Genomic DNA, 144,179 nt, shown 5'->3' with positions numbered 1-144,179 from the left:
ATGACCCGTCACCACCACATCACCATTAACATCACCAACATCGCCATCACCCCCCCCTACCCCCTGCCCGAATCTGGCGGCTCTCCGTGTGGACGCGTTGCCGCTCACGTACGCACCCTCGCCCGCGGGGGGCGGGGGGGGGGTGGGTGGAGGGGGGTGGAGGGGAGGGGTGGAGAGGGGGATTTGAAATGAGATGCGAGGATGAGAGAGGTGACTAAGCTGGGAGAGAGAGAGAGAGCGCGAGCGTGCAGGGCCCAGCAATATCAACACATCCAACCGCAACATCGCACCAGTACAAGGGAGTGTGGTAGCTGGGATGGGGGCGAGGGGGATGCAAGGGAGAGTTAAGGGAGGGGTCGTGATGGGAGGTTGAGAGAGAATGAAGGAGGGGGAGGGGATTTTGGAGCGAGGGATTGGTGGGGCCAGGGCAGTCAGTAATGGGAGGTATGAAGTGATGGCAGGTAAGGGGATGATGAGAGGGAGGGAGTGATGGTAGAGTGGTGGGATGGAGTGATGGGAGGGATGAAAGAGAGTGATGGTGGAGTGGTCGGAACGAGTGAAGGCATGATCGGTTAGGGGGTGGGGACAGTGAGAGGCACGAAGGGAGGAGGGGAGGGAGGGATGGGAGAGATGGCATGATGGAAGGGATGGAAGGGAGTGATGGCAGGGAGAGGGGGAATCGGCAAATCGCTCCACAACGGTGGCCCCTCGTATCGAGCGTGCTGGGGGGGGGGGTCTCCGTGTTCGCGGGTTGCCCCCTCCCGGACTCTGAACATTCAAACATCTCAGGGTGGCATCACCCTCCTGGAAATAAAAAGCGTTGGGACTCGGCGAGGCTTACATTCAGACGCTGTCTACACGACAGCCCTGTTCTTCACCTGAGGACGGCTGCTTGCGTTGTGGCCGAAACGTCGTGAGAATTGTATGTTATTATGTTTTATTATTTTATTATTTCCCTTCTACGTGACTTTACCGAAAGAACCAAGAAGAGAAAAATTTGAGGCTTACGTGGTGAAATCAAGGACTAGAAAACCGCTCAAAGAGATCTCTTCCCGAAACCAGCCATGGGGTGGTGCTCATTCCACCAGTGGTGGTAATTCCACATTTCTCTGGCCGGACGAAATGTTTAAATCTGGATTTGAAGCTTTCGTGACTGCAGGAATCCATACTCTTTGGTTCTTTCGGTAAAGTCACGTGGGTAGAAGAAAAATAATAATAGATCACGACGTTTCGATCGCAACACAAACGGCCATCATCAGGTGAGACAATCACAGCAGGGAAACTGCTGAAGCAGGCGTGACACGGCAGCTCTCTCGCCTGCGTGACACGGCAGCTCTCTCGCCCGTGTCAGCAGTTTCCCTGCTGTGATTGTCTCGCCTGATCACGATTGCTTGTGTTGCGATCGAAACGTCGTGATCTATTATTTTTCTACCTACGTGACTTTACCGAAAGAACCAAAAAGTATGAAATTTTTTTAAGTATTCAAGATACAACGATTGCGGATAGTTTTATTTATCGACCACATGATGATTGACTTAACGTGAATATTTTCTGAATCGTGGCGACCTCTAGTTTCAGGATGAGCACAGAGTTGGCGATGGTGTCGAGGTACATCCTCCGATCTGGTATGGCGTGAGCGTGAATAGATGACAGCGCGTCTAGCCGTGAAGGGGAATAGGAGGTGACACTGAGATGTTGATTGGTTGAAGAGATCAGCGTGGAGGGAGTGATGGGAGGGATGGGTGTGGCGAGTGATGGGAGTGATGGGTGGAGTGAGTTATGGGATGGATGTGCAGGATGGAATGTGATGGAGAGAGTGAACGAAGGAGTGATACAAGTGATGGCAGAGTTTGATGGGAGAAGGTCCAAGTGATGGGAGGCAGTGATGTGAGAGAGTGAGAGAATGATGGGAGGCAGTGATGTCAGAGAGTGAGAGAATGATGGGAGGCAGTGATGTGAGAGAGTGAGAGAATGATGGGAGGCAGTGATGTGAGAGAGTGAGAGGATGATGGGAGGCAGTGATGTGAGAGAGGAAGAGAATGATGGGAGGCAGTGATGTGAGAGAGTGAGAGAATGATGGGAGGCAGTGATGGGAAGGAAGGGAGTGATAGAATACATGGAGTGATGGGAAGGGAGTTGTGCGAGATATGAGTGATGGAAGAGAGCGCACTGAGTGATGGGAGAGTTTGGAGTGATGGAGTTCATCTCGCTTTAAAGCCGGAGCCAGTAAATTACAGTCAGAGCTTTGGCGAGAGAGAGGGAGAGAGGGAGGGGAGGGAGGGAGGGAGGGGAGAGTGACACAACACGGACAGGCAGGAAGGGAGAGGGAGGAGAGAGCGAGAGAGAGGGGGGGTGGGGAGGTTTCTCCGCCTTTAAGAGCGCCAGTCACCTCGCACGGACTGACGTGCAGCTTGGAGCGAGGAGCTGAGTGGGCAAACCCGTCTCAGGCCGGCGCCGTGACCCGGCAATCAAGGCGAACGTGAGTCCCAGTGCTCATGTCCGTGTGCGTCGTCTGTGTCTCCTTGTGTGTATGCGCGTCCGTGTTGTCTCTGTGCGTGCGCGAATAGAATTCTTAACGCGGTGCAGACACACGCCTGCGTGTGTACACATATACTGCACACACACACACATGCACGGAACGCGCGTATACCAAACTCTGTGCACGCAAGCCGGAGTATGCACACTACATAAGCGTGCACATTGACACACGCACTACTCATTAGTGCACAGCAGCGACATTGCATCTAAGGCACTTGCAACACACGTACACACGCGCACGCACGCCATGTGCACACGCACTTACACACTCGCCTGCACAAAGACAAAGTGGTCCCGTATAGCCCAAACATACTGTTGGGGCAAGTGCTGTCGGCGAGCCACTTACACACTTGCATGCACACAAAGGCGTGTGCACATACACACGTGCACACGCACACGTACACACACACGTGCACACACACACACGTGAACACACCGTGCAATGTACTCACAAACCATCGGTGGTGTGCCATCACCACACCAACACCGCGTGGGGAATACACACACACACGTTACTTTATTCTTGCTGATGGGCTACATTTGTATTTGCATAACGTTACTAAAAGCACACGGACTTGGCGGAGTACGTGACGAGCCTCGAGATGGGATTGTGAGGACCTGTGGTGGGAGTGGAGTGGTTCGCGCTGCGCTACGAACGCGGCCATCCGAGTTCGATTCTCGCTCACGGCCAACGCCAGTGACGATTATCTGAACCGGTGCTGGGTCGAATGAGTGGCCTGGTCCGGTGCGTAAACGCATGCGCTGTGTAAACATCGTCACTGGGGAGACAAAGGCGGCCGGGCGTGGTGCTGGCCACCCACCCCCTCGTGTGCCGTGCCGGCCTTCATAGGTGCTCGCTAACAGCACTTGCCCCAACAGTCTGTTAAAGGCTATACGGGGGATCTCTGTCTTTGTTGTAGTAAAGGTGTCTGTGGGTGTATGAGTTGGTTGTTCGTGGCTGGGATAAACATTGTATTGTTGTGGTGGTTGTTGTTGTCATTGCATTGTATTGCCTACTGTGGTGTTGGTTGTATTGCGTAGGGCGGTTGTTGTTGTGGTTATTGTTGGTGGTTGCTGTCGTGGTTGTTGCAACGATGCATGTATTGGTTGTTGTTGTTGCAGCTGTTGTAATCACTGTGGTTATTGGCTGCTGTTTACGATTTTAATGATACCGATTACGATTGTGACGCCATCTCTCCCCCCTCCTCCTCCTCCACCCCCTCCTCCCCACTCACCCCTCCCCTCACCCACCCGGCCGCCTTTGTCTCTGTTCGCTTTCAATCGATGCAGTGGAGGTTGTTTACGTGACCTGGGTTGAGACGCGAACTTGGGTGTGGTGGTCGTTGGGGGTGTGTGGGGGGTGGGTGGGGGGAGTGGGTGGTGGGGGTGAGTGGGTTTTGGGGGTGTGGATAGTGGGGGGAGTGGGTGGTGGGGGTGGGTGAAAGGGTGGTGGGGGTTGGTGGGTGGTGGGGGTGTGGATGGTGGGGGTTGGTGGGTGGTGGGGGTGAGTTGGTGGTGGGGGTGAGTTGGTGGTGGGGGTGAGTTGGTGGTGGGGGTTAGTGGGTGGGGGTTGCTGGTGGTGGTGGGGGTGAGTTGGTGGTGGGGGAGAGTGGGTGGTGGGGGTGAGTGGGTGGTGGGGGAGAGTTGATGGTGGGGGTGAGTGGGTGGTGGGGGTGAGTTGGTGGTGGGGGTCAGTGGCGGTGGGGGTGAGCGGGTGGTGGCTGTGCGGCTGTGGCTGTTGATCTTTTGAATCGGTGGTTGTCATTGTCTTGTTCAAGAGAGGGTCTGGAGATGCGGTTGTGGGATAGCGGAGAGCGGCGACAGCGAGAGAGACAGAGAGCGAGAAGGGAGATGGGGCGGTGATGCGTTCACACTGCGCTACGAGCCGGACGGAGTTGCGTTTCGTGTTCCCAGCCACGGCTCACGCCAGCGGCCAGCGACGTCTGAACGGCTCCTGTAGACCACCAACTCCCTGCTCACCTCCATCCCTGGTCGCCAATCCGCACTTATTGACCAGCGCGGTGAAGTATAGCTAGAAGAAGGGGGAAAAAACAACCCCCTTGCACCGACACGATGTGGGGAGGCCTTTATCCAGCGGTGGATTTGACAAAAGGGTTGACATCAAGAGAATATAGGGGGGGGGAGCTGCAGAAACAAACACAGAGGGGAGAACCAGAGAGAGTAACAGAGAGAGTAGCAGAGAGAGTAACGGAGAGAGGGGGGGACTGGGAATTGTAACGAGAGTAACACAGAGGGAGAGAGTAACGGAGAGAGTAACGGAGGGGGGGGGGTAGCTACAGCGAGAGGGGACAGATGGAGAAACTCACACAGGCTTTTGATTTTTAAACAACTAGTATTGCTGCTAGCAGCAACAGCACTGGAGGCGATTCCGATTTGAAAATACGAAATACAAGAGAGGAGAGAGATGGAGAGACTAACACAGAGAGAGATGGGGGAGAGCCGGGCAGAGGAACACAGAGAGGGAGAGTGGGGAGGAGTTGGCAGAGGCTTGCGGTCGAGAAAGTTGTTTACGAGACCGGGCGGAGGGGGAGGGAGATCTGGTCGAACAGGGAGGGGAGGGATGAGGAGGGAGATCTGGGAGGGGCGGGGGGAGCGCAGGGAGAGAAGAGAGGGGGAAGATGTCGGCTGGAGGGGGAGACGGGAGGTCTGGGAGCAGACATGGGGGTAGGGCAGTGGGGGTAGGGATGGAGATCGCGAAAGGGTGGAGAAGAGACATGCGGTGGAGAGGAGTCGAGAGAATGCGGGAGATCTGGGTCAGGAGGAAAGAGCGGGATGTTGGAGTCGTCGTGGTGGGTGAGGAGTGGATATCTGAGGTGTGACGCGGGGAGGGAGATGTTGAGTGAGAGGTAGACACGTGGGGTGGAGCAGAGGGGGGTTGGGGAGGCAGGAGGAAAGAGCCTGGGGGCTCGGTGGGGAGGTTGAGACGTTGGAAGCGAAGTTGACACGTGGCCGAGTGGAGCGGGAAGGTAGAAGTTTAACACGTCGTCTGTCGCCTTGTGGATTGTTGTGGATTTGCTCTCCAACACACAAGCGGTGGTGCTGTACCAGAGGTCGCAACCGGGTACCCGATACCCGTACCCTACCCGATACCCGTCTACCCGTACCCGACTGGGTACGGGTAGCCAGTGGCGACCCTGGTGCGGCCGGGTACGGGTAGGCCGTGAGTCACTGGTGAGTCACCGTTTGTCACTCATTTCGGGTAGGGTACGGGTACCCATTTGCGACCCTGGTGCAGCCGGGTACGGGTACGGGTAAGGAATCAAAACCCGTTTGCGACCTCTGTGCTGTCCTAGTGACGAATTGGCACGTTCTGTTCACGTGACAACGCTTACTAGTTGGCTGTGTCGGGTGGTGGCGGGTTTAACGACACATTTATATTGACGCGATCTAACCCCAAAACAATACGCGTGTTATGGTGGGTGGAAAACAGCGATATGAGACGATTCCAGATAATCTTCTTGGTTCTTTCGGTAAAGTCACGTAGAAGGAAAATAATAAAATAATAAAAATAAAACATAATAAAATAATTCTCACGACGTTTCGGCCACAACGCAAGCAGCCGTCTTCAGGTGGAGAACAGGTATGTCGAAACGTCGTGAGAATTATTTCATTATGTTTGATTTTTATTATATTATTATTTTCCTTCTACGTGACTTTACCGAAAGAACCAAGAAGATGAATCCCTGCAATCACTAAAGCTTTAAATCGAAAGATTCCAGATAACTCAACAGGTTCTGTGTCAACTACAGTGCGGCCTTCATATGAAATGTATAGAAACGGGCAACGTTTCGGGCAATGTCCCTTGATTGCACACACACACAGAGGGGCTACAGAGATGATGTAGTGGATCTGAGTTGGGAATAACAGCTCTTGTGTAAATCAACTGCCGGGTGAAGAACTCCCACGCCGTGTTAGGCACGGAGGACGCAACAGCAGCATCAACAGCACCATAATTATCGAGATCAGAAGATGTATTTAGACTGGAGGAATCCGATGAGCTGTGAATCTATTTTGTTTTACAGACGTCCGCAGTAGGGGCGGCTCAGAACGTTAAAATCATCATCATCATCAGTTAGAACTCCTATCACCCATCGTCATCAGGAGCAGAAACATCAAACCGCATCATCAGCTCATGGGGGGCATCGTGAGCGGTCCCCGATGAGCGGCGAGTGTTTCACCATACTTCACCACGCCGCTCGGCAGCGTGATGTAACACAAATGACGCGTGGTGCTGATTAAAGAGTACACAGAGCAGCGTGTAATGCGTTCCTGTGGCCCGTAATGATTTTAATAAACTAGAAGCCAGCCCCCGTCCCTGCGCACGAGGCGACGTGCAGCCGGCCACGGATCCAACCACCCCTCGACAAACGCCAGCCACTCGTTACTCATCAGAGACTTGATGATGATGATGATGTGTGGGCTGCTGCTGCTGTTCCTGCTGCGGTTGTTGACGATGATGGAGTCGCTGATGATAGAGACGCTGTTGCTGATGATTGACGGTCTTTGTTGTGGGTGCTGATAATGATATCAGGTGGTGCTGTTGATGATTGACGGTCTTTGTTGTGGGTGCTGATAATGATATCAGGTGGTGCTGTTGATGATTGATGGTCTTGGTTTGAGGTGTGGACAATGATATCGGTGTTGATGATGATGATGCTGCTGCTGACGTCTGTATGTATGTTGAACATCTTTCGCACCGTAAGTAGCCAACCGTGCTAATCGGAGTTGCGGACGATAACAAAGTGATGTGATTATCACGGCAATGCTGCTGATTAAGATGCTACTGCTGCTGCTGCTGATGGTGATCAGAATGAGAATCTTGATTTAGACTGCATGCGGACTCCGATGAGCTGCGATTAAACTGGGTTAGCGCGTGTAGCGAGTACACGTGGTCTCGGCCCAGTCACCAAAAAAAAACTCAGAATCTTGATTTAGGCTGCAGGAGGAATCCGATGAGCTATGAAGCTCTTCTTTTTCTTCACAGATGTCCAGGGTGGGCGGGTCAGCGAGTTGCAACAGCAAAGAGTGCAAATACACGACAGGGTGACGGATGCTTGTGTTGCGCCCGAAGCGTCGTGGTTTAGTTTAATTTATTTTATAGTTACGTGACTTTACCGAAAGAATCAAAGAGTATTAACGACAGGAGTGAAAAATCTAGAAACGTTATAAGCAAGTCACTATTGTTAATAAACTAAAAATAAACGACAAACACATTTAATAATGAATTATGCTTTATTGTGCGGCTGGTTAAGACGATGACGGTGGTAGTGGTGGAGGAACTTGCGTCATTGGAGCGTAGTCAGGACTGGAACTCGTCATGTGACCACTCAGGAGCCAGACCAAGCTGACTTCAATCCTGACTTAAAGCTTTCGTGACTGTAGGAATTCACATTCTTTGGGTCTTTCGGTTAAGTGGCGTAGATAGGTTCAAAGAAAATAACAAAACATTATGAAAAAAAACTACGACGTTTCGATCGCAACGAACGCTTGTGTAGTTTTCATTTTATTTTTCTTTGAAACTATCTACGTGACTTTACCGAAAGACACAAAAAACAAGCTGACTTCGTTACTAGACAAAGGATCTAGTGGCGATGCTGCTACTGCTGCTACTGTGTTGGCAGTGGTGCACAATCAATAATACATAGCCGTCAACCCATACGGTTTACCCGAATTCTTGTGCAGGGAAATAGATCTTTCAAGTCCATACGGCGTACTGCCGTTTCAATACGGACAACAACACAAATGTGTTGTCTATTTGTTTGTGTTTCTCCCTTGTGATGGGACGTTGTAGGATGAACGTTGAGATTATAAGGGGCACGGGGTGACCAATAAGGTCAGAATTGGTCTGTAATAAGGTAGGCAGCACTGCTCTCCTACAGAGTCCCATCACAAGGGAGAAACACAAACAAATAGACACAAACACATTTATTTTTGCCAAACGGCTATACGCCGTATGAACCTGAAAACTCAACTTCCCTGTACAAAGAACGCGGTGGTTAAGCCGTACGGATTGACAACGACGCCATCGATACAATCACGTTCCAAATGAGTCCTCGAGATCGTTTCGGGTCACGTGATGAGAACGTGGGAACGTTCAGCCGCCGTGCTCGCACCCCATTGGCTCGGCGCTTGGGGCCCACGTGGCAGCGGCCTGTGCGGCGTGGTTTTACCTGACGGACGACTTCCGGCACGTGGTCGGCACGTGTTTGATTTTGAACGTCTCGATCGGTCGGGGGGCTCGGTGCAAAGGGCGAGGCCGATGGGAGTTGTTGTTGTTGTTCTTTAGCCGGAACGCGCGGCAGCTGCCAGCTTTGAGCCAACCGAGCTGGGTTCGATTCGCGGCCCCACGGCTAAAATATTCGTGGCGATTTAATGACGAGTGCGTGTATAATAAACACGCGTGCGCCCGTGTGTTTGTGTGGATACAGAGCGGTTGTGCAGCGGTTAGCGCACTGTGCTATGAACCTGGCCACCCGAGTTCGATTCCCGCTCACGGCCAAACACCGGTGACGATTGTCTGCACCGGTTCTGGGCCTCCCCTATGTCGACTCAGCCTCAAATGAGTACCTGGTGCGATGTGTAAACATCACTGGGGAGACAAAGGCGGCTGGGCGTGGTGCTGGCCACCCACCCCCTCGTGTGCCGTGCCGACCTTCAAAAAGTGCTCGCGAACAGCACTTGCCCCAACAGTTTGCTAAGGCTACACGGGTCATCTTTGTGTCACTTAAACGTTCATTATCAGTAGCCCTGTTTACTCAAGACGTCACTCTCCTGACCCTAACCCTACCTCCTGAACCCAAACTTTAGAGCTGATGGTAGCAACAGCTGCCAGTGTGTCCGTGCCTGCGTGTGTGTCAGTCTGTGTGTGTCAGTGTGTGTGTGTCAGTGTGTGTGTGACCAGCAATTGTGTTCCCGGAACTTGCTCCAACAGTCTTGGTGGGCTATACCGGCGTATCTTTGCCTTTGTTTCTTTTTGTTCGCGTGTACGATCCGTATGTTATCGCATGTTGGTGTGTGTGCGTGTATCTGTGTGTGTGCGTGTGTATGGGTAACGTGCGTGTGGATACAGAGCGGTGGTGTCTGGCGACCCGGGTTCGATTCTCGCTCACGGCCGACACCGGTGACGATTATGTGAACCGGTTCTGGGCCTCCCCTAGGTCGACTCAGCCTCAAATGAGTACCCGGTGCGGTGTGTAAACATCGTCACTGGGGAGACAAAGGCGGCCGGGCCGTGGTGTTGGCCACCCACCCCCTCGTGTGCCGTGCCGGCCTTCATAGGTGCTCGATAAACAGCACTTGCCCCAACAGTCTACTAATGCTATACGGGGGATATGTGTCTGTGTATGTAAATTAAAATGCACGTGCGTATTAATGTGCCTGTGGGTGTGTTTTTGAGAGTACGTGAGTGCACTACGTGTATATTAATTCCTGCAAGTGAGCGTGTTGATATAGCATTGATAATGCACACGCACGCATACACGTTCATATCTCACCACCACCACCCACCCACCACTCACCATCATCTACCCACCACAACTCACCACCACCCACCCACCACGACTGACCATCACCCACCACCCACCCACCACGACTAACTACCACTCACCACCACTCACCACCACCCACCCACCCACCACTCACCACCACCCACCACCACCATCTACCCACCCCCCAGCACCACTCACCACCTACTACCCACCACCACCACCACCCACCACCACCACTCACCACCACCCACCCACCACCACTCACCACCACCCACCACCACCATCTACCCACCCCCCAGCACCACTCACCACCACTCACCACCTACTACCCACCACCACCACCACCCACCACCACTCACCACCACCACTCACCACCCCCAGCACGACTGACAGCATCTCAGCCGGATCGCGCGGCTTGGCTCAGCATTGAGACATCGGCAACGGTCGCACTCGACTCGTTGTTGACTCGCGCAGTCGGGCGACACGTAAATAAATAAATAAAGAAGACAGTTCAACACGTGGGAGGCTTTCGCGACCAATATTATTCATAATCAACGTTTTTGGGTTAGATCGCGTTATTTATAAATGTGTCGTAACCCTCCACCACCCGACACGGCCAATCAGTAAAAAAATTAACCCGTAAAAACAAAGTTTTTCACTATAAATCCTTTATATGCGTGGCGGCTAGAGTCCTCTCGTCCTCTGGCTTGAGATGGCTGCCACCTATGGGTCAGATGATTGTCTGCCAGTATTAAACAATTGGTAATTAAATATTTAATTTGTTTTCCCTAAACAGTGTAAAATTTAGGAAAAAATTTTTCACGAACATTAATTGTCTCGCACAACGAGTCTGTGTGCAAAATGTCAGCTCGATTGGATCACGGGAAGTGGGTTAGAAAACGACCGAAAGATTTGCACGGTCGTAAGCAAGCAAGCACGCAAGCACGCAAGCAAGCAAGCAAGCGAACTTAATATAAATGATTTAAAAAGTGTCACGTTGACAAAAGACAAAATAGTTCACTGCTTTAGCCCCACACCGGTGTGTTGAAGAGTGAATCCACAACATTTACAATTTTTGAGTAGTACTGTGACGTTTCGCTGGTAATTGCATCCAGCATCATCGGGCAATTCGCCAGGATGGTGAGGCTCTGCTCTTGCTCCCGTTAAAGGCGCAGCCTTGCAATAGCTTGCTTAGGCCCCTGCAAACAGAAGAGACTTCTCCCCACTGGAGCGAACTCTAGTGTTGTATTTGGCCTACTCTTCCACGTCATCGTCTTACTTATGATAGCGGCAGCAATATCTGTGAAAACTTCTGGACGTATGTTAAAACATTACTTAATAGCTCATCGGATTCCTCCAGTATAAATACAGATTCTGATGTTGATGTTCAGGCTCTGAATGTCGAAGTCTGGATTTCCATAACGAGAGGGCTTCAGCAGAGAGAGAGAGAGGGAAAGAGAGTTCGTGTAGCTTCACCTCCGCTTAGAATAAAAATGAGAGCTTATGCGGACATCTTACAATGCACCACCACAACCACCACCACCAAACAACACGATCATCAGCAGCAGTAGCAGCAGCAGTAGCATCAGCAGCCAACACGGCTCGCGGGTCAACTCCGTAAAAATATCGCAATGGTCGAAATGGGTGTCGGGGGGGGGGGACGAGAGGCGACGGTGATTCATTGGGGGTCCTCATGACCACGTTGGAAAAAAATAAAACACTCTCTGGCTTTGTATTATTTCCACACGGCAATGACAAATACCCCCCCCCCCCTCCTCCGTGTAGCATTAACAGACTGTAGGGCCAAGTGCTGTTAGCGAGTTGCACCTATAAAGGCCGGCACGGCACACGAATGAGGTGGGTGGCCAGCACCACGCCCGGCCGCCTTTGTCTCTCCTGTGGCGATGTTTACTACACACCGCACCGGGAACTCGTTTGAGGCTGAGTGGACGCGTGGGGGTTTAACCCCAGCGGGAAACGACTCCGGAATGAACAGTGACCTGCGGCCCCTGCTGCTACTGCTGCAACTCACTGCTCCTTCTGCTGCTACTGCTGCTGTTACTACTGCTGCTATTACTGCTGCTTCTACTGCTGCTGATATTACTGCTGCTGCTATTGCTGCTGCTGATGCTTCTACTGCTGCTGCTATTTCTGCTGCTGCTATTTCTGCTGCTGCTTCTACTGCTGCTGATATTACTGCTGCTTCTACTGCTGCTGCTATTTCTGCTGCTGCTTCTACTACTGCTTCTATTGCTGCTGATGCTTCTACTGCTGCTGCTATTACTACTGCTTCTTCTGCTACTGCTACTATATTACTACTGCAGCAATCTATTGTTGCTACTACTGCTGATGCTTCTACTGCTGCTGCTGCTATTACTGCTGCTTCTACTGCTTCTGCTATTTCTGTTGCTGCTTCTATTGCTGCTACTACTGCTGATGCTGCTGATGTTGCTGCTGCTGCAACTACTACTGATGCTGCTGATGTTGTTGCTGCTGCTACTGCTGATGCTGCTGATGTTGCTGCTGCTGCTACTACTGCTGATGCTGCTGATGTTGCTGCTGCTACTACTGCTGCTGATGCTGCTGCTGATGTTGCTGATGTTGCTGCTGCTGCTACTACTGCTGATGCTGCTGATGTTGCTGCTGCTACTACTGCTGATGCTGATGCTGCTGATGTTGCTGCTGCTGCTACTGCTGCTGCTGGCTGCTGCAAACTACTGCCGCTGCTGCTGTTGCTGCTACTACTGCTGCTGATGCTGCTGATGCTGCTGCTACTGTTGCTGCTGGCTGCTGCTGCGAGCTGCTGCTGCTGCTGCGAGCGTGCCTATTTGTTTCGCAACCAAGCCCCGACCGCAACCGGCGACTCGACAACATCTTCCGGGCCGCGTTGGCGGAAGGCGCGAGAGGCCACGGGGGGCCACGGGGGGCCAAGGGGGGCCACGGGGGGCCACGGGGGACCACGGGGGGGCCACGGGGGGCCAAGGGGGGCCACGGGGGGCCACGGGGGGCCACGCAGAGGATCGGCGCCGGAAGCTTCACTGGCTCCCTGGCAGCGTCCCCCGAGAGCCGGCCACACGGCGGCGTCGTCTCGACGACTTTCGATGCGCGGAGCGTCATTTGTGACGACCCGATCGATGTGCCATCGTCTCCTCCGTGTCACTCTTCTGTCGCTACTACTACTACTACTACCGTTACCATGGTTACTGTACCCCCCTCTCGCTTCACCCCCCCCCCCTGATTATTCCTCCGTCACCCGTGGTGAGGGTTCAGTGAGTACCAGGCACGGACCGTTTCGTCTCATCCACCACCACCACCACCAACAACCATCACCACCACACTGCAGTTTACAACAACTCACCCACTCGATTCATCCACTCACTCACCCACCCACGTAGCTTCCCCCCCGCACCACCGATTAGCACGGTTGGTTACGTACGGTGCGAAAGAAGTTCCAACACATTACATACACGCTGCGCGCTAACCGCTGCGCCACCGCTCCCTGCACTAATGCACACACGCGCGTGCACGCACTCACTCGAGAGTAAACATCCATTCAAACACTATCGAATATACACTCACATACGCATTCACACACATACACACACGAGATAGACAAACCCCCCGTATAGCCATACCCCCCCCCACCCCCTATAACATACATACATTACCAACCCATTCACTCACCCACCCACTCACCCACCCACCCACTCACCCACTCATCCACCCATTCACTCACCCACTCACCCACTCACCCACCCACCCATATCACCCACCCACTCACCCACCCACTCACCACACGCATCCACTCACTCACCCACCCACTCACCCACCCACCCACTCACTCACCCACTCACCCACTCACCCACTCACCCACTCACCCACCCACTCACCACACTGCGGGTCACAGCACTTCTCTCCCTGTCTGCTTCCTCCCTCGCACCGCACTCACCGCAGCAGCAACAGCACCTCATTCTGGCGATGCTGCTGTTGATCCTGTTGCTAGTGCTGCTGCTGCTTCTGCTGCTATTGCTCTTGCTGCTGTTCCTAGTGCTGCTGTTGCTCCTGCCTCAGCTGCTGTTGCTGCTGCTGCTGTGGTGACCTCTCCCCCGAAGCCCTGTCACCGTGGCTGGCAGACCTTGACACTGGCATGGAGACAGCGGTGGTCAGTGTTCGTTTGTTGAGTCGTTGAGTCAGCTGGCCAGGATCGGGGCAGGGACACAGATCCACTTTTCATGGCAGGTTACGCAGGCTGCCCAGATCAAGTCCACGCACATACCGTCTTCATCGTTATTTCATTCTTATTATAACATCAGGAACAGTGGTCACTGAGCCCCAGGACTCTATTTTCCGGAGGGTCCTGCCAAGATTTCGCAGTGAGTGGTAACGGTTGCTTTGCGTGTGACCTCCATCGGGTCAGAAACATCGGATACGTTTTTAAAATAAGGCACACGTGGTCCCGTGATGTCACCCCACATGGCTCACAACTCTCTCACAACTCTCTCGTCTCCTCCTCTCTCCTCTCTCTCACCCAAAAATAATAATACTGGTAGGAACCTCCTGGTTACACCAGCCCACAGGGGGTTATTGTGTCCGTCCGTCGTGCAGGGAGGGGCTGGGTGGGGAGGGAGGGGCTGGGTGGGAAGGGGAGGGTGGGGAGGAGCTGGGTGGGGAGGGTGGGGCTGGGTGGGGAGGGTGGAGACGGGCTGGATGGGGAGGGTGGGGAGGGGCTGGGTGGGGAGGGTGGGGCTGGGTGGGAAGGGTGGAGACCGGCTGGGTGGGGCTGGGTGGGGAGGGGCTTGGTGGGGAGGGTGGGGCTGGGTGGGGGGTGGGAAGGCTGGGGCTGGTTGGGGAGGGGCTGGTCACTCCGCCCTCACAGTCGGGCATATTTGCGGAATACACCACGCCGCCGTTGACCCTGGCCATTGACCGAGCAACTCAACGTTCCTACCAGCTCCCTCCGTAGGAATGTGTTAATAACCATCGCGACGATTTTAATTCACGTCAATTGTGAAGCAGGCGGTCGCGTAGTGTATTCCTGTGGCCTAAGCCGACGGGGAAAATCTCGAAACCGCGAACCCTCCGCGAACGTAACGGCGGACTCGGAGCCCGCCCGCCCGCCCACTCTTGCAAGCCGTCGCCCGCCTATCGCCGCCCTTAATCTTCTCCTTAATCCTTCTCGTGACAGACGCATACATCGCCTTACGGCTTGCCTTGAATAAGCCGGCCGAAGTGTGTCAGCGCTCTTGTCCGTGGCGGCCGCGGTGGCGGCGGCGGTGGTGGTGGTGCCGCCTTACCCCAGTGCCCCCAATGTTCCCCTTCCCACCCGCCCGTAGGCACGGCGCTAGCTCCGTCTGGTGATTTGCCGCGGGTGAAACTTGCTCATTCCGTGGCCGTGCGCTCATTGGGTTGCGGCTCGTTGACGTTCAACGCCGCTGATGTTGTTTGTTTGTTTGTTTTCGCGAATGGTGTCTGTCTGCACGTGCGCACCGTTGGACTTCTTTCGCACCACGCGTAGCCAACCGTGCGAATCGGAGGCGTGCGGCGAAAGGACGTCAAACCGAACGCAAAAAGGGGTTCGAAATAAAATGAGTTTTCAATTTAGGGGCAGTGCCGGATTATCCTCGTAGCAAAAGTAGCTACATATGCTACGGGCCCCGCACTTTCAAGGGCCCCGCGCTAAATGCTTTCAAGCTATCAATTCCGGTTCAGCGATTCTGCGCTCGCTCTGCTACTATAGTACTATACTGCCTTCGAATTTTATGAACGAATGGGTGTTTAAGGTTAGCGATTTGTCGCATTATCCGGCTACATAGCAAATGAAACAATACATTTGTGTTTTAATATTTGTGTTTATTTAAATTTAGTGCCCCTTTAGAACAAATGCTACATGCCCCGCACTAGCTTAATCCGGCACTGTCCAGGGGTCGGGGTGTGAAAGTCGTGACCCCGCTGTCTAGATAGGAGGTCGCTCGCAAGGGAAACTCGGAAGCGGTTCTGCAATACCGTCTTCCGCGAGCCGTTCTCTCTCAGGTGACGCGCCGCTCTCGCCGCGTGAGAGACTCCCCGGACGGGCGGACAACTCCACGTCCACGGCGCACCAGCGTGGACGCGACTGCGGTGTGGGTGATGACGTCACAATCGTCGTCGTCGTCATCGCCGCCGCCATTGTCGCCGCGCAGAGGAGCCGGCCGTCGTGACACGTGGTCGTGACGCTTGTGCCGCTTCCGTCTGTCGCAGAGGTCGGTGCGGAGTCGGCGGCGCGCGACCGTCGACGGTCGACACCAAACTTCCGTTTCCACCGCCCCGTCGCGGGCGACCTCGTCTGCTCGCGGGGAAGTCACCCGCGTCGCCCAAGCACGCGACTTCGAAGGTGGACAATCGTTTGCGCGTTCACTCGCTCAACCGTCCCGCCACTCAGCCATCGCTCAGCCTTTGGGTAGAGTCTGGCTCCGTCTCCGGATGTCAGAACACGAGTTGGTGCCCGCGTGGCAATCGGCGGCTCTTGCTGCAAACATCGGAAACCACCCCCCGCCGCCGCCCCCCATAACACACAATCATCGTCACAATCATCATCATCATCGCTATCATCACCGTCACCACGGTCACCGTCGTCGTGATGAATCCCCGCCCCTCCCCGTGCCCCCTGCAGGAGATAGCGCGCGGCACAGCGGGGCGCGTCAGAGTGGGGGCCGGGCATGGCGGGCGAGCTGGCGCTGCTGGCGACGAGGGGGTGCGCCGCTTTGGCGACCACGGCGGCGCCCGGGCGACTCTCCCCGCTACTGGCGGCGAGCGCCCTCGCCGTTGGGGGGGGCCGCGACCCCCCTTTTCGGGGACGCGGCGGTAACGGAGAGGTGGGAGCTCTCATGCTTGCCGCCCCCCCTCCCCCCTTGTTTACTCGCGCCAGCCCCCCTTACCCCCCCCCCCCTACCCCTCCTCCCACTGCATAGCCCATGCGGTTTATTCGTATTCTTGTCCAGGGAAATGGACTTTGAAGGATGAACGTTGAGAATTATAAGGGGCACGGGGTGACCGGTAAGGTCTGAATTGGTCTGTAATAAGGTAGGCAGCACTGATGAGGGGTTGACAGGTATTATTATAGACAGAGACCCATAGAGATCCATAGAGACCCACCGAGATACATTGAGACCCGTAAAGATACATAGAGACCCACAGAGGTCCACAGAGACCCATAGAGATCCATAGAGACCCACAGAGATACATAGAGACCCACAGAGATCCATAGAGAACCACCGAGATAGATAGAGACCTATAGAGACCCATAGAGAGACATAGCCTAACTGCCAACCCATACGGTTTACCCCGTATTCCTGCACAGGGAAGTTCGTTTTCAGGTCCATATGGCGTGCAAATCTTTCGGTCGTTTTTTAACCCACTTCCCGTGATCCAATCGAGCTGACATTTTGCACACAGAGTCGTTGTGCGTGACAATTTATTTTCGTGAAAATTTTTTTCCAAAATGTTACACTTTTTAGGAATTTTTTTTCATAGTTAATTTAAAATACCAATGTGATGAAAATGAAACTCTTACTGAAGAAAAACAGAAATGAATAATAAAATAAAACCGATGCCACGCATATAAAGGATTTATAGTGAAAAACTTTGTTTTTACGGGTTAATTTTTATATATATAATAATGTGTCTTTCCTTTTAGCGCCACACGCACACACGCGCAGTGTTCTGATTGACGAACGCTTTGACTCTCATTTGTTGGCCGTGCTTGTGCCAATGCAGCAGCAACAGCATCACCACCAAATAATTTGCAACAGCGTCACCACCATCACCATCATCGCTATCCTCACCGCGGGCGTTGTGGGTTCCGCGCTGGTGACGGCCGCAGGTCCGCCGAGCGAGCGCGTGCCGGGACGAGCCGCGGCGCAGTGAGGATGGCGCCCGTCACCGGATGGGGGCCCCCGCTCCGTCCCCCGCGACTCAGCTCCGCACACCCGGGCAGATCCGCGTCACGGTACGCGGCCCGCACGGACGCACGGTAACACTCACGGCTCGCTCGCTCACTGCCCGTTCGCTCGTGCACGGTAACGATCACGCACGGTTAGGCTCACGGCTCGCTCACGCATTGACGGTAATTCTCACGGCTTGATCGATCACGCACGGTAACACTCACGGCTCGATTGCTCACGCATGGACGGTAATTCTCACGGCTCAATCGCTCACGCATGGACGGACGAACAGACGGACGGACGGTGACACACATGGCACGCTCGCTCACGAATAATGAACGGATGGACGGGTGAGTAATTTCCGGATTGGTCATTCTTCATTCATTCACGAAGGATTCCTCCGTTAAAAAAACAATCCCGCGAGTTCGCTCACCGCTCATTCAACTCACGAGTGACTCATTCAATGACCCTCGACTCGTTCATAATCGAATGAGTGAGCGAATCGCTCACTGGGTTTGCCAGTTGTAAGGGGAGGAATGACTCCACGTGACGCCGATGCTGATGACGTAGAGATGTAACGATTCACTCCTATGCCCTGAGCTATCTGATGAATGAATGAGTGAACTAAAGCTACCGCATTTCTGGTGGGCTCAAACAGAGTGGTGTGGCCAGAATCACGGGCGGGGGTAGTGTTGGCCACCCCACCCCCGCATATGCCGTGCCGACCTTAACAGATGCAACACGTTAACGGCACTTGCCCCAAAAAGTCTATGATGGTTATACGGGGAATCTTTGTCTTTGTGTGCTTGTGGCGTGCGACCAGCAGCTTCCAGCCATACCTTCGGCTCCCGTGTCCAGGACTCTCACGAGGTCCTACCACCACCACCATCACCACAACAACCTCAACCACCACCACAACCACCAGCAGCAGCAAGCGAGTTGGTACCAGCAGCAGGCGAGTTGGTACCAGCAGTCGAGGTGGTACCAGCAAGAGTCGCTGCGAGGGCTCACGACGGAGGACGTGGGCAAGGCGCGGCAATCCAAGTGCCAGCAGACGGTCATGGTGAGTGGGGCATGCAGGGAGATGGGGCCTCGGGAGAGGGGGACATCCTGGGGTCTGTCTGGGAGGCGTGAGGGGCGACATCAAACCCACGACCTCCTGCCTACCAGGCGAGGTAGTTAACATCTCGCCCCCGCGTCTCGTGTCGCACACAGCAGCAGCTGAGCGAGCGGGCGCGGGAGAGCAAGGTGCCCACCGGACGACTCAGCCGCATGGTCAACTTTGGTGGTGAGAACTCGCTCACTCACTCTCTCATCTCACTCGCTCACTCATCTCACTCGCTCACTCTATCATCTCACTCATTCACCCCTCTCACTCATCTCACTCACTCACTCGCTCACTCATTCACTCCTCTTACTCCTCTCACTCACTCACTCACTCTCTCATCTCACTCACTCTCTCATCTGACTCACTCACTTACTCATTCACTCCTCTTACTCCTCTCACTCGCTCACTCACTCTCTCATCTCACTCACTCATCTCACTCACTCTCTCATCTCACTCGCTCGCTCACTCACTCATCTCACTCACTCTCTCATCTCACTCGCTCACTCTATCATCTCACTCATTCACCCCTCTCACTCACCCCTCTCACTCGTCTCACTCACTCGCTCACTCATTCACTCCTCTTACTCACTCATCTCACTCACTCTCTCATCTCACTCATTCACCCCTCTCACTCATCTCACGCACTCACTCGCTCACTCATTCACTCCTCTTACTCCTCTCACTCACTCACTCACTCTCTCATCTCACTCACTCTCTCATCTGACTCACTCACTTACTCATTCACTCCTCTTACTCCTCTCACTCGCTCACTCACTCTCTCATCTCACTCACTCATCTCACTCACTCTCTCATCTCACTCGCTCGCTCACTCACTCATCTCACTCACTCTCTCATTTCACTCGCTCACTCTATCATCTCACTCATTCACCCCTCTCACTCACCCCTCTCACTCATCTCACTCACTCGCTCACTCATTCACTCCTCTTACTCACTCATCTCACTCACTCTCTCATCTCACTCGCTCGCTCACTCATTCACTCCTCTTACTCCTCTCACTCACTCACTCACTCACTCTCTCATCTCACTCACTCTCTCATCTGACTCACTCACTTACTCATTCACTCCTCTTACTCCTCTCACTCGCTCACTCACTCTCTCATCTCACTCACTCATCTCACTCACTCTCTCATCTCACTCGCTCGCTCACTCACTCATCTCACTCACTCTCTCATCTCACTCGCTCACTCTATCATCTCACTCATTCACCCCTCTCACTCACCCCTCTCACTCGTCTCACTCACTCGCTCACTCATTCACTCCTCTTACTCACTCATCTCACTCACTCTCTCATTTCACTCGCTCACTCTATCATCTCACTCATTCACCCCTCTCACTCACCCCTCTCACTCATCTCACTCACTCGCTCACTCATTCACTCCTCTTACTCACTCATCTCACTCACTCTCTCATCTCACTCGCTCGCTCACTCATTCACTCCTCTTACTCCTCTCACTCGCTCACTCACTCTCTCATCTCACTCACTCTCTCATCTCACTCGCTCGCTCACTCATTCACTCCTCTTACTCCTCTCACTCGCTCACTCACTCTCTCATCTCACTCACTCTCTCATCTCACTCGCTCACTCACCTCACTCACTCTCTCATCTCACTCACTCATTTCACTCACTCTCTCATCTCACTCGCTCACTCACTCATCTCACTCATCTCATCTCACTCGCTCACTCACTCACTCACTCTCTCATCTCACTCACTCATCTCACTCACTCTCTCATCTCACTCACTCGCTCACTCATTCCCTCCTCTTACTCCTCTCACTCGCTCACTCACTCTCTCATCTCACTCACTCATCTCACTCACTCTCTCATCTCACTCGCTCGCTCACTCATTCACCCCTCTCACTCCTCTCACACGCTCCCTCACTCCCCTTACTCGCTGCAGCTGCTCACTCACTTACTTCCTCTCATTCACTGCCTCATTCATTCACTGACTCGCTAATTAATTGACCACCTTTCTTATTCACTCATTCATGAATTCACTCAACTACCCCCTTCCTCATTGACCACCTCCCTCGTTCATTCATTGACCACCTCCCTCGTTCACTGAATCATTCATTCACTCTCACTCGTTCACTGTCTCTCACATTCACTCTTTTACTCCCCCCACCTCGTATTCACTACCTCACTCACTAATTGACTCACTCAGTAATTGTGTTGATGGTTATGATAAATTTGATGATGGTGATTGTTGTGGTAATAACGGTGAATTGTCGTTGTGACGATGACGGTGGCGGTGTTGGCAGTTGTGATAATGATCATGGTAGTCGTTTTGATGGTTGCGGTTGTGGTGGTTTCAGTTATGGTGGCTGTGATGGTTGTGGTTGTTGTGATGGTTGGGATGGTTGTGGTGGTTGTGACGGTTGCGGTTGTGGCGGTTGTGACTGTTGCGGTGGTTGTGGTGGTTGTGATGGTTGTGGTGGTTGTGACGGTTGCGGTTGTGGTGGTTGTGACTGTTGCGGTGGTTGTGATGGTTGTGGTGGTTGTGACGGATGCGGTTGTGGTGGTTGTGACGGTTGCGGTGGTTGTGATGGTTGTCGCGGTTGTCATGGCTACGGTCGTGATGGTTGTGGTTGTGACGTTGCAGGCCTCGCGGTGGGCCTGGGCCTGGGCGCGCTGGCCGAAGTGGCCCGCAAGCAGCTGGGCATGGACAAGGTGCCTCCGGGTGAGTCACGTGGGCCCACAGGGGCCCGGGGGGAGGGGGGGCAGGGGGGGTGGCGAGGGAGGGGGGGGCAGGCAATGGGGGGGGGGGGTGGTGGGATTGGGGGGGGGTCATTCAACCCTTAGCCCCAGGAGCCACGACAACGACGCTACCGCGCCTCCGAGCGAGCGAGTGGGTTCACCCCTCTTGAAAGTCATCCAAGACAGAGGCGGTGGCTCGCGGGGGGGGGGGGGGGCAGCGTTGTGCCGCTGCTGTTCTTCACGACACCGGAGCCCGCGGGGTGAGGTGGTGGGGGGGGGGTCGCAGCTATCCACGTGGCGGGGGTCTGGGGGGGGGTGACTTTGAACAAAGTGGTGGGATGGTGTTGTTTTCGTGTTGGTTTATTTTAGCTCTCCCGCTCTCTCTCTCTCTGGCTCCCTCTGTCTGCGTGCTCGCTGCCCCACGTTTCCCCTGCACCCGGGTGTCGTCGAGGCATTTGTCGCTGCTGCTGCCGCTGCTGCTGCCACTGCTGCTGCTACTGCTGCTGCCACTGCCACCGCTGCTGCTGCCACTGCCACTGCTGCCACTGCTGCCACTGCTGCTGCCACTACCGCTGCTGCCACTGCTGCTGCCACTGCCACCGCTGCTACTGCTGCCACTGCTGCTGCCACTGCTACTTCTGCCACTGCTGCTGCTGCCGCCGCCGCCGCTGCTGTTGTTTGTTTTCGTTTTTGCAGCGGCAAGAATGTTGGAGGCCATCTGTCACCTGTCTCACGCTGCGCTTGTGCGGAGGTGTGCTGGCTAACAGCACTTGCCCCAGCAGTCTGTTAAGGCTATATGGGGAACCTTTGTCTCTCTCTCTCTCTGTGTATGGGGAGTGGCGATTGTGAAGCGCTGCTGGTTGTTCACACGCAGCGCTACAAACCCATGGCAAAACATAACTAATTTGCTGTGTCGGTGGTGGCGGGTTTAACGACACATTGAGATATTTACACGATTTAACCCAGAAAAACCTGTGTTATGGATATTGGTCGCGAAAGCCTACGTGTTCTCCTGAATTTATAATCAAACGCTGGGGGTGGAAGGGGGAGGGCAGGTGCGTCTTATAATCCGATAGCTGTGTGTGCGTGACCAGATTTGTATAACTTTATTGCTTACCTGTCAACCCCTTATCAGTGCCCTACCTTATTACAGATCAAATTCAGACCTTATTGGTCATCCCGTGCCCTTATAAATGCCAACGTTCATCCTACAAAGTTCTATCACAAGGAGAGAAACACAAACGAATATACAAATGTTTTTGTTGTTGCCCGTATCGATCCGGTTGCATGCCGCATGGACCTGAAAACTCAATTTCCCTGTACAAGAATACGGGTAAACCTCGTGGGTCGCCATCTTTGTTATTGACACGGGGGGAGGGGGACGGTGCACTGTCTTACTGCCCGGGGCACCCATGAATTAATCAGTGGCCATGGTCAATCCACTGCTAGATGATGGCATCCGCAAGAGCCGTCGCCGACCTATCGATAATAACCCACCCGGCACCCGCACATGAACTGATTTGATCATATTCTTAGGTTTTGATCGCTCCGTCTCCCCGGGTTGAACGTTCTCCCCGGACGTGTCGCGTTCCTTGGCTGCAGCTCCGCTCTCGTTCTCGACCAGAGCACGTGGCCGCGTCATCGTCTGGCGCAGCGAGAGGCTGTGGGGGGGGGAGCGGGGGTCACGTGACGGTCATTGTGACGTCACGCCAACGGGCATCGCCGCTCGGCAATCGAACCCCTCCTGTCACCTCTCACCTCCCACGCACCACCAACTCAACCACCCACCCCACTCACCCACCCACCCCACTCACCTCGCTACCCCCCCGTCTAACCTCACACCCACCCACCAACCCATCCACCCACCTCATCACCCACCCACCTCACCACACACACACACCTCACCACACACACACACCTCACCACACACACACAGGATACGAAACCACTTCAGCGCAGCCCGACTGGGGCGATCCACTGTTGGACGAGAGCCGAAGACCTCCCTACGACCTTCACGGCACGGGGGGGGGGGTGGGCGGGGGGGGAGCCTTCATCTAGCAGTGGATCAGCCTTCTGTTTGAATTGCCGTGGTTCCGGATCGCTGTTCCCCCGGGGGCGGTGGTGGTGGTGGTAGTGGTGGTGGTAGTGGTGGGGGTGGTGGTGGTAGTGGTGGTGGTGGTAGTGGTGGGGGTGGTGGTGGTGGTAGTGGTGGTGGTAGTGGTGGGGGTGGTGGTGGTAGTGGTGGTGGTGGTAGTGGTGGGGGTGGTGGTAGTGGTGGTGGTAGTGGTGGGGGTGGTGGTGGTGGTAGTGGGGGTGGTGGTGGTAGTGGTGGGGGTAGTGGTGGTGGTGGTGGGGGTGGTGGTGGTGGTGGGGGTGGTGGTGGTGGTAGTGGGGGTGGTGGTGGTGGGGGTGGTGGTGGTGGTAGTGGTGGTGGGGGTGGTGGTGGTGGTAGTGGTGGGGGTGGTGGTGGTGGTAGTGGTGGTGGTGGTAGTGCGGGTGGTGGTGGTGGTGGTGTTTGTTTTGCATCTCGTCTCTCGTCGCGCTCGGATAGTGGCCGCGGCTTGGCTAATGCGGCGAGAGCTGATTGGGATTCCCTTCCCGGGTCTGCGCGCACGCACACTCAGCAGCGCTAAGCCCTGGAATCATCATCAGCATCATCATCAGCAGCAGCAGCATACCGCTGCTGTCTGTGCCCATCCACATGTGTGTGTGTGTCCATCCACGTGTGTGTGTGTGTCCATCCACGTGTGTGTGTGTGTGTGTCTATCCACGTGTGTGTGTGTCCATCCACGTGTGTGTGTGTCTGTGCCCATCCACGTGTGTGTGTGTGTCCATCCACGTGTGTGTGTGTGTGTCTGTGCCCATCCACATGTGTCTGTGTTCATCCACGTGTGTGTCTGTGTGTCCATCCACGTGTGTGTCTGTGTGTCCATCCACGTGTGTGTGTGTGTCCATCCACGTGTGTGTGTGTGTGTCTGTGCCCATCCACATGTGTCTGTGTTCATCCACGTGTGTGTCTGTGTGTCCATCCACGTGTGTGTCTGTGTGTCCATCCACGTGTGTGTGTCTGTGCCCATCCACGTGCGTGTGTGTCCATCCATGTGTGTGTGTGTGTCCATCCACGTGTGTCTGTGTCCATCCACATGTGTGTGTGTGTGTGTCCATCCACGTGTGTGTGTGTGTGTCCATCCACGTATGTGTGTGTCCATCCACGTGTGTGTGTCCATCCACGTGTGTTGTGTGTCCATCCACGTGTGTCTGTGTGTCCATCCACGTGTGTGTGTGTCCATCCACGTGTGTGTGTCCATCCACGTGTGTGTGTGTCCATCCACGTGTGTGCCTGTGTGTCCATCCACGTGTGTGTGTCCATCCACGTGTGTGTGTGTCCATCCACGTGTCTGTGTGTCCATCCATGTGTGTGTGTGTCCATCCACGTGTGTGTGTGTCCATCCACGTGTGTGTGTGTGTCTATCCACGTGTGTGTGTCTATCCACGTGTGTGTGTGTCTATCCACGTGTGTGTGTCCATCCACATGTGTGTGTCTGTGTGTCCATCCACGTGTGTGTGTCTATCCACGTGTGTGTGTGTCTATCCACGTGTGTGTGTCCATCCACGTGTGTGTGTGTGTGTGCCCACCCACGTGTGCGTGTCCATCCACGTGTGTGTCTGTGTCAATCCACGTGTGTCTGTGTTTGCGCGTCAGTGTAGTGGTGAGCGCTACGCTGCGCTTCGAGCCCGGCGACCCGAGTTCGATTCACGCTCACGGCCAACAGGAACGACAATTATTTGAACCGGTCCTGGGCCTCCCCTAGGTCGACCCAGCCTCAAATGAGTACCTGGTGTAGCGGTGTAGTAAACATCGCCACTAGGGCGACAAAGGCGGCCGGGCGTGGTGCTGGCCACCCACCCCCTCGTGTGCCGTGCGGGCCTTCATAGGTGCTCGCTAACAGCACTTGTCCCAAAATTATGTTAAAGGCTATACGGGGGACATTTGTCTTTGTGTATGAACCCCCGTATCTCCTCGTTCCTGTTTAATGCCATCCCCAGTCACGTCGCACCGGATTAACCTGGGTGGGAGTAGACGCATCTGGTGGTGGTGGGGGTAATGGTGGTGGTGGGGGTGGTGGTGGTAGTGGTGGGGGTGGTGGTGGTAGTGGTGGGGGTGGTGGTGGTGGCGGTGGTGGTGGTGGTAGTGGTGGTAGTGGTGGGGGTGGTGGTGGTAGTGGTGGGGGTGGTGGTGGTAGTGGTGGTGGTGGTAGTGGTAGTGGTGGGGGTGGTGGTGGTAGTGGTTGTAGTGGTGGTGGTAGTGGTGGTGATGGTAGTGGTGGGGGTGGTGGTGGTAGTGGTGGGGGTGGTGGTGGTAGTGGTGGTTGTGGCGCAATGTTTAGCGCGCTGTGCTACGAACCCAGGCACCCAAGTTCGCTCACGACCGACACCAAATGACGATTATCTGAACCGTTCCTGGGTCTCCCCTAGGTCGACTCGGCCTCAAACGAGTACCTCGTGCGGTGTGTAAACATCGCCACTGGGGGGGTGGGGGGAGAGACAAAGGCGGCCGGGCGTGGTGCTGGCCACCCGCCCCCTCGTGTGCCGTTCCGGCCTTCTTCGGTGGTGCTCGCTAACAGCACTTGCCCCAAGAGTCTGTTAAGGCTATACGGGGGATCTTTGTCTTTGGTGGTGGGGGGAAGGAGGTGAGGGGGGAGCGAGGTGGGGGGTAGCGGGCACACACCGCCAGGGACAGGTTCAGACCCCATAAAACATCAGACGACAACAACAATCTGAGAACATACACGAGGGGGGCTGGCGGGTGGTGGTGGTGGGGGTGGTGGTGGGGGCTGGTGGAGGGCTGGTGGTGGGGGGGGGCTCGCGTCCCTCTGTGCTAAGAGGTCTCTTCTTCTTGTTGTTGTTCCGAGGCGCGTTCATTCACCCGTCCTTACGACAACAACAACAACAGCAGCAGCAGCATCAGCAATGGGCCATGCCTACTTGCTGCACTGCCTGCCCGCTGCCGCTGCTGCATCGCGAAGCCCCCCACCCCTTCCCCCGGTCTCTGTGCCCCCCCCTCACTTCCTTCCCCCACTTTCCACCCCCGTGGCGTTATTACATAACGCGTGTTCGCCATGTGCGCGCTGCGTGGTGGCACGGGGAGAAGCCCCCCCCCCCACCTTGCATTATGCTCTCTCTGCGTCCTTGACTCTGTCCCCCCCCCCTACTCTCTGTAACCCCCCCCCACTCTGTACCCCCCCCCCCCCCCCACCTATGCCACCTCAATCCGCTCCCCCCGCAATCCATCACGGTCGCTGTAATGCGATCGCTCCGTATCACCACTGCTGCAGCTGTTGCAGCTGACAAAGCTGCTGATGATGAAACTGACAAAGCTGGAGCTGATACAGCTGCTGCTGCTGATGAAACTGACAAAGCTGGTGCTGATACAGCTGCTGCTGCTGCTGATGCGACTGTTGCTGATGAAACTGACAAAGCTGGAGCTGATACAGCGACTGATGCTGATGAAACTGACAAAGCTGGTGCTGATACAGTGACTGCTGCTGATGAAACTGACAAAGCTGGAGCTGACACAGCTGCTGCTGCGAAGGACATAGATGGTATTGATGCTGCTGCTGATGCGACTGCTGCTGATGAAACTGACATAGCTGGTATTGATACCGCTGCTGCTGCTGCTGCTGTGGCTGTTGCTGAAGTTGATATTGCTGCGGATACTACTATAGCGGCTGCTACAGCTGCTGCTACTGCTACAGTTCCCACATCTACTGCTACTACAGCTGCTGATAGTGACACGGCCGATGCTAATGATAGAGCTATGACATAGCTGACCGTGCCAGTTTTAGCTGCTACATCTGCTGCAGCTAGTTAAGCTGACATAGTTGCTGCTGCTACAGCTACTGCTAGTGAGTATAGCTGCTACCTCTGCTACAGCTTGAAAACGAATTTCTTTAGAACTGCTTTTTGTGTTTAGTTTGTTGTCCTCCCGGACCTCCGATTATCACGGTTGGCTACGTACGGTGCGAAAGAAGTTCAACATACATAGACGCACACAGACACCCATAGACTCACACAGACACCCATAGACTCACACAGACACCCATAGACTCACACAGAGACCCATAGACTCACACAGAGACCCATAGACTCACAAAGAGATCCATAGACTCACACAGACACCCATAGACTCACACAGACACCCATAGACTCACACAGAGACCCATAGACTCACACAGAGACCCATAGACTCACAAAGAGACCCATAGACTCACACAGAGACCCATAGACTCACACAGAGACCCATAGACTCACACAGAGACCCATAGACTCACACAGAGACCCATAGACTCACACAGAGACCCATAGACTCACACGGAGACCCATAGACTCACACAGAGACCCATAGACTCACAAAGAGACCCATAGACTCACACGGAGACCCATAGACTCACACAGAGACCCATAGACTCACAAAGAGACCCATAGACTCACACGGAGACCCATAGACTCACACAGAGACCCATAGACTCACACAGAGACCCATAGACTCACACAGAGACCCATAGACTCACACATACACCCATAGACGCACACAGAGATCAATAGACTCGCACAGAGACCCATAGACTCACACAGAGACCCATAGACTCACAGAGACCCATAGACTCACACAGACACCCATAGTTTGTTATCTTTACCCCGCAGCTCCAATTAGCACGGTTGGCTACGTACGGCGCGAAAGTCGACATACAGCTGGCATCGCTGCCAATATCGCGATGTGAGTTGCTACTGCAGCCACGACTAAGTGCCTAAGCCACTTGTAGCTGGCTAATGGGAGGAATGCGTGTTTGTGAAGATGTGTGACTACGTATACTTGAGTGTGCGTGTGTTAATTCGTGTATGCGTGTGTCTGCTTGTGCGTGTACTCGTGTGTGTCCATGCGTGTGTGTGTGTGTGTGTCCATGCGTATGTGTGTGTGTGTCCATGCGTGTGTGTGTCCATGCGTGTGTGTGTTCATGCGTGTGTCTATGCGTGTGTGTGTTCATGCGTGTGTGTGTCCATGCGTGTGTGTGTTCATGCGTGTGTCTATGCGTGTGTGTGTTCATGCGTGTGTGTGTGCGGTAGTGCAGCGGTTAGCGCGCTGCGCTATGAACCCGGCGACTCGAGTTCGATTCCCGTTCACGGCCAACACCGGTGACGATGATCTGAACCGGTCGACTCAGCCTCAAATTAGTACCCGGTGCGGTGTGTAAACATCGCCGCTAGGGAGACAAAGGCGGTCGGGCGTGGTGCTGGCCACCCACCCCCCCCCCCCCCTCGTGTGCCGTGCCGACCTTCATAGGTGCTCGCTAACAGCACTTGCCCCACCAGTCTGTTAAAGGCTACGCGGGGGATCTTTGTCTTTTGCGTGCGCAAGATCAACTCAGCCTCAGTTAGGTACCTGGCGCGATGTGGACAAACATCGCCACTGATGGGGGGGGGGGTAAGCCGAAGGCGACCGGGGCGTGGGTGCCCCTCCCCCTCACCTCCTCCCCCCATCGTGTGCCGTGCCGGCCTTCACAGGTGACGCCTGCGGACAGCACTTGCCCCAACAACAGCCTGTTGAAGCCAACACGGGTGGTGGTGGTGGTGGGGTGGGGGGGGGGTGGTGGGGGGGTTGGTGGTGGTGGTGTTGGTGTTGGTGGTGGTGGGGTGGTGGGGGGGGTGATGGTGGGGGGGGGCAAATCTTTGTCTTGTGCGCGCGGCGTGAAGTGTCTAAGACCCGCTCGCTACTCGTTGGCTCTTTCGGTGAAGTCACGTCGGTTGTTTGTCGGCGTCCGGGTGCCGCGGGGATCGATTGGGGCGAGTGCGATCTTGCCGCACGGCGTCTCTCGCCAAACTTTGTTCGGGGCGTGTAAGGCTCATTCACTACCGCCCCGTTCATCGCGACGCTCCCAGCGGTATTTACTCGCGTGCGCGACACGCGTGAGAAAGTGCCGCAAAGATGCGATGGAGGGAGAGACGCACGCTTGGGATATGACAGAGGAAGCACCTGGATTAGAGAACGAAAACAAAGATCCCCGGCGTCGACTTGACAGACTGTTGGGGCGAGCGCTGCTAGCGGGCACTTATGGCGGCACACGAAGGGGGGTGGGGTGGCCAGCACCACGCCCGGCCGCCTTTGTCTCCCCAGTGGCGATGCTTAGACACCGTTGCCAGGTACTCATTTGAGGCTGAGTCGACCTAGGGTAGGAAGCCCAGGACCGGTTCACTGATGTTGGTCGTTAGAGGGAATCGTCGCGCGGCGCGCTAACCGCGACACTACCGCTCCGAATAGAAAACAAAGACAAAGATCACCCGTATAGCCTTAACAGATTTTTGGGGCAAGTGCTGTTAGCGAGGAGCACTTATGAAGGCCGGAAACGGCACACGAGGGCGTGGGTGGCCGGCACCAAGCCCAGCCGCCTTTGTCTCCCCAGTGGCGATGATTGCACGCACCCACCAGGTACTCGTTTGAGGCTGAGTCGTCTCAATACATACACACATAGAACACTCAAAGCTCCACACACAGATGGATTCAAGAATCCACCACTACTACTTCTACCATCTCCTGGCATGGGGATGTTTGGCCAAGTTCGATTAATACGTTGATTTTGGCTTTAACAAACTATATTTCGCTTAGATGTCAATTATTTTGGTTAACTCAGCCCATCATTCTTCTGGGGGTACCACTTTATGGGCACGTCAACAGCGGTTGTCCCGTGGACGGACTCGCTAATCCCCGCCATAGGAATGTGGAATGTCCACCACTGGTTCTGCTGGTCCCATAAACAGACGAGCCTTTGTTAGTGCTCAAGCGAGCAAGAAAATCACACTTTCTACGGTGATGTATTTTAAATAACAACAATCCAGTGCTGCTATTATGGGGAGAGAGGTACACGATCCCCCCTCTCTCGAGCGGCAGTATATTAAGCTGCTATTATTAATGCTGCTGGCTGCATTGACCGCGGCTGTTTGATGTCACGGGCGTGATGTGTGCGTGATGTGTGCGTGATGCTGCGTGCTCAGGGCATGGCACACACACAGACAAAGATCCCCCGGCAGAGACCTAACTAGGCTGTCGGGGCAAGTGCTGCTGTGACAGTGATGATTTACGCTCCCGCGCGCATAGACAAACTGAAATGTGCACAATCGTACACGGCATATACTGACATCGTCATGCACATACACGCTGTCACACGCATACTTGCGCTCACTCGAACGTGTACAGCAACAACAACGACAGCCGCCGTTCCCCACTAAGTGACGGTGACGTCACCGCAGCGCCTGTGCCAGGCTAGGTGCACATAGTACAAAGTGCACCCAGACACGTACACACGTACACACACGCATACACGCATACACGTATACACGCATACACACACACAGCTCCCATACCTGTACACACCTGTGCACACACACACACCTCATTAAACAACAAACGCAAACAAAGATAAAGATCCCCCATATAGCCGCCACGGGCTGTTGGTGCAAGTGCTGTGTATGTGACTGTGTACGTCAGAACCACGCCTGGCCGCCCTTGTCTCCCTCGTGGCGATGTTTACACATCGCACCCGGTAGTCATTTGAGGCTGAGTCGTCCTAGGGGAGGCCCAGGGCCGGTTCAGACAATTATCGTCAGCGGTGTTTGGCCGTGAGCGGGAATCGAACTCGGGTCGCCAGGTTCGTAACGCAGAGTGCTAACCGCTGCACCACCGCTCCGACATACTTGCACGCACGCACATGCGCTCGCATTCATTCAATCACACTCAATGTGAATTCACATACCGCGCCTACGCATCAAAGCGTCAATACTTGCGTAGGTGTAACACGTCGTAGGCTTTTGCGACCGATATCATCCATAATACAGGGTTGTTTTTTTGGGGGGGGGTTAGATCGCGTAAATATATAAATGTGTCTAACTTGATTTGGAGCTTTCGTGACTGCAGGAATTATTCTTTGGTTCTTTCGGTAAAGTCATGTAGAAGGGAAACAATAAAAATAATAAAAATATAAAACAGTAAAATTATCACGACGTTTCGACTGCAACAAAAGCAATCGTCATCAGGTGTGAAATCCACAGAAATAAATGTATTATTATTAGTAGTATTGTATTGTTTCCCTTCTACGTGACTTTACCGAAAGAACCAAGCATATAAATTACTAGCTGTACTACCCGGCTTCGCCCGGGACTTGTATCCACGACGGCCGGCCGCCTTTGTCTCCCCAGTGGCGATGTTAATACGCCACACCAGTTACTCGTTTTGCGGCTGAGTCCCTCCCTCACCACTCTCCCTCCCTCACCACTGTCCCTCCCTCACCACTCTCCCTCCCTCACCACTCTCCCTCCCTCACCACTGTCCCTCCCTCACCACTCTCCCTCCCTCACCACTCTCCCTCCCTCACCACTCTCCCTCCCTCACCACTATCCCTCCCTCACCACTCTCCCTCCCTCACCACTATCCCTCCCTCACCACTCTCCCTCCCTCACCACTCACGCACGGCCGCCTTTGTCTCCCCAGTGGCGATGTTAATACGCCACACCAGTTACTCGTTTGAGGCTGAGTCGACCTAGGGGAGGTTCAAATAATCGTCACCGGTGGTGGCCGTGAGCGGGAATGGAACTCGGTTCACCGGGTTTGTAGCGCAGCGTAGCGTTAACCACTACACCCACCGCTCCTCACACACCACACACGCACAGACACACACACAGACACACACACAGACACACGCAGACACACACAGACAGACACACACACAGACACACAGACAGCACGCTAACCACTACACTACCGCTCCCCACACACCACACACGCACACACACACGCACACACACAGACACACACACACAGACACACACACACAGACACAGACAGCACGCTAAGCACTACACTACCGTTCCCCCTACACAACACACGCGCGCGCGTCCATAGGTACACATACACGCGCTTGCTGCAGACACACACGACTGTCAGGGTGCGTACGGCAGTAAACGACTGAAAAAAGAAAGCGGCAATGCTGCGCGAGGAACGCCTTAGACCTGCAACACATTTGTGTAATGCGAGCGTAAACACACAAACACATACAAACACATACACACACATACATACACACACATACACACACATACACACACATACATACACACAGACATACACATACACACAAACACACACATACATACACACAAAAACATAGACAATACACACACACATACATGCAGATACACAGACAGACACATAACACACATACATACACACAGATACATACACAGAAACACATACACACAATACATAGACACACACATACATACACACAAACACATCCACAGACGTACATACACACATACATACAGATACGCAGACATACACATAAACACATACAAAAAAACCCACATACATACACACACACATACATACACACAAACACATACACACACATACATACACACATGCATACAGACACACAGACATACACAAACATATACACACATACACATGACCCGGCTTCGCCCGGGACTTGGATCCACCACGCCCGGCCGCCTTTGTCTCCCCAGTGCCGATGTTAATACGCCACACCAGTTACTCGTTTGAGGCTGAGTCGACCTAGGGGAGGTTCAAATAATCGTCACCGGTGGTGGCCGTGAGCGGGAATCGAACTCGGTTCGCCGGGTTGGTAGCGCAGCGTAGCGTTAAGCACTACACCCACCGCTCCTCACACACCACACACGCACAGACACACACACAGACACACACACAGACACACGCAGACACACACAGACAGACACAGACAGACACACACACACAGACACACAGACAGCACGCTAAGCACTACACTACCGCTCCCCACACACCACACACAGACACACACACAGACACACACACACAGACACACACACACAGACACAGACAGCACGTTAAGCACTACACTACCGTTCCCCCTACACAACACACGCGCGCGCGTCCATAGGTACACATACACGCGCTTGCTGCAGACACACACGACTTTCAGGGTGCGTACGGCAGTAAACGACTGAAATAATAAAGCGGCAATGCTGCGCGAGGAACGCCTTAGACCTGCAACACATTTGTGTAATGCGAGCGTAAACACACAAACACATACACACACATACATACACACACATACACACAAACACATACACACACATACACACACATACACACACACAGACATACACATACACACAAACACACACATACATACACACAAACACATACACAATACACACAGACATACATGCAGACACACAGAGACACACATAACACACATACATACACACACATACATACACAGAAACACATACACACACATACATACACACACATACATACACACAAACACATACACACACGTACATACACACATACATACAGACACACAGACATAGACATAAACACATACAAAAAAACCCACATACATACACACACAGACATACACACAAACACATACACACACATACATACACACATACATACACAGAAACAAACACATACACACAAACACACACATACATACACACAAACACATACACAATACACACACACATACATGCAGACACACAGACACACACATAACACACATACATACACACGCATACATACACAGAAACACATACACACACATACATACACACACACATATATGCACACAAACACATGCACACACGTACATACACACATACATACAGACACGCAGACATACACATAAAGACATACAAAAAAACCGACATACATACAAACACACATACACACAAACACATACACACACATACATAGAGACACACAGACATACACATACACACATACACATGACCCGGCTTCGCCCGGGACTTGGATCCACGATGGCCGGCCGCCTTTGTCTCCCCAGTGACGATGTTCACACACGACAGCAGTTACGCGTTTGAGGCTGAGTCGACCTAGGGGAGGCCCAGGTCCGTTTCAAATAATCGTCAGCGGTGGTAGGCGTGAGTTGGAATGGAACTGGGGTCGCTCAACCAGCTTAATGACTATTTGTACAAAGAACATATAAAGAATCGATTATAATAACCAGGCTACAGTCCACATTATATACTGGCAGTACACGCACTCAGCTTCATAAGCAGGCTAGAGTGTACATGATAGAGTGGCAGTACGCTCACCGAGTTTAATAAGCAGGCTACAGTCTACATGATAGACTGGCAGTACGCTGACCCAGCTTAATGACTATTTGTACAGTGAACATTTAAGTAATCGATTGTTGGCGCGTTGGGTTTAAAAGTAATATAAATTGCACACATTGTGGTGGGGGTGGAGTGAAGAGTAGGAAAAACTTTGATGAATTTACCTCAGAGTGGCGTGGTGGGTGTCGAGGCCTAGCACCGTGCAGAGCCTCCCGCCTCGCCTGATTTTCCCACCCGGCTGACGCTGGGTACGGGTGCCGGTCCCCCCCCCCCCCCCCCCCCCCCCCCCCTAGCGCTCGAACAATACTGAGTAATGGCTATTATTTAATTATTTACGAAGCCTATGAAAGTGGCGAAGGCGTGGCTAGCCGTTGGCAGGGGTGAACCGCCGTCCAATGAAACTGCAGCCCTTGGCGAAGGCGTCGCTAGCCGTTGCCAGGTCCAATGAAAGCGGCGAAGGCGTCGCTAGCCGTTGCCAGGGGCAACCGCCGTCCAATGAAAGTGCGTATGGTCCGAAATCCACACACACACACAGACAGACAGACATTCACAATTTTATTTATATATAGATTAAAAGTTCAATAATTTTAAATTAAATATTTGTTTTCATTCATGTTTTATTTCTACGTGACTTTACCAAAAGAACCAAAGAATATAATAAATTTCGTCGTTAAACCCGACGACGCGTGACAAACCTTACTCGTTGCACGTGTCGGGTGGTGGCGGGTTTAACGACGCATTTATATTCACGCGACCTCATCAAAAACCACCCGTGTCACGAATACACGCCGACTCGAATATTCTTGAGTAAGTCCACGTGTCTTTGCGTATGCACCTTGCCTGGCACAAGCGCCAGAGTGACGTCGGCGGTTGTTTGTTGTTGTTTTTTGTTGTTGTCTAACTTCTGGGTAGATTCTCCCTCCGCCATAGGAATGTGGAATTTCCACCACTGGCTCAGGGCTGTACACGGGATACGGAAACCCATGGCTCGTTGAGCAGGTTGCTTGTGGACACGCGGTTGGGGGGAGCGGTGGCGCAGTGGTTAGCGCACTGCGCTACGAATTCGGCGATCCGGGTTCGATGTCCGCTCACGGCCACCACCAGTCACGATGATCTGAACGGCTCCTGGGCTTCCCCTAGGTCGACTCAGCCTCAACATGAGTACCTGGTGCGGTGTGTAATCATCGCCGCTCGGGAGACAAAGGCAGCCGGGCGTGGTGCTGGCCACCCACCCCCTCGTGTGCCGTTGCGGCCTTCATAGGTGCTCGCTAACAGCACTTGCCCCGACAGTCTGATGGGAGGCTATACGGGGACCCTTTGTCTTTGTACACGGACGTTCCATAGCCATGTGTTGTGAACAAAACAGACCCGACCCTGGCCATTGCGGTAAATTCCAGACCCCCTTCTCCGCCTTGTTTACCCCCGATCCCCCCTTTAGCCCCCCCCTCATCTCGTCTTCCTTACCCCACCCCTCCCCCACTTCCATACCAATCCCCCCCCATCCCCCCTCCCCTCTTATCCCCCACTCCTTTGCCTCTCTACTCTTGCCCCCACCACTACCCCCCTCTGTGCCCCCAAGCAATGCCCCCTCCCCCCACCCATGCCCTCTCTGCCTCGTGCCCCCCCCACTCCCCCGCCCCCCTGCCTCGGGCATGGTGCTAATCAATCAATGCCATGCACGGTCAATTAGAAATCCGCGGAAGCACGAACTGAGCCGGTTCACCGCGGAATGTTCACGAAACATTCGTTGGCGTGACGCTGCGTCGTCGATTAATCGTCGATTCCCTACGCCGAAGCTCACGCACAGCAGCGCGCGCGCGTGCACAATAATCGATGTATTTCTGTACGTAGCCGTTGTGCGCAACGTGATTGATCGGCGTGACTCACCGCAGCCACTAGCGGCCGCTACATTCACCGCAGTTAAATCGGAACAACGCGAAACAGTGGCCGGGCGATGGCAGTACTGTACAGAAATAGCATTTTTTTATCCATCTGTGCGGAGTTTTTAAGCGTGAACCCCTTTTTCGCGTTTTGCGTATCGGGGTTTTCTCCGGGTACTCCTCCCACGCGACTACTAAAAACCTAAAAACGCCCACGAATGCAATCCATGGCCAAACATCCCAGGGGGTAGCAGCACCCTCCTGCGAGCGCGCCTCGAGACTCATCGAGGCTCTGCTGCGCGCGCTACCGCAATCATCCGTCACAATAACTTTATTGGCATTCGTAAACAACTTTTGTTGTTGGGGGGTTGTTTTGTAAACGAACTTAGCTTTCACACGCAGGCTTTCACGACCAATATCATCCATAGTACAGGTTTTTTTGGGGGGAGTTAGATCGCGTAAAAATATAAATGAGTCGTTAATTGGCCAGTAATTACTGGCGAAAGGTCGTACTCAGATTGTAAATGTTGTAGCTTGGCTCTCCAACACACAACCGCTGTTGCTGTACTAATGACGAATTGGCACGTTCTGTTCACGTGACAAACCTTACTAATCGGCTGTGTCGGGTGGTGGCGGGTTTCAGCGACACATTTATATATTTACGAGATCTAACCCAAAGAAACCCTGTATTCTAAACTTAATGTAGGTTACATTTTGATTTAAAGTTTTCGTGACTGCAGGGATTCATATTCTTGGTTCTTTCGGTAAAGTCACGTAGAAGGCAAACAATAAAATAAAAATAATTAAAACCGACACTTTTTCAATTGTTCTTGCTGTGGATTTCGCACCTGATGATGATTGCTTGTGTTGCAGTCGAAACGTCGTGAGAATTGTATTATTTCCCTTCTACGTGACTTTACCGAAAGAACCAAGAATATTAATGTAGGTTGTTTACAACGACAACAACAAACACCGTGACATGTTTTCCCCTTGCCCAAGCGAGAAGAACAAACGCACGCCGGCTGACGTTTACGTTGGACATTAAACATGATGCCCGTCAATCCGGTGCCTTCTTTTGGATTTGTAGCAACGTGCGCGAGAGTGATGGTAGCGGTGGTGGGGATGATCGCAGCCCATTCGTCCATCGATCATCCATCGGTGGTCAGTCCATCGTGGGGTGATCGTGATGCTGTCAAAATGAAATGTAAATTTAAAAACCATCATCGAGCGGCGGAGGTCGTCGGACTAACGGAGGAGCGACCTCTCCTGCGGACCCCTTCCCCCACCTCGCCCTGCAGGCGGTCGCGGCCTCCTCGACTCGAGCCCCTTCCTGTCGGACGCGAACGCGGAGCGGATCGTCAAGACGCTGTGCAAGGTGCGCGGCGCGGCTCTCAAGCTCGGACAGATGCTCAGCATCCAGGGTGAGTTGGGGGGGGGGTCACGTGGTGTTCAAGCAGTGAGCAGGTCAGCTACTTCATCAATCTCGCCACCGCGTGGCGCCACGGTGGCTAGGAGATGTTGACTACCTCGCCTGGTACGCAGGAGGTCGTTGGTTCAATCCCGACCCTGACGCCTACTGCTGCTGTATATTTGGAGTTTGCGGTGTCTCTATCTCCTCGTGCTAGCGTGGATTTTTCACCGGGTCCTCAGGTTTTTCCCTCAACATTTAGAATCAACGGCACGTGTTTAGAGGAGTTTGGCCGCTATAAATTTCCACCTGATGAGAAGCCACTTGGTTTATCGTTGGTGATAGTCTGGTCGCTTATGAAAAAGAGCTATACAACTCAGTGGGCCTCCTTACCTGGTAAAATAAAAATATATAGTTTTAGTTTAGTTTTGATTGGAATTAAAACAAACAGGCGTTATATCGTTGCCCCCTGCCGTTCGGGGGGGTCCCCTAGGCTAAAATATAAAACAATATAGATTATTATTTATTTCCACTTGCTTATCCAGGAAAGCCTCGCTGAGGCTCATGACTCTTTTTCAGGAGGGTCCTGCCAGGTTTCCGCAGTAGGCGAGGCTGCGATGTTGCCACAATCCCTCATGCCGCCTCTTTGTTTGTGTTTACCCACAATCCCTCATGCCGCCTCTTTGTTTTTTACCCACAATCCCTCATGCCGCCTCTTTGTTTTTTACCCACAATCCCTCATGCCGCCTCTTTGTTTGTGTTTACCCACAATCCCTCATGCCGCCTCTTTGTTTTTTACCCACAATGCCTCATGCCGCTCCTTTGCTTTGTTTTTACCCACAATCCCTCATGCCGCCTCTTTGTTTGTGTTTACCCACAATCCCTCATGCCGCCTCTTTGTTTGTGTTTACCCACAATCCCTCATGCCGCCTCTATGTTTGTGTTTACCCACAATCCCTCATGCCGCCTCTATGTTTGTGTTTACCCACAATCCCTCATGCCGCCTCTATGTTTGTGTTTACCCACAATCCCTCATGCCGCCTCTATGTTTGTGTTTACCCACAATCCCTCATGCCGCCTCTATGTTTGTGTTTACCCACAATCCCTCATGCCGCCTCTTTGTTTTTTACCCACAATCCCTCATTCCGCTCCTTTGCTTTGTTTTTACCCACAATCCCCCTTGCCGCCTCTATGTTTGTGTTTACCCACAATCCCTCATGCCGCTCCTTTTCTATGTTTTTACCCACAATCCCCCTTGCCGCCCTCGCTAGACGACAGCTTCATCAACCCGCAGGTGCAGAAGATTTTCGAGCGGGTCCGCCAGAGCGCCGACTTCATGCCCACGTGGCAGATGAAGGTGCGAGACGCCCGGCAGCGGCTCCTGTCCGCTCCACTCCTAGACGCGTGCCGGTCAACCTGCCGGTCTAAAACTAAACGACTTTTATTTACTTTTACCACGTAAGGCCCACTGAGCTGCATAGCTCTTTTTCAAAAGCAGCCTGGCCACAAATGTATGTTTGTTGAGCTCCTTTCGCACCGTACGTAGCCAACCGCGATAAGGTGCGGTTGGCTACGAAAGGCAGTTTTGTGTTTAGTTTGTTTTCCTTGTCGCGTGAAAGATTTCGCAAATGCTTGCAAACGTGACTTTTTACGTAAATACATAAAGTATGTAGATGTTATGTGAGTGGACGTCAACCCACGTAGCCACAGTGCTAATACTCTAAATGCGTGATGTTGATTCTAAATGCGGAGGGGAAAAACCGGAAGACCCGGAAGAAAATTCCACGTTGACACGGGAAGAAAGACATGCAAACACCAAATATACAGCAGGCATCGTCAGGGTCAGGATTGAACCCACGACCTCCTGTATACCAGGCGAGGGAGATAACATCTCCTAGCTACCGTGGTGCCCTAGTCCATCAACGAGTCAGCCGGTTGATCCATCGGCGGTCAGTCGATCTGTCTGTTAGTCATCTGTTAGTCATGCGATCGATCTGTCTCTGAAGAGCGATCTGAGTTGAAGAGTGTCTTCAGTCAATCATTCAGTCAGTCAATGAGTCAATAGTCATTCAGTCAAGCGTTCAGTTGTAGCATTAGTCAGTCAGCCACTCAGTCGACCATTCAGTTGGTCAGGAAACATATCAAGTCATCCAATCAATCAGTCAATTACTCATTCACTTAAATATTGAGTCAACCAGTTGGGTCAGTCGCCCAATAAATCAATCACTGGGTCGCTTGGCCAGTCAGCCAACCAACCTGCCATTCTATGATTCATTCAGTGAATCAATCGGTGAGTCAAATATTTGTGCGTCCAGCGCTTGTATACGAGCCCCCGGCACCAGACTCACGTGACCTCCAATCGTTAGAACTCTTGTATCTGACCTCCACTCTCTGACCTGTGAGCCTCGTGTGTTGGATAGTAGTAGCGCAATGGAAATGTACATACGTTGAATTTCTTTCGCACCGTACGTAGCTGTAGCTACTACATGTGTAGCTACTACATGTGTAGCTACTACACGTTTAGCTACTACACGTGTAGCTACTTTTGCTACGAGGATAAATCCGGCCACTGTGGTGTTTGGGCGGTCGCGGACATCTCCCGGTGCGGGCGACGGTGACCGTCGGCCCCTGTCCCCGCGTGTCCCGCAGAAGGTGCTGAGCGCCGAGCTGGGCGAGTGCTGGCGGGACGGCCTCGCCGAGTTCAACGAGCGGCCCTTCGCGGCCGCCTCCATCGGCCAGGTGCACCTCGCCCGGCTCCACGACGGCCGCCAGGTGGCCATGAAGGTCCAGGTGAGAGGGACTCCCCCCCCCACTCCCGCCCCCCCCCCCGCGCGGAGGGGTGGGAGGTGCGGGGGCAGGGGGTGAGGGATCAATTCTCAGCACTGACAACACCGCCGCCACCGCGGCGCTCGTGCCAGGCTAGGTGCACTTGCTCCCACCACCGCATGACGGTGGTGCAAAAATTTATGGTTTAGTGGACCTAGGGGTGGGCCACCATACACACGTGCGCACAGTACAACGCACCACGCGTACACACTACACATGTACACTCCAAGAGGCTTTATTTTCCTGATGCCACAATTGCTCCAGATTACGATCCCGCTGATGATGATGATTCTGCTGACGATGATATGATTATGCCACTGGTGATGCTGCTGATAATGCTGCTGCTGATGCTGATGATGCTGCTGATGATGCTACTGCTGATGATTCTCATGATGCTGCTGATAATGCTGCTGCTGATGCGGATGCTGATGATGATGCTCATCATGTTGCTGATCATGCTGCTGCTGATGCTGATGATGATGATGCTCATCATGTTGCTGATGCTGCTGCTGATGCTGATGATGCTGCTGCTGATGATGCTGCTGCTGATGATTCTCATGCTGCTGATGATGCTGATGATGATGCTGCTGATGATGATGCTCATGATGCTGCTGATGATGATGCTGCTGCTGATGATTATCATGCTGCTGCTGATGCTGATGATGCTGCTGCTCTTGTTGCAGTACCCCGGAGTGGCCCAGAGCATCGAGAGCGATGTGGAGAACCTGATGATGGTGCTCAGCGTGAGCAAGCTGCTCCCCGAGGGTGCGTGCCTCCACAGAGACCGGGGTCAGGGTCAGAGACCAGGGGTCAGGGTCAGAGATCAGGGGTCAGGGTCAGAGACCAGGGGTCAGAGACCAGGGGTCAGGGTCAGAGACCAGGGGTCAGGGTCATAGACCGGAGGTCAGGGTCAGAGACCGGGGGTCAGGGTCAGAGACCAGGGGTCAGGGTCATAAACCGGGGGTCAGGGTCAGAGACCGGGGGTCAGGGCCAGAGACCGGGGGTCAGAGTCAGAGACCAGGGGTCAGGGTCAGAGACCAGGGGTCAGGGTCAGAGACCAGGGGTCAGGGTCATGTGAACGTCTTGGTGACTGGTCTATGCGTTGGTGGGTGCATGTGTCCGTATTACTGTGTCCATATGCCTGTTCGTGTACGTGTGTGTGTGTGCATGTGGGGAGTGGTGGCGCAGTGGTTAGCGCATTGCGCTCCGAGCCCCACGACTGGAGTTCGATTCCTACTCACGACCAATAATCGTGGCGAATATCTGAACTGGTCCTGGGCATCCCCTAGGTCGACTCATCATTAATTGAGTACCTATTGCGGTGTGTAAACATCACCACTGGGGAGACAAAGGCGGCCGGGCACGGTGTTTGCCACCCCCAACTCCCTCACGGCGCTGATCGCTAGCAGCACTTGCCCCAAGAGTCCGTCGAGGCTATATAGGGGGGATCTTTGTCTTCGTGGCGCAGGGCTGTTTGCGGAGAATGTGGTGGAGGTGCTGGGCCGGGAGCTCGCGTGGGAGTGCGACTACGAGCGCGAGGCCGCGTGCACGCGTCGCTTCCGGTGAGACGCGCACACGCAACGAGCGCACGCACGGAGTGTGTCCGTGTCTTCGTGTCTCCGTGACTCACTCCGTGTTCCCGTGTCTCCGTGTCCCTATGTCTCCGTGACTCACTCCGTGTCTCCGTGACTCACTCCGTGTTCCCGTGTCTCCGTGACTCACTCCGTGTTCCTATGTCTCCGTGACTCACTCCGTGTCTCCGTGTCTCAGTGACTCACGCCGTGTCTCCGTGTCTCCGTGACTCACTCCGTGTTCCCGTGTCTCCGTGTCCCTGTGTCTCCGTGACTCACTCCGTGTCCCTGTGTCTGCGTGACTCACGCCGTGTCTCCGTGTCTCCGTGACTCACTCCGTGTCCCTGTGTCTGCGTGACTCACGCCGTGTCCCTGTGTCTCCGTGACTCACGCCGTGTCTCCGTGTCTCCGTGACTCACTCCGTGTCCCTGTGTCTCCGTGACTCACTCCGTGTCCCTGTGTCTGCGTGACTCACGCCGTGTCTCCGTGTCTCCGTGACTCACTCCGTGTCCCTGTGTCTGCGTGACTCACTCCGTGTCCCTGTGTCTCCGTGACTCACTCCGTGTCTCCGTGTCTCCGTGACTCACTCCGTGTCCCTGTGTCTGCGTGACTCACGCCGTGTCCCTGCGTCTCCGTGACTCACGCCGTGTCTCCGTGTCTCCGTGACTCACTCCGTGTCCCTGTGTCTCCGTGACTCACTCCGTGTCCCTGTGTCTCCGTGACTCACTCCGTGTCCCTGTGTCTCCGTGACTCACTCCGTGTCCCTGTGTCTCCGTGACTCACTCCGTGTCCCTGTGTCTGCGTGACTCACGCCGTGTCTCCGTGTCTCCGTGACTCACTCCGTGTCCCTGTGTCTCCGTGACTCACTCCGTGTCCCTGTGTCTCCGTGACTCACTCCGTGTCCCTGTGTCTCCGTGACTCACTCCGTGTCCCTGTGTCTCCGTGACTCACTCCGTGTCCCTGTGTCTGCGTGACTCACGCCGTGTCTCCGTGTCTCCGTGACTCACGCCGTGTCTCCGTGTCTCCGTGACTCACTCCGTGTCCCTGTGTCTGCGTGACTCAGGCCGTGTCTCCGTGTCTCCGTGACTCACGCCGTGTCTCCGTGTCTCCGTGACTCACTCCGTGTCCCTGTGTCTGCGTGACTCACGCCGTGTCCCCGTGTCCCCCGTGTCCCTCGTGTCCCTGTGCAGGACCCTGCTGCTGGAGGAGGAGGCGCTGTTCGTGCCGCGCGTGGTGGACGAGCTGAGCAGCGCCAGGGTGCTCACCACGGAGCTCGTGCCCGGCCTGCCGCTCGACCACACCGAGTCGCTCGACCAGGAGACGCGCAACTGGGTACGGGGTCACGGGGTCACCCGGGGCCGCCAAGCGCAGTGCAGTTTTTCAATGAACGAGTGGAGAACGCTCCGCGCTTTTTCTTTGCGGTTGTTGCGGTGACGCCGTTATGCTTGGGTGTGTGTGTGTTGACGTGTGTATGTGTATTGGGACGTGTGTGTGTGTGTGTTCCTGTATATGGGGATCTGTGGCTCACTGGTAAGCGTGCTGTGCTACGAACCCGGTGACCTGAGTTCGATTCCCGCTCACGATCAACAGCAGCGACAATTATCTTAAGCGGTTCTAAGCCTCCCCTACGTGGACCCAGCCTCAAATGGGTAGCTGGTGCGATGTGTAAATATTTCTACTGGGAAGACAAAGGCGGTTGGGCGTGGTGCTGGCCACCCACCCTCTCGTGTGCAGTGCCGGCCATCGCAGGCGCTTGCTAACAGCACTTGTCCCTACAGCCTGTTAAGGCTATACAGGGGATCTTTGTCTTTGTGTGTGTTTGTGTATTCACATGTTTGTATGTATATATGTTCATGTGTGTGTGTTAGCGAGCGTTACCAATTTGCTGATGATGGAATATCAATTTAAAGTTTTCGTGACTGCAGGGATTCATCTTGTTGGTTCTTTCGGTAAAGTCACGTAGAAGGGAAGTAATACAATAATAAAAACAAAACATAATAAATTAATTCTTACGACGTTTCGGACGGCTGCTGGTGTTGTGGCCGAAACGTCGTGAGAATGAATTTTATTATGTTTTATTTTTGTTATTTTATTATTTCCCTTCTACGTGACTTTACCGAAAGAACCAAGAAGATGGAATATCACTTACGCATTCTGCAAACGGGTCCACGCGTAATACCTACGGTTCTCCACCGTGCCAGAGCCTTAACAGGTCGAGCGTGCCGTGTGTCTCTCCCGCTGTGCAGATCTCCCTGCACATCATGCGCCTGTGCCTGCGAGAGCTCTTCGAGTTCCGCTTCATGCAGACCGACCCCAACTGGTCCAACTTCATCTACGACCCCGAGACCCGCAGAGTGAGTCACGGAGGGGGGGGGGGGGGCATGTCCCAGGTGCCGGGTCCCAGAGTGAGTCACGGGGGGGGGCCCACGTCCAAGGTCATAAGGTGCCAGCTCCCAAACCCTGTGTGCTATATTCTAGATCCCAGGACACAGGTGCCAAATCCCAGATCCCAGGTGTCACATTGCAAATCCCAAATTCCAGGCCCCAGATCCTCAGTGTCATAATCTAGATCCCAGGTCACAGGTCCCAGATGTCATCTTGCACATCCCAGATATCAGATTCCAGGTGCCAGATGTCACATTGCAGATCATCCCAGATACCAGATTCCAGGTGTGATATTCAAGATTATTTCAGATCCTAGGTCCCAGATCCCAGGTGCCAAATTCCAGAAACCCAGTTTCCCAAATCCCCACGGTCTCAAATCCCAGGTTTTGATCCCAGATCTCACTCATCCTAGGTCCCAGATCCCAGGTGCCAGATTCCAGGTCTCAGAGCTCATATCTTGAGTCCCAGGATGGGTGGCAGGGTGGGAGGATGGGTGGGAAAGTGCCACCGCCTACTCTGTCGATCGAGGAAACTCGGAGGTAGCTCTGCAACATCCGCTTCTGCCGGCGCCTTCTCTAACACGGGGCGATGCGCGGCCCCTGCGAGATTCCCGAACCGTGCCACTCACTCACCAGAGGTCGCAAACGGGTTTTGATTCCTTACTCGTACTCGTACCCGGCCGCACAAGGGTCGCAAACGTACCCTACCCGATACCCGGCCGGGTATGGGTAGGGTACGGGTATCGGGTACCCGACTGCGACCTCTGGGATGAAGCCATGTTGCAGGCGCGGGTGGGTTGATTCTAGGAACTTGAATTGTGAGAAGAGACAAGACATTGGGAAATGAGTGACAAACGGTTACTCACCAGTGACTCACGGTCTACCCGTACCCGTACCCGGCCGCACCAGGGTCACAAACGCGTACCCGTACCCAGCCGGGTACGGGTAGCCGGGTATCGGGTAGGGTACGGGTATCGGGTACCCGATTGTGACCTCTGTCACTCACTGACGCCACACGCGGCACAGCATGCGGGGCAAGGCGACTGCCACGGCACGCTGGCTCGCGGAGGGCGCCACCTCGTGGCGGGCTCTTGGGATGCGTGCGCCTCTGTGCGTGTCTCGATTCCCACACAGCCAACATCGGCGATGAATATTCGAAACGGTCCTGGGCTATTCCTCGAGGTCGACTCGGCCTTAAAACGAGTTCCTTGAAGCGCCATGTAAACATCGCCACCGGGGAGACAAAGGCTGCCGGGCGTGGTGCTGGCCGCACCGCCCCCTCCGGCGCAGTTCCGGCCTTCGTAGGAGCTCGCTCACAGCGCTTGCCCCAGAAGACGATCGTGGCGGGGGGCGGGGGGGGGGCATGTTTGTCATTGTGTGCGCGTTGCGTTGCGCGTGCTCAGGTGGGGCTGCTGGATTTCGGAGCGAGCCGTGACTACGAGAAGCGATTCATCGACCACTTCCTCGAGGTGAGCGGCAGTGGCGGCAGTGGTGGCGGTGGTGGCGGTGGTGGCAGTGGCGGCGGTGGTGGCGGTGGTGGCAGTGGTGGCGGTGGTGGCGGTGGCGGGGGAGGACCTCCGTCTGTGAACCGTCGTGCGGCAAAACCCCCGGGGCGAGGGGGGGGGGCAGGGGGGGGGGGCACGGGGGTCCGGCTATCGGGAGCATCTCTCCAGCACTTTGCACGCGGCAAGCGACCCACATCGCATCTCAACACGTTTGAAAGGGGCACCCCCCGTGGCAGCTGTCCCTGTGCGACACGAGTTGACTCAGAACCTTGCCGGGTGCCGGTCAGTCTGGCAGCAGGGGGAGATGATTGCTGCGTTGTGGTCTAGCAGGCGGTGCGTAGGCCTCGTAGCAGTAGTAGTCACAGTAGTAGTATATTCACGGCCAATACACCCACCGCAGTATTGACCAGGGCGGCCTGCTGGATTGCGACCGCGAACCTCGCCGTGCGAGCTGCCTCACCCCCCCCGTCGCTCCCACCCCCACGCTCTACCCCCCCCCCTAGCTTGTGATGTCGGCATCATGCGGGGACAAGCGGCGCGTCGTGGAGGAGCTGCGGGAACTCAAGTTCCTCACGGGATACGAGACCAAGGTGAGCGTGCCGCCACTCACCCCGCCACTCACCCCGCCACTCACCCCGTGCCTCACCCTGCCACTCACCCCACCACGCACCCTGCCACTCACCCCGCCACTCACCCCGTGCCTCACCCTAACTCTCACCCATCCCAGGAGGGAAGCTGCCACCGTAATGGTCGGCGCACTGGAGTTGCAATTTGGTCGATTACAACTCCCACCAACCCTCACCCTCTCACCCTCTCACCCTCTCACCCTTTACCCGTCCTCTCTCACCCCGGCTCACCCCCCCCCCTCCCCGCACCAGCTGCTGGAGGACACGCACGTGGACGCGGTGATGATCATCGGGGAGGCCTTCTCGGGGGACGCCGCCTTCGACTTCGGCTCCCAGTCCACGACGCGCCGTGTCGTCGGCCTCATGCCCAGCGTCATGCGCCAGCGCCTGGCGCCCCCGCCCGAGGAGAGCTACTCGCTGCTGCGCAAGCTCTCCGGCTCATTCCTCATCTGTGCCAGGCTCGGTGCGCGCATCTCCTGCCGCCCGCTCTTCCTCGACGTCTACAACAAATATCGGGCGAGCGCGTGATCGCGCGCGTGGGCGGGCAGGCGGGATGGCCAGTGGGGGTGTGGGTGGATGGGTGGGAGGGCGAGATGGTGGACAAGTGAGCGGAGAAGATGATGTGCCGGCTGGTGGGTGGGCGAGAGAACAAGCTGGCGGATGAGCGAGCAAGTTGGAGCGTGGGCGAGTTTATAATCTGTTGGGCGAGCAAACGAACATATGGGTGGGTGGGTAGGCGAGCGAGCGAGCGGACAAGCAGGTGGACTGGCGAGTTGGTGAGCGGGCTAATGAGTCGGTGAGCGTGCACGGAGCGACGATCGACGGAGGCCATTAGCGGCTGCAGCTCGGACTGTGAACAGCGGTGGAGGAGACTTGAGTGTGGGTCTTTTGTTCCATTTGGGGTTTGGGTTTTACTTTTGCACGGGAAGTTCTCCGTGACCGGCGCTTGGGATGGACGGCGAGCGTGGGATGATTGCGAGCTTGGAGAGCGGCGAGCGAGCGGATTCACTGGGAAAACGATTCCCCTTTTGTGTTGTTTTTGGGGCCTTGCCGACGAACAGTGACTTTGGTTTTATCTGCGGTCGCCCCGTTGGCGGTTTTGTGATCTTCCTTCCGTTGTCTTGAACTCTGTCTCGTGGAGACTTTCGCGAACTCTGCGGGCCGCCGACCTTTGAACTTTCGCGGGTGCCGCCCCGTCTCTGAGAAGGCGTTTTCGACGTTGCAGAAGGGGTGGAAAAAAAATAATCGTCGCGAATGACGACAGCAAAACTCGACTTCTGAACCTTCCCTGATAAAAATGTCTTTTTTTTTGAGTTTCGAGTTTAACATCCGAGCCCTCGACGCAACGCGCGTTAGCGAGCGCCCACCAACGCGATCACGCCCAGCCGAAACCACAAAGGACGTTCTAGAAACGCATCCTCCACCAGGTGACGACGCCTACAAGACGGCGCCTGCACACGGAAGACCGCACGGCAAACTTTCACCTCTCACCGCTTTTGAGCTCCTAACCTTTACAGGAGGTCACTGGGGGGGGGGGGGGGGGCGGCTTTGAGGCACAAGCTCCCGTCGCTGGTGCTGAGCCGGCCGTTGAGTTGACCAGAGGCCCGCCTGCGTTGTTGGCGGAGATGGAAGTCTGCGACGTATTTTGCAGGGGCGCCGGAGTCGTGCAAAAAAAGGATTCCTATACCAAGTTTTCCGCTGAACTATTTTTGTTTGGCTAAATGTTTTTGGCAGAAACTGCCCCAAAATGAAGATGTTCTGTCCGTTTCTTTTTTTCTTGGTGGAAATCTCCAACGCAATTTACGCGTTTGAGTCTTTTTTTGTTTTGCTGCGGCAATCCGATTGCCGCCAATTTTACCGCCACCCCCCTCCACCAAAATCGGCGGAAGTCGCCGTTTGGCGGAATGCAGCGTGGCAGGATTCGCCCCCCGCCGTGAGCAATGGGGGGGGGGGGGGGGTGGAACCGCAGAGCGGCACGGAGCGGCGGTGAAACCGCAACCGCTAGCCGCTGCCTTCGCGACAAAAAAAGAAAAATACTAAATTGATATATTTTTCCAAAACGATTTGAAATCACGCCAATCGCCGCCGTTGCTGACGCGGCGTTTTTTGTTGTTTTGTCACGCGGCTGCCGTTTCACGCGAACGACTGCGTTGCAAAACGAGGTTGTAGACGGCGCTTATTCGTTATCGTTGCTGCTGCTGCATACAGTGATGATGACGACGAGGGTGGCAGTGATGTTTTGTTGTTGATGTTGATTTAAATTTGTGGTACCTTTTTTTTTTTAAACAACAAGTGTTAATTTCCATGCCCATGGGAGGGCGGCAGACGTGGGAGCGTTGTCACGGTGACACCGCTCCTGGTTTCTCACGTGAGTCCAGCAGCAGCAGTGAAGGCCCTGGGTGAGAGGGCGGAAAATCTGGTGAGCGGAGGCCCTGGGTGGGTGAGTGAAGGTCCTGGTGAGACAGTGAAGGCCCTGGATGAAAGTGAAGGCCCGGGTGAGTTAAGGCTCTGGGAGGGTGATTGAGTGACGCCCTAGTGGGTGGGTGAGAGAAGGCCATGGTGGGTGGGTGAGAGAAGGCCCTGGTGGGTGGGTGAAGGCCCTAGTGGATGAGTGACGGCCCTCGTGGGTGGGTGACTGAAATCCCTGGTGGGTGAAAGAAGGCCCTATTGGATGAGAGAAGACCCAAGTGGGTAGGAGAGTGAAGGCCCTAGTGGGTGTGTGAAGGCCTTGGTGGGTGGGTGAGAGAAGGCCCTGGTGGGTGGATGAAGGCCCTAGTGGATGAGTGACGGCCCTAGTGGGTGGGTGAGAGAAGGCCCTAGTGGGTGAAAGAAGGCCCTATTGGATGAGAGAAGACCCAAGTGGGTAGGAGAGTGAAGGCCCTAGTGGGTGGGTGAAGGCTCTGGTGAGAGAAGGCCCTAGTGGGTGAGAGAAGGCCCGAGTGGGTGGGTGAAGGGCCTGGTGGGTAAGAGAAGGCCCAAGTGGGTAGGCCGCACAGTACATTAATTGAGCAGTGGCGCTGCGCTGTGTGTGTTTACCCAAGTTGCAGTCAACACCAACGTAACATTCAAATGAAATTAATCAAGAACAAAAACATATATAATCATACCTCCCCCACCCCCCAAAAAAAAAACAACCTTGAGATAGTTAAGTTTTGTGCTCTTAGTAGTTTACTCTCAGTTTTATATTTGTATAATTTTGAAGTTTGTCGTCATGAATCATTGCGATCCCGATGGGCTTATCTACCTAACGAGTCGGTCTCGTCTCTCGGGATTTCGTGACGAGGTCACGTGGGCTACGTCACAGACCCCCCCCCCCCCCGATCCCTACGTCACAGACCGAGCCCCCCCCCCCCCCGACCCCTACGTCACAGACCGGCCCCCTCCCCGCCCACCGGGAAAAATTTACTGCCCCCCCACCATCACCATCCCTCCTCCCCCCAATTCGAGCCCGATTGTCATACAGGCTGCACCACGTGGGACGAGGCATCCGTTCGGAGCGCGTGCAGCTTTGCGGACACAGAACAAACGTGCACGTCGTGCCGACGTTTCGCGTCCGCGCGCTGGGAGCTTGGGGTTTGGTGGATCGACGCCTGAAAAAGGACCCGGCCCCGTGCGAGCAAAAACGTCGGACGTCGCATTCGAACAGGACGCGGTACAAACTCGGGTTGCCACCTCTGAGAAATGAAACAACAACACAAAACAGCGACATGTCACGGGGTACATGAATATATCACCGTACCAGTAGAGGTGGGAACTGTGAGTAACAAAAAACAAACCTTGCCGTGAGTGGTGCAGTACAGGAGTAGAATTTACACCATTGGAACCTCATTTGCCAGTAAAAATAAAAAAAAAAATTTACCCTTCTATCTGGCAACAAAACTGACACCTTCTTTGAGTTGTGCGCCTTTTGGCGTCATCTGGTCCAACCCATGTGAGACAAGGCTCTAAGGAAAGCTGTCTCGGGTGTGGACCAATCAACTTCAAGGACAGTGCACATTATCAGAGCTGTGTTTTTTGTTTGCATTATGACTGCAGGTATTGTGGTCTATGCAAACATGACTCCTTGTAAAAAGGTGTCAGTTTTGTTGCCAGATAGAAGGGTAAAAAACCAATTATCAGGAGTAAAATTATCACGCAATGGACAAACACCGGGACATGGAATCCGGGATTGCCCCGGAACCTGCACCAGTTGACGTCTCGTCCTGGACGACGAGGGCAATTGTGGCGAACACGAGGGGCAGGTGGCAAACCTTCGTGCGGGAATCTTGACGGCACGTGGAGCGGAACGTCGGACTATCGCATCCGAAGGAACAGCAGGCGGCAGCGGTGGGGGGCGACTCCACGGGCAGCGTGGTGCTTCTGTGCCGGCCTTGACGATGAATTTCGCGCGATGATGTCTTTCGCTCTCTCTCTCGAGGTTTTATTTGTTGATGCGGCGTATCGCGCTGTTGCGTGTTTGTTGTTAGTTTCTGTGAGCCCCCCTCCTCCCTCCCTCCCCCCTTGGCTGTGCTGGTTTCATGAGTTATTTGTCTACGCGTGGTAGAGGCTCAAATAAAAACGACGACAACAACACGTGTTCGGCAAGACTTGATGGAGGTCTTTGTTGTTGCGGCCGCTTGCAGCTCTGTACCCGTGGCGGTTCGGAATCAGAATAGTTGTTGACGCTGGACGAATCCGATGAGCTGTGAAGCTATTTTTCGCAGACGTCCAGTAAGTGGGCGCTCACCACATGGGAGTCGAGGACCTCTGGGACATATATATAACATTTATGGGAGCAAAGCGAGGAAGGAACGGGAGAGAAAAGAGAGAGGAATAATAATAATAAATATTTTAAAATACTTTTAAAAAACACGCTTTAATGAAATGTACCGTACTCGGAATGGAAGAACCCCACGACTCCAGGAAGTGGGCCCGCAGCTTGCCACAGCGAAAGGGGCCGTGGTGATCTACAGGCAAGGTGAGTTGAGCGTGGACAATTAGAGCCGTAAAAAACATTGTTTAAAAATGTATATATTTAATGATAGAATATAGTATTGTCATCGGTATGACACACCTATACCAAGTTTGCAGTCGGTACGACATTGGGAAGACGGTTGAAATTGAGTTCCAAGATTTGAGGCTACGACAACAGACAGAGTGAGTTAAATAAAAGCGTGTACAATGTTTCAAAAAAATATTTTTTTACATTTTTATGATAGAATATAGTCTTGTCATCAGTATGACATAAGTATACCAAGTTTGCAGTCGACAGCACATTGGGAAGTGGGTTAAAATTGAGTTACAACATTTTTGAAGGATACGACAACAGACGGAGTGAGTTAAATAAAAGTGTGTAATAATAAAAATAGCAGGAAGCGAGAGGCAATATTCGTGGTCAGGAGGAATGAGAGGGAGGAGGAGGAAGCGGCATTACACGGTCACCCCCCCCCCCCCGCCCGCCGCCCCCCTCACCAGGTTCCTAAACAAGTGCATTGTGTTCTTGGTTCTTTCGGTAAAGTCACGTAGAATGGAAATAATAAAATAATAAAAATAAAACATAATAAAAACAGAGTCTGTCTGTCTTCTCGACAGACCTGTTCTTCACCTGAGGACGGCTGCTTGCGTTGTGGCCGAAACGTCGTGAGAATTATTTTATTATGTTTTATTTTTTCTTATTTTATTATTTCCATTCTACGTGACTTTACCGAAAGAACCAAGAAGATGAATCCCTGCAGTCACGAAAGCTTTAAATCGAAATTTAAGTGCATTGTGACTCACCTTGTCTCAGGCAACCATCACAATGCAGCTGGGCACATCTCACCGACTGGTAGCAGCGGCAGATAGCTGCAGACCGGTGTCTCGCCCTACTTGGGACTCATCAGCACAGCGGAGTCACCGTGATGATGAGTCATTGCTCGTCGTTTATAAGAACAGATTGGAATAAACACAAAACTGAACACATTCGCTAATTTTCGATTTAAAGCTTTTGTTACTGCAGGGATTCGTATTCTTGGTTCTTTCGGTAAAGTCACGTAGAAGGGAAGCAATAAAATAATAAAAATATATAACAATACAATTCTCACGACGTTTCGATTGCAACACAAGCAATCATCATCAGGTTATGATCAGTTTTCGATTGCAACACAAGCAATCATCATCAGGTGATAATCAGTTTTCGATTGCAACACAAGCAATCATCATCAGGTGATGATCAGATGATGATGATTGCTTGTGTTGCAATCGAAACGTCGTGAGAATTTTATATTTACTATTTTTACTATTTTATTATTTCCCTTCTACGTGACTTTACAGAAAGAACCAAGAATACAATACATTCGCTAATAACACGCAAGAGTCATCTGCGCTATGAAGAAGGAGGGCCATTGCCCGAAACGTCGCCTGCCTTATAACGTTATCCTATATCAACAGCGTCCTCCGTCCGGTCATTCTCGGCGCGTGAGTGCCGGAGACGTGACAGCAGAGGGCGCAACGGGAGCACAGTGACCCGCGCCGTGGTTCCTCGTGAGAGCCTCCCCCCCCCCCCCTCGGGGGTTCCTCATCGCAAGGTCCCGCGGGTCACTGGCACCTCCTGGTGGCCTTTAGTGCGCCCCCCCCCCCACCCCCGACGAGACACAACGAGTGAGAAGAGCGGTGGAAAGTAAGTGGATGGTGAGTGGTAGGGGTGGTGATAGCCTGGTGGCGGTGAGTGTGTGGTGGTGGTGAGTGAGTGGTAGGGGTGGTGATTGTGGTGGTGAGTGTGTGGTGGTGGCGGTGAGTGTGTGGTGGTGGTGTGTGAGTGGTAGGGGTGGTGAGTGTGTGGCGGTGGTGGTGGTGAGTGTGTGGTGGTGGTGGTGAGAGTGTGGTGTTGAGTGTGTGGTGGTGAGTGGTAGGGGTGGTGATTATGGTGGTAGTGGTGGTGTTGAGTGTGTGGTGATGGTGGTGGTGAAAGTATGGTGGTGGTGAGAGTGTGGTGGTGGTGTGTGAGTGGTAGGGGTGGTGAGTGTGGTGATGGTGTGTGAGTGGTAGGGGTGGTGAGTGTGGTGGTGGTGTATGAGTGGTAGGGGTGGTGAGTGCGTGGTGGTGAGTGCGTGGTAGGGGTAGTGAGTGGTAGGGGTGGTGGTGAGTGAGTGAATGGTGAATGTAAGTCGGTGGTGGCAGTGATATTTCTGTTGAGTCGATGGCGGTGTCTTGTTTCGTGATTCGAGTCGCGACCCCTAATCAAATGGGTCACGGATCCTTTATTTAACTCTCGACGAGGAACTGAGTGGCGAAGCTACCCCACGATTGCCTCGCACTGAATGGCCGCTGATTTGCTGTTGTGCAAGGGTCACTCTCGCCACCTTTATAATTATCTCTGAGTGTCAGCGAATCGCCCTCGTCCGTTCTATCGCTCGTTCACCGTCGATATTCTTGCAGAGGATCGCCCTGCCATGCTGCGCATCGCCGTTGCTTGATCCGCAGACATCGGAGATTAAGGGGCCGTCCCTAAATGACGTCACGCACCTGGGGGGTGGGGGGGGGGTCAGACATTTGTGACGATGTGTGACGAGGGTGGGGAGGGGGTTGAGAAATGTGACGTCACATCAAAATGCGCAACTTTGAATAAATATATAATTGTTATAACAACACTAATTGTTATAACAACACTCCTACAACATCAGAGTGCAGCGCCACATTAAATACGCACTACAATGACAATAGTTAAAAGCGATTTTAAGCATGTTTTATTTTTAAAATGGAAATATGGTTTTGGGGGGGGGCAGAGCTTTGTGACGTCATATTTGAAGGGGGGTCTGACTTTTTTGTGACGCCGTGTGACGAAGGGGGGGGGGTAAAAAATCGTCCAAAATCGCGTGACGTCATTTATGGACGGCCCCTAAGGTAAAGATAATATGATGCGGATGTGATTTACAATTCTGTCTAAACCGCTTTGCTCAAAGCCCTGTCTTTGAGGAGGCTCTGGCTAATATTCTACACGTGAGGGGGGGGGGCAGGTACGGGGGGGGGGGGGAGCACGGAAATCGGTGAGGCATTCATCCGGCAGTGGTTCGATCACGGCTGATGATAGGTGAAGCAGGCAATCTCACCCCCTCCCCCCCATTCGCACATCTGCATCTTCACTGCGAAAAACATTAAAGCATTTATTGCGCGTGCTGTCAAATCCCTTGCCTGGCTGGTAGTTTACCAGCAGCGGTGCAGCGACGCCGACGAGACGCCGAATTTCGGAACAGGTCCATAGTACGGCTGATGAGATTGGTGGCTGAAAACGATCGTGGCGACATTGTTTGGCGACGCTGCCGCATAGTCTGTGGTGCACAAGCACAGACAACAGTGACAGCTCAACACGTTTACACCATTGGTACCTCATTTGCCAGAAGAAAAAATATGATAATTTTTTTTTTACCCTTCTATCTGACAACAAAACTGACACCTTTTTTTACAAGGAGTCATGCATCTGGTCCAACACCATGTGAGACTAGGCTCTAAGGAAAGCTGTCTCGGGTGTGGACCAATCAACTTCAAGGACAGTGCATACATTATCAGAGTTGTGTTTTTTGTTTGCATTATGATTGCAGGTATTGTGGTCAATGAAAACATGACTCCTTGTAAAAAAAATGTCAGTTTTGTTGCCAGATAGAAGGGTAAAAAAACAATTATCAGTTCAACACGTTGTCAAGAGCGAGGCTGGGCCCCACGGTGGGCTCGGAGATGTTAACTACATCGCCTGGTATGCAGGAGGTCGTGGGTTCGATGCCGACCCTGAGGCCTGTGTGTTTGGAGTTTGCGTGTCTCTCGCCCCGTGGTCGTGTAGATTTTTCTCCGGGTCCTCCCGTGTTTCCCTCCACATGCACGTGTTTAGAGTATATCTGGCTGCTGTACATTTCCACACGATGCTGAGCCACTTTGTTGAGAGATCATCTGTGACCAGGTCGCTTCTAAAAAAGGAGCCCTAGAGCTGAGTGGGCGTTACCTGGTCAAATGAAAAGTAGTTCAGTTGAGTTACTGCGGCCTTAACAATTCAAAAAACAAATCCCACGAGACAATGCGGTTTGATTTGCTCTGTCGATCGGATGGTGGACGGTTTTGATGACATACACGCCACGATCTAAGCTCAAATAAAACTCATGAACGATCAACTTGTTCTGTTCCGCGTTGGGTTTGTCGTTTAGTTATTTACTTTAGCGCCTTCCACCTTGGACCACCACCACCATCACCACCATCACCACCATCACCCGCCATCACTACCATCACCACCATCATCACCACCATCACCACCATCACTACCATCACCACCATCACTACCATCACCACTATCACCACGATCGTCGCCATCAATGTTGCTCGACTCCCTTCCCGTGGACGTGGGAGAGGTTACATACCCTGGCTCGCCTGACTAAGGCAGTACAACAATCGAACTAATCTCCCATTTGTTTTTATCCGTCGCGGGGATCGAGTGTTGCTCCGTCGCGCAAGGCGCGCGTGTGTTTTTTTGTCCAGGTGCTTCGCTTCCCCCCCCCCCCACTACCTGTATAATAAACGCACGTCATTGTCAATTGTCCCTTAAACATCTTTACAAAATTAAAGCCCAACGCAGCAGCAGTGGCAGGACCCTCCTGCAAACGAGACAGCGGACTTCCGTGTGGCTTTCCCGGATGCCGAATAAGTAAACGAGTTCTTCTTGGTTATTTCGGTAAAGTCACGTAGAAGGGAAGTAATAAAATAATAAAAATAAAACATAATAAAATAAAATAATTCTCACGACGTTTCGGCTACAACGCAAGCAGCCGTCTTCAGGTGAAGAATGAGACACTACCAAGCTAGGAGCTTATATATAAGCTGCGTTGGAGGTGGAAGCTGCGTTGGAGGTGGAAGAGCGCCTTAACAAAAATAATGTGCATATGAAGAGGAATTTAGCATATTCATGGAAAATGCGTAGGAGGTGGGCGGGGGGGTTTCAAAGTCATATTATGCCCATGCATTATGCAGGATCAGCAGCACCAAGGGGGGGGGGTGCAGGGAGTAGCAGTAACAAAGGAAAGGAATGTTAATGATATGTAGCTGCAGTTACTCAACAACCACGTAGAAAACTAAAGTATAAACTACATAAAAACTAAAGTATAAACTGCATAGCACCATCACTATACTTACTATACTCTACAATAAGCTGAGTTACTAACAGCAAGTAATACATTACAATTCTACGTCGTAAAAAATATATAATATGCTTCCATCTAAACTTTATTCTCTTACATCACACGAGCATATACCGTACTATATACTGCCATAGATAAACCTAACATTAATTTATATACTGTATTGCTGTAAACCAACCTATACCTTATACATTTTAATATAACACTATGTATTATTCTACCCACCCTAATGTGTATCGAAATGGTTTATTACGTCCTTCCAATGATTGCTAAGCCAGAATCCATCTTCTCGGTTAAAATTGTCTCTGTGTTTGTATATGTGGATCGCCTCATGAACGAATCTCTCATGATAGCCAGATGGCTTGCAGAGAACCTCTGTCTTGGAGAAGTCAATATCATGTGAGCCCACTGAGTTGTAACAGTGATCTGCCACGGCTGAGGTGTTTGTCCTACCGTGTTTCAGGTCAGCTTTATGTTCACGGATGCGGTCCGATACATGTCGTTTGGTTTCCCCAATGTAACTGCTACCACAGAGGCAACTACAACGCAAGCAGCCGTCCTCAGACCTGGTCTTCACCTGAGGACGGCTGCTTGCGTTGTGGCCGAAACGTCTTGAGAATTATTTTATTATGTTTTATTTTTTATTATTTTATTACTTCCCTTCTACGTGACTTTACCGAAAGAACCAAGAAGATTAGTTATTATTATTATTTATTTATTCTTATCATTACCATCATTAGCTCCCTCGCCGCTTCTCCGCCACGCACTTCGCTCGGCGGCTCTCCGCGTTCTTCGCTGAACCTGCGTGTTGGGCGCGGAACGGAGACGGCGTCCAATTAATCAATTAATCAGCGAGCACCACTCAGGACCGCTCTCTCAGCCCCCCCTTCCCCTTCCTCAGCTCGCCTTGGAGCCCGGGGGGGGGGGGTGCGCTCAGGTGACCCCGTACCGCGACCCGTGACCCTGGCTGGAGCGGCGAGGTGGGAGGCGGGGTAATATGAACACTGGGTGGGTGGGAGCCGACACGACACAGTCAATGTCATACAAACTGCATCCTTGACTTTGTGAGAATTTAGAAGTGGGGGGTGAGTTTTAGGGGGGGCACAGACCACAGCAGAGCCCCAGCTGCGGTGCTGGGTGGCGCAATGACCGAGCGCACTCAGCCACGCAACTTTGTCAAACCCGAGTTAGTTTCTCGTGCCGAGGGGGCGACATCGTCAGTTGTCGCGGGATAAACGTCTCTCTGAACAGCTCCAGGCACCCCCACCGCACCCCACCTCACCCTGCCCGCACTGACCCGCGCGGTGAAGTATGGTCAATCAATTAAATTTCGATTTAAAGCTTTCGTGACTGCAGGAATTCATCTTCTTGGTTCTTATTATGTTTTATTTTTATTATTTTATTACTTCCCTTCTACGTGACTTTACCGAAAGAACCAAGAAGATGGTCAATCAAGTGACACAACCCCAGTCGCGGTGGTGGTAGGGCCACCGGCCAGCAGTGGATTGTCCAGGAGGATGCCCAACGACGACGATGACGACGAGAATGACGGTCGTCATCACCGTGCCCGTGTCCACATCCCGGCGAGATTTGAAGCGACGGCGACCTCGGATCCGTGCGTGGAGCGAGCGCGAGCGCGAGGTGGACCGAGAAGCGTCTCAGCGCATGGATCGCGAGAGGAGGACCACCTCGATCCGTCGCGGGGAGGGGGGCAAGGTGGGGGGAAAGGTGGGGGGGCAAGGTGGGGGGGGGGGGCAAGGTGCGGGGGCAAGGTGGGGGGGGAAGGTGGGGAGGGGGGCAAGGTGGGGGGGGCAAGGTGGGAGGGGGCAAGGTGGGGAGGGGGCAAGGTGGCGGGGGCAAGGTGGGGGGGCAAGGTGGGGGGGGGGGCAAAGTGGGGGGGGGGGGGGGGGGGGGGGGGCAAGGTGGGGTGGGCACGGTGGGGGGCAGGGGGAGAAATGGGCCGCGCTCGTGTTGAGTTTCCGATCCGCGTTCGAGACCCGGCCTGGGCTTTAATCAAACGCGCGATTATCTAACACCGCTCGCCCCCCCCTCACGTCTCTCTCGCTTCCCTCCTTTGTTCAGCTCGTCCCATTTTAGCCTCTTTAATCATTAAACACCTTTCCCCACAATTTGAAAGAAGAAACGTTTTTGTCTCTCAATCTCCACCCACACCGCCCCCCCCAACCCCATGGTCCTCCTCCCCCCCACCGCCCTCCCACCCCCCGACTACCTCCATCCCTCCCACCGCCCCCACAAATAAAAAATATGTTGCAACACGGGAATTGTTTATTAGATTCGTTTCATATATACGTACTTTTTTCATATATATGAAGTATTCACCGGATTAAAACACGCATCCCCCCCCCACCGTTTCTTCAAGCAAAAGTGTTGGGTGCGTCTTATAATCCGGTCGGCGTGTGTGTTTGTGAGCATGCTTCTTAAATCCTTGTGAGGGGGGGGGATGGTTGGGGGGTGGTTGGGAGGGGGTTTGGGGGGGTTGGGGCCTTGAGCCATTTGGGTGCACCTTGAACCGTGGCTTGGCGATGGTGGTGGTGGCGATGGTGGTGGTGGCGATGGTGGTGGTGGCGATGATGGTGGTGGCGGTGGTGGCGATGGCGGTGGTGGCGATGGTGGTGGTGGCGACGATGGTGGTGGCGGTGGTGGTGGCGATGGTGGCGATGGTGGTGGCGGCGGTGGTGGTGGTGGCGATGGCGGCGGTGGCGGTGGTGGTGGTGGCGATGGTGGCGATGGTGGTGGCGGCGGTGGTGGTGGTGGCGATGGCGGCGGTGGCGATGGCGGTGGTGGTGGTGGCGATGGTGGCGGTGCCTGCGTCTTGACACTTTACGCGGCGACCGCACGGTGCAAGTTGACACCGCGCGCGCCGCCGCCGTCGTGATCGTGGCCTTCTTCCGTCGGTGGCCGTCGTCGTCGCCGCCGCCGTCAGCGAGCGAGCGAGCGAGCGCAGCCACACTGGCAAAGACAAACGCGGCCGCGGATATGTTCGGCCGCTAGTTTCGACCGCGGAATCATCATGCAATATGCAACCTCGGAGCGAGTGTTAATAATGCAGCTGGCGGGGCCCGTGACGCTCCCCCCCCCATTCAATAATGCACCAGGATCATTACCGGGGTCAGGCAGGTAATTGATGAGGGTTGGGGCGGTGCGTCTGAAGGATGAATGCCCCCTCCCCCCCTCTCCCCTCCCCCTTGCCGAGTGGTCAGCGCTGCGTAGATGGAAGGTCAGCACGTCGCGACGTAGGTTTGGAAGCGTTGGACACAACGGTGGGCTTGGCTAACGTCGCTCCGACGTTCAATGTTAACTGGGCCAGGGGCATCAGCATCGACGTCATCGTCGGAATCATCATCATCGCGGGATGATATCGTGATCAAAAAGATCATCATCATCAGCAGCAGCAGCAGTAGCGAGCTTCGTCGTGTCGTAATTTTAATTTCATTTTTTACCTACGTGACTTTACCGAAAGAACTAAGAGTATGAATCCTTGCAGTCACGAAATCTTCAAATCTAGAATCTTCGTCGTGAGCTTCATCATCAAAATCGGCATCATCGCGATCAGCGGCGTCATCCTCATCATCAGTATCCTGAGTCGCAATCGTGAGCACAGTAACAAAGCAAAAGTCTCGGCTGGATTCTTATATTGGTGATAAAACCGCGGTATACATGAAACAGGTTAATAATAGCAAAATTAAAGGCTGTTATTTATTTATCCACTGCTGGATGAATTCCTCCCTACTCCGTGTCGGTCATAGGCGTTGTTTGACCATACTTCACCACGCTGGTCAGTGGCGGTTGGTTAAAAAAAGTGGCGGGGGTGGGGGGGCAGGATATCCAAGACCGGTTCAGGTTTCGCTTGCCACTGATGTTAGCCGTGACATGGAATCGAACTCGGATCGCGGGAGTTCGGAGCACAAGCAGTGCGCTAACCACCCCGCCACCGCTCCAGTCATTGATGCAGACAATACCCACACACACTACACACACAATACACACACACTACACACAATACACACACAAACAATACCCACACACACAACAACAACCGCCATGCGCCACTAAGTTGCGGTAACGTCACCATAAAGCTTGTGCCAGGCTATGTGCATGTTGAGGCCACGTGAAGTGTCGAACGCCTGCTGGCAGGAGGTCACGGGGCAGACCCAGCAGGTGCCACGGGTCGATTGACTTAGACGAGTGGCTGATGCAACACCTGTGCCCCCGACTGTGCCAACTTGCTGTGCTTTAGCCACCCGGCGCTCCGCTCGTTGTTGTGAGCGTCGCTCCTCCGCCCTCCGTTGTTGTTGGAGGGCGACTGCCTCCAACTGCCCAGTTGCGTCCTTCACGAGCCTCCTCCACAGAGGCCGATCTTGACACCGCTGGTACCAGTCATTGGCAAATCCACTCAGCTCCACATCCTCCTGTACCACATCACTCCATCTTTTCTCGAGCCCGTGCCGCACCCGTTTAGCCCCCTCTATCCGGCCGAACAAAAGCTGTTTAGGCATGCGGTGACTGGGCATGCGGGCTACATGCCCCAGCGCAGCCTTGCCTGCCAGAGGAGCTCACCGATGGGACTTTGTCCAGATTTTTCAAGGATTTGTGAGCTCCTCACACAATCCAGCCTGGTTAAACCAAGGATGGATCGTAGGCAGGCCAGCCTAAATGTTTATAACCGGCGAAGATGTTCCATTAGGGTGGTCCACGTTTCGCAAGCGTAGAGAAGGGAGGGAATGACTGTGGCCGAGAAGACCTGAAGCTTCGTGCGGAGCGACAGACCAGGTCGCTTCCACACCGCGTTACGCAACTGATGAAAGGATAATGCCGCTCGACTGATTCGGAGTGAGACCTCTGCTGTCAAACCGGAGCCGGTCATGAGCACACTTATTGGAAACTCTCCACTCTCTCCACAACTGCCCAATCGCCGATTGGGAGTTGTGGGGGTGGAGTGTCCGATGGTACAAAATACCCAGGCAGGTGCTTAGTTTTGGTGGGGCTGATGGTAATGCCCCATCTCTAAGTGGCACGCTCCAGGTTCAGCAGCAGCGCCTCCAACTCCTCCTCAAGAGCGAGCGGCAATTACCAGATCATCGGCATAATATGGTTGAGCAATAGGGAGCCATTCCTTGACCTCACCCGGGTATCGATCAGCCTCCCATTATATCTGTACCAGATGTAAATTCCTCCGGTACAGCCATCAAAGGCTTCACGAACTACCTGGTCGAAATAGATGTTAAATAATGTGGGAGCCAGAGGACATCCCTGTCGCACCCCAAGGTGTACAGGGAATGGCTCCGACTCTCGGCCACGCAGCTTTACCCGGGGGCGCTCACCATCATGAAGGTCCTTAATGATCATGAGCAGCGGGTCAGGAACTCCGAAAGCACGAAGAACAACCCAGAGCCCAGGCCTACTGATGGTAACATAGGCCTTGACCAGGTCAATAAAGCAGAGATGTAAGTCCTGTTGGAATTCCCTACACCTCTGCTGTAGCAGACGGACAGAAAATATGGCATCTGTGCAGGACCACCCTTTCCTGAAACCACATTGGGGCTCCGCAAGCCTCTCCTCAGCGTACCTGGCAAGGCGATGTTGATTAATCCTTGCCAGGACCTTTCCCGGCACACTGAGGAGTGAGATGCCCCTGTTGGCGCTATTTGATTTTACGAGTTGGACACGTTAATATTTACACGCCTGATTCATAGCAGAGTAGTGCGCGAACCAGTGCGCCACCGTTCCCCCGATGCTGTGATAATTTCCTACTATAATCACCCAGAAATGTCTGTCCGTCCCGCGCGTGACGTCACTCCACATGAGGCCCATCCCCCGGCGTGACGTCACTCCACATGGGGCAACCCCCCCCCTAATTAATAATCATGAGCTGAACAATTTTTCTATTGAATATTTCAGATTTACTCCAATATACATCCGTCCTTGGACGGGCAAAAAAGCTCGTCCATAATAAAGAACCGAGGTTGGCATCGAACCTTGAGGTCTCCTTCTCCGCGGCTGCGGTTGTTGCCGCTTGGCATTGTGGGTGCGTGCACCAGCAGGGTGAAATAGGTCAGCTCTGCTGGCGATCCACTTCCCTCCACCCCGCACACCCACATACGCACCACACCACCACAACCACCACCACAACCACATCACCTCCACCACAACCACATCACCACCACAAACACAGCACACCCACACCACACCCACCACACCACATGCACGCCACCACAACCACCACACCACATACACACCACACCACCACAACCACCACCACCACACTACAACCACATCACCACCACCACAAACACAGCACACCCACACCACATGCACACAACCACAACCAAACCACCACAACCACATCACCTCCACCACAGCCACCACCACATACACACCACACCACCACAACCACACCACATGCACACCACCACAACCACATCACCTCCACCACAACCACAGCCCACCCACACCACAACCACCACACCACATGCACGCCACCACAACCACACCACCACACCGCTAAACACCCCACCGCAACTCACCACCCCTCACCCCCTCGGTTCCCCCCTCTCCCCCGGCCCCTCCCCTTTCCCCCTCCCCCCTCCCCTTCCCGCAACCCTCATTCCGACTCCCCTTTCTCTCCCCCCAATTTCCCCCTCGCCCCTCCCCTCGACCGCCACACATTTCCCAAAGGCGGCCAAGGTTACCATGGCAACAGGTAAGCTGCTCAATTGGCAACTACAAAAAATCGGGGTGGGGGTACGAAAGGGGGCAGAGTGGTGGAAGGAGGAGGGGGGGGCAGGGGGGAGGAGGGGGGGGCGATGAGATTTACGGTTGGAGGGAACCGACTTCCTTCCCGAGGGGAGAGGCGCTCCCCGTCTCGCGAGTGGTGGGGGGGGGGGGGGCTGTGATGAGGTGCGAGATAAGAACAGGTGAGGTCATCGTGACCATACCGGGCTCGCCTCTGGACAGGTGTGAACATCATCATCATGCCAGGGGTGGTCTCTGGACAGGTGTGGACCTCATTACCATAGAGGGTGGTATCTGGACAGGTGTGGACCTCATTACCATACAGGATGGTCTCTGGACTGGTGTGTACCTCATTACCATACAGGATGGTCTCTGGACAGGTGTGGACCTCATTACCATAGAGGGTGGTATCTGGACAGGTGTGGACCTCATTACCATAGAGGGTGGTATCTGGACAGGTGTGGACCTCATTACCATAGAGGGTGGTATCTGTGCAGGTGTGGACCTCATTACCATACAGGGTGGTCTCTGGACAGGTGTGGACCTCATTACCATAGAGGGTGGTATCTGTGCAGGTGTGGACCTCATTACCATACAGGGTGGTATCTGGACAGGTGTGGACCTCATTACCATAGAGGGTGGTATCTGTGCAGGTGTGGACCTCATTACCATACAGGGTGGTCTCTGGACAGGTGTGGACCTCATTACCATAGAGGGTGGTATCTGGACAGGTGTGGACCTCATTACCATAGAGGGTGGTATCTGTGCAGGTGTGGACCTCATTACCATAGAGGGTGGTATCTGTGCAGGTGTGGACCTCATTACCATACAGGATGGTCTCTGGACAGGTGTGGACTTCATTACCATACAGGATGGTCTCTGGACAGGTGTGGACTTCATTACCATACAGGATGGTCTCTGGACAGGTGTGGATCTCATTACCATACAGGATGGTCTCTGGACAGGTGAGGACCTCATTACCATACAGGGTGGTCTCTGTGCAGGTGTGGGCCTCATTACCATACAGGATGGTCTCTGGACAGGTGTAGACCTCATTACCATAGAGGGTGGTATCTGTACAGGTGTGGACCTCATTACCATAGAGGGTGGTCTCTGTGCAGGTGTGGGCCTCATTACCATACAAGATGGTCTCTGGACAGGTGTAGACCTCATTACCATAGAGGGTGGTCTCTGTACAGGTGTGGACCTCATTACCATAGAGGGTGGTATCTGTACAGGTGTGGACCTCATTACCATACAGGGTGGTCTCTGTGCAGGTGTGGACCTCATTACCATAGAGGGTGGTCTCTGTAGAGGTGTGGACCTCATTACCATACAGGATGGTCTCTGTGCAGGTGTAGACCTCATTACCATACAGGGTGGTCTCTGGACAGGTGTAGACCTCATTACCACAGAGGGTGGTCTGTACAGGTGTGGACCTCATTACCATAGAGGGTGGTCTCTGTAGAGGTGTGGACCTCAATTACCATACAGGATGGTCTCTGGACAGGTGTAGACCTCATTACCACAGAGGGTGGTCTGTACAGGTGTGGACCTCATTACCATAGAGGGTGGTCTCTGTAGAGGTGTGGACCTCATTACCATAGAGGGTGGTCTCTGTAGAGGTGTGGACCTCATTACCATACAGGATGGTCTCTGGACAGGTGTGGACCTCATTACCATACAGGATGGTTTCTCTACAGGTGTGGACCTCATTACCATACAGGATGGTCTCTGGACAGGTGTGGACCTCATTACCATACAGGATGGTCTCTGGACAGGTGTGGACCTCATTACCATACAGGATGGTTTCTCTACAGGTGTGGACCTCATTACCATACAGGATGGTCTCTGGACAGGTGTGGACCTCATTACCATACAGGGGAAGAGCACTTGGAGCAGAGGACAGATACAAGTTTATCGACGTCGCAATAACCTCGAAGAAAAAAAAAGAAACAAAAGAAAGGCACTCAGCACATTAGTCTACAACGCTGTGGCATTAAAACGAATACATATGTAATGGGCGACGTTTCGAGCACTGGCCCTTCTTCATAGCACAACAATGAAAGCATGCCATGGCTCCAAGGGGTTGATGGAAGCAATGGGCGAGACTGGTGACGGAATCGCGCTTGGGAGAGGCCACGACCAAAACGATAAACTATAAACTCAACTTGTTTTCGATTTAAAGCTTTCGTGACTGCAGGGATTCATCTTCTTGGTTCTTTCGGTAAAGTCACGTAGAATGGAAATAATAAAATAATAAAATAAAACATCATTAAGTAATTATCACGACGTTTCGGCCACAACGCAAGCAGCCGTCATCAGGTGAAGAACAGGTCTGTCGGGGAGACAGCGTCTGAATGAAAAAGACTCTGTCTCCCCGACAGAACTGGTCTTCACCTGAGGACGGCTGCTTGCGTTGTGGCCGAAACGTCGTGAGAATTATTTCATTATGTTTTATTTTATTATTTTATTATTGTATTATTTCCATTCTACGTGACTTTACCGAAAGAACCAAGAAGATCAACTTGTTTTGTTATTTTTTACCAGGTCAAGCCCACTGAGCCATGTATCTCGTTTTCAGAAGCGGCCTGGCTCTCACAAATGATAGCCCAGCGAATTGGGCTCATCGTCACGTGGACAGTTATAGCAGCCAAATAACCACGCGGAGACAGACACCGCAAACTCGGGCTCGAACCCACGACCACCTGTGTACCAGGCGAGGTAGTCAACATCTTTGCGACGAAGATTGAACGATTGAATCAGCTGGCGCGCAAGAGCGAGACGGACCGTGGCATCGCAGGCCGGCGAGGGAATGGCGACTTAGTCACATATTCACTTTAAGATGTTTTCTTGTTCATGTTTTTGTTTTTTGTTTGTTGCGGTTGCACCCGATTCAAGAGCCGAATGGCTCACATGGCTATACCTAATAAATGAACTTGAACATTTTTTTTTCGATTTAAAGCTTTCGTGACTGCAGGGATTCATCTTCTTGGTTCTTTCGGTAAAGTCACGTAGAAGGAACGTAATAAAATAATAAAAATAAAACATTATTTAAAAATAATAAATAAAAATATTATTTTATTACTTCCCTTCTACGTGACTTTACCGAAAGAACCAAGAAGATGAACTTGAACATCTTTGGGGAGGCCTTCATCCAGCGGTGGATAGACCGTGGCTAATCATACGAATGCGTGTCGCCGCTCATCCTAACCTTAATAGCATTACAGCCGACTTGACTTAGGAGACAGATCCTGGCTCCAGATTGTCGGCGCGTGGGGGGGAGGGGAGTCTAGTGGGGGGGCGGAGGGGAGGGGTCTGGGGGAGGGGAGGGGGGAAACGGGGTCACTCATCCCTCCACTTTCACACGCGGTTGGCTGTGATTTATGAACCAGGTTGCGGCTTTGCGCTTAATGAACAGAGCACTTTAGAGAGAACACGAGTGTCGTGAGTCTTGGTTTATGTGTTGCCTGTTGTGATACATACACACAAAGACAATGACAAAGGTCCCCCGTATTGACTATAAGACACTTGCAGGGCGTGTGCTGTTTGTTGTTGTTGTTATCAGCACATGTATAGTATCAAATGCCGGCACGGGCACACGTGGCGGGAGATGGCCAGCACCACGCCCGGCCGCCTTTGTCTCCCCAGTGGCGATGTTTACACAGCGCACCAGGTACTTATTGGAGGCTGAGTCGACCTAGGGGAGGCCCGGGACCGGTTCAGATAATCGTCACTGATGTTGGCCGTGAGCGAGAATCGAACCCGGGTCGCCGGGTCCGTAGTGCAGGGCTGTGACCGCCACACTACCGCTCCCCCACATACACACAGACAAACAAACATACACACAAACAAACATACACACAGACACACACACAGAGACAAACACACACACACAGACAGACAAACACACACACAGACAAACACACACAGACACACACACAGACAGACACACACAGACAAACACACACAGAGACAAACACACACACAGACAGACACACACACACAGACACACACACAGGTACTGTAATGGCAAAATTGAGTCCCATTTGCTGTGCTCACAGAAGAGGCTTTTGTGCTGAAATCACGCTCCGATTTCTTCATGAAATCTCAGTCTGTTTGCCATAATGGGTTACGTGTGTGTGTGGCCTATATGTGTGTGAGTCTATCTGCGTACGAGTGTGTTACAGTGCGCGTGTGGGGAGCGGTGGCGCAGTGATTAGCGCACTACGTTAAGAACCCGGCCAACATCTGTCACGAATATCTGAACCGCTCCCGGGCCTCTCCTAGGTCGACTCAGCCTTTAAACGAGTACCTGGTGCAATGTGTAAATATTAGCCCTGGGGAGACACAGGTTGGCAGGACGTAGTGCTGACCAACCATCATTTCGGACTTTCATTGGTGCTGCCGAACTGCACTTACCACCAATATTCTGTTGAAGGCTATTATGGGGGACCTTTCGTCTTTGTTTATCAAACTAGACGGTATCAGAATAAAGTTGTGTCAGCTGGCTGGCTGGCTGGACGTACGGATTGACAGTCGTGTTCAAAAGAACGTGCGCGGGCTGCTAGTGTGTGAATTTTAAAAACAAAGTCTTACTACGTGCTCCCACGTATGCCGCTGTACGGGAGGTGATGGGCGGGATTTGGTGACGCATCGGAATCATCGGCAGCCGCGCGTCACGCTCGGTAGGCGTGGCTTGCAGTGCGCGGGTTTCCCGCCTTCGGAAGACGTGATGATGGGCCTGGAAGCGGATGCGAAGGGGGACCCCATGGTGCAGAGCCAACCACATCGATAAATCGATGGATTTACATCTCGACAAATCGACGCCATCGACTTAGTCGACTCCGCCCTGGGGTTGTGTGTATGGAACCGGCACGAGCGTTGTGCCGCGTGATGTTGCTGCTGCTGCTGCTGCTGTTGGGCACGATGTCCGACGTTTCGCTGCACATGGCTGGGGGCGCTTCTTGCAAGGAGCCGAATTGTGCGGCTTAAGTTGCTCCTCCTTCGCTGCTACAATGCTGTAGCCACTGCTGCTGACGCCGCTGTTGTTGCTGTAGCCGCTGTTGCTGCTGTAGCCACTGCTGCTGCTGGTGGTGGTGCTGTAGCCGCTGGTGGCGCTGCTACTGGCCGGCCGTGTCTAACGCCGGGTCTGCCGATGCTGCCTGCCTCTTTGCTGCCTCTACGGCAGGAATTACACGTGCCCCTAGCTAGTACCGTAGTGGTCGTCGTAGTGGCAGAAACGTCTCTAGGGTAACGGCGAATCGGGGCCATCGCCCCGGGCCCCGCGCTTGGGGGGGGTGGGGCGCGCTTCAACTTCACGGTGTCCGATGTCTCACTGCTGGTTTAGTTTGAAGGCGTCAAGGGTTTGCCCCGGGCCCCGCACCCCCCCCCAAACGGAGGGCCTTGAGTTGACCTCGGTGTGTCCAATCACCCAGAGCGCCACCGCGAGCCCCCCCCCCACACTCACCCTCCCCCCCAACTACCCCTCCCCCCAACTACCCCTCCCTCCACACTCACCCCCCCCAACTACCCCTCCCCTCCATCCACTGGGGGTAGTTCCTCGCTTCTTGGGGGGTGGCGGGGAGGGGGTCTCTCTAAAAACTGCACCTGCGTGGGGGGGGGGCACCCCCCCCCCCCCACCTGCTGGAGAGGACCCCCCCCGCCACGCACACCTGTCGAGTGACGTCACGGAATCCATGGCAACCACCGTCATCGTGACTCTGCCCCCCCCCCCACACTCCACCCCCCCACCTCCCCCGCGTCCTCCCACGTGGGCGCAGCGAGGAGAAGAGTGGGGGGGAGGGGGTTGGCACGAGAGCTGCACTTGCAGCGAGAAGCGTACTTCCCCCACTCCTGATGCTGCTGCTGCGAAAGCTTCTTTGTTTATTTAGCCCCACAGGTAAACAACCGTTGGGCAATAATTGCTCATTTTTCCAATGGGGGACTTCGTTACGCAAGGGAGACTTGTTACCGCAAACTAAACATGAGCAGTACAGTTAAAAAAAATTGTTTTACATGGTCAAGTTCTGAATGGAAAGGTCGTGCATCAGCAGCAGCACCAACATCATGCTTCTGATGTTGCTGCTGCTTGCGATGTTGCTCTTGCCGATGCTAATGAGATGAATTGCAGCAGGCCGAACATCGATCACCGTACTGCACTGATGAGTTCCAGGAAGGCTGAAACTGGTTTGTTGTTGGTTTTGTGACGGCTACGCATCCTCCACACCCTGAGGTCGGTAGCTCTAAACGACGTCAGGGCCACACGTTCAGTTGTTAGGAGCTATTGGGCTGTATTACGTAACACTAATGTTACATTCATCATGGAGTAGGAATATTACAGGGCTATTGTTTTTTTAATCAAACATCCCAATGTACTCGGATCATCTCAAAAGCCTTGAGGCTCAAATAGGCTTTCCTAAAACAAGAATAATAATACATTTGCACGGCCCTTGGTCAATCATCATCGGAATTATCATCCTTTGGTGTTGTAATTATGTAGCAGCAGCATCATCATCGTCATCATAAAGATCAGCAGCAGTAGCAAGCGTCACCATTAGCATATTCATAATTAAACAAAATCGGAATCATCACAAGCAGCAGCAGCATCATCAGTATCCTGACCCCCAGCATTGAGCCCAGTCACAAAGCCAAGTCTAGGCTAGATTCATCTGTCGGTGATCATACCGCGGTATATATTAATAACATTAATACTACATTACATTAAAGACTATTGTAGTAGGTTTTTACCCTTTAAACTGGTACAAAACTGACACCTTTATACAAGGCATCATGTTTGCAATAACCACAACACAAGCAGTCAAAATGCAAACAAAAAGAACCAACTCTGATAATGATAATAATATGCACTGTCCTTGAAGTTGATTGGTCCACACCCGAGACAGCTTTCCTTAGAGCCTTGTACCACAACTTGTGTTGTGGTTATTGCAAACATGATGCCTTGTATAAAGGTGTCCGTTTTGTACCAGTTTAAAGGGTAAAAACCTATTACATATTTTGCCACTGGTAAAGGAGGGCTCATAGTGTTAAAGCCTATTGTTTATCCACTGCTGGATGAAGGCCTCCTCTACACTCGTGTCATCCATGGGGGTTGTTTGACCAGACGTCACCACGCCGCTTTGTGCTGGTTGGCGAAGTCGGTGTAGGGTTTTTGTTGGGCGGTCACGACCGGGTTTTCATATCGCACCCCGCCAGTCGCCGATGTTAGCCGTGGCAGGGGCTCGAACCCCTGGGTGAATCAGGTTCGTAGCGCAGCGCGCTAACCATCGCGCCACCGCTCCACCCTCGCTGTTGTTAACGCGTCGTCCTGACTGTACCAACGTCTACACAGTTATAAATTACTTAAATGCGTGAACGATGCAATATTTATATTTCCATTATATAACGATGATTGTTTCATTGTGATGATTATTTAATGCCCAATTGTGCCTTTGGAGGCCAGGGCACGCGAGCTGAATGAAACATTAACTCGCCCACATAAAACACGGCTCAAGCACACACACACACACGCGTACAATTATTAGACAAAAGCTGATTTATTGTGCTACGATTGTTGTTGTTGTGCCCTTTTGCAACGAGCACTCGGCCTGCATTGTTCACTCGTGCGCGCGCGGTCCCTTTTTGAGTGCAGAGAACTCGTGTGCTGGTGGAGAGCGGTGGCGCAGCGGTTAGCGCACTGCGATACGAGCCTGGCGACCCCGGCTTCGCTTCCCGCCGTCAACCATCATCGGAGACAAGATCCGAACCGGTTCTGGGCATCCGCTATAGGTCGACTCGGCCTCAATAAGTACCTGGCGCGGGGGGATGTGGTTCTGACCACACCATTCGCTTGTGTGCCGTGCTGGACATCACGGGTGGTCGTGAACAGCACTTTCCCCAGCAGTCCGTGAAGGCGATGCGGGGCGAGAAGTAAGGGGGGGGGATTTGTCCGTGGAAGTATTGCATGTCAACATTAGCACTGGAGATACAAAGGCGGCTGGTTGGCTAGTTGAAGGTTCGGGTGAGGGATAGTACTCGTGGCTTAGTCTTGGTTATTTCGGTAAAGTCACGTAGAAGGGAAATAATACAATAATTAAAATAAAACAATAGATACAATTCTCACGACGTTTCGGCCACAACGCAAGCAGCCGTCATCAGGTGAAGAACAGTGCAGGCCGAAACGCCGTGAGAATTATCTTATTATGTTTTATTTTTATTTTATTATTTCCCTTCTACCTGACTTTACCGAAAGAACCAATAATCTGAATCCATGCAGTCACGAAAGCTTTAAATCGAAATTTACTCGTGGCTTCTTGGCTAGTGGCGTGGCTCACCTCTGTCCAACACACGGGACACATGCACACGTTGGCGCGTGCCGTGTAAATGTCCACACGTGTTCCATTACTCCATGGAGCGACCTTAATTATTTTAAGACCCTGATGGTCGTCGTCCCCCCCTTTATCCCGTATCCCCTTCGCTTTTTCTTTAATTGATGAGTCCGGGTCATTTAAGAACGGGATTCATTCTCAGGTTCCTCTCTCTTTCTCCTTAATGCCAGAAGACGTGCCCGGTGTCGCTCGGACATTGCCCGGGAGGGGGAGGGAAAGGGGGGGGGGGGTTAGAAAGTCTAGCCCGGTCAGTCGCCTCTCTGTCAATCTTCTAGCGCTACTACCCCCACGGTCACCGCTCTCCCGTCCAGACTCCACCAACGTTGCGCAGACTCGGTCATCAAGCGGGACACTGGGCGGTGAGAGAGAGAGATCACACGGTTGGCCATGTACGGTGGGAAATAAATTCAACGTGCATGCGTACATAGGAGGGAGAGACGCGCTTGTTAATCTTATCGGAGATCGTGACCTCCCTCCCCCCATGGGTTCCCCTTTATTTTCAAATCCTCGTGTCCACATTCCACGCGTAGTCGTGCTGAGGTTCGCGGCTGCTACCGTCAGCGTTGGGTTGCCAGCTTGTCCGGGCAGTCCCAGATCCGACACCTGTGTTCTATCGGGTGGCGGCAGGAATCGAATCGTATCAATACCTGGTGACCGGTGTTGCTTTGTTGAGCTTTATCGCAGTAAACTCCACAGATCTGCGAACAGAATAGAGTCGGCCTAGAGTGCTGACCGAGACATGTTTGCAGATTTTGGTATCCGTGTGTGTGAAAAGCGGCAGCCTGCCACCGACTCATTTCATGCGCCAATTCATTCGCAAAGTCACTCGTACACAAAGGCATTCACTCGTTCATTTGCCAAGTCACTCAGGAACTCACCCACCCACGCATCAGGGTTGCCACCGTTCTGCGAACTTCTGCATCCGTGTCGGGCGGCAGCAGCAGCAGCAGTTCATGTCTTCCTAGACCTGGTAGTGGCGGTTGCGCTGTGCTCAAACTTGACCGCAGCACAGCTTTACATGATGAGATGAGACACGTGGCCGCTGACTTTTGACAGGACCTGGTGCCGGACTGAGCGATGTGTCCCGGGGGGGAGATGGTCTTGTGTGGAAAGGTGGCAGCCCAACGTCAGAGATTTACTGCCGCGATCACAGAGGGGGGCGAGGGGGGGGGCGAGGGGGGGGCGAGGGGGGGGGCGAGGGGGGGGGGGCGAGAGGTCAACCCCCCCACCCCCGCCCCTCCCCCCGTGACTGTGTTGGTGTCACGACACCTTCATCAAGGATTGGAACCCGGCTCCACAACGTTTGATCTTGAACACATATGGGGAAAATCCACATTTAGGAATGCAGGTTGGTGTGTGAAGGTGCTCGGTTGATGGAGCGTAGTCGTTGTAGTCAATTAGACGTTCACACTCCTAGCCTGAGCCAGACACAACTGGCTCTACTACCTCTAACCACACGAGCCAACCAGCCCCAAACCACTACCCCTAACCACCAATCAATCATCACGAACCAACTAACTCCCTAACCACACTGACCAGCCAGCTCCTCGCACAAGCCTCATCCCTAAAACATGATAGCATGTTTTTTTTGTTAGATAGTAAAAATATAAAATGTGTCGAGAAACCCACCACCACCCGACACAGCCAATTAGTATGGTTCGTCACGTAAACAGAACGTGCCAATGAGCTACTAAAGCACATCAGGTGCGCTGATAGAGTAAACCCACAACGTTTACAATTCAAGAACGACGTTTCGCTGGTGATTACAACCAGCTTCATCAGGCGATAGCCAGAATTGTGAAGAAGCCCTCTCCCGGTTTCGGTCTCAAATGAGGAGTGGCGGGTTTAACGGGCACATTCACGTTCACGCGATGCAACCCGAAACAACACAAACCCTTCAATGTGGATAACGTTGGTCGCGAGAGGCCACGCGTGAAAAACAATCCACGGCGAGCCCCAGGCGGAGCGAACGTTCAAAGCAGACTCCAGTCCTTACCTGGCCAACCCAGACGTGAGCATTCACACAGACTCAGAGCCCCCCTCGCTCCCCCCCACACTGCCCCCCTCGCCCCCCCCCCTCTCTCCACACTGCCCCCCCCCTCTCCACACTGCCCCCCCCTCCACACTGCCCCCCCTCGCCCCTCCCAGCCCCCCCTCCACACAGCCCTCGCCCCCCCCTCTCCACACTGCCCCCCCTCGCCCCCCCTCCACACTGCCCCCCCACTCGCCCCTCCCAGCCCCCCGCTCAATGTTAACTCGCTCGCCGCTAACTCTCCACCGTTAAGGCGGGGGGGGGGGGCAAACGTCATCAAACGTTCACGCGCGACTTTCAATCCACCCAGGTCACAGAGCAGACGGTCTCCCGGGGAGTCATGCCGGCTTCGTGGTGAAGTACTGTATTGCACAGATACAGTCTATACACATACTGCAATGAAGTGGGGGGGGGGAGCAGGGGGGTCTCTATGGGGGAGGCACATGGTCTTGACGAGTCTTGACGAGTAAACCAGAAACGCGACCGGTTGTATAGGACACTTATGTAGTAGCGGTATGCAAGGTATCATCATCATCGCTATTGCCGTATTGCTGTTGTCACCGTAGGACGTACAAAATAAAAGACCTATTAGGGAAAGGCACAGAAAATTTACACCGGGGTTTCCAGACTTCAGTCCTGCGCGACCCCACCATGGTACCCCCCCCGAGTCTAGCGCGCGGGCCCCCCCCCCCCACCCCCTCCTCCAATCGTCGTCTTGTTCCAACACAGATCTCGTTGTCGCTACGCGCGCCCGATGATTGCTCAACAGCAGCGCGTGCAACGGGCGACGGTTTTGTAACGATCGGCGTTCGCTCACGTCACGCGACGCACGCGCCCGCATTAAAGACAAAGGTCACCCGTATAGCCTTTTGACGAGACTGTCGGGACAAGTGCTGTTAGCGAGACGCCCATTAAGGCCGGTCGGCCAACAACACCACGCCCGGCCTTGTTTGTCTCCCCAATGCCCGCGATGTTTACACACCAAAGAAATGCAGCAGCAAACATCGGTTCCGTAGGAGATTGCGTAACCAGGCGGCTCTTAAGGCTGTACCCGCGGTGGGGTCGCGGAAAAAAAACCCCAACCAGGAGTCTGCGAATCCCTGCTGCCTGGTCGACTTGCAGTACGGAATATATTGATAAGACAAATAGACGCACGTTAATTAAACACCGCCTAACATCACCACCATCACCACGCCGCGCGCGCCTCCGAGTGCTACACACAAACTGAACCCCCCCCCCCCCCCCCCACTAGCCCTGACCTTTACCCGGACCCTACTCTTGACCCTGCAAAGGGGGAGGGGGAGGCGGGGCGCTTAAAAAACACACACAAACTCAAACTCGTATCCCCACCGACCCCCCAAGAGCTGAGGTGTGTTGGGTTTCAGGCGAGTGTACAGGTGAGAGAGCACAGGTGAGAGACCACAGGTGAGAGAGAGCACAAGTGAGAGAGAGCACAGGTGAGAGAGAGCGCGCAGGTGAGAGCGCGCAGGTGAGAGAGCGCGCAGGTGAGAGAGCGCGCAGGTGAGAGCGCGCAGGTGAGCTCTGGGACCGTTCCGAATCATCGAGGCTTCTCGTGCGCGATTAGTGCAGAGCCTCAAACTTTCAAAACTTAGCATGAGGAGGAGAGGGGGGGGAAGTGGTGGAGTTGGTTGGTTGTAGGGGGGGGGGAGGGTAACGAGGCTGTTTGGTTATTTTTAAAATCAAATTGCACCGTCGGCGTGGTGTCGCGAGATGACGCATCCATTGGGAAATCTCGCGGACCCCCCACCGCGTCCCAGCGGAAGGCCACGGACGTCACAGACAACGATCCAAGAGGAGACCTCTTAATCAGCACGCCCTGGGGGCGGCGGGGGGCACCTTGCACCTTCACACGCGTGACCGTTTGCCGCATGGCAAAATCAAACCGATATTTTATTTTCGTTTCGGAGAGCTGGAATTTAGCCACATTTCGGCGAGACCCACGAATTAATATTGTCACTGTTGTTGTTGTTTGTTTGTTTGTGTGCGCGCGGTCGGCGAAGGGACCGCACGACGGAAACCCGCGGATCCGAACTCAGGTTCCCAGCGGCGTCGGCGCTGCATCTCTGACACGGCCATTGTGCACCTCAGCACCCTCCCACCCCCCCACCCACCCCACTCTCCACACAACCCTGTGCCACACCGGGCACCCCTAGGATCAGGGTTGTTATTGCTCAGTAACATTCGCGCGCGCGTGCGTGTGCGTGCGTAACCGCTGTTGTCAATGTGTGTGCATGGATGTATTTATTATTAGGCGTGTGTTATGAAGTGTGTAGCTTTGCACGAGATAAACAGACGTGCGCATTGGTGCGGTGCGTGTCGGGTAGGCGATGTGGTATGTGTGTGTGGTATGTGTGTGTGGTATGTGTGTGTGTGTGGTATGTGTGTGTGGTATGTGGTCGTGGTCGATGGTGCGGTAGGTGGTACGCTGGATAGCGAGGTGCGGGTGATGGCTGTTGCGGTGTGGTTGACGCTGTGCGGTTGGACTCGACGCTGCTCACTTGGTCATCATCATCGTGATGAACTCTAGAATGGACACGCAAACACCAGGAAACACGACACACACACCGCACACAGACACACGCACGTGTTGCGATCGTACGCAGAACAGCGACGCAGGCAAGTCTTGTTAGAGAGCACCTAATAAAGGCGGGGATGGCACACGAGGGGGTGATGGGACTACATCCACACCCGGCCGCCTTTGTCTCCCCATTGCTAATGTTTAATGCTCCCCCTCATAGTTCAGCCCGTGACCACGGTCACCCTCGCAGCTGACCCCTTTGTTGACCCCCATGACCCTGCTCACCCCTGTAGCTGACCGTGACCCCGCTCACCCTTATAGTTGACCACATTCACCCCTCATTCTTGACCCCGCTCACCCTCGCAGTTGACCCCTTTGTCGACCCCTATGACCCTGCTCACCCCCGTAGCTGACTGTGACCCCGCTCACCCTCGTAGTTGACCACATTCACCCCTCATTCTTGAGCCCGCTCACCCTCGTAGTTGACCCCTTTGTTGACCCCCATGACCCCGCTCACCCTCGTAGTTGACCTGGCCATCCCCGTCAATGTCGGCCTCTCGGATCATCTCGTCCACCTCCTCGTCGGTCAGCTTCTCCCCGAGGTTGGTCATCACGTGACGCAGCTCCGCCGCGCTGATGTAGCCGTTCCCGTCCTGACCACCACAGCAAAGACAGAGACCCCCCCCCCCTCCCTTGAGCAGACTGTTGGGGCAAGTGCTGTTAGCGAGCGCCTATGAAAGCCAGCACCTGTGGCACACGAAGGGGGTGGGTGGCAAGCACCGCGCCCAGCCACCTTTGTCTCCCTCGTGGCGATGTTTACACACTGCGCCAGGTACTCATTCGAGGTCGAGTCGACCTAGGGCAGGCCCAGGACACGTTCAGATAATCGTCACTTGGTGTTGGCCCCGAGCGGGATTTGAACCCTGGTTTGCCGGGTTCGTAGCGCAATACGCCAACCACCGCTACAACACTACCACCACACAACCACGACCATCACCAACAATTATGAAATCAATGAAACTTTGTTTAACATCGCGCCGCCTTCACAATACAATTGTCACAGGGCGCTTTCGCAAAGGGCATGTAATATTGCACCAATAAAAGTTACACGCAACAATAAGTATGCACACACACACACAGAGATCAAAATATATGCAAGGAGACTATGAAACACATCCTTAGAATGATTGTTAAAACAGCACCACCTTCCTTACAGTGGACCGGCAGTGCGCGAGAAGAAGCAGAGAGAGAAGAGAGGCGACCTGCCGTTTGGTGAGGGGGCGGGTGAGCGGGTGGGTGAGCGGGTGGGTGAGCGGGTGGGTGAGCGGATGGGTGAGCGGGTGGGTGAGCGGGTGGGTGAGTGGGTGAGCGGGCGAGTGGGTGGGCGAGCGGGTGGGCGAGCGGGTGGGCGAGCGGGTGAGTGAGTGAGCGGGCGAGCGAGCGGGTGGGCGAGCAGGTGGGCGAGCGGGTGGGCGAGCAGGTGGACGAGCGGGTGGGCGAGCGGGGCGAGACCTGCAGTGTGTGGCTCAGCCGAAATAGACTGGTAGACTGTGTCCTCAACATGGGCGGTGATATTTGAGAGATGATCAAGGGAGATGGGAAAAGATGATTATGGGAGATAAGAGACGACCTCCGACTAGCACGGTTGGCTACGAGTGATGCGAAAGCAGTTCAACGTACACACGACGACGATGACAATGACAATAATGAGGAATTTTGCTGAGACAATGACTATTAATGAGATAATGACAGGATTGTGGGAGATGGGCACATAAGACGAGGATGAGAGACGACGATGACAGCAAGGAGGAGGTGCACGTGCTCGTCCACCTTGTCGAAGACGCGGAACGCCTCTCGGATCTCCTCCTCGCTGTCCGTGTCCTTCATCTTGCGCGCCATCATGGTGAGGAACTCTGGGAAGTCGATCGTTCCGTTGCCTGAGTGGACAGAGAAGCGAGGCGAGTTTACAACGAGGTTGGAATTACTTTTCGTGATATGGGACTTCACAGCGAGAAATCTACGTAGCCATCGTGTGCCCAAAGAAGAACGTTTTCAATCGGTGCACAATTCCTGGGGTCCCACCGATGGATCTGGCACACGAACGTTGACAGAGACAATGGAACAATAGCTGACAAGAAAATGGAACAGCCGAAAAAGGTGCGCAGAGAAGCACGGCACCGCGCCTCCTTGGAAATCACACCGAGAGCGTGAACAGTGGAAAGGCGCGGACTGATTAGCGGACACACGCCGGAGTTGGAAAGACTTCGCGGCGGCGAACGCTCACGAACGCGAGGCACTTTTCTGGGTAGGACTCGTCAATAGGGCGGGGGCTGGGGGGGGCTGGGGGGGGGGCTGGGGGGGGCGGGCTGGGGAGGGGGCTGGGGGGGGGGGTTATGGCCAGCGGTTCAAGCCTCGCTTAGAGAATAGCAGTCAAAAAAATGCGGACCGCACACGGCAAAGACACAGCTACCCCTGCAGGCGGGCAAAACCACGGCTCGGCATTGAGCAGCGAGCAGAGCCCGGGCGGGAAGGGCGGGAAGGGTGGGAGCCGTCTTACCGTCGGCGTCCACCTCGTTGATCATGTCCTGCAGCTCGGCCTCCGTGGGGTTCTGGCCCAGTGACCTCATGACGGTGCCCAGCTCCTTGGTGGTGATGGTGCCGTCGCCGTCCTTGTCAAAGAGCGAGAACGCCTCCTTGAACTCTGCGCGGCAGTCCGGGGGGGGTGGGGGGGGTGGGGAGTCGAAGGTTGTATTTGTCTCGCTGAAACCAGGCGAGAACTCGAGAGAGAGAGAACGGGTGGCCAGTAAACGGCGAAAAGCAATAATGCAAAAAAACGGCAAAGTACCACGTAGAAGTAAAATAGAATATTGATGTCATAACCAAACGAATAGAAAATCTGAGGGCGACAAGAAGGGGAGGGAGTAAGAAGAAGAAGAAGTGGGAGGAGGGATGGAGGACCGAGAAGGGGGGGGGGGCAGGTAGGGAGGTGCAGCTGGAAGGAGGAAGACGAGGGATGGGGGAGAGGGAGGTGCATCGACGCAACAGGGGATCTATCGGATTGGGGGGGGGGGGTATTGAGGGGGGGGGGCGAGTGTCCGATCTCTACTCCCCCCTCATCCCCGCCCCCAACAAGTTTCCACTTCACCTGCACTGCTCACGTCGACAACTCAAGAGGGAAATCCTCCGCCCCTCCAGGGGGGTCTTGTGCCACGCGGCATCTTGCATTGGCGTGCAATTTTATTTCAAGCCCTCCCCCCCCCCCTCCCTAGCCCCCCCCCCTCCCTAGCCCCCCCGGACCCCGTGGGCTTTGGTGCAATTGCACCGCCTGTGCTCTCGGCAGCTAACCACCCCTTAACCCCCCCCCACCAGCCCCTACCCCCCCCACCAGCCCTTAACCCCCCCCCCCTCAGGCCTAAGCCCACCCGTGCCACTGGCCCCCACGCCCGGGGGGGGGGGGTCTTGGCCCCTGTCCGGGGTCAACCCAGAGACACGGCTCACGAAGCTGCCGTCCGTGTTTAGGTGGCAGCGGAAGTTGATTTGTACCGGTATCGCTGCGTTGAACGTCCACCACAGCGCTGATAAGAGACCTCGTCGGTCAGACAAGAAATCTGTACCGGGCTTGGGTCTACAGGTGAGGGTGGGGGGGGGAAGTAGTGTCCCGATTTCCCTCCTAACCCCCTAAGCCCCGAGACCCCGAGACCAGCCCCTATATGTGAGTATGACCCCCCCCCCCCCCCCGAGCCAGGCGTGGCGATGGGGTGGCGCGAGACGGCGTCGTGGCCATGACGAGAGGCTCGCTCACCGGCAATTTGTTCTTCCGTCAGCTGGTCGGCCTGCAACATAGCACACGGAGAGATAATGATCGCACACGCAGATAACCATCACCACCTTCTACTGTGAGACGCGCTTCGGTTAGCCATGCAAACCCCCACGCATCCTATGTCTACGTCTACGATTCGACTCCGTAATCAAATCACCGCCCCCCCCCCCCCCCCCCCGCTTGTACCGTCTCATTGTCATCCCATTGCATTTCGTCCCAGACGTTTTAGTCCGGCCGCCATTTGTGAAATATACAGCTGTTAGCGAGCACCTGTTAAAGCCGAAATGGCACACACGCACGCTGGAGTGGTGTGACCACACACATGACGATGTCAAGAAATTGTCCTTTTTAGAACCAGCCATTTTCTTTTAGTCGGTAATAACAAATCTCAACATTTCAAGAGCCGCAATGCACTGCGTGGTGAACACGAGAACGGTGCTGGTGGTTCTGAAATAAATAACTGTCGCCAAGGAGTCCTTCAAAGAGCCGCAGGTCGTCAACCCCTGTGATAGAGAGAACGCCCCCACCAGGCGCCACGGACTCTCGTCGGAATGTCAAAACACAGGAGGTGGAAGACAACTTCACAGAACTACTTTTGAATGAACTTCAAAACAACTCAATGCCAATACGATGAACACACCTGAAATATACCCCCCCCCCCCCCCCTGCTAAGAGTGTTCATCACGTGTCCATCCAATTACTTAAAATGTTATTTACGATGTTCGGAGTTCATAAAAACCCAACGAGGCTCATGTATTGCGATTGGGTTTTTTGTCTGCCATCATTGGTGACTGGTCTGAGCCCCTAACCATCAGGAGACCTTGAGAATCCGGTTTGAATCTTGGTTGACTTCGCGGGCGACTGAAAACCAGATTCAAACCCAGGATCTCAGCTGTGTCGGCTCACTGTATTGTTCCAACATGGCCATTATGAACACCGCGAGAAAGAGAGAGACACCCAAAACCAGCAATCAAGCTTAGGGTGTCTCAACATGCCTACGACATGGCCATTATGAACACCCTCACAACCAGAGCCAGAGCTGGAACCCAGGTTCTCAGCAGGTGTTGATGCGATGTTCCCGTCTCCAGACATGGCTATTGTGAACACCCCCCCCCCCCCCCCCCGATACTGCCGACAAACCCATTACCGAACCCGCCGAGCCAGGGATTTAACCGAGGGTTTGAAAGCCTGCGTCCGAGCAACGCCGGCGAAATGCGTTTCCAACAGCCTGACCGTGGCCATTATGAACCGAGGCATTGCGAAGTCACCCCCCCGTGAAAACTAACTCGCACCGCTCTGCCGCCAGAACCCGCCAGACCGGACAAACCCAGCGCCAATAGCTCCGTCTCAGTGGAGCGAGTAGTGGGCGGGGGGGGGGCTGCTCCAGTTTCACATCTTCAATTTTACCTGATGCTCATTTCAGGCCGAGTCTACCTAGAGGGAGGCGTCGGCCTGGGTACACATAGAATCCATTTTGCCAAGGTTTTTTTTATTTTCGTAAAAAAAAAATGTAATAGCGAGAGGTTGCCTGATCTTATCAGATAGTCTCCTGTTTAAAGACCCACAGAAGTAGTGGTGGAAATTCCGCATTCCTGTGTCGAGGGCGAGTCTATCCATGGGGCGAACCGGTGATGACTTAGACCCACGAAGTGGTACTCAATTTTATCGCCCCCATTAGGGATGATGGGCTGTCGATTGCCAGCCGCTCGCTCTACCACTGACCACCCACCTGGTCGGCTATCCTCGTGTGATTAAGTAACGATCCACTGCTGGATGAGGGCCGTGGGTTGTTTTCCGACGGTACTTCACCATCATGCGAATAATTACCAATAATTATTATTGCTGTTATCAATTACAAACAGTGCTAGATTTAATAAATTACTCAAAACCTCATTTGGAAGTGGACTTCGTGTACACGTGGCCTGCACCTCCACCCCCCACCCCTAGGTCGACTCAGCCTCAAAACGAATACCAGCTGGGCGGTGTGTACACATTGGCACCACTGGGGAGAACAAAGGGGGCCAAGGGGGTTAGGTCAACAACCTATTTGCTGTACTGCAGCCTCAGAGGCAACCCCCATTATCAGTGGACCCGGTGCGCGCCGGTTCCATTAGGATGTCACGGGCGGATGGGGGCCGAGGGGAGGGGCCGGGTAGGAGGTGGGGGGGTGACCAGGTAAATGTTCCACTCGCACATCCGGCAGGGCCGGCCGCCTTTGTCTCCCCAGTGCTAACGCCGATATGTTGACATACGCCAACACGCGCGCAAACACACACACACTAGGTGTGTACGACATTCGATAGACAATACGCACACAGACAAAAGATCCCCCGTGAAGCCTGAACAGGCTGTTGGGGCAAGTGCTGTTAGCGAGCACCTATGAAGGCCGGCACGGCACACCCAAGGGGGTGGGAGAGGGTGTGGTCAGAAGCGCCCTGCGCGGCCGCCTTTGTCTCTGAAGTTTAGCGACAAGCAACTGGTTGATCATTTGAGGGTGAGTGGACCTGGTGAGGGGGAGGGAGGAGTGCCCTGTGACAGGTTCAGATATCACTTGCGAATGAGTTTTTTTTTGTGTGAAATTGATTAACAAGACATTGGTCATGCTGTATCTTTCGCACGTGATAAATAATGTACACGCCGGGTGTTATCCCGCCTGCGCACGAGGTGGGTTTTCTCCGGTTTCCTCCCACACGTATGTGCGTTGAACTTCTTTCGCACCGTACGTAGCCAGCCGTGCTAAACCGGAGGTGCAAGTCCAACCATCATTTTTATTTTTGTGCCCGTGGCGGAAGTTGGTGGCGGCTGCACCACCACGGATGCCACGTGATGATGGGGAAAGAGAGCGCGAGACGGGGAGGGAAGAGACAAGGAGAGAGAGATTCCTGGGGGAATCAAAGGAAGGGGATGGAGACGGGACGGAGAAGAACGGGAGCAAGAGGGCTGATGAGGAGAGGCGGGAGAGAGTTAAGGGAGTGTGTGCGCATCATGGCCTCGACACTGCTGATGTTGCACGGAGTCTGTTTTCTCAGTGGGTGGGGAGAGGAAAGAGATTCAGAGTGGGGGGGGGGGGGCATACACGCAAGTCACGTGGTTTACGGGAGGCTTGAGAATATTTTAAAACACAGTCTAGAGATTTGGACAAAACGTCTCACTGGAGCAGCACCCTCCTGAAAATGAGTCGGTGAGAGCCTCTCCTAGAAGATCTTTTGTTTTTAACATTTCTAAAATTCGCAGACCACCTCCGTCAACAACTCTCCACTGCAAAGATCTCGCGCCGCTCACCCCATCCTGCCCCACGATATGCAGCGTGCCATGCTCGCCACGCTGCCTGCAACGTCCCTTTTTGTCAAGGTTTTGCATAATCGGTGGCGCGGCATTCTCCGCGTTAGAAAGACAAACCTCGTTCTAAAAAAGCAAAATTCGAGGGAGTTAGGGGGTGGGGGGTGGTGCGACCCAAGTTTAATTCCGGCTCTCACGGCCACCAAGACGAGTGGTCAAGACCGAGCTGGAAACATCGCGCGGACCACCTGCCCCTCATCACAACTGGAAGCTCTACAAGCCCCCCCCCCCCCCACCTTATTCCCCCGCCCCCCCACCGGACAGACGAGGCTGCCCTTCGCCCCCCCCCCCACCACCCCCACGTCTCCCACGTCTCCTCCTCTCCGTCCGCAGTAGCAGACTGGCCTCGGCTGGTACCCGAGGAGGGAGTCGCAGGCCGGGACCACGGCTGGGCGATCGGTTGCGCGCAACCGATTTCACGTTACTCGCGGGGACTTCTCTGCAACCGGTTGCCGCTCACGGCAGAGAGACGAGGGGCTTGGGACTTGTGGCGACGCGTTTCGTGACCGCGTGACGACTAAAACCAAACGTTTTTATTTTACCAGGCAAGGCCCACTTATCTATAATACAGGGTGTTTCAAAAAGATGGACCCAATTTCAAAGCAGTATATTTCACGATGGCAACATGTTACAATTACACAACAAGTTACACACGGTTTAATGAGTTATCAAGTTTTACGAACCATTTTCTAAATGCTCTAGAAGCCACATGGCTATTACAAATAGCTCAACGAAGTGGCTTATCACGTGGAAATTGATAACAGCAGTCAAATACACCAAAACGCGTGATGTTAAATTGTAAATGTGGACGGCAAAAACCGGTGGACCCGGAGATAAAATTCACGCGACCACGGGGAGAGAGAGAGAGAGAGACGACAGACACACACACTCCAAATATACAGCAGGCAGGCGCCGGGGTCGGGATCGAACAGACGACGTCCTTCCTGCACACCAGGCGATGTAGTTAACATCTCGCCACCGCAGCGACGTCAACGAGGCTGTCGTGACGATGTTGAATGCGCCGTGGCTCGTGCCTCGTGCCCTTATTGCGCAACCACTCGTTCAGATGTTGGCAAAGCGGTCGCAGGCGACGATTCGAGCCGCGCGATTTTGGTAGAAGCGACTTGGTCGACGGCGTGACCCCCCCCCCCCCGCTCCACTCTGCGCTTAGGAGGCAAGGGTTAGTGGATCACGGTAGGATTTGTGAGACTCAAAGTTTATTTTCTTTGCGCTCACCTCGGATTAGCACGGTTGGCTACGTACGGTGCGACAAAAGTGCAACGTACGTGCATACAAAGTAACTTCCTGCTTAAATTAGCATTGAGGCGTTCATCGCTACTCATCTCCCCTTCATAGCTCCGAGCCAGTGGTTGAAATTCCACATTCCTAGGACGGGATCGAGTCTTTGTATACGACAATCACTGTAGACTCCCCAACCCCCCTCCCTACATAAGTGGCGACGTGGTGGTACTAATTTAATTTAATCCCGAGAGATGGCGATTCAATCCCGAGCAGTTTACCCACACAGTCACCAATTCTAGATTTGAAGCTTTAGTGACTGCAAGGATTCATATTCTTATGTTTTTTCGGTAAAGTCACGTAGGTAAAATTTTAAAATAAAAGTAAAATAAAAAATAAAATAAAAATCACGACGTTTCGGAGGCAACACAAGCCTCCGTCTTCAGGTGGAACCGTCACAGCACGATAGCTGTATCAAGAAAATTGATACAACTTGATACAGCTATCGTGCTGTGACGGTTCCACAAGTTACTTGATACAGCTATCGTGCTGTGACGGTTCCACCTGAAGACGGAGGCTTGTGTTGCCTCCGAAACGTCGTGATTTTTATTTTATTTTCATTTTACTTTTATTAATTTAATTTTTTTTACCTACGTGACTAAGAATACAGTCACCAATCTAGACTGGTGGGGGTGGTAGGATGATGGCGGTGGTTGGTTTGGAAGCTTCCTAAACCCGAGTGGTGTCACTGTGAAACGGGTGCCTCCGCTGGTAAATATTCATGCTCCACATCTCGACCGATGTATTTCCCTCGCCACCATCTCTCATCACCACTACGTAGGCCCCCTAATCCCACCCCTCCCACGCACGAGCCCCCCACCCTCGCGCTGCCCCCAATTCCTGGATCTCGACAACTCTCTGCGGCTAATCACCTTAGCACATTGTGTACAGACATCCCCTCCCCCCACCATCCCCATCTCCCACGATCTTCATCCCTCCTCCCTCCCCCCACTATCTCCGCTCTCTCCATCGCCGCCGCCTCCCCCAGCTATCTCCATCCCTACCCCTACCCCCACGTCCTCCATCCCTACCCCGCCTACTATATCATCTCTCCATCCCTACCTCCGATCCCCCACCATCTGCCGCGGTTGAGCGTTAATTTCGTCTATTCTGTGTAACTCGGCGAGAACTTGAGAGACCAGGTTGAGCCTCATTTGCAAGAGTGACTTGGGTCTTTAGTCTGCTGAGATGATTGCTACGCACCACCCCAATTGAGTAATTTGCAGGTCAACTTTCATAATGCGGCAATTTTGGACCCCTGAGGCCCGCACGCAGGAGAGCTTTGGAGTCTATTGAATGAAGCAGACGCCGCGTAGTATTACGGTTCACACACTCGCAGTATTAATCAGGGCGGCCGCTGGCATCGAACCGCGAACATCTGCGACAAGTGGCCAACGCGCTGCCGCAAAGCCGCGTCACCGCCCTATGCAGGAAGAAGACTGTGTCCACCAGCCACACTGCAGATCACACAACCACCAACCTCACCTCACCCACTCCACCCCACCTCACCCACCAACCCCACCTCATCCACCCACCCACCCCCCTCATCTCACCCACCCCACCCACTCCACCCCACCTCACCCACTCCACCCACCCCCCTCATCTCACCCACCCCACCCACTCCACCCCACCTCACCCACTCCACCCCACCTCACCCACTCCACCCCACCTCACCCACCAACCCCACCTCATCCACCCATTCCACCCCACCTCGCCCACCCCACCCCACCCCACCTCGCCCACCCCACCTCGTCCACCCCACCTCGCCCGACCCACCTCACCCACCCCACCCCATCTCATACACCCACCCACCCTACCTCACCCACAACATTCATTTAATGAACAATGTGACCTGAACAGCAATGTGCATTAGAGATGCCATTAGCATGATTTTGCGTTTCTTAAATGACCATTTAGATTTCATTAGCGCGGCGCGGCGGTACACAGTAAATCCGCCGACCCGAGTTCGATTCCCGGCCCACGGCTAACATCAGTGACCGGTGAATATACGAACCGGTATCCGAATAAAGCCTCTCCCCCTACCCACTTCACCAGCCAAGCCGCACTGACCAGAGTGGTGAAGTATGGTCAAACAACCCCAGTGATCGACGCGACGTGTAAGGGGGAGGTTTGGTCTGGAATGGCAGTAGGTCTATGGGCCGAAACGTTTACTGATTTATTTTACACGTGGAGACACATGAGGAGACGGGCTTCTGCTGATATTCGCTATTTGCACACGAGCAGGTGATGCCGGGTAAACAGGAATAAAACATTCACAACTCTCACTTCTGTCCGTTCAAGGGACCCCGTCACAAAGTCGCGCTGCTCTAACAATAGGTGCAAGGGTGGCGCTTGTGTCCGGTGGTGGGAATTCCACGTTCCCATGACGAGGATCGGTCATACTTTTTTTTTTACTTTAATGGCTGCGTTAACAGTGGTGCAGAAAGCACAAATTAGAGAAAAACTGAAACTCACATTTGTTTACACCACAATAATTATATGTGATATGAATAAGGGTCATTGCCCGAAACGTCGCCTGATTTATCTTCATATATATAATTGTTTGTTCCTTATAGGGCGTTTTTTTAACTAACGAGTTGATTTTTCTTCTTGGTTCTTTCGGTAAAGTCACGTAGAAGGGAAATAATAAAATAATAAAAATAAAACATTATAAATTGAGTTGCTTTTTCTTAACGAAACGAGGGTGCTGGGATGGGGGCTCTATTTATAGGCACCCCACTGATTTATAGCGAACCCATTTTACTCTCCCCTCTCAACACTTGCGCCCAATTCTCTCCGGAGAGCGGAATGGCGAGAGATGGATGGGGAGACGGCGTGGAGCAAGGTTGTGAATTAAACATCCCCGGTGATTTACATCACCTCACCTCACTCGCTCTCTGGCCCTTCTAGAACATTCTTGGAAAATCGCATCAGACCTCTTGTCGAGACACGCAGACGACAGGGATAGGGGCCTAGAGGGAGATAGGAAAAGGAGGCACGGAAAGAGAAGGTGGAGATGGGGAGGGAAGGTGGAGATAGACGGGAAAATACGTGGTGGTTGATGGAGGGAGAGATGTAGGGTGATCGAGGGAGCGAGGGGAGCGAGAGGGAGACGCAGATAAATAAGAGTGGGGGTGGGGGCTAAACAAGGTAGTGTTTGATCTGTAATTTAGACCACTTTTAGTATCTGTATGTTTGGCTCACCGTGTATACTCCTCTGTAGAAAGAGCCCACGTGATGTTTACGAGTTTTATCAAATAGTCATCTATGCCTCGCATATTCTGGCGTTAGTTATGGTAATTATCGGTCATCTTCTTGGTTCTTTCGGTAAAGTCACGTAGAAAGGAAGTAATAAAAAAATAAAAATAAAAAAATAATTCTCACGACGTTTCGGCCACAACGCAAGCAGCCGTCCTCAGGTGAAGATCAGGTCTGTCGAGACTGTCTTCTCGACAGACCTGTAAAAATAATAAAATATTTCTCACGACGTTTCGGCCACAACGCAAGCAGCCGTCCTCAGGTGAAGATCAGGTCTGTCGAGACTGTCTTCTCGACAGACCTATTCTTCACCTGAGGACGGCTGCTTGCGTTGTGGCCGAAACGTCGTGAGAATTATTTTATTATGTTTTATTTTTATTATTTTATTACTTCCCTTCTACGTGACTTTACCGAAAGAACCAAGAAGATGAATCCCTGCAGTCACGAAAGCTTTAAATCGAAATTTAATTATCGGTCGTTTGCCAATCCACTGCTGGATGAATGCCTACCCTCAGCCAGCGCCGTGTCGGTCATAGGTCTTGGTTTGACCATACTTCACCACCCCGGTCGCGATGTCGGTTCGAGGCTGAAGGGCTGGTGGCGAGTCAACGCGAGAGCCGTGGCTGGAAATCCAACTCGGGTTGCCGGTTCTTAGCGCAGTGCGCTAACACCACTCCACCCCAGTACTGTAGCAAACCTTTGTACAGTATTGTATACTGTAGTGTGAGCTTGTGCGAGCAGAACGAGTCGTCCTGTGGTCAGGTTACTCGACTCAACCCATCATCATTATTCATCCAAACGAGGTCGATAAAAAGATACCATTTTGTGGGGAGAGGTGGTGGGGGGGAAGTAAAAAAGAAGGGGTAACTTTACGGACAAACTAAAATCAAGTTTCATTTGTATCCATAACACTTAAACGCGTCCATAGAGGACATCCGCCGCGGAGATGGAACGATTACATCAGTTCACACGAATGCAGCTGCGAAGTGGAGCATCACCCCGCAACATCCTTGCGGTTATCTTAATCCCGCAGTGGATTGACCATGGCTCGTGAATGACGATGATGATGATGAGCTTATCTGCTTTTATATATATACATACACACACGTGCATTATAACACGTGTGCTTTATAAAGCGAGTACATCTCGATTACCTGGCACCAGCCACACGAACTGTGGAATTTCCACCGCGGCGCTAATTGATGAAGTGCACTCACCATGTCGTCTTCGCGAGGGGGGCTGCTGCGGCACGGAAGAGTTCACGGGCCGGAGACGCGGGGACGCGATCTTTAAGGGAACTCGCTTCTCTCTCCCCCTCTCACTCTGCGCTGTCTCCCCCCGCCCTCGCCACTCACTCCTCCCTTCCTACACCTACTTGCACCCACACACCCGCTCGCTCGCTCGCTCTCTCACTCACTCTCTCACTCACCCAGCCAGCCAGCCAGCTCACCCCCCCCGCTCACTCCCCCCCGCTCACCCCCCCCCCGCCCGCTGACCCCCCCCGCCCGCTCACCCCCCCGCCCGCTCACCCCCCCCCCCCCCGCCCGCATAAACAAATGGTGCTTTTTCTGGAAGATTGTATTGTTTTTGTAGGGGATGTTTCAACTTGCGTACAGTAAATGTTAAATGTATCTTGTAATTTTATTGTTTGTTGCGGTTGCACCCGAATCAAGAGCCGAATGGCTCACAGGGTTATTCCAAATACATGAAAACTGAAACCCGCTCACCCCCCCCCCTTCTCTCTTTCCCACTCCATCCCCCCCCCCCTCTCTCGCTACCCAATTAGCTCCTCCCTCCCATTCCCCATCCCCCAATTACCCCTCCCCCCACCTTCCTCCACCACTCAACCTCCCCACTCCCCCTCTCTTAATTCCCTAACCTTAGCTACCCCCCCCCCTAATCCCTCCCACACTCTCCTCTCTCTCACTCGAGCCGTCTCTTTCCTCGCATCTCTCTTTCTCTACCTGCCTCTCTCTCTCTCAATCCCTGCCCACCCTCTCTCTATCGCTCTCCCCCTGCCTTCTTACATCTCTCGTATTACATCTACTCGTATCCCTCTGACCTCGCTATTGATTTTCCATTAAGACGGCCTCTTACCCGAAACGTCGCCCATTGCATAGTTTTCCTTTGAAGGCCACACGCAAGTTTTGTTATTGACTGGCGTGTTGAGTGTTGCTGTTTGTCCGTGTGCATCACTGCCAACGCAGCAGCGGTAACAGCTGCATCACCAGCCACCAAAGTGTCTCCCATAAGAGTCTTCTCACACGTTGTGATACATCAACAGTGGCTATCCACCGAATATACTGCTCCCCCCGCCACACATGGGAATGTAGAATTTCCACCACTGGATAAATATCGATCCCCCTCCTCCCGTTACCCCACTCCCCATCTTTCCCTCTCCATCTCCCCGCGTTCTCTGCCTCTCTCTCTCTCGCTTCCCCACCGTGTGTATGAATCGAGTTATAATGATCAGTTTAGCGCGTGGCTCAACTTTCTAATTGCATCTCAAGGAGTCGGCACAAATCGGTGCCCGCGCGTCAATTATCTCAACCCTGGTCAAGACTCGAAAGTCAGGATAAACACGAAAATAGATTGTCACATTTTGCAAACCGTTCGAAAATAAACGCCCGAATTCCACCACCGTCATCAACATCATCTCCATCGGCAGGCAGTGGTGGAAATTCCAAAAAATGACAACGGCGACAACCATCGCGTACTCCGTGCTATGCGGCTGTGATCATACTTGTAACAGAGCTGCTTAGATCTATGGACCTTACCAGCTGAAATATTATCTGTGTAACTCAATGGATCTCTATGCAAACTCTATGTAACTCTGCATATATATGTATCTCTGTGTAACTCTATGGATCTCTGTGTGTAACTCGTCCGTGTAACAGGGCGGCTTAGCTCAATGGGGCCTTGACAATTGCCGTAATAAAGTCTCGTCGATAAAAAAATAAAGTGAATACAAATAAAAATATTTTTTAAAATTAAAATAATAAAAACAAAAACATATTGTAAAGAAAAAAGAATATGAATTCCTGCAGTCACGAAAGTTTAAAGTCAAAATGTAATGAAGTCCGCTTCTAATAAAAATAAAGACGCGGTCATTAACAAATGAAAGCAATTGAACAACCAGCGAATGGGACGAACGCGCGCCAAGCGACAAGCAGAGACGCAGACAGGAGCCCGTGGAGTTGACATAATAAACACGCGCAGGCGAAACGTGTCATCACTCACAGTGTTAATAAACGAAAGTGGAGTCCGGGGCAGGTGCCGTCGCCAGTTGAGAGGGGAGGGTGCGTTGAGGGGGGTGGACGCGGGGGGGGGGTGGACGTGGGGGTGGACGCGGGGGGGGGTGGACGCGAGGGGGAGTGGACGCTGAGGGGGGACGCGGAGGGGGGACGCGGGGGGGGTGGACGCGGAGGGGGGAAGCGGGGGGGGGGACGCGGGGGGAGGACGCGTGGGGGGGGGGGGTGGACGTGGGGGGAGGTAGACGCGGAGGGGGGACGCGGGGGGGTGGACGCGGATCGAGTATAATAACGGAGCGGCGGACAAGGGACGGAACGCGTCCGAGGGAGACGTCCACCCAGGAGAGATGGAGCCATGAATGGTGCCCCGACGTGAACATCTGTGAAAAGAAGAGCTTCATAGCTCATCGGATTGCTCCAGTGTCAATAAATATTCTGATTCTGATCGCAGGATCGTGAGAGGTAGCGACGGTGTTTTGGGAGGTCTTCATCTAGTAGTGGATCGACAATGGTTGATGATGATAGCGATTGCTAACTTATCAGGGTCATCACGATCCAATGCCATCGCCTCCTTCCCTCTGCTAGATCTCGCAGCTGCCTCCGCTGCTGCTGGTGTTTCCGTGAAGGGACAGCCGTCTCTCAAGGGTTCACGATGGCCACCTCGCTCAACTCCATCTTCCGCCACCGAGATGGGCCCCATCCGATTGGCTGCGGGGCATCTGCAATGCGGCGCGGTGACGTCACAGCCGTTACCTGGGCGCAGGTGGGAGTCACGTGCGATTTGGCGACGCGCGTCTCGCCTACCCAGCCCCTCCCCTCCCCCGTCTTCACACCTAACCACCCCATCGCCCCCCTCCCCTCGTGCCCCCCCCCCCCCAACCATCCCCTCGTTCCCTCCTCCTCGTCTCCCCTATCAACCATCACTCCCCCCCCCCGCCATGCTCCCTGTTGACTCAGCCTGCTTGGCTGCCCCGTTCATTCACCTGCGCCAGCAAAACACCTGTGCGTACCACGTGACAGCCCCTCATAATGGCCATCCACCTCATAATGGCCATCCACCTCATTCAGCTGTTCTTCCATCGTCACCAATCCACCTCCTTCTACAACATCATCATCATCGGCTCCTCCATCACCTCTTCCATCATCATCAACTTCTCATCATTATCATCTCCTCCACCATCACCTATCCACCTCATTCTGCATCACCACCTTCTCCTCCTCCTCCACCATCGCCTTATCCACCAACTCCTCCCTTTCCCCGGGGACTCTTTGCGTGCCGCGTTGGGAGCTCTCGGGGGAGGTTCGGCTAATTTTACCTGGACGCGTCACGGCACCCACGCGTCATTTTCCACACGCACCTCCACCACCACCTCATCCACCACCTCCTCTGTTCACCGTTTCCGCGACTCACGGCGCGATACCTGAGTAGAGGTATCCACCTCTGTGATCACAACGACAACACAAACATAAAATCCGCGGGACGGTATCACGCACGGAAAGGAGAAATAAATATCTCACAATACCTCCAGAACGTTTTATTTGGTGCCCAAAAGCACAAAAAACATAATAAATAAACTCGACACATTTACCAATAACAACGCTACGTATGTGTAGCCTTAACAGGAACAAAATGCACATGATAAGTGACGTTTCGGGCAATGGCCCTTCTTCATCGTACAACAAAAGATGAAGACTTTTTTGTACTATTAAGAAGGTTCATTGCCTGAAACGTCGAGTTTATTTGTTGCCCCTAAATGCGACGTCTTGAGGGTTCAAGGCCTCCCGCTGCTCAAACAAGCATCGTGGCGGCGGGTTCTGTTGACAGCCCTGCAAAGACGGTGATGGAAATTCCACATTCGTATGACGGAGGCGCGTCCGTCCAGAGGACAACCACTGTCGGCACCCCAACAAGTGGCAGTGTCGCGGTTAGCGCGCTGCGCTGCACTACCAAGCCGCCCACACGAGGTTCGATCTCCGATCACGGCCTCCAAGACCGGTCTGGGGCCTCACCCCTAGGTCGACTCAGCCTCGAATGAGTACTCGGTGTGATGTGTAAACATCGCCACTCGGGAGACAAAGGCGCTCGGGCGTGGAGCTGGCCACACCACTCCCTCGTGCGCCGTTCGGGCATTAATAGCTGCCCGCTAACAGCACTTGCCCCAACATCGTATGCAAGGTACATGGGGAGAATTTTGTTTACAAAATGTTGAATTTGTATAGAGAGGATATCGCTCCTGTTGTGTTGAGGTGTCAGCGCAGGTGAGTTAACCTGTGACACGTGACACTGGGGGCTGGACGCGGCCCAACAGCGCCACCACGTGGTTCATACAAAGTCAAAGATCCCCCGTATAGCATTTAACCCCCGACCGCTGTGGCCTTGACAGAAAAAAATAAAATTCAGCGACGTTTCGGGTAATGGACCTTCGTCGTAGCACATCAAAGATGCGTTATTGACGAGTGCGATGTGAAGTAGAGTTATTGCCCGAAACGTCGCTTGTTGTATATGTGTTTTCTTACAAGGCCGCAGTGTTGTTGACGAATGTGTGTGATCTCGTCCCTCTACAGGTGTGCTCCAGATGTCTTGTGATTTGTGATCTCGATTTAATTCTCTACAACTTAATATTCTTGTTATTATTAATATGTAAAGACAAAATTGGGGGTACATTTATTGGGGGTGGGTCACAAGACGTCTGGACCACCCTGTAACATCACATCTCATCTAAATGCAGTTGTAAAGGGGCATCCCCAAGTTGCAGCTATCCCCGTCTGGTGCCACGAGGTGGCTCAGCAGCAATCCTGGCCGGCAGACTGCGGCCTCAGTCGATGAGAGAAACGGTGGTTAGAAAAGTCTGCCAGCCAGGGAGGCCGGGTGATTATTGATGTTATGTAATCCCAATTGCAACTTAATGATGAATCTGCGTTGTGTAAATTGACTTAGGGGCCGTCCATAAATGACGTCACGCACCTAGGGAGGGGGGGGGGCTCAGACATTTGTGACGATGTGTGACGAGGGGGAGGGGGGTGTGAGAAATGTGACGTCACATCAAAATGCGCAACTTTAAATAAATATAGACGACACGTTCTACTTAATTAAATAGACTTTGTAATAAATGTTTTCACCTACAACATCAGAGTGCAGCGCCACATTAAATACGCACTACAATGACAATAGTTTTTCATAATTTTTATTTTTTACCTACGTGACTTTACCGAAAAAAACTTAAGAATATGAATCCTTGCAGTCACGGAAGCTTCAAATCTAGAATAGTTTAAAGCTATTTGAAGCACGTTTTATTTTTGGGGGGGCGGGGGGGGGCAGAGATTTGTGACGTCATATTTAAGGGGGGGTCTAACTTTTTCTGACGCCGTGTGACGAAGGGGGGGGGGTAAAAATCGTCCAAACTCGCGTGACGTCATTTATGGACGGCCCCTTACAGGTGTGTGGGGAGGGGCGCGAGGCAGCGGAGTGAGTCACTGTGCACGTGACACGGCCTGTCGGATCGAGACGAGTTGCCACCCGTCCCGGTTTCACCCATTGTCAAGGTGGCCATCCGCGTGTCGAGGTGCCAACAGGAATTGATTTGTACCAAGACCTCGTGGTATCGGTTTTGCTGTCTTGGTGATAGAACTCGGCTGAATGAGAGAGAGAGAGGGGGGGTATGTCCAGGTTTGGTCTGGGGATTAGGTGGCAACCGTCTTGGGATCATAACACAAGCACGCTAATGTGTGCCTATGACTCACAGCCTTATATGGGGTACCAATAACCGGTGTGCAAACATCATTACGGGGGAGAAGCGGAGATGTGAACGTATCATGAACCAATCGGAATGCACAAGATGTCTTCAGAGGCCGTCCATAAATGACGTCACGCGATTTTGGACGATTTTTTTACCCCCCCCCCCTTCGTCACAGGGCGTCACAAAAAGTCAGACCCCCCCCCCTCAAATATGACGTCACAAAGCTCTGCCTCCCCCCCAAAAAAATGAAACATGCTTCAAATCTCTTTAAACTATTGCCATTGTAGTGCGTATTTAATGTGGCGCTGCACTCTGATGTTGTAGGAGAAAACATTGATTAAAAAGTCAATTTAATTAAGTAGAACGTGTTGTCTATATTTATTGAAAGTTGCGCATTTTAATGTGACGTCACATTTCTCACCCCCCCCTCCCTGGTCACACATCGTCACAAATGTCTGACCGCCCCCCCCCCTAGGTGCGTGACGTCATTTATGGACGGCCCTTCAGGCGTCGTATCCTCAGCACGTGCTGAGCTTGGATAGGAGTTTGATGGCGGCGATTACCCCGCATGAAACAGGCTGCATGGGCATCCACTGTTGCGCTGCACTGTACTCCTATGTTCCCTCCGCCCTCACAAACCCGCATTGACCAGCCTGGTGAAGTATGGTCACATCATCCCCAAACGGCTCGCAGGGCGCGGCCTCCCCTCATCCAGCAGTGGATTGACAATGCATCTATCTGTAGTGTGTGTATGTTAATGGGAATCAATTCACGTAATGTATGCCAGTGTTTGTCCTGCTATGAAGTCTTTGTTATATACAGTATGTCGAGTTACATACGCACTTGTAACATGCATTAATCTATTGACTTTGAATGTATTGACTTTGAATGTACAGGGTGTTCCAGATGTCTTGTGACCCCCATTGAATTCTCTAAAACATATCTTTTTTTTAAATAAGGTTTATTTAAAACATAAATGAAAATGAAAAAATGGATAGGTAGGGGTAAATTAATTGGGGGGTCACAAGACTTCTGGACCACCCCTGTCGTGTAAGTGGGCAGCGGTCTTGGACTATCAACCCTTTTAGATGGGGGGCCCTGTGTTGTTTAATAAATAAATATACCATCTTTAGCTTTGTGTGAGACACGGGGGGGGGGCGGGGGGTGATCACCCCTAAGTCCCCACCCCCCTCCTTCTTTGTATCCGCCACTGTTAACATGCATGCGTGAACGAGTCTGTTTCTCTGCGGTTGTTTATGAAGTCGTATTTGTGCCCGCATCGGCAGGGTGTGTTGTTGTGATTCTGTGGAACCACGTGGCCGGAGTGTCGGGTTTGCCGAGCACGGTGATTCACGCCACCTTGATCCGCCCTCCCCCCCCTCCCGTTTACCCGTCTAACCTGTCTAACCTGCATCACACACACCTCACCTATCCCACATCGTTCACCTCCATCACACAATCTCACCTGCATCACATAACCTCGCGATCAGGGACAGCCGGAACAGAGAATGACATCATTCAAACAGATAACAAAATGAATGAATGTGTGCTTGGGGAGGACACGTCATGGTTACAGGGATGGCGACCGATGGTCAAGACTCACGACGGAGTGGCAGCCAAGGGAGAAATGGATTAAGCGAGTGCGGGGCCTGTCGCATATGTTATAAAGGAGCTCCAAATAAATAAATAAATAAACCACATAAATATTAAAACACAAATTTTTAACATGCACAGTAAAGTAATTGTATTTTTTCATTTGCTATACAGCCAGATAATACGACAAATCGCTAACCTTAAACACCCAGTCGTTCGTAAAAGTTGAAGGCGGTATAGTACTATAGTAGTAGAGCAAGTGCAGAATCGCTGAATCGGAATTGATAGTTTGAAAGCATTTAGCGCGGGGCCCTTGAAAGTGCGGGGCCCGTAGCATATGTAGCTACTTTTGCTACTAGGATAATCCGGCACTGGACCGCGTGCTCGAGGCCATTGAGGTGAGATGGAGCGATGCCATCGAGGGGAGATGGAGCGATGCCATCGAGGTGAGATGGAGCGATGCCATCTAGCTCGTGCGTGCAACAGGCGCTGAGGATCACATCGCAAAAACGTGACAGATGGCGACGGTTTGGGGGGCATCCCCGTCATTCAGCAGTGGACAGACCATGGCTGCCGATGATGACGATGATGCTCATGATGATTGTGACCTCACCTCCCGACCAAACTTACCTTTGCCAATGACATCATCGAACATTCCATTCACCTTGGCGCATCACGCCACTTGCCCCGGAAACGCTCTGCCCAAATTAGGCGCGCCGTGCCGAACGAGTCACGCGTGGCGCTGGCCAAGACGGCACACGGTGCTGACGGCTCGACATGAGGGTCACACTTCTTACTCATCAACAACAGCGCGTGGCTATAAACAATAATATGCCATTGGCGACATTTCGGCTTCTTGGTTAGAAGATGAACGACGACTACGCTTCAATCGTGGATACTACCATCACCTTGTGTCATCGGTTCGCTATGGAGGAGGGCCATCGTCCGAAACGTCGCCTGTCGGTTCATTTTAGGGCCGCGCAGCGTTGCTGACGAATGCGTTGAGTTTGTTGTTGTTCAATCTTGATTTGAAGCTTTCGTGACTGCAGGAATCCATACTCTTTGGTTCTTTCGGTAAAGTCACGTGGGTATAAAATCAAGTAGATCACGACGTTTCGGGCGCAACACAAACGTCCGTCATCAGCTTTCCTACCTGACTTTACCGAAAGAACCAAAGAGTTTGTTGTTGTTGTTTTGCTCGTGCACCGCAGCTGCCCGCAACGCAGCGCTAACGCCCGCTGTGCATGACGGTCACCCATCCAAAGCGCTGTCCAGACTCATCACGGCTTAGCTTGCCACATCTCACGCTGCCCGGTACCGTCTTGTATTCATCGACGATGAAAGCATTGGCCGTCGTCTAGCCGCAACGGGATGACGGCATCACCGAACCACTGCGCTTCCGCGACTAGATATCACGATCGTCCATTCTCTATCAACTTCTGGATAAAGTCATCCCTGCACAAGCCTTGACACAACGCGTCACCGCTACCAGACTTATACTAATAGGGTTTTTTCCCCTTTTTCTGGCAACAAAACTGACACCTTTTGCAAGGAATCATGCTTACATTAACCACAATACTTGCAGTCAAATGCAAACAAAAACAATACTCTGATAATTTATGCATTGTCCTTTGGCGTCATCTGGTCGAACACCATATGAGACTAGGCTATAAAGAAAGCTGTCTCTGGTGTGGACCAATCAGTTTCAAAGACAATGTATAAATTATCAGAGTAGTGTTTTTTGTTTGCATTTGACTGCAAGTATTGTGGTTAATGTAAGCATGATTCCTTGCAAAAGGTGTCAGTTTTGTTGCCAGAAAAAAAGGGGAAAAAACCCTATTAGTATATTTTGGTACTGGCAAAGGAGGTCCCATGACGCTACCAGACTTCATCAGTGGCGCGTAGCCGTGTCGCATTGCTGCCATGACTGTTGACTCACGCGGTGCTGGTGACTCTTCGTCTGCAGGGAAGAGGATATGGTGTTATGAGTCATATCTCCACTCAAACAAACACACACACATCAGCGTCAGTCATGATATATCCACTGCTGGATGAAGGCCTCCCCCCTAGCTGTCGCCTTCCCATCCCTCCCGATGTAACAATCCATCCAGCACACGAGTTTACTTCATCACTTCCCTCCTTTGGCTGCCACTCCGCTGTTAGTCTCGACCATCTTCAAGCGACGTTGTCCTGGGCTTGATCTTGGTGAATGGGTTATATATTCTCTATTTTTGAGTTGCTGATCTAAGCGACATAATGATCACACGTTTAGTTCTACCGATCTGGTGACCTGGGTAAGGCTGAGAAATGTTGGACGATACTTGCAATCTAGATTTGAAGTTTTCGTGACTGCAGGGATCCATACATACTCTTTGGTTCTTTTGGTAAAGTCACGTAGATATAAAACAAAATAAATTGCTGAGGCAGTGCCCGCCTCAGCAGTTGTTTTATGCTGTGGTTGTCCCACCTGATGACGGACGTTTTTGTTGTGCCCGAAACGTCGTGATTTAATTTGTTTTGTTTTATATCTACGCGACTTTACCGAAAGAACCAAAGAGTAATACTTGCAATGCTGTACACCTCTCTCTCTCTCTTTACCTGTGTGTGTGTTGTTACATCTGTTTGGTAACATTTCTGTGACAATAAACAGCTGAACCATCTCAAATATTCGCAATACAGTACACGGCATACCAGCCTTCATACCATCGTCACCATGTGCTGTGTAAGAATAGCGGTTGATCAATTATCACCAGCCATGCTGGATGTGATTACCAGCGAAACGTCGTACTCAAATTGTAAATGATGTTGATTTACTCTTCAACACACTGGTGGGCTAAAGTAGTGAACTATTTGTCCTTTGTAAACGTGACACATTTTTTACTGTTTGGCCGTGTCGGGTGGTGGAGGGTTACGACACATTTATAAATAACGCGATCTAACCCAAAAACCTTTATCATGAATATCACCAGACACCTTTCTAGATTTAAAAAAACTAAACTATATTTTTTCCCTGGGGTCCCGGTAGTTGTTTAACCATACTTCACCACAACGGTTAGTGCGGGATGGTGATGGATCGGACGCTAGCCAGGACTGGTTCGGATATCACTCGCCACTGATGTTAGCCGTGGCCAAAGAATCTAACTCATGGCGCCGGTGTCAACCGCGTCGCAAATATCACAAACATCGACAGCGACGAGGTTAATGGAACCAAAACTGGACAAATGCACCACAAAGCCATGCGGACATGCACGCTTGGAATTACACCGATGAACTGAAAGGGGCACCGCGTGTATATCAGAGAACATACGCAGGTGAGATGTCTCGGATTTACTGTTGAGCACAGTAAATGGGCTTGTGCAGAAGACGTCGCAGGCGCGAAGGGGGCCACAGGCAGCGGCGAAGACTAACAGCGGAGTGGCACTCAAAGGAGGAGCAGAGGGAGGACTTCATCGGGACGGACGGAGCGATGAAATCAGCGCGTGTGCTCAGGTCTGCGCGAGGAATTTTCATTTCCCATCGCGGGATCGTGAAAGGTGGCCCGGCGTTTGAGGGCTTGGTGGTAGGGGGTGCGGGCAAGTCGTTCATCCAGCAGTGGAGTCGACCATGCGCCTGGCTATGATGATGACGACGCTACACACTCACCGAGGCGATGACATCATCTGGTCGTATCACATCGCAGGAGCATTTCGAGATAGCGGCAATTTTGGGGGGGCGGGAGTGGGAAGGGTGATCCCTTCATCCAGCGGTGGATTTGACCATGATGATGTGAATGATGATGGGGATCACACATCTTGCTGTTATTGGCAAAGTTGCAACGTATCAATCAATGCTCTTGCTATACGCACACCCCGCCCCCGCCTGCGTGTGGGTGCGGGAGGCGTGACCGGACGCGAAGAGGAGAAGGAGGAGGAGCAATATCCATTGTGGAACGCGTAAATAAATATATATTGAAGTGAACTATTTAAAAAGCCTCGTCCCTCCCCCACCCAGCCACCCTCTCGCCCCCCTGCTGTGACGTGAAGCCACCGCACAGGGCGCTTCGACTTCACCTGCGCGGCGAGGAGGAAGAAGAGGAACAGGAACGAGCCGCCATTTCATCCTCGATCTTCACGTGTTCCACATTTACCTGCCGTCTTGTCTCACCTGGCGCGGTGTCCTTTTGGTGAATAACATCCACGGCTACAACAGGAGCGAGAAGAAAGTGTTGTGGTGGTGTTGTCCACGACGACGACGACGATGATGATGATGGCCTCCTCGCCTCTCGTGATGGTGGCGCTGGCTCTCGTTCTCGGCATGGTCGCCCGAGCTTCCGCTCAAGGTGAGGCTGCCGGTGGTGGCGAGTGATTGTTTGACCCTCACCTGTGTGGTGAGGATTGAAACGCTCACCTGTGCGAAGTGCGGTGAGGGTGGGAGAACTCGCCTGTGCCGAGATTAGGGTTGGAACATTCTCCTTTTGCGAGGTGAGCGTTAGAAGAACGGCTCACCTGTGAGGGGTGAGGGGTAATACGGCTCACCTGTGAGGGGTAGAGCGGCTCACCTGTGTGGAGTGAGGGGTAGAGCGGCTCACCTGTGAGTAGAACGGCTCACCTGTGCGGAGTGAGGGGTAGAACGGCTCACCTGAGAGGGGTGAGGGGTAGAGCGGCTCACCTGTGAGGAGTAGAACGGCTCACCTGTGCGAAGTGAGGGGTAGAACGGCTCACCTGTGAGGGATGAGGGGTAGAACGGCTCACCTGTGCGGAGTGAGGGGTAGAACGGCTCACCTGAGAGGGGTGAGGGGTAGAGCGGCTCACCTGTGAGGGGTGAGGGGTAGAGCGGCTCACCTGTGCGGGGTGTGGTGGGGGTATATACGGTATTTAATATAAAACATCAACTACCTATTAACAACTGCGTTGATGTTCATGATGTTACGTGCGTTGTTGAGGACGACGTTTTAAAAGGTGTAACCAACTCCAGTATTGACCCAAATCTGTTAACGAACGTTTGTTTTTAAAATATCTTTGTTTTAAAAAACAATATCAACTTAACACGACGGGCGAGTGGTGAATGTCTAATTTTAATCGGAGTTGCCGAACCCCCCTGCTCCCACCCAGTTGGCCGCAAAACGCCAAGCGGCCAGCGACAAACGGCACCGCTAAAGCAATTCTGCGTAGACTTAACTCAAAGATGACGTCCGTAAGCGGATCGTTTACCAGAATTGACCCAAAGTGTATTAAAATCTAATATATTTTATAACGACGACAACCAACAAAAATTGGTCCTTCGCTCCGACTGGCGAGGAGACTTTTAACGTGGAGATGGGCGGGAGTGGTGGCGGTTGCCATTTTAGAACGAAACGACAACTTTCGAGCTCCACTGCTGCCGAGAGACGGGCGGTGGCTGGGGGTTACCGGCGGGGGGAAACGTGGCCATCCGAAGTAAAATAAACCACCTTGATAAGTGGAAATGCCTGAGCAAATGCGTGCATGACCAACGTGTATAGTATTACAAAAAAATGTATTTTCACCCACGCCTTTTTAAACACTCCATGGACCCCAAACACTGGGCGTTTGGTATATTGAGGGGGTCGTAGGGGTTTTTTGTTAACGAGAAACAGGAACCACGTAAGGTGTGTGTGTTACGCGCGCGTGCATGTTGAGGTGTGCGCGCGCCTGACGAGGAAGTGGCGTTTAATAATAAATAAATAAAGCAGACCACACATTTAGGGGAATCGTTCAAACCACCGAGCGTAATGTTTTGTCGAGAGAGAGAAATGGCCCAAATGTCTGAAACGTTACACCCGGGGATGGTCTTTAAGAGTTGTCCAGTATAGAAAATGGAGCCCCCCCCCCCCCCACACACACCTAACGAAAATCTCTCTTGTCGGCTCGAAAATCTCTCCTTGGCGTTTGACGAATGTTAGCAGTTTCCGTGGCGAGACGATCATGAGCCATGCACGAGTTCGTAAGAGAACGTGGTACCGTGAGGTTTGTCGATGTATCGTTAGACATCAACAAAACACCTTGTTGGGGCTGGGTGGAACGTTGCGTGGTTAGGGCCCTTTACCCAGACGGCAAGACGGGTGATGGGATTGCAGCCAGAGTGAATGCCCTGCTGAGATGGACCGGCGAGGTGCCTTGGTGTGCCCTTTATGAACCGTTATCGATGGCTACTATGGGTAGGGTGATTCTACAGCACGGCCGATGGTAGTGAAGTTTGTGTTTGCGCTGCTATAACTTCCACCACCAAGGCCACGCGCCTTGTTGGCTTCATAAGTTGCATATTGAAATAAGCAATTTGTTAATCCAGGGTGATTCATTTATAGATAACCTACCGATTTGTAATCATGACCTCGGCTTATGCATCTCATCAAATGTTGTAAGTAAATAACAGCGGCTGCCGTTAGACACTATGTATAACGTTTGGAGCTGGTATTACTTGTTTTTGAGATTGGAGGGTGACGAAAAGGCTTTGGAATAAAATGTTAACCATAAATTCATCCGATTTCATTTCAGTGGGGGTATCTATACTTGGCTCGCCCAATGTGTAACCTATGGATTCGTGGTGTTGCTGTTGGTTGGGGTGAGGCTTTTCTTTGGGTAACGTGATGCTGGGGTTGTGTTACGGTACGACTTTTGGGCGAGGCTGCCTCTGCCTTAAGCCAGTGTTTAGCATGGCCATTGTTAAAGATTCATCTGTCGGGGTGTGGTGACTGTCGTGGAGAGAGAGGATGCCTGGAAAGTGACAATTTATGGAATTGCTGGAAGGTTGAGGCACCCTCGTGGATAGAATAACACCTCCATCACTCGAAGTCGTTCAGGGACCTTGCCCGTCCATGTATGTTGACCTTCTACTTCTGCACCCGTACGTAGCCAACCGTGTTAATTGGAGGCGCGGGGGGAAAACGACATACTATAAACACGACATATCTAAAGAAATTGGTTATCAATCCTAGATTTAAAGGTGCGCGTAGCTCCAGTGGCATCCTTGCCCGTGTTGCGCCTCGACAAGAACTTCCCGCAGCGTGCCGGATGTCTCTGCCACAGAGCCCCCCACATTACGCAGTAACGCACCTGGCGGCTTCGATCGTTTGGCTCCATGAGATGCATGGGTTCAATAAAATCTGCTCCTGTGACTTCTTTAATATGGGCTTCTCAAGTCTTGGCGAGTTTTAATGGCGGCTCTGCCCCGTCACCAATGGCTGCACTTATAAATGGTGGCTAAATTCCGCCTCCTGAGGAATTAAAATGATCGCTATTACTGTCGTGCGATCAACAGAGCGCTCTCGTATGCAGAGCGGGTGGGGAAATGTTGTTCCCTACTGTGTGGACCCGAGGTCTCTTAAACGGGTTGGCGATCGCACGAGGGGATTGAATGAATTTTGCGACACGCAAAGTCCCCACCACCCCCCCCCCCCACTCGAGCACGTGGTTTTTTTGCGTTCATTTTGTCCTTCTTGGCGCAGCCTCCTGATTTTAGCACTGGTTGGCTTCGTACGGTGGGAAATAAATTTAACGTGCGGACAACAGCGCTCTCGGTGATACGGTGGAGATAATTTTTGCTTGTATATTTACGACATTGGATGGTCAACTTTATCAGTCCGCATCCCTGCCATTTGGAGGAGAATACACCTGATTCCATGTCCGTGACCACCGTTCCCATCAACCCCTCCCGCAGACATGTGTCCCGCCTGCAAGGGGGTCGACCCGTGCGTGAGTGCGTGTCGCTTCAACCCCTACGCGACCAAGTGTAGCGTGGACTGCACCAGCGGCTGCAAGGCCATGTGGAAGGATCCCGAGAACAAGATCGTCAACTGCGAGAAACGTGAGTTTCCCCCCCCCCCAATCCTCCCTCTACTCGTTGCTCGTGAAGGCCTTAGCGCTTGTTCTCTGCGCACACTGCCCGTGGCACGTCGTCGTCCCCCCTCCTCCTCCTCCCTCTCTGGCGGTGTGATATGGGTGTTTGTGTGTTGGTCTACATGTGGAGTGGCGGTTAAGGTGTGTGTGTGGTGTTGTGTGGGTATGCAGATGTAACACAATGTGTGTAAATGTTACACAATGTGTGTACAGTCCTATTGGTAAATGGATGGGCAGTTATGTACTAATGGGCATCTGAAAAAGCATCGTAGATCAAAATATTCTGATTCTGTGGGAATTCTGGTTTGCGGTGTTGTGCGAATGGTTCGGGCGTTCAGCATTGCCTGAAATGTGGTGGGTGTATACAAAGTCATGTTGCGTACGGTACGAAAGAAGTTCAACATATACAGAGTGGTGTGTGTGGCGTCGTGGTGGTTTTTTCTTTTCCGTGGCTTCTCGTGGCTGTGTTTGCACGTTCGAGTTTGGTGTGCGGATTTGCCCGTCCTTGTGCGTGCCTTGTGCGTGCCGTGTGCAAGGGGCTGTCGTCTCGTGTTACACAACTCTCGTCGTTTACTCGCCCTCTCGTTTACACATTAACGAGACCGCCGAGCCCGCAGTGCCGTTGGTGTTTGCGCAACCGGCGTCATCGCGCGGGTCACGGTACCTGCAAACGTGACCCGCCAGCCAACGCATTTTGAGCGCAGACTTCATGGACACCCCCCCCCGCCCCACACAAAGTAACCTTCATAGTCATTGGGGAATTTCCCAGAGCATGGCAGGCAACAGTCCGTGCTTTCGTGGAAACGCAACCGATCTGCCAATATCTTTTTTTTGCCAAATGAACCTTATGGCGGTATACATAGGCTTAGTTCTTTCGGTAAAGTCACGTGACTTTACCGAAAGAACTAAGAGTATGAATCCTTGCAGTCACGAAAGCTTCAAATCTAGAACTTATGGCGGGACCCCGAGGTCCCATAAGCCCCCGGCTCTCTCGCATAAACTGCGTTGCGACGTCATTTTATATCTGAAGGCGAACGATACGGCAATCTATTCCTCTCGACGAGCTCTACACGATGCGCTAATCAAAGTTTCAAAGTTTTTTGTTTATGACAACGGCCATTTTGATGGGTCGCTGCGTTTATGTGCGCGGTGGGACGGAGTTTCAAAGAATGAATGTTAGTTTTAATGAAATTAGGCAGTTTTGGCCCATTTAATAGTTTTTTATGAAAATCTGGCAAATCGTCCTTGCTTAACACCGTTGATGGCAATTGTTGATTCTAGTCTGTGTCGGTTCTCACGTGGTTTAAGCAACGGTGACAAAACGGACTGCACACTGTAAGCAAAGTGGACATTTTGGACACGCGTGTGATCTCATTTGCAAGAGTGAATCGCTGCGCCCTTGTCACAGTCCAGAGTCCAAGTTTTTAAAATATTTTATGCGCAACTCATCCGTGAATGTAACGGGTTGATTGAGTGGTATCCTGCCCTGCCTGCTCAACAGAGCAATGGCGTGGTTGCTCTTCATTGGCCGGTGGTGGAAATTCCACATTCCTATGGTAGGAGCCAGGCTCTTGATACTGATTGGCCAATTCACTGGTGGTTGGGGCACCACGCTTCAAGCAATTGCCTTATGTGCAGGTAAATTTGTCTCAAACCTCCCCCTCGCATACATGTTTTTCCTTGACAGTGCTATAGACAAATGTGAATTATATATTTACATCATTTGCTTATTCGGAAGCCACTGGGAGCTATACACTTATCTAAATTGACAACTCATTCATTTTTTTAGAACCGTTTGTGTTTAGTGGTCCTTCCCTCGCACTTCCGATTTTAGTACTGTTGGCTACGTACAGTGCGAAAGACCTTCAACATACATTGTAATGAACCCTTTCCCGTTCGGAGACGTCTGAAGTTGCAGGGTGGGTCCCATTCACCACTGAATCTCGGAGTGTGCAAGCAGTCGGCGTTTATTTTATTTCTAGGCATAGCGCTGTTGTTTTTAAAGACATTGTACTTACAGCAGAGTGCTATAGCGACATGACCGCACTTTTTTTTGATAGCCGGCGCCAAACCATGCCCTCCCGCATGGCCTTGTGGGAGCCTCTCCTCCGTATGTCTTCTGACCTGAAGACGTACCGAAAAAGTAATTTCATCTTAGTTTTTTTTCATCTGATTCCGTTCCAATGACGTACGCCGTCGAAATGGGAAAGGGTTCAAGTTGCTTACCTGTTGACCTTTGCTCCCCATCTCGTCCCGAATCCGCTGTCCCTCTTCCCACCCCTCCTCTCCGTCGACGTTCGGCGGCGTTGCAGTGACGCCTCGCTGCATCCTCATGCACCAGGAGAGCGACGCGCTGAAACGCCAGAGCCGCTCGGGTCTCCGCGTCCGGCGGCCGCCTCGACACGGACGGCCTCTACGACCCCAAGTGCTTCGACAACGGCACCTTCAGGGCGGAGCAGTCCAACGAGACGACGCGCCAGCGCTGGTGCGTCAACAGTGCCGGGGTGCGCAACACCGACAAGCTGGTGGACGCGGACCCGGAATGCAAGCGTCTCGTCATGTGCACGTGAGTAGTAAGGGGGGGGTGGCACGGTGGCGATGTCGACTCTCCCTCTCGCGTGGTACGCAGGAGGTCGTGGGTTCGATCCTGACCCCTTGACGCCTGCTGTGTGTTTGGAGTTTGCATGACTCTCCTCGTGGTGGTGTGGATTTTTCTCTGGGATCTCTGGTTTTTTAGAAACGTGCGTTTTAGAGGATTTTTGCTGCTATAAATGTGCTAGCCAGGTCACTTCTGAAAAAGAGCCTCTACAGCTCTGGGCCTCATCTGGTAAAATAAAAATAGCTTAAGTTTTTTTAGCTTCATATGTTCTGGCAATGCGGCAAAGTTTCCTCCTGCCAAGTTTGATTTAGTTATTTGTCAGTTGGCTAATTGATGGTGATGATGATGGACCGCTCATTGCAATGCATTCTACATGTAGTCCTCGCCCATTCCAATTTTTATTGTGAGATATTCCTCCTCCCGTGATTGTCAAGTGCCAAGCAGTCCAGGGGGGGGTGTGGGGGGGTAGAGTGAGTGGCTCGCAATCAGGGGAAGGGTTACCGAGTTCACTCGCACCGTCAGTACGGCCGCCACCGCCGAAAGATCTAATCGCACTTCTGCGTCGTAAAAGTCCGGTGTGCGACTAATCACCACATTGCGCGCAGCGCAGCTATCCGAAAGAACAATAACGATGTATCCATAATTTTTCGTTGTGCGATTTTTTTTCATAAAATAACAACTCAATGTAGGGGGTGGTGCAGCACCGGGATTTGCCGCTGGTTCACGCGCCGTGTGACATTAAAAAGCCGGCCAAACGTCGGTGGCGAGGAGAGGTGCTCTCGTAAGACGAGGCCGTCGTGATGAGGTGCGACGTTTAATACCGATGTGTGTTTGTCCTTGCAGCCAAATCGTGCTGGACTTCTTCGTGAACATGACGCACCCTACTGTGCTTGAACCGCAGTTCAAGACGTAAGTAAAACGGCGGGGGGGGGGGGAGCGGGTGGGGTGGGGGACGCCCCTGCGGTTAACTTTCTTGTTGTAGGTTTTAGGGGCTGCTGTAATTACAGTTGTTGCTGTTGGGGGGGAAATGAGAAATTATCAAAAGGTGGATTGTAAATTGTTCCATCAACGTTAGCGTGGGTTATCTTTTCAGCAGTGAATACGTTTCCGTGCGAGTTGTCGACTTGCTGCAGGACCCCATTGGTTATGGTGGATTTCGTTACTGGGTGAAATTAGGACCACTTCCGCTTGGTTCGTAAGGATTTGTCCATTTAAAAAAAAAAGGATTTTCGTGGTACACGCGTATAATTGTGCGTGTCAAACTGGATTATTTTAATTGATTTTTAAACTGTGCATGTGTTACCTAAAAAATAGGCTGTAGATTTTTTAAATTCAGAATCGACGAAGCGATGCGACCTGGAGACTACGGACTGGACAGCTGACACGAATGTGATGGCACAAACAATTTGCGGACCTTGCAAAACGAGACTAAGAATCTATTCCGGAATCTGTCTCGAACCACGACGATTCGCCAAACCCGCTCCCGCGTGTTTTTCGGGATGTTTGGTGCACATTTGTCTGACGTTTCACTCAATTTGCTGCGAGCTTCTTAAGGAAGTTACTGAAAAAGAGGGGGGGGGGGGCGAGGGGAAACGTCATTGGATCGAACTTAATCCGTATGTACTTGTGTTTTTTACCGACGTCTGAGGTTTAATTTTACAAATTCTTCTTCCTAGGAGACTTCAAAAGGTGATGCAGGACTCCTTCCTCCTGAGCCCCTCGCAAATGAGCGAAACCACGGTACGTTGTTGTTCGTGCTCTATTTGTATTAAAACTAAAGTTGCCTGAAAGATCAATCGGATGGACAAACGTGTACATCATACGGCATGGGAAAGGCCTTCGTCCCAGCAGTAGATTGACAAAGATGTTTTTTTTTTATAAAACTTACCACGAATATTCGGCCCGAGCTGGAATCCTCCAACTGCTGCATCCTCTGGGGTGGAGCTCCCAGGTCTCCTTCCCCATATAGAATTCTGCGTGATGCAGTCTGGGTGACCCCGGTGGGCTAGTGCTCTCCGATTGTGAAAAAATTAACCCGTAAAAACAAAGTTGTTCACTATAAATCCTTTATATGCGTGGCGGCTAGAGTCCTCTCGTGCTCTGGCTTGAGATGGCTGCCACATATGGGTCAGATGATTGCATTGCACCATTAAGCAATTGGTAATTAAATATAATATTTTTGTCCTAAAAAGTGTAACATTTTGGAAAAAAAAATTCACGAACATTAATTATCACGCACAATGAGTCTGTGCAAAATGTCAGCTCGATTGGATCACGGGAAGTGGGTTAAAAAACGACCGAAAGATTTGCACGGTCGTGAGCAAGCAAGCGAACTTAATATAAAGGATTTAAAAAAAGCAATTGTGACAAAAATATAATGCAAGTCTTTACGAGAGTACAAATCGCTAACGATCAATATCGCCACCGCCCCCCCCCCACCACGTAGATGGACGAAACCGGAAATGTTCTCATCACCATCAAGGCCGGCAACACGTCTGCCGATCAGGATGTGGGGACTGTCGCCTACTACTTGGAGAAGCAGGTGAGTGGCCAACTGGGGGACGCTCCCGCTGGGGGACGCCCCCTTTCACATGTTTGAAATTATGATGTGCGGGCCCGCTCAATAGAAGGGTACAGCGTTCCGAGATGCCCCACCCACGTAAGGCGCTCTACAAACGCTCGATCATTGACCCATAACATGGATGTTGAGCTTCTTTAGCACCGTATGTTACCAACCGTGTTCATCGGAGGTACGGGGGGGAAGGACGACAAACTAAACACAAAGCGGTTCTAAATAAATGAGTTGTCAATATAGATTTAAAAGTGCACAGCTCCAGTGGTTTCATAATGTCAGAAGGAAGAGCGTTCCAGACGGCCACAGAAGTGCATCTGAAAGCGCACCCATGCGGTGACAGTCTTTGTTCGCTGGTCAGCCAAAAGCCGCTGCGTTGCTGACCGACGTTTGCGTGATTTGTTTATGATCCTTGACAAGATCGCGGCAAGGTATTGCGATTCATTTTGTGGGCGAGCACTTTGTGTAATGAGTATGAACACCGTAATATGTAGAGAACCGCAGAACTTGGGCAATTGTTAGTAGCGCCGGCTCCTCGCTGCCGCGTGGCTGCCTTCCCCACTCGTCCTGCAGTTCTCCTCATGCCCTCCCTTTGAGTCTTGTAATTATTTATTGACTCCCTTGCCAAAAAACCATTAAATCATTCCTGCTTTTTATTTCTTATTATCTCCCCCGCGCCAGTTTTTGAAGGGGGAGCTGCCGGGCCTGCCACGCGAAGTGCTCGACCTGAGCAAGCGCGGCGCGCAGGTGTGGTACTACGACGACGAGCCGCCGCGCATGAACATGAAGCACATGGCCCCCGGCATCATCGCCATCATCTGCGTCCTCGTCCTCTCCCTCGTCGCCGCCATCGTCGTCATCGTGAGTGTCGGATTCGGGGTTTTTATTTTTTTTGCGCAAACGCGCGCGACACGCCTCGTGCAGCTAACACGCTAAACCTATGAAGTAAACTATTCTTATATTTTTATTTAAAGCTTTCGTGACTGCGGGGATTCATTTTCTTGGTTCTTTCGGTAAAGTCACGTAGAAGGGAAGCAATAAAATAATAAAAATATAAACAATAAAAAATTATCACGACGTTTCGACTGCAACACAAGCAATCGTCATCAGGTGTGAAATCCACAGCAAGAAAATTGTTTCCCTTCTACGTGACTTTACCGATAAAACCAAGAATATATTCTTATATAGTTTACTTTATCTGCCCACTGAGCTATACAGCTCTCTTTCAGAAGCGAACTGGCCACAAATTATAACTCGACAAAGTGACTTGTCGCGTGGAAATTTATAGCGGCCAAATACTCTAAAAGCATGTTAATTCTAAATGGAGGGAAAAAACCAAATGACCCTGGAGAAAATTACATGCGACCACAGGGAGGGGGGGGGACATGCAAACTCCAAATATACAGGCGTCTGGATCGAACCCACGACCTCCTGTATAACAGGCAAGGGTAATTAACATCTCTTCACCGTGGCACCCCCTGGTGGTATTGGCGGAACACCACGATGCTGAATGCTGCCTGGATTTGGGTTCAACCCTAGCCACAGAATGATTGCCCTCTAATGCAAATTTTTGCTGGGATCCTCCAGAAAAAAATCTTGACTCGGGTGAGGCTTTCCTGGGTAAACGAGCAGAATGATCATAGATTTTGTATGAAAATACAATTGGTAATGTGGGTTTGGATATAACTGTGCCATTTCTAATGCTCATTTCGCGCCCCAAAGACACGTCGTCTTCCCCTACTATCGCCTTCACACACTGTTGGGTCAAGTGCTGTTAGTGAGCACTGAATGAAGGCCCGCATGGCACAGGAGGGAGGGGGGGTGACGGCAACCACGCCTGGCTACCTTTGTCTCCCTAGTGGCGATTGTTTACACCGCACCAGGTACTCATTTGAGGTTTAGTCGACTTTGGGGGGGAATCCCAGGACCAGTTCGTATAATCTTCACCGGTGTTGGCTGGTGCATAGCACGGCGTGCTAGCCGCTGTTGTGTAATCTTGTACAAGAATACAATTACAGTGGCTGTGCCCTGCTAACGTTGTCGTGTCTCCCAGGTGGTGATGAAGAAGCGGTCATCCAAGAAGGACAACATCTTTGAGGTAAGGCCGTAGCAGGCGGGAATGATGGCGAGCGAAGTCACGAGCTCCTCGGATTTCATTCGCAGTCGCCGCCCTCCTGCGTAACGATTCGAAAGCGACGGTTGACGGGCCCCATCCTTTTCTTCACCCCCCCCCCCCCCCCCCATTCATGTGGTCCCGTTGCACCGGGACAGCTATTTGCGGATTTTCAGTAACCCTATCGTTGGACCCTCCTCGGCGTTTTGTAATGAGCTCTCGTTACGTCGTAAAATTTTACAGAATAAAAAAAACGGGGATTGATCGCGCAGTGCTTCGGGTGAGGCGAGGCAACCGATGAGTCTGGCTTCTGGGTGAGCGAGGGTGGATCGCCGCCGCTGCTGTTCCTCCGAGGAACGCGTGCGTTGGGCGATGTATGGAGCCGTATGTGGCTCCCCCCCCCATGCTCACAGATTGGCGACTCCCTCAATTTTTCCACCCGCCCTCGCGTGGCAGCCATGGCAGCACCCTAGCCGCGTGGCGTACGGTGGACGTGGTTTGATCCGCGGGGCCGGCGTCTCTCCACTCAAGTCCGAGGGGGGGGTGGGGTGGGGGCCGTAGGGGAAGTTCAGTGGGTTGGGTTGTCAACGGCCATTTTTTGCGAGACATGGTTTGGATGGGATTTGCACTCGTGCCAACCTCGTGCACGGTGGAACTCATTGTATCAGTGGTGATGCGAGGGGATGGAAGGTGGGGTGTGCTTATTGGTAAATCTTAAATATTCACATGCAGAGAAGGTCCTCTATTGTACCTGCCTAGCCGCTTGGTGTTTTGGGGCTTTGGGCCTGTGCTTGGCAACTATGCTTTGGATTTGTATTGAAGTGACTCTTGTTGTCCACCTGCCAGTCCACGTAAACAAGGGTCATGGGGTGCCTTTGACATTTCCACGAGTCTATTTCTGGCTACTCCCAAGGCTGCTTACCTTTTTTGGGAAAGTTTTTTTCAAATTGTTAATGCCTAAATTACCTGCAGGCTAATGTGGATGATGATTAACAGCACTTGGCCAATCCGCTGCTGGATGAAGGCCTCTTGAAGCCAGCCCCGTGTCTCAAGATCCTTGTGTATCACAACTACGAGGCATCCCTAAACCCACTTGTGTGTCTCCCCGTGTCTGTCTGTGTGTTCCTGACATATTAGGGCCAGGAGCTGCAACAGAAGCTGACATAAACAACGAGCGACTCGTAAATCAAGGAGGGCATCGCTCCTGGCCAACACTCCTTCTGAAATCGCATCGCCGTTACCTCCAACCTAGTAGTTAATGAATCATCCCCGATACAATGTCGGTAAATCTTGACCTCTTAGCTGTTTTTGTACATTTAGGTCATTCACGTTCATTGCTTTTGGACCTGGAGGAAAAAAAAAACTTTCTGGTCATTTGTCTTTGAAAAAAATGAGGATGTTTTTCCTGTGGCGTTTTAGAAATTGTTCTTGGCGCGCCTCCATGTAATCATGCGATCACTCGTGCGTGATTTGATTTTTATAATTGGTGTCCTTTAACCTGACCTCCCGTGTGTCGACTTGGATCTGTGTAGTAGAGTTAACCGTGCCGTACGTCGTCGCATGCCGTTCTATATTTAGGGCTGTGTTTTTATACTTCACGTTTTAATAAACATTTTGAAAACGGGGAAGGGGGGGGTGTGGGAGGGAAAAAACCTGGCAGTGCGAACAAACACTCGCAGCCACCACCGTCTCCTTAAAAAAAAACTAAGTAGCAACGGTTACGTATTTTAATTGTCGATGCAACATTTAATACACACTGTTTAAAAGCTCCAAAAACTTCAAATATCTACACCTTAAAACTAGCGGCCATTGTTAATCTGTAGGCTTGTCTCAATGTTGTGATTTCCGTATATCAAAAGTTGGGAATTTAGTCGGCTGGCCAGAATTGCCCCCCCCCCCCCCCCCCCGCCTAGGGTCGTCCCAGACGTTCATCCAGGGTAGGTAAACTGAAGATCCAACCCAGCAAACATGCTGACAAGTGGCAGTTTTTGAGGTTGCACTATGGTATGCTTTGAGGGTCGACAGTTGTGGTTTATGTTTTGAATAGTAATTCCATGCTTCCCACTTTTGTTTTACCAAACCTGCACTGACCGGCATGGTGAAGTTAGTCAAATCCCTACGTGTCTCGCGTGGTGTGAGGCCCTAATTGAGCAGTGGGGTGAGGGAGGGGGGCTGTTTGTAGAAAAGCCACCCACCGTAGCGATGGGACGAATATCCATCCTCTCGTTGGGAGGGTGTTGTAAGCGTTGTGCGTGTTGGCAACTTAAAATCCTGTAACTGTATTTTCCAGTTGTGCAGCTTGTGAGCTTGGTGGTGATGCCAGATATGGAGGTTATTCTCTAGATCAGTGGATGGAAGTTTTAAAACATTTGAACATTTTTAAGTTATTTTCAAGAAATCGATTGCTTGGTCTAAAGGGCAAACGCTGTAATGTTATATTCCTAGATGAAGGAGCGTTAGATAATCCTGGCGGCTGGATTTTTAACACTTTGCCACTTTCCGGCGATTCAATTTGTCACGATTTATTGAACCTTGTAGCGAAGGTAGCAGCTACTGGTGGTCGAAGGAGTTTCTATAAACCGGTACAGTGCACGTCACCTCGATAGAGAAACATTACTTCTTAAGTGCGTGCAGTTTAGTGAAATGTATCGCGAGCCTATTTAATCCATATGCCGTTTGCCCTCTAGACATACCTAAGTAAAGTTCACAGGTGGAAACTCAACTGTGCCCTGTGTTTTTTTTAAAGTGTAACCCCAACATTCGAGTTGTAATTCAGGGGGTCTGATCTCGGAGAAACCACTGGTCTAGCACCACACGTTTGGTTCCTGTTTGTATGTTGGAATTGTTTCATCCGTTAAGGGCAAAATAAAACTTTTGGAAAAAATGTGAAAGTGGCGTCTCTGAAATGTAATGGTTAATGTTACGGTTGTGCGAGTTCTCATGGGTTTATTGGCCATGCTTTAAAGTGTTAAGCTGTCTAGTTGGTGAACTTTGCACAGTGCTTTGCCACTTTACGATTGTGAGCAGTAGCACAGTGGTTAGCACACTGCTGTGAAACCGTGCAACCTCGGGTTCAAGTGCCAGCAACGGCTGTGCTCGAATCTCTTGTGTGCGTTCACACAGCCACGCGTTACAAAGACATCCATACATGATAACACTCGGTGACGTCAGCACGCCGCTTGTGCCAGGCTAGGTGCACCTTGAGGCCACACCACTCGCACAACACAAACCCATACTCTTTACACAGGCACGACAATGATCACCGCAGTTTTGGTTTTTATTGCGATCGTCATTTGAGCAACACAAATACGTTGATGCAATTTAGTGTTTTACGGGGGGGAGGGGGTGGGGAGGAATATATAGTTTGAGGTAAAGGCGCAGCCCTGGAAGTGCTTGCTCGTGCCACTGCTGCGAGAAGGGGTGGGGGGTCCACTCGAGGGAGCTCTGGAAGAGCGCTCCCGCTCTGGGATTGTGCGGTAAATGGTTTGACAGTCGCTCCAGCCGGCAGGCTTGCCAAGTGTTGGCGGTCGGCAGCTACAAATGTATCCGCTAAATAGGTAAGCTAGCTTCGGGAAGGTGGGAGGAGAGCGGGTTGGGGAGAGCGAGAGGCCGTTGCTTAGCAGTGGGTAAGGTGACGTGTAGGGGTGCGTTGATGGATGAAGAATGCCGGTGGGAGACTCTGTCGTAGCTGTGTCCTGCAGGCAGGGCAGGCGTGGTGGAGTTGTTTAGGGGTTGCCCCAGTTGGTCCACGTCTTGATTTCGTTGTAGAGGGCGTCCCCGGGGCAGCTGGTGGAGCCCACTTGACGGTGCCCGATGAGGCGGTAGCTGCTCTTCAGCTTGCCCTTGTTGATGGCGCAGGTGATCAGCGCCTTGGCCGCTGTGATGGCCGACGCCACGGGCTTGGAGGCTGTGCAGCGTGGAGCGCACGTGGCAAGGGTCATCGTCATCATCGTCATCGACACCGTGACCAACATTACCGTCGTCATCGGCGTGGTCGCCGTGCAGAATGCAAGCAGCCCAAAATAAATACATAACCTGAACATCCGCCGACACGTCCTATTTGCGTGTGTGTATACGTTGGACTTCTTTCGCGCCGTACCTAACCAAACCGGACTAATTGGAGGTGCGGGGGGGGGGGGAGACAACAAACTAGACGCACAAAGAAGCTGATGGCCATTATCATGTGATCGGGTGTTAAAGTGGCGAGGTGGGCAGGTGATTGGAGCAGATGCCCAGGTGTGCCTAGGTGTGCCCAGGTGAACTCACAGGTGTGCCCAGGTGTGCCCAGGTGAACTCACAGATGTGCCCAGGTGAACTCCTAGGTGTGCCCAGGTGTGCCCAGGTGTGCCCAGGTAAACTCACAGGTGTGCCCAGGTGAGCCCAGGTCAGCCTAGGTGTGACCAGGTGTGCCCAGGTGAGCCCAGGTGAGCCTAGGTGTGCCCAGGTGAACTCCCAGGTGAACTCCCAGGTGTGCCCAGGTGTGCCCAGGTGAACTCACAGGTGAAGTCTCCGATGAAGCTGGCCGCCAGGTGGGTGTTGTAGCCACTCGTGTGCGCGCCCTGGCGGTCCCAGCCGCGACCCTCGTACACATTACCATCGCCTCCCACCAGGAAACTGGGGGGGGCACGGGGGGGTAACAAGGGGGGGCACGGGGGACAACGGGTGGGGGCACGGGGGAACAACAGGGGGGACGCGCAGAGACAAGGGGACGTGAGGATACAGGGGCTATGCAAGTTGTTCGTGGGTTCGACCCCGACCCTGACGCCTGCTGCTGTATATTTGGAGTTTGTGTCTCTCTCTCCCCGTGGTCGCGTGGATTTTTCCCTGAATCAACATATCTCTTACGAGTATTTGGCTGTTTATAAATGTCCACGTGATAAGCCACTTCGTTGAGTATCATTTGTATCACGTCATTTATATCGCTGAAAAAGAGCGATGTCGCTCAGTGGGCGTTACCTGGTTAAATAAAAAATAAATCGTTTTCTTGATACTTGATTTGGAGCTTTCGTGACTGCAGAAATTACTCTATGGTTCTTTCGGTAAAGTCACGTAGAAAGAAAAAAGAAATTAAATATAATAATTAAATTATTTAGAAAAAATTCTACGTGACTTTACCGAAAGAACCAAAGAATAGTTTTCTTGATAATTTAGTTTTACCGTAAATTTTAGCACGTCAGCGACGCAGATTGCGTGCGTGTCGACGCTTCTGAAAATAAGCTCATACCTCTGGGCTTTACCTGGTAAGATAAAAAAATTGTTGATTTTCATGTTATATTTGTAAGTGCTTTGGTTACCTTTCCGATACTTTGCCCTCTTATCGTATTTTTTGTATAGTTTGTTTTTCATTTTCTGACCAGCCCTAACTGGACATCTGTGAATTAAAGAGCTTCATAGCCCATCGGATTCCTCCAGTATAAATACAGATTCTGAGACCTCGCAACTCTCACATCTACCTCAGGGGCCGTCCATAAATGACGTCACGCACCTGGGGGGGGGGTCAGACATTTGTGACGATGTGTGACGAGGGGGGGGGGGGGTTGAGAAATGTGACGTCACATCAAAATGCGCAACTTTCAATAAATATAACAACACGTTCTACTTAATTAAATAGACTTTTTAATAAATGTTTTCTCCTACAACATCAGAGTGCAGCGCCACATTAAATACGCACTACAATGACAATAGTTTAAAGCGATTTGAAGCATGTTTCATTTTGGGGGGGGGGGGGGCAGAGCTTTGTGACGTCATATTTGAGAGGGGGATCCTGAGGTGTGGACTCGAGTCATGTGACTTGGACTCGAGTCAGACTCGAGTCATGAATTTGATGACTTCAGACTCGACTTGGACTTGCATAACAATGACTTTGTCCCACCTCTGAGGTGTGGACTCGAGTCATGTGACTTGGACTCGAGTCAGACTCGAGTCATGAATTTGATGACTTCAGACTCGACTTGGACTTGCATAACAATGACTTTGTCCCACCTCTGGGGGGATCTAACATTTTGTGATTTCGTGTGACGAAGGGGGGGGGGGGTCAAAAATCGTCCAAAATCGCGTGACGTCATTTATGGACGACCCCTTACCCATAGCTCACACCTCTGGTGGAGAGGGGGGACCCTCTCGCCTCCAACTCACCTGTATCCAATGTCGGACCACCCGTTCGAGTCCATGTGGTAGTTCTGGATGCTGCGCACGCGCGCCGAGCACGCGGCCTCGTCGGAGCAGGTCGGGGTGGCGGTGTGGTGGATGATGAAGTAATACACGGGCACCGTCATGTAGGTGATGCCGTTGGGGGAGCGGGCCCCCCACCCTGAGCGCGACACGATGCGCGGGCACGCTGCGCACAAAAAAGACAAAGATCCCCCGTGTAGCCTTAAGCAGACTGTTGGGGCAGGTGCTGTTAGCGAGCACCTATGAAGGCCGGGAAGGCACACGAGGGGGTGGGTGGCCAGCACCACGCAAGGCCGCCTTTGTCTCCCTAGTGGCGATGTTTAAACAGCGGAGCAACAGGTGCTCTCATTTGAGGCAGAATCCCCAAAAATCGACACTCGAGTTTATACCCACGTGTACAAACACGTGTGCACGTGAGTACACACACACACGTGTGCACGTGAGTACACACACACGTGGGTACGTGAGTACACACACACGTGCACACGCAAGTACACACACACGTGTGCACGTGAGTACACACACGTGGGTACGTGTGTACACACACACGTGGACACGTGAGTACACACACACGTGTGCACGTGAGTACACACACACGTGGGTACGCGAGTACACACACGTGGATACGTGAGTACACACACACGTGTGCACGTGAGTACACACACACGTGGACACGCGAGTACACACACACGTGGACACGCGAGTACACACACACGTGGGTACGTGAGTACACACACACGTGTGCACGTGTGTACACACACACGTGCACACGCGAGTACACACACGTGGGTACGTGAGTACACACACGTGTGCACGTGAGTACACACACACGTGGGTACGCGAGTACACACACGTGGATACGTGAGTACACACACACGTGTGCACGTGAATACACACACACGTGTGCACGTGAGTACACACACACGTGGGTACGCGAGTACACACACGTGGATACGTGAGTACACACACACGTGGGCACGTGAGTACACACACACGTGTGCACGTGTGTACACACACACGTGGGCACGCGAGTACACACACGTGGACACGTGAGTACACACACACGTGGGCACGTGAGTACACACACATGTGGACACGCACACACACGCGTGTGCATATCCGAATCATTTCAGAATATTTATACTGGAGGAATCCGATGAGCTATAAAGCTCTTTTTTGCAGATGTCTAGTCGTAGATATCGAGGTGTACACATTAAAATTAATCCCTGCCTTAAAAGAATTTAGAAGTTGCAGGCGGGGTCTGAATGACACCTTTCAACAAAGCGGGGGGCTGCGGGAGGTGGGGGGCTCAGCCCCCTACAGCCTCCCACAGCCCCCCACAGCCCCAGCCAGCCACCCACGACGCCACGGGGCTTCTCGAACACTCACCATCGATGAAGGGCAACAGAGCGAGCAGAAGAAGGAACTTCATGGCTGCGGGAAAAACTCGTACCACCTTCCTGGGGAAGACTCAGGTGCCAGTGAGATGGGCTCCATCCTTTTATACAAACCCCCCTGAGTCGCCTCGACCTTGTGCCGAGTCGCAGCGTCACGTACGCCGGGCACCATCGTGAGAAGAACCCCATCGATTTCCCGACACGGCGAGCTGATGTTTTTTTGATGGCCGTTGGAGCTTCCCATGACCCCTTCCCCGCCCCCTTCTCGGTCAATGACCCTCCCTTTTGAATTGAGGTATTTTCAGGTGAAGGTCAGACACGTACGCAGGCTTAAGTTCGAGATGAGCCCTGGTGTCTTATAGTTTTATTTTGTGTGAGGAACTTCATTCATGTTGTCAAACGTATTCAATTCCTTCCCTCGACTGTTTTAAATACCGCCCATACCTGATGCCAAGCACTTCACCGATGTTCGCCTTATTATCATCGTCATCAGCATCATCATCAGCTATGGTAAATTCCCTGCCGGATGAAGGCCTTCCCCAAAGCTGTCATGCCATCTCACGGTGCCGTGATGCAGCGATATGTACAGCGAACATCTAAACCTGGCGCCTGTGTTGATATTATTTCAGAGCCTTCCCCACGTTTGCCTGCCACTCCGTCCTTAGTCTCGTCCACCGGTCGTCATCCTCATCATCATCCCTTTCAGCGACTTGACCCTGCCAAGCTCCATTATACTTTCCTGGCCAGTCACAGGTGGGGGAGGGTCCAGGGCCCGAGGCAAATCCCACCATGTGGGTTCCCCGACGCCTTCAAACTAAACCGGGAGTATTATATCTGACACCGTGACCTTAAAGCGGCGCCCCCCCCCCCCCCCCCATGCGCGGGGCCCGGGGCAGTCGCCCCGACCCGCCGTACCCGACGGCTCCGTAACTTGCGTTTGTTCGCTACTCAACGTGTTCCGCTTTGTCGTCGATCTGCGTAATTCCAAGCAGGATTATTTAATGCAACGTTCCGCTTACGTTCCGTGTTTATGATCCACGCGTTACAGCAGATATTCCACACCGACGGAAATCATTCCGCACCGAGGGACATCCTTTCGTTGCTCTTGGGAAGTCGACTGCTGTGAGGGCAGAATTTCAGCAGCATTGGTTCAACACAAGCGAAGCTCAAGTGAGAATATACTAATATGGGTTTTCCCCTTTTTTCTGGCAACGAAACTGACACCTTTTGCAAGGAATCGTGTTTGCATTAACCACAATACTTGCAGTCAAATGCAAACAAAAACCAATACTCTGATAATGTATGCATTGTCCTTGAAACTGATTGGTCCACACCAGAGACAGCTTTTCTTAGAGCCTATAGTCTCATATGGTGTTATAAACTCAAGTGAGAAGTTAAGTTTGCATGTCGTGGTCGCGTGGATTTTTTCTCCAGGACCTCCGGGTTTTCCCTCCACATTTAGAATCAACACGCGTTTAGAGTATTTGACTGCTATACATTTCCACGTGATAAGCCACTTTGTTGAGCTCTCATTTATGGCCGGGTCGCTTCTGAAAAAAGAGCTATCTAGCTCGGTGGGCTTTACCTGGTATAATAAAACGTTTTTTTAAAGTATATTTTTAGTGATTAGCTTACCTTTCCTATACTTTGCACTCCGATCGTTGTTTTTCATAGTTTGTTGTAACTTTCTGATCCGCCCCTACTGGACATCTATTTAAAAAAGAGCTTCATAGCTCATCGGATTTCTCCAGGATAAATAGAGATTCTGATTCTGGATGAAGGAGGCTTTGATTGTAACTGTTTGGTACTGATGCTGCTGCTGCTGCGTTAGCAGTGGTGCCAGAACAACACCAAAGACCTGAACACGCTCGTCACCAACAACACGGCCTGCGTGCGTGCGGCCTTGAAAGGACAAATATAATAGGCGACGTTTCGGCCAATGACCATTCTTCATAGCACATAGAGAGGTACTGCGAAGAAGAGCCATTGCCCAGTGTTGTTGACCGTCTAGTTCGTTGTAGGCACGGTTGGATACGTACAGTGAAAAATTATCTTCTTGGTTCTTTCGGTAAAGTCACGTAGAAGGGAAGTAATACAATAATAAAAATAAAACATAATAAAATTATTCATCTTCTTGGTTATTTCGGTAAAACATAATAACATAATTATTGTATTATGTTTTATTTTTATTATTATTTTATGACTTCCCTTCTACGTGACTTTACCGAAAGAACCAAGAAGATGAATCCCTGCAGACACGAAAGCTTTAAATCGGTGCAAAATAAGTTCACTATACGTGCACCGTACAAGTTGGATGTAACTCATGACTCTAGACCTTCCCCACTCCGAGGCGCTGACCTAGACCAGCGGGTTTCAACCTTTCTTTGGCTACTGGTGTAGCTACACCTATCAAAACACTCGGTTTCAAACCCGCATTCTTGTCCAGGGAAATTGAGTTTTCAGCTCCATATGGCGTACAGCCGTTTCAATACGCGCAGCAACAAACCCATGTCAATTTGTTTGTGTTTCTCCCTTGTGATGGGACTTTGTAGGATTAACGTTGATATCTATAAGGGGCACAGGGTGACCAGTAATGTGTGAATTGGTCTGTAATCAGGTAGGCAGCACTGATAAGGGGTTGACAGGCATGTGTACCACTCGTTGAATGTTGTAACCCCCTTGCCTGACCCAACGTGGTTCTGAGAAACAAATGTTGTGAACAAACAAATGTGAACACTTGAACCCAATTTGGCCATTTTTTAATCCTTTATATTAAGTTAGCTTGCTTGCGCGCTTACGATCGTGCAAATCTTTCGGTCGTTTTTTAACCCACTTCCCGTGATCCAATCGAGCTGACATTTTGCACACAGACTCGTTGTGCGAGACAATTAATGTTCGTGAAAATTTTTTTTCCAAAATTTTACACTGTTTAGGGAAAACGAATTAAATATTTTATTACCAATTGCTTAATACTGGCAGACAATCATCTGACCCATAGGTGGCAGCCATCTCAAGCCAGAGGACGAGAGGACTCTAGCCGCCACGCATATAAAGGATTTATATTGAAAAACTTTGTTTTTACGGGTTAATTTTTTCTGATCGAAATGCAAGAAATCCAACAGGGCGAGCAAATAAATAAATAAATAACCGCGGGCCCCCACCGCGTCATCGCTGTGCGGCAACGTCACAGCCGCTTCGAGGCTGACGTCACGTTGCTAGGGGAAACGAAGTGGAGGGGGGGGGTGCGAGGAGTGGGGGTCGTGGGAGGAGAGAGAGACTCCCGTCTCCCAGCATGCACCGCGGCCAAGTTGCCCTTAGAGACAAGGACTGGGTCAGGGTAACGGGGGGGGGGGGAGAGAGGGGCGTATCCGGCGGCCATCTTCCCACGGGAGATACCTCTGCAAAACCAATGGGGTGACGTCACCGAGCGGCGACATGGTCACGCCCCCCTACCGCGTGGGGTTGCCGCGAGGTGGCGCCGCGGTTGTTGGTGTCCCGTAGCAAGATGGCCGTCGCCTAGGCGCACGATGCCGCGGCGCGCCCCCGGAGTGGTTCGGAGTGCAAAACAGTCCACGCTTGCCCAGGCGGCGACGCCGGCCATGTCGAGGTGAAGGAGGGTGAGCAGACGGGGCGAGGAGAAGGAGTGGGGACGACGAGGGGACGGGACGAGCAGGTGCTGAGTAGGTGATTGTGGTTGTTGTGGTGGTGATGGGAGCGATGTGGTTGATTTGGTGGTGGTGGTGGTGGTGGCGGTGGTCGTGGCGGTGATGGACGTGATTTTGATCACCGTGGGAGTTACGTGATGGTGTTGGTTGGTTGGTGATGGTGGTGATGCTCGTGATTTGCGGTGATGGTGGAGGAGACGCGTTTGTGATGGCGATGATGTGATGTGATGAAAGTTGTATTTCTCCAGGTGGAGATGATTGCCGACAGCAGTGATGGTAGGAAAGTGAATATGGTGGCGATAGTCACATCGTACAGGCGGTGGCGATGATGCCTGATGGCACTGATTGCTGCGCTGATGGAAGCGATGGTGGTGGCTGTGGTCGTGATTTCATGATCGCGGTGATGGTGGTGGGGTGCTGATGATGATGATGATGGTGACAGTGATGTGGGCGATGGTGCTTACGTGAAGGTGATGGTCCGGCTGGTGGGTATGATGGTGATGGCCGTGATTTCTACGGTCATGGTTTTGTGATGGTAATGATGGTACTGGCCACTGTGTAGGTAATGGCAAGGGCGTTGATGGTCATGGCGGTGATAATGATACCCTTTCAACTCGTAGAACACCCCACTCACTGTACGTTGTGTGCGTTTTTGCGTCGTGTTGGTAATGCACGCTCTGAATTACACTCCGATGCCTGAATTAAAACACGTGGATTAGATGCGTAATCCCGTGCCGCATTGAACCGTGAGCTCGGACAGGCCACATGGCAAACAGAGATTGAGGCCATTCGTTGAGGCGGAGTGGCCCAAAAGGACATCGACCGAGGAGATGAGGGATGATAACCCCATGGTTGACGATGATGGTGATGGGTTAGATCATAGCAAGCCAGGAGAAAGGGTCGGGGGGAGGATGGGGCATGTTACGACTTGTCCTAAACAAAATCGTGACAATCCTGAACACACCGTTCCGTTACAACACAAGTTTTGAACATTATGTAAGCGGCATGTCTGTACGGTCAATTAAACCCCCACTACCCACAAGGCCGAGTTATAAGTCCTCGCTCAGCAGCGGATTAACAGGCGTGCATGTTTGTTAATGGGTTATCATATTGCGTCGGTCAATAGAGCCGAGTTAAATGGCACGTGCCAAAAGTACTTAAAGCCGTAATCCTTTACGAGCAGTCCATTACATAGGGATATCGCAGTCCATTAAGTAATTCGCGTGTTTTAGATTAACCACAATGGCTATATAGTTAGGGGTGTACACATGCACCTATTGTACAAATTTGACTTGTGCTGGGTGAGGTCATTATTATTCACGATATCTTAAAGGTCCAACGCGCTCAGCACCATTCCCTATGTCATTACTATCACCCATGGTCAACCACCATCACAGTCATCACACCATCTCCTGAAAACCATTATCAGCGCCACCGCAGCCATCACTATTATCACCTTCATCAACCCCCAACCACGACCACAACCATCATCGCCTCGGCAATGATCACAGCCACCGCCATACCCACGGCCCCCCCATCTACCACGACCAGTATCACCAACATCTCCACTGCCACCATTTCTGCTGGGGTCGCTACTGTGCATTGCGCCATTGTGACACTTCACATGGAGGGCGTCTTGGTGATGGAATGCGGGCACGCGTGTAACCACACACACACGAGTTTGCGAGCACATATTACCCATATCAACCACACTATTTGTACCGAGAGGGAGCGCCCTTGCCAAGAACATCTGCTAACCCAGCAGTGTTTGTTAACGAGCCTCAGCTGCTGCTGAGAGACAAGAGGTTGGAGTAAATCAACCCAAAGGTCACTTGCTTAAACACAACCCAATAGGCTAATAGACTTGACAAATATTTATTTTCATGGGTGAGGTTAAAGTATGTTTATTTATTTAAGCCTCGTAGCAGGGAGCAGTGCATTAGAACCCATTATTCTACTGTACTGTACTCTCTGCCTTTTCCGACCCACACTGACCAACATAGTGAAGTATGGTCAAACAGTGACTTTTATAGGCAGCTTCATCTATACAGAAGGGTACTCTGAGTGCAGTACGTCGGCAAGTAATTGCTTTACCCTCTTTTAAACGTTTGGAAGTGGTTTGGATGTGGGCGCTTGCCACTCAGTGCAACAGTTACACCCATTCCACTGGATCCCCTTTTCAATTCTGTGACTTTTAAAATCGAGGCCGAAATCGTTTATCGAAAACTCGACAATTGTTTGACAGCCCTACTAGCATGAGAACCCCCATGCGTGTTGTTTATTCCCTCTGTAACCCGCCTGTATCTTCTTTGTAACCCTCCTGCCCTCTCCTTCCACCCTTTACAGGGAGAGGCCTCCACCACTCCCAGCGTCACGAGGGCCCTTCGCCATGGGTCCCGTGATGCCGCCGGTCAAGAAGTCGACCCTCACGACCTTCCCGTTGGGGCGCCACCTCGCCCCCGGCAGCCAGTCCCCGCCGCGCGCCACTCGCCTCTCCCTCGGCGCCAACTTTGGCGTCTTCTGCCTGAATGCCACCGCCGCGGCCGCCACCGTGCCGCGGCCGCTCAGCCGGCGTCGCCCCTCGCAGCAGCAGCACCACCAGCAGCCGGCGGTGCGGAAGCGCTGGGCCATCGGCGCCGACGGGGACGACCTGACGAGCTTGCAGTGGCTGCACGAAGACCCCTGCCTGCTCCACGGCCTGGGACTCGGGGCGCAGCCACGCGCCGACCCGTGCCTCTCGGACGGCAAGCTCGGAGCGAGCGGGTCGTCGTCGGGCGGCGACGGCGGAAGGTTCGCCGGCGGCCATGCGTTTGGCGCCGCCGCCAAGGGATGTCCGGGCGACGGGGCACTGCTGCTGCAGCCGCTGTCGGGCGAGGACAAGCCACCGTACTCTTTCAGCTGCCTCATCTTCCTGGCGATGGAGGAGGCGCCCGGCAAGCGGCTTCCCGTGCACAGCATCTACGAGTGGATCGCCGCGCGCTTCCCCTACTTCGCCCGCGCGCCCGACGGCTGGAAGAACTCGATAAGGCACAACCTGTCGCTCAACAAGTGCTTCCGCAAGGCCGATCGGGGGAAGGTGATGACGTTTGTTTGAATAAAATGAACGTGTATGTAACAAATCTCTTTAACCAACTCTGTACGTTGACGACGGGAAAAGGGCGGAGACTAGGAGACAAATGAAAAGGGGAGGGGGCAAACCAACAGCAAAGCAAATGCGAGGTGCACAGCGATGACGACTAATTTTGCAAATTAACTCTATCGTAAATAACATTTCTAGATTTGAAGCTTTCGTGACTGCAAGGATTCATACTCTTAGTTCTTTCGGTAAAGTCACCATGTAGGTAAAAAATGAAATAAAAATTAATAAAAATAAAACAATAAAAATCACGACGTTTCGGAGGCAACACAAGTCTCCGTCATCAGGTGGGACCGTCACAGCCAGTTTTGCTGCATCAAGTGAGGGAGGGATTCAAGGTACTTAAGAGCTTACACCTTGAATCCCTCCCTCACTTGATGCAGCAAATCTGCCTGTGACTGTCCCACCTGATGATGGAGACTTGTGTTGCCTCCGAAACATCGTGACTTTTATTGTTTTATTTTTATTAATTTCATTTTTTACCTACGTGACTTTACCGAAAGAACTAAGAGTACATAAATAACATCTCCGCTAACTAACCGACTTTACCCCCCTCCCCCCCCACCACTGCATCGCAGGACCCCGGCAAGGGCTCCCTGTGGGGGGTGCAGCCCGAGTACCGACCCGTGCTGCTCGACGCACTGAGGAGGACGGGCTACTGGACGCGCTCGCTGACGGACAAACCCTCGTCACCCTCGTCGCCGTCGTCACCGTCGCCGTCGTCGCCACCGCTGCCGGTGCTGCAGCCGGTGCCCCTCTCGCCGCGCCGATCTCGGCACGCGCCGCGGCACGGCTGGTCGGCGTTCGCCCTGCGCAGGTACCTCCTGCTTGCTGCTCGACGGCCGTCACGGCGTCGTTGTGAAGCCGTTGATCGGCGTCGTGACCTCCGATTAGCATGGTTGGCGACGTATGGTGCGAAAGAAGTTGAATATGCGTGACGTCACCGTGTTTCGGCTGATGTGATGTGTGATAACAATGTCATCGTTGTGCCTGTTGATGTCATTGAGGTGTCGTTATGAAGCCACTGGTATGCTTGTATGTACGTTGAACTTCTTTCACACGTTAATCGGTGTGGGGGAAGGACAACACAAAAAGCAGTTCTAAAGAAATATGAAAATGCTTTGTATGATTTGCAACGGTAGCAATCAAAATGAGTCCTAGGACTCTTAGTCGGAGGGGGGGTTCCTGCTTTGCGTGTTGTTTGGCCGATTCCACGCCGTTAACGTTGGATGACCACGCCTCGTTTCGTCCCGCAGTTCCTCGTCGCTCGTGCGCGCCCACCGGAGCCTCTCCAGCTTCCACGGTGAGCGTCGCATTGTGGGGCCTCTTCGGACCCTCCTGCCGCTGACCGGCTCCGCGCTACAGGAGGCTCCCGCGCTCGGGTTCCCATCGGGAGTGCATTCTGTGGCTTGTGGCTTGGTGGGCGAGCTGGATGGGTGTATGGATAGTGTCTAGTGGGGAACGGTGGCGCAGTGGTTAGGGCGCTGCGCTACAAACCCGGTCAACCGTGTTCGATTTCCGCTCGCGGCCAACAACAGTGACGATTATTTTAACCGATCCTGTGCCTCCCTTTGGTCGACTCTGCTTCAAATGAGTACCCGAGACAAATGCGGCTGGGCGTGGTGCTGGCCACCCACCCCCTCGTGTGCCATTCCAGCTTTCATAGGTGCTCGCGAACAGCACTTGCCCCAACAGTCTTCAAGCTATAAGGGGGATCTTTGTCTTTGGATAGTGTCTAGCAGCTACTTGGCTGTTTGTTTAAGGCTAGGACTGGCGTTTGATTGGCTAGTCAGAGTTGGGGGTTGAGCTAGTATGAGTGGCGAGTGTTAAGGCTTGTACTAGCCATTAGTATTCACCTTAGCCTTAACTCTTAACTAGCTAAACAGGCTCAGGGCCGATACTAGCAGCTGGTTGGCTAGAATTTGGGGTAGGGCTCACATTGATTGGGTAGTCGGCTAGGGATAGGTGTAGAGCTTCTTCTTCTTTAGTGCTGCCTAACGGCGTGTGCGACTTCACGATGATATTGGTCCCGGTCTAGCACGGCGTGTAGAGTTTGTGCTGCTGTTGTTAATTGTAGCCATGTTTTGATGTTACTGAGCCATGTCGTTTTTGGCCGTCCTGGTCGTTTTTTCCCTTCGATTTTTCCTTCCAGGATTTGCTTTAATAGCTGGTATTTGTGGTCGTTTCGGGCAATGTGGCCTAGGTAGTAACACTTCCTGCTAATGATGGTCTTCAGCAGTTGCCTGTCAGTGCCCATATCTTGCACAACTTGTGTGTTGGTGGTTTTGGCTGTCCATGGGATTTTCAGCATTCTTCGATACAGCCACATCTCGAAAGCTTCGAGCCTTTTTGTTGCTGTTGTTGTCAATGTCCACGTCTCTACTCCGTACAGTAAAATTGACCAGATGTAGCATTTCAGTGTGCGCAGTTTCAGTGATGTACTCAAGTTGCGGTCTGCAAGGAGTGTTTTCCATTTAATAAATGCTTGCCTTGCTTGTTCAATTCTGCTCTTGATTTCGACTTCATGGTTCAACTGATCGTCAATGATTACACCAAGGTATTTAAATCGGTGTACTTTTTCTAATTTTTCGCTGCCAAGCTTGATTGTTATTTCGCTTGTAGTTCGGCTGACCTTCATAACCTTTGTTTTCTTTTTATTAATTCGTAAGCCCCATATTTGACTCTCTGTGGCAACCTCGTCCAGGATTTGTTGTAGGTCTTGTTCCGAATCGGCCAGCAGTGCAGTGTCGTCGGCATACCTGATGTTGTTGATGTATTGTCCATTGACTTTAATACCAATGTTTTTATCTGCTAGTGTTCGATCAAAAATCTGCTCCGAGTAGATGTTGAAAAGACTGGGTGAAAGTGGGCAGCCTTGTCGTACACCTTTTTGTATTGGTGTTGGGTCTGTCAATTCGTTGTCATATCGGAGTTGGGCTGTTTGCTTCCAATAAAGAGCAATGATGAAGTTGATGTCGTTTTTATCTAGTCCCAGTTGTTTTAATAGAGCTGCTAGTCGGTCGTGGTCGACTGAGTCAAAGGCTTTCTCGTAATCTATGAAGCAGATGTACACTTCTTTCTGATGTTCGTAGCATCGCTGTAGTAGTATCTGTAGACAGAAGATTGCTTCTCTTGTGCCTAGTCCTTTGCAGAAGCCAAACTGTGTGTTCTTCAATGCATTTTCGCATGTGGAGCGTATGCGCTGTTGGATCACCTTCAGGAAGACTTTCAGCACGTGGCTCATCAAGCTTATCAGTCTGTAGTCCTCGCATTTCCGGCTTGTTGCTTTCTTTGGTATGGCCACAAAAATGGATTGTAGCCAGTCGGATGGAATTTTATTGCCAATGTATATTTGATTGTACCAATTAGTCAGTTGTCGTATGTTGTTGCTGTCTAATAGTTTGAGCAATTCTACATGGATTGTGTCGGTGTAGAGCTAGCATTTCATAAGCTAGTCAGCTCGGGTTAGGGTTAGGTCTGAGCTTAGTTGGCCGTTTAACTCCGGTGACTGGTACCAGCAGTGTCAAGATCGGCCTCTGAGGAGGAGGTTAATGAAGGACGCTGCTGGGCAGTTGGATGCAGTTGCCCTCCAGCAATAGCTGAGGACAGAGGAGCGACGCTCACAACGAGCAGAGCGCTGGACGGCTAGGTGGTGCATCTGCCAGTCATCTCTGTCAATCCATGGGACCCGACTGTTCCATGACCTGTCAGCAGTGAGCCTTTGACACTTCACGTTGCCTCGAGGTGCACCTAGCCTGGCACAATTGCCGTGGCGACGTCACCGACGCTTGGTGGCGAACGATTTTGTTTTTTGTTGTTGTCGTTGTTTAACTCCACCCCCAAACCCCACTTCCCCACTGCCGCTTGGTGGTGCATTCTCCCTCTCCGTGTTCCCTGCCGCCGATGCTAACGGCGCCACCGCCTCTCTTCTCCTTTCCAGCTGCCGATCGGCGCTCCTCGATGGTCGTGAAGTCGCTGCACGGCACTGGGCCGTGGAGAGGTAGCGTCCCTCCTATCTTTGATTCCTCCTGGTTGGAGTTAGATTGTTTATGATTATTATTATAAAAGAAAAGGCAATATATCGTGCTGCTGCCGTGCAGTAATTGCGAACGCGGAAGGACTTGCAATCCGGAGATCTTCAGTTTTGTCCCAATGCGGCAGTTGAAATAACGAATTGTCGATTTTGTTTGGTTTTATGTATTTATGTTGAACTCTTTTCGCATCGTACGTAGCCAACTGAGCTAATCAGAGGTGTGGCAGTAGTACAGCAAACTAAACACAAAAAGTAGTTTTAAAGAAATTATTTTTTTGTAATCCCACTCTTTTGTCTACGCGGCAACCTGATTGATTTCGTGGCATAGTATATTTTTACCGGGTTTCACCTTGTCTTGAGTATCATCAGCAGAGTGCTGTCCCTTAGACGAAGACTGCTGGATTTTCCAATGTTACAGGCAATAGCCGATAACAAACATGGTTGGGCCCAGTAGGGGGTGGGGAGTTAAACAATTATAAATACCTAAATTTTGATTTAAAGCTTTCGTGACTGCAGGGATTCATATTCTTGGTTCTTTCGGTAAAGTCACGTAGAAGGGAAAGAATAAAATAATAAAAATATAAAACAATAAAAATTCTCACGACGTTTCGACTGCAACACAAGCAACACAAAAATCCACAGCAAGAAAATGTTCTTGCTGTGGATTTCACACCTGATGATGATTGCTTGTGTTGCAGTCGAAACGTCGTGAGAATTTTTATTGTTTTATATTTGTATTATTTTATTATTTCCCTTTTACGTGACTTTACCGAAAGAACCGATAATATAAATACCTATTCAAACTGCATTGTTTATTTAAAACCTGACAGTGCATTGAGACTTAAACATCTCTCTTTTCTACACAAACACACAGACCCTAGTGTGTGTGTTTAATTATAGATTAAGAACTAATTAATAACAACGTTCCGTATCTTTGCGGGAGTGCTGGTGAATCTCACCAGTTGCCCGTGCGGTCTGGCCAAATGGACGACGCTCACACGCGACTCGTGTTTTTTGCCGGAACACCAGGCTCCAGACTCGACTGCGCCGACACCGTCAAGCCGTGCCCGAGAAGCCGGGGCCCGTGGTGTCGCCCTGCCACCGCCACCGCACCGGCGCTTCAGCCGCTCGCCGAGGGCGGCGTGGCGGAGAGTGAGCGCCGTTCGGAGGCGTACATGCGCCTCGTGCGCGGCAGGGATTCCAAACTCTACCTGAAGCGCGGCCAGGGCCCGTGGCCCTCTCGGCGCCACCCGCCGGCCGCCGGTGATGAAATCGGCGAAGCGTGCGGCCCAGTTGCCGGTGGTGCGAGCGGTACCGGGAGCGGCGACACAAGTGACGCCGGCGGCATGGGGAAGGCGGATGTAAAACCCGCAGCGACGATCGGTGGGAGCGCCGCCGTTGTTGCCACAGAGGCGGTGAAACCGGCGGTGAAACCGGAACCGGAAGCCGTGGGCGACAGTGGTGGTAACGCCGTCGACGGCGCCGGGGTAGAAGCGGAACACCCGAGCACCGGTGTCGGGACGGTCCCGAGCGACGACACGAGGAATCCCGGTGGCGGCGATAATAGTGCCGGGGTAGACGTGGCTGACGGTAGGAGCGTTGTCGTGGTCAGAAGCAGCGGCGGCGGCGGCGGCAGCATCCGTCGCGCCGGTTGCACTAACGCCCTCGCTGACCACAACTACGGGCTCTCCTGCCCGCCGCCAACACCACCACCGGCACCACCAGTGGTGCCGCTACAACCACCGGCGGCGCCAAGTGGCCATGTGCACCGCCAAACCCGGCGCGAGAAGCCTTCCGGCCGGCGCTGGAAGCGCGCGTGTCGCGAGGCAGTGAAGCGCGGCAGAGTCGGGCGTGAGGACGGCGAGGTGGAGCAGGAAGGGAGTGAGGGGGTAACGACGACATCGTCGTCGTCACGGCGCGGGCGGCATCGCAAGCGCAGGCGGGGGGACGAGCGGAGGGAAGAGCAGCAGCAGCTGAGCTGGGAGGCGCGGGTGGCCGGGGTGGATGAGGACGTGAGGGAGGCGGTGACGTCGTTGTTGTTCCTCGCCGGCATTGACGTGGGGCCCCTGTGGAGGCCGCCCGCCGGCGCGGCCGTGGCGCTGGGGGCGGTGGCGGTGGCGCCGGCGCGCCGCGGCACTGCCCAGCTCAGCTGACCACGGCGCTCAGTCGGTTTGACGGAGGAGGGACGCGATCACAAAGGAGAGATGAGCAAACGGCTCCCGTCATGCAAAGTTCACGCGCATTCGTTGAAAGTAGCGTTGGAAAAAAGTACAACATGTTTGAGATTACAATTACGTGTGTGCTGAGCAGAAAGACACACTTTGAGTCTGGGTTCTCGTCCACACGGTCAGCCGCTTTGTCAGTCCACCGCTGCGTCACCACGCCGTGCCGATCGTGGTGGGTTACTTGACCGTACTTCACCACGCTGGGCAGTGCTCGTTGGTGAAGTGGTGGGGTGGCCCAAAACGGGTTAGGATATATTGCTCGCCACGGATGTTAGCCATGGCCGGGTCACCACCGCGCACCATCCTAAGATCGACAACACCTACGGATTGGAAGTTTCATGAATGTTAGATCATTTGGTACGTGTCCAGTATTGTGGGAGCAAAGGATTCGATCAATCGATTTCTCGCTGCGTTGCAAGTAGCTACAAGATGAGAGCCGTACGTGATGTTTTTTTTTGGTTTGTGTTCATCAGCGTCGTTGGACCCCCGCGTCCGATTGCGTTTTCCCTCCGCTAAACGACGGAAACATTTTCTTCGCCGACGCAAACGCGGCTTTTTGTGGGGTCGCGCACGAGGCCGCAGGTGAGGGCGTGCGTCAGCGTTCGCAGACCATTGTGTGTGTTAAGTTATTGATTAATACCTAATTAATAACTGGGCGTGCCTCGTGGAGGAGGGGTTTTCTGCCTAAGGGAGCCAGGATGTGGGGGTGGTCGCTGTTTCTAAAAGGGCACCTAGTAGTCAAACGCTGCAGTAAAGTAGCCAAGTATAATTTGAAGTCGGTTAATCGACGTCCCAGCTCAACTGAAAACTCGCAAGTTGTCTTCCCTGCTACATTGCGAATGTGTGGAACGGTCCTGTGCCGGTCGTGGAAATTCCACATACCTATGGCCCCTGGCCAATAAGGGCGGATGCCGTAGACCTTCCGCAAAGACGGAGGTGCCTGTTTTTTATCCGCCAGAGAGAGATGGATGATGGGTAGTCGACCCTCACCCCCTCATTCCCACATCCCCCACTAACCGGGGATTCAAACCTTCCACTTGTTTTGAGAGTGGAACACTCTCACCGCTGCCCCACCTTGTTGCTATCATCGTGAAGCAACGATGCCTCGACTCTTTCACTCTCCGAGACGTCTGTAAGTTGCATGGTGGGTGCCCCTAGTTCACCGCTGAATCTCGGAACGCAGAAGCGTTTAGCGTTAATTTTCATTTAGAGAGGCGTAGCGCCGTTGTTTTTGAAGATATTGTTACTCACCGCAGAGAACCATTGCGACACAACCGCACTCTACGATAGCTGGCGCCAAACCGTGCTGCACACCCCGCGTGACCTTGTGTGTCTTCAAGTCTTCTGACCTGAAGACGTACCGATAACTTTATTTAACTTTTTCTTCCGATTCCTTTGCGATACTTTTTTCTTCCGATTCCTTCCCGATGACGTACGTGCACGATGACGTACACGTACGTCACCGGAATGGGAAAGGGTTAATTTCTGGGCACGGCCCACGACCGCCCCCACTTCCCACCCCCCCCGGTTGTACCCCTTCGCCTGCCTTGTTGTAGGACCACCCCCCCACATCGCTCGGCTGCTGTTGAAACTCTAATGGCTTCCGAGATGTTCGTTTCGCCCCAGAGTGTTCACCGGCACGTTCAGTATTGATCGCTCTCTCTCTCTCATTGGCAAGAGCGCACAAGTTGTGAATGCAGGGTGATTCCGCTTGCAGATACCCCACTAAAATAATCGGGAGAGATTCGTGGCCAAGAACAAGTTTTACTTCAAAGCCTCCGCACGTTTCCCGCCCATCTCCATTCTTCACGTTGGTAAATCGTCTAACAACTGTGTGAGATACGGAGCCATCACTTTCACAGTATTCAGTCGTCTTTGAGAAGAGAGTGAGGAGGGTCGTTATGAAGCCAATGGGCTATCTTTTTATTTATTGAGTTAAGTTTTCCCAACTTGTTTTTTTTGGTTAATCCTGATTGTGCTGTCGGTGTCGCGTCATCACGAGACGAAGAACCCTTCCTTATCGCTCCCGCAGAGTCGCCACCTATTCAGTGGGGTATCTATACATGTTAAGCCATAACGTTAAGTTTTACGTTGCTCATGGGTTGCTCGCACAGTCGTTAAATATCTCCTTAACGAGGCCGCAAGTTGCTCATTGCCTCCCGCGTACCCCTCCCCCACAACACTTTACCTGTGCCCCCTAGTTGGGACAGAGGCCCCCACCCCGTCCCCAGCTTCGCTGCTGCCAGCCACAGGGAGACTTCGCAGCTTCACATCGGCAGGAGCGGCAGCAGCGCGTTTCGTTTCCCCGTTCGTGTCGACTCCAGACGCGTTCTTGCCGCTTGAGTGCAGCGCGAGTCGCCGTCCGTCACGAGCGGCGGTCAGGTGACCCCCTCCCCCCCGCCCCACGTCGGCAGTGGTCGTCTTATCGCGTCCTGCCACCACAGTGGCAGGTTTTACGAGTATCGACGGCCCCGCGCTCTTTGCGATTCACCGCGGCGACACGTGCCGGTGGGGGGGGGGGTGATTAGGGTTAGGGCGATTGCCCTCTTTGCGTCAATGATCACGACGACGACGACGGCGGTGATCATGCGTGTCATAGTTTAGGACGAGGGGTGGGGAAGCTTTACGGCTGCCCGCGGGCGACACGATGAGGCCCACCAACCACTTCTTAACGGCAAGCGATGACGTCTTGGCCGCACTGATCGGGTACTACGGAGGGGGGGGGATGTTTTCGATGAACCTTACAACAACAACTTGTTTCTAATTTTGATGACGCTTGGTCACCTGTAAAGTTGTGAACCCTGGTTATTTCTCGTTATTTTTGGATAGTGCCGAGGTGCGTGCGTGCGGCAACCCGCCAACGGTATCCGAACGTCATAGCACAACACCGTGGCTCTCGTGGTGCGAGGCACCAGGGAGGCACCGCCCAGCGATCGGCATCGGAGCCATTGCACGCTCGCACGCGCGCACTTGTCGGAGTGGACAGTGCGGAGAGGCCGTTTGCATGGTACTGGCGGAGCTCGGTACGGATTGTAGACTCCTGGTTGAAGCCACACCAGCTTCGCTGGAGGCTGCTGGAGTAGTTCTCTCGTTGCCTTTTTGGACCCTGAGCCTTTTTGGAGTTGGGAGCGGGCAATATTGAAGGTCAATGTTAACCTGTGGTCCTTTAGTGGGGTCTATCCCCCCCCCCCCCTTTGATTGAGCACCCCTTCGTTGCGGATATTGGATTTGCAACGACGTGTTGTTAATACTGCGCTCTTGGCGGTCATGGTGAATATGGAGAATATTAAATATATATTTTGATTTTTGTTTTTTAAAACATATTTCTAGAGAGACAAAAAAATATATCAATTTGCATTTTAGAAAAGATTTTTTTTTCTAACTTTTGCAAAAAAAAGTGTTTGAGCTAACGCTGCCAAAACCGAGGCTTCCACGTGGGACAACGAGTGGAGTCTGACGCAATTGGCACAACGAACCCCTCCTCCCCAATTAAACCGTGACATCACTGCCTTATCTTGCCGATGCCACCTGTGAGGGGATGCAAACTCTGACCTGTTACCGCGGAGGCACGAGCGTTGGCTGCCTCCTCCCTCTGCCGTGAGACGGGGAGGCAGGGGTTGTGGGGGGGCTGGGTAGTCCGTTCGCGTGTACGGCTGCCAAACGTCGCCCCGGTGTGTTTCAGAAAGGGCCGGCTGTCCGTCTCGGTTGTGTGTCCCCCCCCCCCGCCCCCGAAGGTTTTTTTGCCGGCCAGATCGGTCGGTCGGACGGGGCATCGCGTCCCGTTGGAGGCCGCCCAGAAAGGTGGTCGCCTTGCGTCTGCGCCCCGTTAACACCGAAGACGTTGGCAGGTTTTTGGTTTCCCGCTGGACATGTCCCGGCTCGCTGATAGACTGGGAGTCGGTGGCGCGTGGCCGGGTAGTCTCGGCCAACCAAAGCGAGATGTATATTTGGATGCGGTGATCCGGGTGGCATTTAAGGCCTTGGACCGTCTGGGTTTCCCTCGGAGCTAGCCGGCGCGCTGGTTTGTTCTTTTTTGCATTAACGGACACTGCCGAGGAGATTTTATTTGTGGAAAACCGGTCGGGTTCTCGGTAAGGGGAGGGAAAATTACATTTAAAATGTTCTCTTAAAGTGTTAAAATTATGTTTGAACTATTGTTGTTGATAACGTTGGTAATAAAACTAAAGCTATATCTGTTAGTGGTTTTGTTGGGTGATTTTGTTGCTATAATAAGCATAGGAGTCAGAGGGGGGGGGGGGGGGTAGAGGCGCAGCCCTTGCAAGTGCTCGCTTACTCCACTGCGGGTGGAAAGGCGTCTACTAGAGGCAGCTGCGGAGAGCCCCACACTACCGGTTGGAGATGTCTTGGCAGAGGTGGAAGTTAGCCACATCTTACTCCCACCACTACTCCCACCACACGCCACCTGCCTGGAATACAGGAGGTTGTGGGTTCGATCCCGACCCCTGACGCCTCCTGTGTATTTGGAGTTTGGGTAATTTTAGAAACTTGCGCAATAGTTTGAACTTCCGCACCGGGAGACGGAATCGAACTCGCGACCTCCGGATTGCCAGTCACGTGTGGTGGCCATACTGGACATCTGTGAGGGGTGGGGGGGGGAAGAGCTTTATAGCTCATCGGATTCCTTCAGTATAAATAAACATGCAGACTCCGACTCTTTGCACGAGGATCCTGCTCCATCGGAACGTTTTGGCAATTCCGGTAAATGAGAGTTCTGCTTTTTTTTTTGGGGGGGGGGGGATGAAACCAAAGTACGTGTCCGGAGAAACCCCCACCACACACACGAGGGGGGGGGGGGGGTAACATGCCCCGCGGAACAGAAAGGTTCACAGTGAAGCATGGCAAGATAGCCGTGCGGCATCTTTGTCGTGCAATGCGCGCGGATTCATTCGTTGGTGGTGGCTGAGCGAGCGAGTGGCTGAGCGAGCGAGTGGCTGAGCGAGCGAGTGGCTGAGCGAGCGAGTGGCTGAGCGAACGAGTGGCTGAGCGAGCGAGTGGCTGAGCGAGCGAGTGGCTGAGCGAGCGAGTGGCTGAGCGAACGAGTGGCTGAGCGAGCAGGTGGCTGAGCGAACGAGTGGCTGAGCGAACGAGTGGCTGAGCGAACGAGTGGCTGAGCGAACGAGTGGCTGAGCGAACGAGTGGCTGAGCGAGCAGGTGGCTGAGCGAACGAATGGCTGAGCGAACGAGTGACTGAGCGAACGAGTGGCTGAGCGAGCGAGTGGCTGAGCGAGCGAGTGGCTGAGCGAACGAGTGACTGAGCGAGCGGGTGGCTGAGCGAGCGGGTGGCTGAGCGAACGAGTGGCTGAGCGAGCGGGTGGCTGAGCGGGTGGCTGAGCGAGCGGGTGGCTGAGCGAGTGACTTGCGGGCATCGTGGCTGCGTTTTTAAGCTCGTTTCAAGTCCACGATTCTTGAATTGATCACGCGCGCGCAAGCTCAGCAAAGCGGTGGTTTCGGCGAGTCAAGACGGTCACCAGTTCTGTTCGCCTTCAACTCTTCGCATCCCCCCCCACCCAGTTTCACGAACGCTTACCGCGACGTGAAAATGACTGGGAATGTTTAAATTACCGTAATCCGCGACTTCATTTGCGGGAGATCGCGAAGCAAGATCGCCCCCTGCCGCCGTGCGACGACTTTTAATGAAGGATGCCACAGCAGAGGTTTGTCAAGAGCATGTTGATCATGTGCTCGCACAACAACGACGACACTGCACGTGCGATGTTAGCAAATATCAAACGACGTTTGCAGTGTACAGCCCGAAGTCAATCCACTGCTGGATGAGGGCTTCCACCAGGCGGTGCTGAACGAGTGGTTGGCACACAGCACGATGAACCCAGCGGACCCGAGTTCGATTCCCATCTGAAGCGGTCCCGTGCCCCACCTCTCACGTCACCAAGTCGTATTGACCAGCATGGTGAAGTATGGTCAACCTTAATTTTGGAGCTTTCGTGACTGCAGGAATTATTCTTTGGTTCTTTCGGTAAAGTCACGTATAAAGATAAAATAATAAATTAAATAATAGCATACGACGTTTCGATTGCAACACAAGCAATCACCAGTTCCGTTCGCAACACAGGTACCTGTGTTGCACGCTCTATGTATCTTGGTGATATCTGTCTGCTTATATGTCTGTCTATAGTTTTCTGGTTAGATTTTATGTCGCTATTTCATTATACCTGATGATGATTGCTTGTGTTGCAATCGAAACGTCGTATGCTATTATTTAATTGATTATTTTATCTTTATACGTTACTTTACCGAAAGAACCAAAGAATATGGTCAAACTGACATGACATTGGGAGGCCTTCATCCAGCAGTGGGTCGACATGGCTTTGAATGTTCAATATATGATATTAAATGTTAATTACAAAAAAAACCTTGTTATCTAAGTCAACAGAACGCTATGAATTACAACACATCACTGCATCACATCGTACTCCATCGCAGTAAGAGGCAAGGGGGTCTGGGAGTAGGGGTCCCGGGGGTTAGGGAAGTAGGGATCTTTGGTTGACGGCGTTCTGCGCAAAAACCAGCGGCAGCTGAACCCCTTCAAGCAGGAACGACACGAAATCTGTACACCTGGACAGAGACACAAACACCACCACCATTGTCAACATCGCCACAAATGAACCACAATACCTTGTCAATCTCGTCACAAGGAGCAAACCATCATCACGGAAACCCCGGTCATCCTCGCCGTGGCGGCTTCTGGCTGGCCATCGAACAAAGACGGTCACCGCATCGAGTGCTTTAGATGCGCTTCTGCTGCCGTCTGGAACGCTCTTCCTTTCGATATGAGGAAGCCACTGGAGCTATGCACTTTAAAATCATAATCTAGATTGAAAACTAATTTCTTTAGAACTGATTTTTGTGTTTAGTTTGGTGTCCTTCCCCCGCACCTCCGATGAGTGCGGTTGGCTACGTACGGTGCGAAAGAAGTTCAACACAAACATTCATAATGACCATCATTATTCGACCCAAAAAACGCGACGGCCGCAACTTCAACACCATCACCAATAGCAGCAGAACCTCGGCAAATGTCCTCTCATCTACCCTGTCATCGTCTCTGCTTCCTCGTCTTCGCTCTCCATCCTCTTCTCCGCCGTGTTCTTTTCTCTCCCTATCCTCTCATCTAAACTAATTCTCAACACTTTTACAAGGTAAGGCCCACTAAGCTACGTAATTGTTTTTCAAAAGCGACCTGGCCATCACGAATGTTAGCTCAACGAAGTGGCTTTATCATCATGTCGAGAATTATAGCAGCCAAATACTCAAAACGCATTCCCATTGTAAATGTGGTGGGGAAAACCCGGAGGGGTCGGGATCGAACCCATGACCTCCTGTATACCATGCGAGGTAGTTAACATCTCTTAGCCACCGCGGCGCCCTTAATGGTTTGGGTTATCTCCTCTCGCCTCCACAAATCTCTCAACCAGCATCTCCTGCTCTCAGCCATTATCTCCTCTCAACCACTATCTCATCTCAACCACCATCTCCTCCTCTCAACCACCATCTCCCAGCCACCATCTCCTGCTCTCAGCCATCATCTCCCCATCTCAGCCACTATCTCCTCTCAACCACCATCTCCTCCTCTCAACCACTATCGCATCTCAACCACCATTTCCTGCTCTCAGCCAACATCTCCTCTCTCCTCCACAAATCTCTCAACCACCATCTCCCCATCTCAGCCACCATCTCCCCGTCTGAGCCATCATCTCTCAGCCACCATCTCCCCATCTCAGCCACCATCTCCCCTCCCGACTGCGCCACCACCCCCTCCTCACCCTCCCAGGCAGGCCGTGAAGGGCAGCAGCAGGACGTAGAAGGCGGCCACGAAGGCGGCCACGGGCCACGCCACGAGGATGAGCGCCGCGAGCCACAGCAGCGCCCTCGCGCAGCCCAGCAGCCGCCGTCGGGCTCGGCCCGGCGCCTCTGCCGTCTCCTCCTCTTCCAGCGCGGTCTGTGGGGGCTGCAGTGGTGGTGAGGAGGAGGAGGTGGTGGTGATGGTGGTGACGATGGTGGTGTGGTGATGGTGGTGGTGAGGAGGAGGAGGAGGAGGTGGTGATGGTGGTGGTGAGGAGGAGGAGGTGGTGATGTTGACGGTGAGGAGGAGGTGGTGATGGTGACGGTGATGGTGGTGGTGGTGACGACGATGGTGGTGGTGATGGTGGTGGTGACGATGGTGGTGTGGTGATGGTGGTGTTGATGACGATGGTGGTGAGGAGGAGGAGGAGGTGGTAGTGATGGTGGTGGTGGTGAGGAGGAGAAGGTGGTGATGGTGACGATGGTGGTGGTGTTTACATCTCTATATATTGATTTTTTTATTTGACCAGGTAAGGCCCAATGAGCTATGAAGCGACCTGGGCCATCACAAATGACAGCTCAAGGAAGTTGGCTCATCATCGCGTGGAAATTATAGCAGCCAGGTACTCTTAAACGCACGTTGATTGAAAAAAGCCACGATGAGAACACGCAAACTCCAAATATAGAGCAGCAGGCGTCAGGGTCAGGATCGAACCCACGACCTCCTGCATACCAGGCGAGATAGTTAACATCTAGCCACCGTGATGCCCATCCCAGTCAGTCCACCCATGGCACCTGGGTCTGTCCGGAGACCTCCTTTCTGCCAGCAGCGAGCATTCGACCAACTAACTCCGCGCGTTACAAATTATAAATTATCACGTCACCTGACCTTAAAATGCATCTAGCCTGGCACGTGCGCCGTGGCGACGTCACCGCCACTGAGTGGCTAATTGCGGGTGTTGTTATCACCGTTACTGTGTCAGTATTATTAGAATTGTTGTCATTATCACCACCATGGCAGATCCGCGCACACCATGGCAGCAGTAGATGCGCGGATACCTGATGCACAACGAGGGCGACTTAAATTAATCAAACAAACAACAACAACAAAGTCTATCGGGTCGTGCACGACCCCGGGGTCATCCAGAAGAGACGCCGAAACAAGCGACGTGGACCCAGGCGCCAATGACCTCCTCCTCCGCCACCCCCCACTCACTCACTGACTCACGACTCACTCACTGACTCACTCACTGACTCACGACTCACTCACTGACTCACTCACTGACTCACGACTCACTCACTGACTCACTCACTGACTCACGACTCACTCACTGACTCACTCACTGACTCACGACTCACTCACGACTCACTCACTGACTCACGACGCACTCACTGACTCACTCACTGACTCACGACTCACTCACTCACTGACTCACGACTCACTCACTCACTGACTCACTCACTGACTCACTCACGACTCACTCACTGACTCACGACTCACTCACTCACTGACTCACTCACTGACTCACGACTCACTCACTCACTCACGACTCACTCACTGACTCACTCACTGACTCACGACTCACTGACTCACTCACTGACTCACGACTCACTCACTGACTCACTCACTGACTCACGACTCACTGACTCACGACTCACTCACTGACTCACTCACTGACTCACGACTCACTCACTGACTCACTCACTGACTCACGACTCACTCACTGACTCACTCACTGACTCACGACTCACTCACTGACTCACTCACCGACTCACTCACTGACTCACGACTCACTCACTGACTCACGGCTCACTCACTGACTCACTCACTGACTCACTCACTGACTCACGACTCACTCACTGACTCACTCACTGACTCACGACTCACTCACTGACTCACTCACTGACTCACTCACGACTCACTCACGACTCACTCACTGACTCACGACTCACTCACTCACTCACTGACTCACTCACGACTCACTCACTGACTCACTGACTCACGACTCACTCACTGACTCACTCACTGACTCACGACTCACTCACTCACTGACTCACTCACTGACTCACTCACTGACTCACGACTCACTCACTCACTCACTGACTCACTCACTGACTCACTCACTGACTCACGACTCACTCACTGACTCACTCACTGACTCACGACTCACTCACTCACTGACTCACGACTCACTCACTGACTCACTCACTGACTCACGACTCACTCACTGACTCACTCACTGACTCACGACTCACTCACTGACTCACGACTCACTCACTGACTCACTCACTGACTCACTCACTGACTCACGACTCACTCACTGACTCACGACTCACTCACTGACTCACTCACTGACTCACTCACGACTCACTCACTGACTCACTCACGACTCACTCACTGACTCACTCACTGACTCACGACTCACTCACTGACTCACTCACTGACTCACTCACGACTCACTCACTGACTCACGACTCACTCACTGACTCACTCACTGACTCACGACTCACTCACTGACTCACGACTCACTCACGACTCACTCACTGACTCACTCACTGACTCACGACTCACTCACTGACTCACGACTCACTCACTGACTCACTCACTGACTCACTCACGACTCACTCACTGACTCACTCACGACTCACTCACTGACTCACTCACTGACTCACGACTCACTCACTGACTCACTCACTGACTCACAACTCACTCACTGACTCACTCACTGACTCACTCACTGACTCACTCCCTCACTCACTGACTCACTCACTGACTCACGACTCACTCACTCACTCACTGACTCACGACTCACTCACTGACTCACTCACTGACTCACGACTCACTCACTGACTCACTGACTCACGACTCACTCACTGACTCACTCACTGACTCACGACTCACTCACTCACTCACTGACTCTCGACTCACTGACTCACTCACTGACTCACTCACTGACTCACTCACTGACTCACGACTCACTCACTGACTCACTCACTGACTCACGACTCACTCACGACTCACTCACTGACTCACTCACTCACGACTCACTCACTGACGCACTCACTGACTCACGACTCACTCACTGACTCACTCACTGACTCACTAACGACTCACTCACTGACTCACTCACTGACTCACGACTCACTCACTGACTCACTCACTGGCTCACTCACGACTCACTGACTCACTGACTCACTCACGACTCACTCACTGACTCACTCACGACGTACTCACTGACTCACTCACTGACTCACTCACGACTCACTCACGACTCACTCACTGACGACTCC

At 52.7% G+C, this 144,179-nt stretch overlaps 5 protein-coding genes across 11 annotated transcripts; 3 read left to right on the top strand and 2 right to left on the bottom strand.

The window, feature by feature from the left end:
• Window positions 1–2,384: 2,384 nt before the first annotated feature.
• On the top strand, window positions 2,385–51,745 carry LOC133362365 (atypical kinase COQ8B, mitochondrial-like). 5 transcript variants are annotated; one of them, XM_061581322.1, is made up of 17 exons: window positions 2,385–2,479; window positions 16,284–16,416; window positions 16,696–16,897; window positions 17,905–18,030; window positions 18,792–19,028; window positions 19,181–19,253; window positions 21,695–21,772; window positions 38,165–38,287; window positions 39,546–39,631; window positions 40,924–41,064; window positions 41,784–41,865; window positions 42,569–42,662; window positions 43,862–44,003; window positions 44,918–45,025; window positions 46,459–46,524; window positions 47,064–47,150; window positions 47,439–51,745. In XM_061581322.1, exons 3-17 carry the CDS (start codon window positions 16,742–16,744, stop codon window positions 47,712–47,714), a joined length of 1,875 nt encoding a protein of 624 aa, XP_061437306.1. In that variant the 5' UTR covers window positions 2,385–2,479; window positions 16,284–16,416; window positions 16,696–16,741; the 3' UTR covers window positions 47,715–51,745. The 5 variants fall into 5 exon arrangements, with proteins under 5 accessions (XP_061437306.1, XP_061437297.1, XP_061437288.1 ...); XM_061581313.1 differs by having other exon boundaries at window positions 18,789–19,028; XM_061581304.1 differs by having other exon boundaries at window positions 17,905–18,054.
• Window positions 51,746–76,383: 24,638 nt separating this feature from the next.
• On the bottom strand, window positions 76,384–90,090 carry LOC133362997 (calmodulin-alpha-like). The gene is made up of 6 exons (XM_061581994.1): window positions 89,964–90,090; window positions 80,833–80,863; window positions 79,588–79,731; window positions 78,861–78,967; window positions 77,548–77,683; window positions 76,384–77,035 (listed from the first exon to the last, which is right to left on the bottom strand). The coding sequence occupies exons 1-6, from the start codon at window positions 89,964–89,966 to the stop codon at window positions 77,007–77,009; spliced, it is 450 nt and encodes a 149-aa protein (XP_061437978.1). The 5' UTR covers window positions 89,967–90,090; the 3' UTR covers window positions 76,384–77,006.
• An 11,228-nt stretch (window positions 90,091–101,318) lies between these two features.
• LOC133362833 (epithelial cell adhesion molecule-like) lies at window positions 101,319–115,334 on the top strand. The gene is given in 10 exon segments (XM_061581779.1): window positions 101,319–101,645; window positions 104,981–105,127; window positions 107,472–107,536; window positions 107,538–107,725; window positions 108,602–108,667; window positions 109,435–109,498; window positions 110,205–110,300; window positions 111,012–111,191; window positions 112,384–112,428; window positions 113,581–115,334. Coding segments are annotated over 10 exon segments (963 nt in total). The 5' UTR covers window positions 101,319–101,563; the 3' UTR covers window positions 113,611–115,334.
• A 363-nt stretch (window positions 115,335–115,697) lies between these two features.
• Window positions 115,698–120,118, bottom strand: LOC133362935 (peptidoglycan-recognition protein SC2-like). Its single transcript, XM_061581917.1, has 4 exons — window positions 120,004–120,118; window positions 118,579–118,780; window positions 116,942–117,057; window positions 115,698–116,350 (listed from the first exon to the last, which is right to left on the bottom strand). Exons 1-4 carry the CDS (start codon window positions 120,044–120,046, stop codon window positions 116,169–116,171), a joined length of 543 nt encoding a protein of 180 aa, XP_061437901.1. The 5' UTR covers window positions 120,047–120,118; the 3' UTR covers window positions 115,698–116,168.
• A 3,368-nt stretch (window positions 120,119–123,486) lies between these two features.
• Window positions 123,487–137,269, top strand: LOC133362291 (forkhead box protein C1-like). Of its 3 annotated transcripts, none has more exons than XM_061581219.1 (6): window positions 123,487–123,684; window positions 126,023–126,752; window positions 127,391–127,629; window positions 128,069–128,115; window positions 130,753–130,812; window positions 131,875–137,269. In XM_061581219.1, exons 2-6 carry the CDS (start codon window positions 126,066–126,068, stop codon window positions 132,996–132,998), a joined length of 2,157 nt encoding a protein of 718 aa, XP_061437203.1. In that variant the 5' UTR covers window positions 123,487–123,684; window positions 126,023–126,065; the 3' UTR covers window positions 132,999–137,269. The 3 variants fall into 3 exon arrangements, with proteins under 3 accessions (XP_061437203.1, XP_061437216.1, XP_061437209.1); XM_061581232.1 differs by having other exon boundaries at window positions 123,487–123,691; XM_061581225.1 differs by having other exon boundaries at window positions 123,487–123,695.
• The last annotated feature ends 6,910 nt before the right edge of the window (window positions 137,270–144,179 follow it).

The sequence above is a fragment of the Lethenteron reissneri genome, chromosome 8 (assembly GCF_015708825.2).
Source record: "Lethenteron reissneri isolate LAM-NWPU_2019-01 chromosome 8, ASM1570882v1, whole genome shotgun sequence".
In the NCBI taxonomy this organism is placed as follows: Eukaryota; Metazoa; Chordata; class Hyperoartia; order Petromyzontiformes; family Petromyzontidae; genus Lethenteron; species Lethenteron reissneri.
The sequence above is the reverse complement of the archived record's forward strand: the minus strand, read 5'-3'. Positions and strand labels throughout refer to the sequence as shown.

Coding starts and splice junctions, on each gene's coding strand:
- LOC133362997 (XM_061581994.1), bottom strand. Junction 78,968..79,587: donor CAACGAGGTGGACGCCGACG/GTAAGACGGCTC, acceptor CTGTCCACTCAG/GCAACGGAACGATCGACTTC. Junction 77,684..78,860: donor CGTTCCGCGTCTTCGACAAG/GTGGACGAGCAC, acceptor TGTGGTGGTCAG/GACGGGAACGGCTACATCAG.
- LOC133362935 (XM_061581917.1), bottom strand. CDS start 120,046: ATGAAGTTCCTTCTTCTGCTCGCTCTGTTGCCCTTCATCGATG. Junction 118,781..120,003: donor TCTGTTGCCCTTCATCGATG/GTGAGTGTTCGA, acceptor TTTTGTGCGCAG/CGTGCCCGCGCATCGTGTCG. Junction 116,351..116,941: donor CTTCATCGGAGACTTCACCT/GTGAGTTCACCT, acceptor CACGCTGCACAG/CCTCCAAGCCCGTGGCGTCG.
- LOC133362291 (XM_061581219.1), top strand. CDS start 126,066: ATGGGTCCCGTGATGCCGCCGGTCAAGAAGTCGACCCTCACGACCTTC. Junction 126,753..127,390: donor GCAAGGCCGATCGGGGGAAG/GTGATGACGTTT, acceptor ACTGCATCGCAG/GACCCCGGCAAGGGCTCCCT. Junction 127,630..128,068: donor TCGGCGTTCGCCCTGCGCAG/GTACCTCCTGCT, acceptor TTCGTCCCGCAG/TTCCTCGTCGCTCGTGCGCG.
- LOC133362365 (XM_061581298.1), top strand. CDS start 16,742: ATGGCGGGCGAGCTGGCGCTGCTGGCGACGAGGGGGTGCGCCGCTTTG. Junction 18,055..18,788: donor GCGGCCCGCACGGACGCACG/GTAACACTCACG, acceptor GCGTGCGACCAG/CAGCTTCCAGCCATACCTTC. Junction 44,004..44,917: donor ACCAGGAGACGCGCAACTGG/GTACGGGGTCAC, acceptor CCCGCTGTGCAG/ATCTCCCTGCACATCATGCG.